Raw genomic sequence first — 144,179 nt, forward strand, 5'->3', positions numbered from 1 at the left:
GCCTGGTCTGGACGGCTTTTGTGTCTGCTTTGTTTTGGTGCTGTGGTGGTGTGCTTTACACACCCATCACAAAAGCAGGGCCAGCCGTACTTCTGTTCAAGACATAGAGATCAAATCTATAAAATAAAACAGCCACCACAATAATGCTAATATGTAATACTTTGAATTGAATGTCACCTTCTGTGTGTGCCAAAATAGCAGATTTGTGTCTGGTCCTTTTGCGTATCAATCCAATTATCTTTTCCTGCAGTTGTAGACATTTCTTGGTCACATTAAGTGGTGAAAGGTGCTAGGTCCCTACAGATTGTGGTAGTAACAGACTGGTGCTAAGCTAACCCTTTTGCTATAAAGCAATGTTCTGCCTTTCCAGGTAAAATACAGACATGTGATGCTTGTAAAGATCAGCTCATATTTTATTTTTATTTAAAGACTTTAGATTTTTTTAAAGATTTTAGTAGCCATTAAAGGAACAATCTGTAAGATATTTACTGTACTTAGTCATAAAATGTCCAGGATGTGTGATCATAGATTAAAGAAACAGTCAAAGCTAAAACACTGCCCAAGTGAACATAGTTAATGTTATATTTTACCGGACCCAAAAAGTCCCATTGCCCTTCTAAAAATCTCCATGACCATGACCAGAGAGGAAATTGGCCCCGTGTTTAAAAAGTGGAAGAAATCATTTCTTTAAAAAAATATCAGACACCTATGGATAGAATAAAAAGCGTTAACAGCATAGGTTGTGTGTGTTATATAAAGAAAGCAATTCATAGCAATGATTGAAAGGTATCAGGAAAGGTGTTTTGTGTGTTTTATACGAAGAAGGTGAATAACAGCATGATTGAAAGGTGAAAATACCATTGTTTGTTTGTTTTAAAGAAACTGAGGCAGATTCATGTGTGTTTCTCCATGCTGTGTGTGTGTGTTTTAAACAATTTAACTAGTAAGAATTGTATTTGAAAAGCCTCACATTTTCACCTATTTAATTTGGAACGGAGAAATCGTACTTGGTACTTTTCAAATGTTCTTGTACCTTGAATATTCCTGAATTATGGCAGATTATATTCAGTGGTACTGATATTAATCAGAAAAGCCATCCACACATTGTAGAATATTCCATTCGGAAAGTGAGTAGATGTTTCAGTCCTCCAAAGACATACAAAACCCAATGAAAACAGTTTAAACTCTCAGCAGAACCCAAAAATGGCTCATACTAAAGAAGAAGAAAAAAAAACACCTATGGAAAGTCTTCTCACTCTGTGTGTATATTTTTTCATCTCGTACCTAGTGAGAGAGCTCTGTAATTCAGAAATGGTCATTAAGGCAATCAACAGTGAGAGTAATTACTGTGGCCTCACATTCTGTTTGCTCATGCTTATTTCTAAAAATAAAACCAGCACACGACATGGTGCTAATTGTAAAAATCCAGCACAATTTTTCACACATAGACCTCAGTGAAAATGAATTGCCCTAGAAAAAAAAAACACTGAAATGGGGCTTGATTTTGAAAAAGGACAACCCAAGTTATTATTCAGAGAAATTCAAGATGTAAAAATATCAGCAATAAGGTTATATCCATGCTTGAAAAAGCTCAACAAATGAAAAGTGTTTACTGTAAGTGTTTAAGCAGTAAAAAAACCCCAGTTATCTACAAAATGCCACTTACTGTAAGCACCAATCAAGCATGAAGACTCACCACAGGTGGGCGGAGTCTGTTGAAAGTACTTTACCCCGCTTGTGCTACTTATTTATGATAGAGGTCAGGAAAAGATCAGGGTTTTAATTCATCACACTTTTTCAAACTGCATCAGACTGGTCCTTTCCTCCAAATATCTGCTTTCTCATACCTAATGTTTTGTTTTGTTTGTAAATAAATGTTTTCTTGTCTTTATTGGAAAAACAGTACTAATATCATTAACCATAAAGATGAAAACCCTTATAAAAACTGAAACTTACGTAAGAAGCAGAAATCAAAGGAAAAGCAGAATGTTTAATAATATCAACATTATCTTTTTGTATTTTTTATACATTGCTTTATTGGTGGGATTTCAAACTGTGGATTATTGTTAGGTCTGTGTGTCTTTGTTTTATAGGGATTATACTTTTCTTTTTTATTTACACATTCTCTTTATATGTTAAATACAAGTGAGCACATGCTAAATATGGAGTGGGTAACTCCTGAGTCCTGAAGCTTGCCTTAGATATTTGGGTGTTTGTGAAGGTTTTATACTCTACACTATTCAGGGTACAGTGATGTTGCAGCTCTAGAGTGTTTAATGTGACTGTACTCACAAGGAGGATCTTTACACTGCGGCTCAGCAATGTTAAACCACAGAGCAGTGTCCCGCCCACTCCACTGAAACTGTAAAGTTTCCACCACAGTGTATCCCCAGACGTAAGCTCCCAGAAACTACTCTCACTGTTATATTTAATACATTGTGTGTACTTTAAGTGCATTACTCACACAGTCCTGAATGAGGCCCATCTTTGGGCCTAGTGCATGGTTGGTTCTTTTAATCTGAATGTGTGAAACTCTGCCCCCAGAGTAGTTGTTCAGGTACATTTTCATTTATTAGGTGTACAAATAGGTGTAAAAGTGTTTTTTTGTGTGTGTGAAGAATTGTAATTAAAATTTCAAATAGGCTCATGCTCATTTGTCATTTAATTGTAACTGGTGTGTGGTATTAAATGTGACAATTGTCAGTTTCAACAAATAAGAAGGAAAATTTAGTAGTTTTGAAATTGGCAATCAAGAAAAATTCTTCAGTTACTGCTCTTGTTATGAGTTTCATCAAAAAAGCACTGCAAACGCATGTGCATCTATTTGTTCTGTCCTTAGAGATAATATTATATCCAAAAGTATGTGTGAGTTTTGGTTTAGATTATTTAAATATGGTGACTTCAACTTTAGTTAGCATGAACATTCTGTATTAAATACATCATTGATAGTTTTATTTATTATATATAAAATTACAATTCTTATTTTAAAACTATGCAACAGTTACCATGAATTATGAAAAGATTAAGAGAAGTTATTTGTACCTCAATTTTTTATTTATTTATTACTTTTTAACCTAGCAAACTCCTCAAACCAGTCCTCAGTAATTCGACACATTAGTTAGGACATTGGTTCCAGAGCGTACCCTGCCAAAGCCAGTCCATCACAGGACTTGAATCAAGAAAGAAGAAGAGTGGCTGTGGGAAGAAAGAAGAGTTCCTGGGAGACACAGGGAGAACACACCAAACACCTCACACACAGTTACCCAGCGCAAGAATCATAATCAGAACTCCATATATGCCAGTGTGCATATACATATGTATTACACATATTCATGGCAAATAACAGAAAGCTGAAATTTTTAAATCAATTTAAATGTTTTTACTTGTACATTGTTCACATATGCTAAAACTGAACACTACCTGCTGCACCACCGTGCTGCCCCAGTAAAGGGTATGATAGTAGAAATATGTGGTAATTACTAAGTATCTTACAAACACTTTACAAATAAGACACATAATTATGTTTCGAATCCATTGTACTTGTAAGCATAATTATAGATTACAAAATTGAATTAAACGTCTCACAGTTTATGCAAGTGACTATTACTGTCGTTTTTTTATAAATAAGGAATGCAGCTATTTTGAATTCACTGTATTTCTGAATGTAATTATAGATCTTTTAAAATTATTTACAGTGCAGGGCATGGTCAGCTACTTTCATTACAGGCACTAGTAAATTTTCATGTTGCTTTGTACTCATTAGATTAAGGACATGTGCTTTACCACAATAATCATCACATATTTCGAAGATGTTTTACACTGTTTTGCCTATATGTATTGAGGCATTATATGTACATAGCGGACTAATGATGAAATGGGTGTTTCCCTTCTGCTCACATGGGTAGGACACGGGATATGCACCCTGTAATACAGGCAGTACGGGCTGTAACTTATATTGTAGCTTAGTACCCAGTACTTTCCTGCAATTTACCACTAAGAATGATGTAAATATAGCTTAGCATCCTGTATAATGTAAAATAAGCTGCATGGGCTGTAAACTGAAGTCACAGGAATCTGAATTTAATTTTGCACCCACTCTGTTAATACAAGTTAAAATGTGCTTTGCATGAAATACATATTAACTAAGTAGTATAAGTACAAAACCTACACAATTGAACTTGTTTAAGTATTACACCAAGATGACCTGGACATAAGGCTATTGACACGACAGCTTTTTTTAAAAAATAAATAAATAAATTACTCAGTTACAAAACAATTTCTTTTCAACCAGCAAAATCAAAACATGATTGCTTGCAATTTTTATAATACTTTTAACATCCATCCCACTAGAACACATAAACACATTCTATGTATGCAAACTCCAACCAAAGCTTTATTCATTCATTCATTCATTATCTGTAAGCGCTTATCCAGTTCAGGGTCGCGGTGGGACCAGAGCCTACCTGGAATCATTGGCCGCAAGGCGGGAATACACCTTGGAGGGGGCGCCAGTCCTTCACAGGGCGACACAGACACACATTCACTCACACACTCACACCTACGGACACTTTTGAGCCACCAAACCACCTACCAACGTGTGTTTTTGGACTGTGGGAGGAAACTGGAGCACCTGGAGGAAACCCACGAAGACACGGAGAGAACACACCAACTCCACACAGACAGTCACCCGGAGCGGGAATCGAACCCAAACCTCCAGGTCCCTGAAGCTGTGTGACTGCGACACTACCTGCTGCGCCACCGTGCCGCACCCAAAGCTTTATCTGCTTCTTTTTTTTTTAATTAGCCCACAAAAAAAACGACACATACTCAAAAACTATTATATTCTGCATATTTTTCTTCCCCTTGTTTGTTTCCTGCTTCATTCTGTGGGATGGGTCAGATGGTGCATACCCTAAAACAAAAGTAATTGTTGACATCATTGATACCCTCATATTAGAATAGGAAGAGTGGATATTGGCTTAAAAGAAAAAAAGAAATAGACAAGAAATTCCACTTGTCTATTTCAGGGTAGTGGTTAGTACAGGTTTACACAAATAATATTAGGCTTTCAAGGGTCTACTTATGTAGGCTTACATGTTAGAATTGTGTCTAAATGTGAGCGTTAGTGTTACATGATATAAACTATAGCAAGCCACTAAAAGGGCTCAAATCACAAGCAAAAATTCCAAACCTGGATGCAATTGCAAAACAGAAAACAGGCCTAGCATTTCCTGCAACCTGCCTTAAACAGTTGCCTGTAGTGCCCAGCTCATTTTATTTACTTTGAGTATTTCCGTCGTAGGCCCATCTACTTTGAATTTACCCAGCTCTAAACCTTGTTGAGCTAAAACATAAAAATTGTCAAATATATCATAGATATAGCATGTTAACTAGCATGATTAATCAGCCAAAAACATTATTTTAGCCTAGCGTTAATCACTGGATGTAGATAAATTTACATATGGCTTACATAGGGATAATAACACATTATAAAAAGGAACTGCAGTAGGTTAAAGCTACATATTTTAATAAAATATATCTCACCAGTGGCAGAAATGGCACCAGACAGAGAATACCTAGGTCAGAGTAACTCGTTCATTTGTCCTTGCGCTGCGCATGCGATCCACTCACTTTGTTCATATGAACCATGGGCGCTACAGGATCAGATTCACGCCCAAACAAGTCTTCGGTCACATGACCACTGCAGATCCTCAGTGTAGGAAAAACTGATTAATTCAGGAATCAAAAACGGTTCTTCAGTTTTGATTCTTTCTATCACTGTTACACAACTGATTAAACTGAGTGGCAAGGCCATTAACTTACTGAGCGGCAGATGTTGTTATAGGGTTTCATAACTATTACCATTCAAAAAGGGTCATTTTACATGCATTTTGTTGTTTACTGTGCCTAAAAATACAAAAATAAAAAATGTGAATACCTTAAAGTATGTCTGTTGAAAACAAATTGGATATTAAATGAATTATATTTTACTACTGACAATATATAATATAACATATAATAGATTCAGTATATATACTCAGTTCTCATGCTCAGTACTCAGGGCTCATGTTTCCCTGTTCAGAATGCTTAGAATTTCAGTAGATTTGGAATTGTAGTTACATGCCTTATTTGTGAAATATTTGTAATATACCTGGTAATAAATGTATACATCTACTCGTATACCCTTAACTGTACACCTAAGAGTGTGTCTATATAAAATGTTTGTAAGAAGTTGGACCTGGATCTCTGTAAAGTTGATTTGTGATGACTTCTGTTGTAAAAAGCGATATATAAATAAAATTTGATTGAATTTCATTGATTATGAATGAGGATGGATCAGTGCTCATCAAATATGAATTCACAAATTATCCAAAAGTTTAAGAACACGGTTCCTCAAGAACAAAGGATTTTAGGTAGATCACACAATCTAGGGCAAAATATCATCATCAATGTAGGGAATCAGTTGACCTTTTTACGAGTAAAGTGTACGGCTGAATATCACACTACCCATGACTTTCAATCTCTCAGACAACAATGCACAAAAAATGCATATTTTACAAACTGTCAACAAATACAGTTCACCACTGCAGCCAGGAGTTAATTCTGTACAGTGCACAATGAATTTCAAACCATCCTAAACACACCAACTTTATTACTACAGAGCAATGTTTCAAAATAGTTGTTCTTGTTAACAAACAGTACCTTACAAATATGGCAGATGGACATCAGACTTAATATTTATATTATTTTAAATGCAATAGGCTTAAACATTCTGCAGCTTTGTTTACTTTCAAACATTATTAGGGGTTTGGAGCAATCAGATTCTTTTCAATAATCTGCTTTTCCCCAATGCCCAGTAGCTCCTGAACATTGACAGGTTGTCAGCCATACACACACACACACACACACACACACACACACACACACACCCATCCCATTAGTGATGGAAATCACAGATATAGTGACAGCTGCTGCTGTGTGTGTGTGTGTGTGTGTGTGTGTGTGTGTGTGTGTGTCCCCTCTAGACTCGGCTTGAGTTACTGGACCAGCTTTAGTAGCAAAGGATGCTTCCAGACAATCATGTGACCATGCTGTGTTGGGATCTCCCGATGGTCACATGACCCTCCCCCCATCCACCCCTGTCCTTTGCTGAATCACATCATTCCACTGTGAGCAGAGGACACGACAGGAGGAGAGAAAGTGGGAAGAGAAGGGTGGGAAGAGGGGGGCTTTCTGTTCAGCAGCAAAAGAGAGGAAACCACCTGACTTGCTGGCACTTTCTCTTTCTCTCCCTTCTTCCCTTCCTCATTCCCACCCTCCATATCATAGCCTCACTTTCTCTTTCTCTTTATCAGCTCTATCACCCCATAGCCATTTGACTGCAGCTGTTCCCATGTGATAAATAATTCACATGCATGTGTGTGCTTGTGTGTGTGTGTTGGGGGGGGGCGTTGAAGGGGTATAGAGTGAGGCTTGCTCTGATCAGGGGCTTTCTGCTGTACTTTATAACCTTCCCATATTAAGGGGTCTGAATTTCCCACATCACTGAAAACAGAGTCGAGCATATCTGGGGGAGGGCCTAGATTTAACTGTAGGAGAAAGCCTCTTTAAATGCTGGCTTATTATTCAATAATAATAAACAACTCAATTCAATTAAGTACAAATAAAAATAAATGACATAATATTCAGGATCTATTGTTATATTATTTAGTAAAATCCACATATCTTATAGTAACTAAGTAGTTTTAAAGGTGAGGACTTTTGGGGCCCTAAGTAAAAAAAAAAAAAAAAAACCCCTTTATGCCTCCCACCAAACACCTTTCAGTTCTCAAATGTGGATTTATGAAATGTTTCCTGACAGAGGGGGATATCTTACTTAAATACAACAACAACAAAAGCCTCTAGCACTTCTTTTAATGCTAAATATGATTATTTTTACATTGTAATATATAATGCAATATATATGCAAAAGACACTGCACCAGGAAGACCAAACACAGTGATAGTAACAGTCAATCATTGCCAAAATTGTTAGCACATGCAGTCACAGAGCACCATGACTGCTGGCATTGAATACAGTAATAACTTCTTCCTTCCTTTGGCCACTATTCTATCTATCTATTCTACCTCTTCTAATACACAGAAATATCCCAGGGGCTTATTAACACATGTCTCTCTCTCTCTCTCTCTCTCTCTCTCTCTCTAATCATTATCAACTTCCAACTTTCCTTCTTACTCTTGCTTTCAGTTTCTCTCTTTGTTTCACTATGATGCTGTTACTGCAAAAATGTAAGACTGTGCAACTGAGACTTTTTATTGAGCAATATATTTCAGAGAAATGCATGAACCTCGGGCCCACCTTTATCACTTGAGTTTTTATTTTATTGTTGTGTGCTGTGAGGGTGTGAGTAATATATATATATATATATATATATATATATATATATATATATATATATATATATATATATATATATATATATATTATGCTTTTAGGTTGTCTATTGGTGTTTGGACCTATTAGGTCTTTCTTTGTAGTGAGAAATGTGTTTTGTCAGAGCCCTCACCCTCAGAGCGAAACACTGCAGCTAGGTTCCGGCTGAGTCTGTTTTACAAGCCACGCCCAAGTATTGCCTGTCGCTTGTTCTTATTCTCTGATGGTCTTTTCAGAGAGTTTTAATAAAGAGTGTTAAAGGCAGCTATGATGCTGGATGTTCTTCTTAACACAAGCAGTGTAAAGTCAGATCAACTTGCAGAAAGCAATTCAAAGCCAAACTTGACTGAAAGTCATGTGTTGAAATAAAAAGTTACTCTAATTGGATTTAACATTTGAACTCATGTTTTTTAAGCTGAAGCTAGTGTGGATGGAGATCCTTTCAGACAGTTGGACATTGGTATGTGTGTCAAATTTTTCCAACAATATGTTAACCAGAAAATACAGGTATTGGGCATTAACCAAATACTCCAAACCCACTCATGTGTATGTCTGAAAATCTACACAAACGTCCTGTGTTACACCTGAAGAATATTTCAGAAAGAGCCAAGATATGTTCCATTTGTACACTTCTTACTAATACTATAGAATATATATTAACCTGGTAACCAAGTGTTGGCAGGCTAGTACACAAAATATTATCATACTACACTGTTTCTTAGAGGACAAAATTATGCTATAATGCACGTTATACCAACCGACTGCTGCTGCGATTTATGTCAATAGCTGAAACACAAATATATCCCTCCACACCGTGTAGTGCACAACAAAGGTTATAAAATACCATGTATATCCATATAAGTTTCATATCTCCCTGTTTAACATTTAATGCACCATCTGTGTGTAGTACTATTAGCTTTATATTCTGTGAAGTGCACAATACAGGAAGAAGTGTATGGGACACTTTGGGACAGAGCCAATACTTTCCAGACACAAGAAGCTCCTCTCTTTCCTTTTCCCTTTGGACTGTGGGAAGCATTGTTCCTCCTTACCCCACTCAAATATTGACTAGTTCGTATGCACTGTGAATGTTTTTTTTTTAAAACACTTGGAACTATACACACTACAAACTGGAGCCCTGGGGCACAGCTTCAGTCAGTCAATTAGTGAATTAGAAGCGGAACCAGTCAGTAAAACATTGTGGGAGGACATGAGGATGAAAAATAAATAAATAAGATCAAATAAAATAATGTTTAGGGCTAGGTTTAGACTTAGGGTAGGGGAAATTTTTCACAGGTGATGCATTCATCCATAAAGTGTGAATAATATTTCATACTCATTGTAAAATCTTGGGAATGTTCTTTTTGTTAACTTTGTACACATTCATGTTGAATCCAGGCTACTGAGCACTACATTTCCCCCCACAGAGAGTGTGGGCCTTTGCTTGGAAGGTAATAGAGATTCTGCACTGTGCCTGACTAAGTGATGACATTTAAAACCAAGCTGTACAGCCTAACAACTGTATGTACTTTCCAATACTAACCACAAAGCAATGACATACTGCATGAAGATGAACCATCAGCATGGTGTTAATAAGAGAGAACCATATTCTTCCCACAACTTGAAGTCTTATGCCCATCTTCATGAACTAATATAATTTATAACCTAATAATATAAACACAGTATAACATAAGTTAATCATTTCCAATGACACTTTCACAGTTTTCCATTTTCCTCAAATGTACACAGTCAGCCAGTTTTGTCACTGTAGTTTGCGTCTTTAGCTTAGCAATAGAGCTTCACCAAAGATTGTAGCCATCTGTTCATTCAGCGCTCCTTCTGAAATAAAAGACATTTTCTGGTGTAAAAGCTTCTATTCTTTAGGGGTTTTACACTAGATAATGGGCCATTGCAGTGAGGATCTGATAGCATATGTCCACATAAACACTTGTGGGGTCAGGTACTTATGTTTCAGGATTAGTTCTGGATGATAAACACCATTCCAACAGATCTCTACGTAATTATGGAGCTTCATCACTGCAGAGAAAGCAGTTCCTCTGCACCACAACCAAAGACTGAGGACGTTATACTCTTTTAGGTAACACTTGGCATGAGTCATCTTGTAACCTGAGTCCAAACTGGGTAAATGTGATTACCCAAACTTTAAAACTGATTATAATGCAGCACAGGGCTGTTGTGTTTAAAGTGAGAGATGGAGTACCATGTAGAGGAATGTATAATTCATAAAGGTTTAGTCATTCGCATCATCGTTCTTTGTGCTAGTCTTAACTTTCAGGCTCACTGAACTTGGCTAAGGTGTTGCTACCTGTAATTGGATAAGGATATAGTTACTGTAAGTGATCATCTCTCTCTCTCTCTCTCTCTCTCTCTCTCTCTCTCTCTCTCTCTCTGTGTGTGTAAGCAGATGAAGGTCAGGTAAAAGGATGAGGAGGCTTGCTGTGTTAAGCTGAGAGCTGCCATGCTCTGATCTGTTGAGATCATCATGGTGTGACTCATCAGAGCAAAGGCAGCCTCAGCTGATCTCAGACCTGTGATGAGGTCATCATTCTGTACAGATTGGGAAAAAGAATGATTTTCTGTCTGATCCTTGAGCAGTAAAGGGATGAGGATGATGAAGGTGAAGGTGGTGTGATGAACCTTCGCTGAGTCATCAGGGGCTGCAGTTACCCATCTGCCAGGAAGGAGCCTAGGAGCTAAACTTGCACCACTGCTTGGCATCTCTCTCTCTCTCTTTCTCTCTCTCTCTATTCACTTAATTATGTTTACCTTTATCTGTTTAACAGAACATTGAAATTGAACTATTTTTTTTTTTATAGAAATAAACTGATATACACAATGTTTTAATGATCAAGTGTACCCAGTGATTTGACTGCTAGCGTATGTGCTATGCCAAGCACTAACTCACTTCCTGTTCAGAAGGTCAGGGATAAAAACTCAGTTTCTTCCCACATCTTTAAATCCTGGACTTAATACAGTATTCATATGTTAAGTAAGTAATTTATAGCCAAAACACAAGATTTATTCGCATCAACATCACATTAGGAATTCAAAGGGTCACTGACTGAGTATCAGATTGGAACTGTTTTCCCATTACCCTGTTTTAACCAGTCAGAACATTTGTGTTGTCTGAAATATAACTTTTTATTGTGCTGTAGATACTACATGTCATTATTGGAACCCTTCAAAACATTTACACACTTCAGTTAAACACTTCAAGTTAAATAACAACAAGCAGACCTTCTGATCTACTTCAATCTAATAAATGTATGTTGTATAGCTAAACATTGTAGCAGCAGCCATCTCAAACCATGTTTTTGGCATATACCTACTTATATTTTTAAAGATAAATGCAGGGGTAGACAAATCTGAAATGGGTTACCAAGCCAATGATTCATTATGGATGTGTGGAAATAGATTTATGATTATGTATCATATGTTCTATGCTTAAGTGCCACAAAAAATTCATATGTTACTTAGAGCAGGCAATGAAGCAGTGCTCAGAACTGTGGAAGTTCACTTTGTTAACATCATGCATTGGAAAATGTATAGCTGTATAATTTAAAGACATTATCTAAATAGATCCATGTTTTATTGTTGTATATTTGTGATTGTATGGAAACTAAGCTGTTCTGCTGACGTGTTGCAATTTAAAAAATGCTGTCTGCAAGGCAAGTGCCCGCTCAGTCCACAGGCTTTACAATTTTTGCTGTCCAAAATGTGAAATGATGTGACCATGGGCACCAGGCAGTAGGAAATATGGACTGCTGGATAACAGTCTGTCATACAGTATCGGAAACCACAGATTACCAAGCAGTCATTTTAGCCTTGTGACTCCAGGGCTAAACTAAATAAGCGAACTTGTCTTGGCTGGTTGTCTACAATTGGGAAGTAGGAAAATTCTGAATTAGATTTTTTTTTCACTGAACTATCTTTAAAGCAATTGTAAGCTGCTTAATATGGTACACAAGAAAATGTATAGAGGTTACTAGTGTGATATTTGCTTTGATTAGAGTGTTTAAGGAATACTGCTAAATGAGAAGAAGTCTCTTCTGAGCATTGCACTACCTCTCTATCAGGGTTACACAACTGTTTTTTGTTAAACTAAGAGCAATAAAACATGCATGCTCATGTGTGTGTGTGTGTGTGTGTGTGTGTGTGTGAGAGAGAGAGAGAGAGAGACAGAGAGAGAGAGAGAGAGAGAGAGAGAGAGAGAGTAAGCTGCAGTGTGAGTTATGAGCCATCAGACTGAGTAGCAGGTATGTTTATTTTAAAAGGGGGTAGGTTACATGCCAGAGTGGAGTGACAAGTTGACAGTAAGCAGAGAACCCATTCACACTCCTACCATCACACAAACCCCTAAAACATGCCTAAAACTGGAGGTAAAGTGAGCTAGCACACTTTCCACCCCACTCTCTCCCCATGCACACCTTTCATCACCCTCTCTCAGTATTCTGAGATTTTCTGATGCAGAGATAACAGTTCGAAGGCCCACCATTTGTCTTCTCCCCCCACATCTGTCTGACTTCCAGGAACTTGACTGTGCTCCATGTTGACACAGCAAACAACAGCCCAGGAAAGCCCTGCACTCTTCCATCCATTTTTCCGTTACAGATTGCTGCACAAATTACAGCTTACTGTCGGAACAAACCTGGCTCTGCTAACAATAGTGGAAGCCCAGTCAATCAAACAGATAACATCTACTACAGCTCAGCTGCACAACCAGCCACAGAGCAACACCACTCTACTCCCACAGTGCTGACAGAGATTGGAAATGGAATGGCAGAAATGTACCAAGCCAACTGTAGTCTGCTCTTTTGGGAGTTGCAGAACTGTCAGAAACCACCAGTTAGTTATTTAAATTCCATTCAAAACCTCCATTAATTATGTGTTATTAATTTTGCCATATGGGGTGGGGGGGGTCTACCAGGTGTAGCAGGTTTTTTTTTTTTTAATAACAACTCTGTTTCCTTTTTCCTGACCAGCATTTTTTTAACGAAAGTCCTCAAATTATTTTTTCATACAGCATTTATAAATGTTTTTTCCATTGTGCCATGTACAAAATACAGTTTGCCTTTCAGGGATGTACACAAGCAGTTCTGAAGCTTATCCAAAGTGAGAAAACCTGCCTTTTACTTCAACCCTAACTTAAAGGCTAAAATGTAAGCTGCAAAATGTAGTACTTTCAGTACTTTCTCCTGTGTAACATTCTCCCACAATAGCTCTGTTTCTGTAATTTGTCTTCAGCGGCCCTGCCCCCACCCCATTTTCATTCATTCCAAAAAGCCAGTTTTGGAGATCCCATATTGCTTTCAAGCACTGCACCAATCCCAAACCCCCTGACTGCAGTGGCACTCTACATGATTTACACACGTATGCACACACACACACACACACACACACACACACACGTTTGACATACATAAATATTAATAAAGAATCTATCTACAAAATATATTCATGCCTGTTTCTCCACTGTAAAACCTCAGTGAAATGAAAGACATGTGTATGTGTCATAAGGAGAAAAGGCAGTAGGTCCTGCTTTATTTCAGTGCCAATAGCTGTTTATGTGTTTAGCGTTCTCAGTCCCATGTAGGCTGTAGACTTAGCCCCGGGACGGGAATTTGCATATTTAGTACACTAACATGTTTTCCTTCATGTCTCACTGGTGGAGGGAAAAAGAGCTTCAAAGGAGAGCTCTGTAAGACACCATTGACAATCCTAGACAGACAGAGAGAGAGAGAGAGAGAGAGAGAGAGAGAGAGACCTCTTAAAGTCGAGGGTCTGGAAATGATGTATTTTTTGACACACAGACTGAAATCCACAGACTGCTCGAACAGACATTTACCAGACTCCAGCTCTCTACAGGAGTGTCATTCATTCTCATTTTACCCCCTTTTATCCCTCTATCATCTCTCACTCTGTCCTTTTCCATCATCTCATGCTCTGCCTACGTTCACTTTTGCATAAATATGTTTTGTGACTAATGTTCATTTTAATCTACACATACATTTCACACATTCATTTTACACCATCATTTATGCTCAGGACAGGTCTAGCTTAAAAAAAATGTTATGTTAAAACCCCTGAAGATCTAAATCTGAGTTTCTTTCAAATTCAGTTAATCTTGCTCCTAAGGGCACACATTGTATAGGTACAAATTATGAAATATTAAAATCTTTCCTTTGGCTAATATCTCTCTGTGTTTGACCAGTATTGCTCTTCTCTTAATGTAGAATGGGTGGTTTTATAATGGCTAAAGCTTATGTCAGCTTTATCCTGACCAATTACAAGGCTAACATGGCCTTGTCTTCGAGTATGGGCAACATCACACTTGAGGCCCGTCATGAGGAACCTCACACTGAGTCAAACCAGCACTCATTCTGAGCCTCACACAGAGTAAACCCAGCACTCATTCTGAGCCTTACACTGAGTAAACTCAGCACTCATTCTGAGCCTCACACAGAGTACACCCAGCACTCATTCTGAGCCTTACACCGAGTAAACCCAGCACTCATTCTGAGCCTCATTCTGAGTAAACCCAGCACTCATTCTGAGCCTTACACTGAGTAAACCCAGCACTCATTCTGAGCCTCACACAGAGTAAACCCAGCACTCATTCTGAGCCTCATACAGAGTAAACCCAGCACTCATTCTGAGCTTTACACTGAGTAAACCCAGCACTCATTCTGAGCCTCACACAGAGTAAACCCAGCACTCATTCTGAGCCTTACACCGAGTAAACCCAGCACTCATTCTGAGCCTCACGCAGAGTAAACCCAGCACTCATTCTGAGCCTTACACCGAGTAAACCCAGCACTCATTCTGAGCCTCATGCAGAGTAAACCCAGCACTCATTCTGAGCCTTACACCGAGTAAACCCAGCACTCATTCTGAGCCTCATACAGAGTAAACCCAGCACTCATTCTGAGCCTCACACAGAGTAAACCCAGCACTCATTCTGAGCTTTACACCGAGTAAACCCAGCCCTCATTCTGAGCCTCAAACAGAGTAAACCCAGCACTTATTCTGAGCCTTACACCGAGTAAACCCAGCACTCATTCTGAGCCTCAGACAGAGTAAACTCAGCACTCATTCTGAGCCTCACACTGAGTAAACCCAGCACTCATTCTGAGCCTTACACCGAGTAAACCCAGCACTCATTCTGAGCCTCATACAGAGTAAACCCAGCACGCATTCTGAGCCTCATACAGAGTAAACCCAGCACGCATTCTGAGCCTCACACTCAATAAAAATCAAGTAGAAAAACAAACCTGTCTGTGTGAAGGGGGCATTACCTGCTATGCTACAATCACCGACTCACTGACCAATGTATTAGACACAAACACCTGGTTGATCCACTTGTAAAGTGTTGTGTTGGTCATGCTCTAATCACTGGACACTGCCCAGAGGACATTGTTGGCTGGATATTTGGTTGGTGGACTATTCTCAGTCCAGCAGTGACATTTTTTAAAACTCCAGCAGCAATGCTGTGTCTGACCAATTTGTACCAAAACAACACACACTTACACACCTCCAGAAAACCAGTGTCACTGCAATGCCCATAATAATCCACACAAATCATGAAATAGTTTTGTTTGGTTTTGGCCTAATTGACGTATAATAGTTAATAAAAAATATCAACATTTACAGTCAGAGTTTATTGGGTTAGGACTGCTGCTGGATGTACAACTGGCTCCAGGTGTTTAGACATAGAGGTTAAATTAGGAGAAGATCATATCTTAAAATAAGACATGACCTTGGATGAATTCTGGGCATCTGTGGGGTGAGCCTTCACTCTGGGCTTTGAGCTGGTGTCTGCTCTGTAGTGTTCTTCTAAAGAATCCTGTTGCCCAAGGCTTTCAGAGCCAGTGCTGTGCTGAACTGTCCGACCACTGCTGTGATCTTTGGCAGGACACTACAGGGCAAACAGAAAACTGCATGTGTCACTTAGAAAGGGAATGCAATTCACAGATTAACTAGCTTGGTCAATTAAATCTTAATTACCACACTCTTGCCTTAGTAGGAAATGCAGATAAATGAGAACACAGGAAGGTATATTAACATGCTTCTGCTGCTTTAAAAATTAAATCTAACATTTTATACATGCTTTGATGACTGCTCACTGCAATGGAAAAAAATACACCAATATATGATCTATATGTATAAGATAAGAGATTAAAAGTAAAGATAGTGTGAAGACGATAATTCTTGAAGATAACAAATGCTCAAATATAAGATTTAAAATATATCGAGATTTCAAATAGACATAAAATATGTACAAACATAATACTATAATATAACTAAAGAAAACATTGCTTGTTTGGGAAATGACCAGGTTGTTGACTAGCATGTACTATAATATCATTCCGGAAATGTCCGGAAAAGAGTCGGAAATGTCAAAAACACGGCTGGTCAAAAATCTGATACTTTACACAATACATGATATTCTCTTCAGGTTTTAATGGTGGCTGAACCAAAATCTCCAGTCTGGAACCCACTAGCTCAGACAAGATCAGACTAAGAATCAGGGATAAAATGGGGCAGGGGTCATATTCCGTTAAAATGTCACTGTAGTCTAAGCCAGAATGGAAAAGACCTGGCTGGGTATTGATTTCTTTGGTCACCGGTATGTACTGGACATATGAGGAAAGACTTTTGAACACACACACACACACACACACACAGGTAAAGTGAAACCAAAGCCAGAGGGTCAGTCAGTGATGTTTGTTCCCAGAGCTCTGTTGCTTTTTGACAAGTACTGTCCAAGACTCCATCGCCCTAGGGAACCCACAACACACTGACAGGCCTTGTCTATTAATAGTACTGTGTGCTTGTGTGTGTGTGTGTGTGTGTGTGTCTGTATCTTCCCTTTAGCAAGTAACACTCAGGTTTTTAGGCAATGTTCCCATTTCCCATACCTACCTGAGATAACAAGCCTGAACAAAATGCAGGTCTGAGCAAACAGACGCTAGAAGCTGTTTATGTGGGACTCTCTGTACACAGGGTTTAGAACTGGTACAAGACTGCATGAGAGTGCATGATCTCTATCTGTGTTTGTGTGTGTGTGTGTGTGTGTGTGTGTGTGTATTCCCAAACATAAGGAAGCATTTACTAAAATTCCAAATACAATTTTACCATAAAGTCAATGTACCAACAAGATTTAATATTTTTACAGGTATAACATTTACAATGCAAAGTCAGTGTTGCTTTCAAGCCTTTGGTGTATGGTGTGCAGCCTTTTATTTGTGTGTGTGTGTGTGTGTGGTGCATTTCCCTTCAGGAAACTATGTGAGAGTGTCTCTGTCTGCTGGCCAGGGTCATGTCTGCTCATTTGTGAGACACTGTGTTATGGCTAATTAACTTTCTCCCGCAGGTTCTTTAACACAGCCATCACCTGTCTGCCATGAACCTGTCTCATTTTACTCTAGATCTTCTCTAATCCCTCACAGTCTTCTCTCCATTCCCACCATCTCAGCTCACCTCTATGCCTGCAATTTTCTTCTCATTTACGCCCTGTCATTTTCTTATTGTTTCCACCTCACTTCGTCTTTTAGTTACTTTTCTCAAAGAGTCTCATCTTCCCCTCCTCCTTTATTTATTTTTATAGATATTTTTTACTTTATATCTGCAGTCTGTCTCTCATCTGCTCTTAATACAGTCTTTTCCAGGGGGATCTTCATTATTCCAATACTGTGATTTCCTCTCAAGTGTTAGCTATTAAAGGCAATGTAGGGCTGCATACAAACACCAGAGCTTTTTTTCCAGCATGTAACTGATGAGAGACCTGGCAAATGGAGAGAAAACATCCTTTGAATTTTATAAGAAGTGCTGTGAACCTCATTTTTAAGTAGTGTATTTAGTATAAATATAAATTTTCAACATCTAGGCAATATTCTATAAGGAAATCCCATATATTGGACCATTGCTGTGAGGATTTGACTGCATTCATACTCAATCACAAATTCCACACCAGCTCATCACTAAATATATTTAATATCATCCCATTATTCTGGAGAACACAGTTCTTCTGGTCCCAAGACCAGCGCTGGGGACTATATATCCCTCTAGCCCATGTGTACTTTGCAGGGTGACAACCCTTGTGCAGGTCCTCAGGAGTGTTCACTTCCACTGGCCATTATAGTGGACATGACCCCTATTCCACTGCAGTAAAATATCCATGTCGCTCCTTTCTGCAGTCACTCAGACCCGAGAGTCTAGTTAATGTGTCAGTTTCCATCGGTTTGTGTTTCAGACTCTCAATTCTCCTGAAACATTGTTCTTTAGGGAAACAAAATCTTCCAGCCCCTCCCATTCCTTTTGAAGAAAGCACTTTATGATGCTCACAGTGACTGCACATACTGAAAGGGTCATGTTTGAGAATGCTTTTTATTAAAAGTGTACACCACACTGAGTTCAGTAGGGGTTCAAAGCTGCAGCGGGATATCTGCAGATACACAGAGACAATAAAGCACTTACTTACAAAAAAGAAAGAAACCTGTGATAAAAGGCATTGTTGTGGTGTGTGTATGCGCGTGTTCCAGATTTCTCACTTTTCTCCCCATAATATAAATCATTACATTTTGAGGTGAAGAGGTGTAAGTGAGGGTGAGGGTTAATGTAGGGGTTAGGATCATGTTACAGTGAGGGCTAGGGTTAGGGCAAATGTTTTGGTTAGGATATGGGATAGGATTACGATCAGGTCAAGTCCAAGGTAAGGTTTAGGGCTAGGTTTAGGGTTATGGTTAGAGCAAGTGTTACAGTTAGGGCAAGGTTAAGGCTAGGGTAAGGCATAGGATCAGGGTATGTCATAATAAATGATTGTATAATGTCCCCTGAAAGCTTGGAGACTGTGTGTGTGTGTGTGTGTGTGTGTGTGTGTGTGTGTGTGTGTGTGTGTGTGTGTGTGTGTGTGTGTGTATGTGTGTGCTTCTATGCGATATTTTATTATAATATTATTTTAATTCTTTTTTATGTTAAATCCAAATAAAGTACTGAAATGTGTGTGTGTGTGTGTGTGTGTGTGTGTGTGTGTGTGTGTGTGTGTGTGTGAGACAGAGAGTGAGAGAGAGGAAGAGAGAGAGAGAGAGATGGAAAAGAGTGTGTGTGAGAGAGGAAGAGTGAGAGAGAGAGATGGAAAAGAGTGTGTGTGTGTGTTTGAGAGAGAGAGAGAGAGAGAGAGAGAGAAAGAGGTAAAGGTAGAGGTCAGCTAAAGGGAAATTCCTGTTTGCGGGGTTTTTGTGAAAATGTACGTTGGTTATTAATTAACTACACTGGAGTTAACAGCACTTCCATCCAGGGATGTGTGTGTGTGTGTAGTGTGTGTGAAGAGGGTCAAGTTTAAAGCTACATCCAGCCAAAGACCCACAAACAGATCTGGTTAGCCTCATAGCCACAGGGGAGGATATTTTTTCCCTTCTGAGTATTTGCCGCTTTTAGATGCTAACTTAATAAGAGCTGCATTTTAAACAGAATATAGAAGTCTGACCTTTTGTCAACCTCCATGGTGTACTTAGTATGAGAGTTTCTAATGAAAACCACATCAGCCATTTTAGTATTTTAGCAGCCCTTCTGGCATGTCCAGCTGTGGCAAGGTATGTATATAGCTTTTCAGTGTGAAGGTAAGTTGAAATAATAAAATGTTGCTTAATTAATAGAAGAAACACTTTTGTGACCACTTTAAATAGATGACAGTTAATAAGTCTCATTTCAGGTTTTAGTGATTTTTACAAAACATTTCATACATGGAGTGGTGGCTAATAGTTTATGTACAAATATATTACTCTCATTAAACTGTTTATTGGTTAATGTTAATGTTCTTGGCTCCAGCATCAGGTAAACACTGAACAATAATAGTAGGCATGGACGTTTTGGAAGGAGGAAGGTACAATGCTTTCCAAAAAGTATATATCAGACTTTCAACTGCAGTTTGCTAAATATCATGTGGACTGGCCTGAAAACACTGGGAAAATTGTTCTGTGGACAATGGACTTAAATGAGAAAGGAAAATACACCGCCTTCCAGAATAAGAACCTCATCCTATCTGTAAAACTTGATGTCATTGAAGGAACAATGAATTCAGAATTGAAACAGTGACTTCTACAAAAAAAAAAAATGTCAGGGCATCTGACTGTGAACTGAAACTCATTGGAATGTGGGTCATGTAGCAGGTCAACACACAAATAGCTCTACTATAGGTGGTTAAGAAGCATAAAGGTATTGTTTTAGACAAAGTCTTGAATGTTGATTCTAAACAAAATCTTGTGGAAGGATCCAAAGCAAGCAGTTCATGAGAACAATCCCACCACCATCCCAGACCTCAAGCTGTTTAATTTGGAGGATTGGATAAATTCTTCAAGGTGACTTATTAAGAGTCACTGGAGTTACTGGAAGCTTTTTTAAATTCATGATAGGGTTAGTGAGAAAAGACACTGTACAAACACCTCCACAAATTATGAGCTGCAGCACTTTAGCGAACACAGTTTCACTGCTTCATAGCCCAGAGGTGTCTTTAGCTGACAACTGGCATTGGACGTAATGACATTAACATCAAATGTTAATGCATCCTGAGTGTCCTGTTTCATTTAAACCTTTTCTATGTAGATAATGCAGTATAAGCTGTATAATCACAACTGAATGTCACATTTTCAACAACAACATGTTCAATTATACATTAATAATATATTTACTGCTGATACTATAGTGTTAAAGATGGATTACAGTAATGCAATCATTCATTCATAGCCTGTAACCACTTGTCCAGTTCAGGGTCATGGTGGGTCCGGAGCCTACCTGGAATCGCTGTGCCTAAGAAAGGAACACACACTGGACAGGGTGCCAGTCCATCACAGGGCAACACACATTCACTTACACTCTCAATTAAGGACACTTCTGAGCCTGTCCACCTACCAACATGTGTTTTTGTGGATTGTGGGAGGAAACCAGAACACCCAAAGGAAACCCATGCAGACACAGGGGGAACACACCTAACTTGTCACTACTCCTTGAGTGGGACTTAAACCCACAACCCCAGGACCCACAGCAACACTACCTGTTCCGCAACTCTGCCGCCCTTCCAGTAGTCCCGTTTATGTAAATAAAAAGTTTACTCTTAAGCTAAACAACAACTGTAATCCATTCATTACTGGGAAAACATAATCAGCAGTTTTGAGGCTAGTGCTTGCTTATTGGTTACGTGTAATCGTTACAACAGACACTTGATATAAAGTGACATAATCTCTAGTTCTTAAATATCAAATGCTCTGTGAACCACATTAATCACGTAATTATTAAAAAGAGTAAAAATTATTACAAAAAGTAATTACAAAGAATCCACAACCTAAACATATCTGTTTACCACCAGCACAAATCTTTCTGGCTTAGACAGAAGAGCAACATTAACAAAAGCTCACAGACACAGAACTACACACAGACTGATAAGTTAGGCTCTTTCAAAGTTGCAGATCCTTCCTGAGTGTATCTGTGTAAAGAGGGGGAGATGTCAGTGTGGTACCATGCACGTCCGCGCACACATACACACACACACACACACACAAACACGCAGCTGGGTTTGAACAAACAGAGTTAAAGTAATACTTTCTGCTCTTATCTCAGCATCCTGAACACTGCTATCTTAAATAAACCTCCACCTCTTCATCTGTTCTGCACTGATGACTTAGGCCATGTACAAGAGAAGTTAAATATTTTTCACCCAATGTCCCAGAGAGAGAGAGAGAGAGCTGCACAGCTTTCTGCAGGCCAGGGAGATAACAGGCAAGAAAACAGTCTGTGGTCAGTCGCTGGAAGAGATAATGAGGGAAGAGGCCTGAGAAAGAGCAAGTGGAGCCCCACACATTCACTGAAGTTGTTTTCATAAAACGTCAGGACATCAAAGGTCAGCCTCCATTCAAATACACGTTGTTATTGTTTTTTAATCTGAAATTATCAGAAGCTCATGTGAAAATTTCAAAATGTAAAACACAAAAAGGGTGGTCCAAAACTACATGGAAACAAAACATCTTTTATAGTTGGCCCTCAGTATCCACAGGTTCAACATCTGTGACTCTAACCAACCACGGATAGAAGGGAAATTCCAGAAAGATTCAAAATAGCAAAACATTCTCCTAGGATTGAGTTCACTATTTACTTGATATGTTCTACACAGTTAGGCCCTAAATGGCTGTGTGTAAACTGAAAAAATTGTTTACAGCTGGAGATTACGTATTATATAACGTACATGGTTCAAGGTGTGCAGGTAAAATGCTAATTTTGTAGGAGGGATTTTTTTTTTGTTGATGTTTGTTTGTTTGTTGCACAGCAGCTGCACATGGGCCTAAGGTCATCATGTCCAATGGATTATAAAGCCCCTTAGCACTGGGCAGTGGAACAGAGCACCTATTTTCTATGGCCAATGAGACAGCTTTAGGACAAGTTTTGAGTGGCATTTGTCAACAGAACCAATCATTCACCATCAGTAGTTGACCTCACTATAGCGTTCTGGGAGCTGATTGGCATCGAATCTAGCCAGTAATGTTCCAACATTTAGTCTAAAGTCTTCCAAGCCTGTGACTGCAGCAATAGTCTTGATTTAGAGCCTCAACCTCAGCAACCAATCCACTTAAACCTGTTTGTCAGTTTCTCGCTCAGAAGTGTAACATATTCTTATTGATTAGCCCTGATTTCCTTTTGGCTTTATTACAAACTGATATAGCAGATATTAACATGTGAAGTGTTACAGTTGAGCCGTTTTTTTCAAACCTCACTTGAATGTGTGTGTATGGGAGTGTGTGTGTGCATGCCACATTTTGAGAATGTTTTGAAGTTGGTTTAGGGTACGTCTCCATAGAATTAAAATCAAGTCAATATAATAGCCCCACAACGCATTAAAACAAACTAGCATTTGTGTGAGTGCAATTTAGTTGACAGAATTTAATGAAAATGGAAATGGCATGGCAAGGATAACGAATATACAAGGTCCCGTGGCAGTGGCTCACGCACACACACACACACACACAAAACTCTCATTCTCTCTCTCTCTCTCTCTCTCTCTCTCTCTCTCTCTCTCTCTTTACAGACCCAAAGAGTGTATACTGTCCCTATATGGCCTTCTTAAAACAAACTCCTAGTATGTGTGTGTGTGTATGTGTGTGTTTGTTTGTGTGTGTGTGTATGTGTGATTGTGTGTTTGTGGAGGAATATCAGTGGTTAAATAGTTGTAAGTAGTGTTTTAGACAGAGTGAGTCAGTCATTTGGCCCGTAAAAAACAGGAGAAGGGAAAGCCCCGTCACTTGCACACTAACAAACACACACTTACACTCAGGCTCCAAACACATACATTTAGATATTCAGTGGCCAGAACTGAGAGCTGTAACAAGTGTGCTCAAGATCAGAGTACGGGAGGGGAAACACCCTGAGTATCTCTGGGCTGTAGTCACACGATCACAACACAACACTGCTGCACTGGAGAAAATATTACTACATACAATTCACCCTCTTTCTTTCCTCCTTTCTGCCTGTCTTTCATTATGTCTCTCATCCCCTCACTTTTCTCTTTATTGACAAAAACACTCATATAAAAGTATATTAAATATAGTTTATAAAACAGCCGTATAGGAAAACATCTCCACATCCCCCCCCCCCCCCCCCCCCAACACACACACACACCCACCCACACACAAAAACAGACAATCCCACATCAGCCTCCCTGATCCCTCCCAACCCCAAAGCCAAACACACACACACATGCATACCACACACTGTGAGAAGCATACAGTGTGGAGAGAGAGGTCAAATGTGTGTTTGCAGCTGCTCTCTCTCACACTCTGGCTCTACTGGCCAGTCCCCTGGACACTCACACAGAGTCATAAGGGGTGAGGATCACTGCAGTGTGTGTGTATGTGTGTGTGTGTGTGTGTGTGTGTGTGCTGGAACTCTTTGAGTTTCTCAAAAGATTCAAAAGATGATTCTTAGGTTGTACAGTGAGCATCACAGTGAACACTCCTTCTACCAGTTCAACTCATCTAAAAGCTGTGAGACGTTTAGGGCATGGTGCCCAGCTTATTAACCAGCCCCTCCTGAGCTGAAACTCAGCTAACTAGAATATTACAATGTTAAATATTACAAAGTTATTGTTTGTTTGTTTGTTTGTTTTTTTGTCCCATAATGTAACATATAAGCTAACAACATTAACCTAACAACATTAATTTCTAAGGTAAGTTCATTTCAAATCAGCCAACATTTTGCATTTGGCACATGCACAGATGGTACAACAAGTGGATCAGACACATCAGTGCCCCTGAAGTTTTACAGCACCTGTGTCCCATGCTGGGCTGAGAATAGTTTACCATGAGAAGTTCAACAGCGTCCTGTGTCTACTGATGAAGGACTAGAGTGGACAGTAGTTGGGCACAAACAAAAACTGTAGGTGTGTTCCTGGGTGTGTTCCTGCCTCGCACCCAGCTATTCCGAGTGGCTCCCCTAAACAGGATGAAGCGGTGACAGAAAATGAATGAACGGTGGCTGGGGTTTCCCCTGAGGGCTGGTGCGTCTTTTTTTCAGAATCAGGACCTGGTTAAACAGGGCAGGGCTGAGGTACTCCAGAACCAGAACTGGAAACTGGAAACCACAGAAAGAGCAAGAGAGCTAGATGTCATCCAGGGTTATCTGTTAGCAGACAGCTGGAATTGTGTGGGTTGAACTGTTCCAGAGCTGGGATCCAGGAAAACAAAGCCATTTCCTTCTCTTTCCGCTTCTTGGGCCGAGTGTGCAGACACCTGCAGGACGTCCTCCTCCTCCAGGAGAACAGAGAACCTCCCCGTCACCCTCTCCCTGCTCCCTCAACTCCCATGTTTCTCACAGTATTGTTTTTCCAAACTCATGCCATACTCCAGCTTAAACAAGCCCGGCTCAGAACAGGGGCTGGGCCAGTGTTTATGTTTTGCTCGTATCCTAGCAACAGGACTGTTTTTGCTTATGGAGCCCCTCCTGGCCCAGGGCAGGACAACCTGAGGGCGCTTTCTCTCTCTTTCTCTCACTCTCTCCTATGTCAATTTGTTCTTCTCCTTTCCCCCACGTTCTCTCTTCTTTTTGACTCCTCTGTCTTTCTCTTCTTTCACCTCCCTTTTTCTCCTTTCTCTGTCTCTCTCTCTCCCTCTCTTTCTCTCCCTACATCTGACTCTAATTCAGGAAAGCCTAACTCAGAGACACTCTTCACGAGTCTCCAAAACATTAGGAGCTGAAAAAAGAAAGGAAGAGGAGGAGAAATAAAAAAAACAAGCTCCAACTTTGAAAACCACACCAGAGTGCATTTATCGTGTGCACGTGCAGTCAAAATGTGACTAAGAGTGTGTGTGAATGTGAGCGTGAGTGTAAATGTGAGCGTGAGTGTGTGTGTGTGTGTTTGTGTGTGTGTGTGAGAAAGAGAAAGAAAGAGAGAGAGAGAGAGAGAGAGAGAGAGAGAGAGAGAGAGAGAGAGAGAGAGAGAATATAAAATGAAGTGTTCCAGAGTTTATGGGTGTTGTAAAAGTTTGGCTGTGTTTCTGTTTTACAGGCCAGGTTCCATGCCTCTGGGGTTCAGCCCTGAACCCACCCTATCTCTGCAACTTCTCTCTCACCCTCACGTTCTCCATCTCACTCACCCCCTTTCTGTGAGAGCTGCAGAGCTGATCTTATCATGGTTCCTTTTGAGACAAATCAAGATTCCATTGTAGGTGGTGCGTCAATGCCATGCATAAGTAGCACGTCAGTAAGTCAGTGCTGTTGGTTTGTTTTAGCTTTTCTGTGTTGTTCTGTAAGAGGTCTGATATGTATAGCTGCATCACCCCACATTTGTATTATATGACCAGATGTTCGTAGACTTAAACAAAAGGTTTGTCTTCTGATTAAAGCATTATAAACATCTACTCTTTTAGAAAGCCTTTACTCTAAATGTTGGAACATAGCTGTGAGGATCTTATTGCATAGAGCCACAAGAGCATTAGTATAGTCAGGATGTTGGATAAATCGCTACTCTCCAGAAGATGCAGTTCCAGTGCTCCATAATGGATTGTTGAAACAGGTCATCATTTCAGTAAACAGAAGGCGATCCCTGTATACATTTGTGCATATAATATATGGGATTAGGAGTGGATGGCAACAAAGTTGAATGAAATTGAATAAAAGAGACCATTACTAGACTTTCCATTTGATCTAATACTCATACTTTATCAAAGCGGCTCCTGTTGTTTCTACGTTACATTTATAATACAGCAAGAAAGCAGAGTAAACTGTCAGAAACTTTGCTCTATTCACTATACAGTGCACTATTTTGGGGCTCTGCCATTTTGTAGTAGTGTCCAAAACCATAGGGGACATTCTTCAGAACACTCAAACTTTCCCAAAAAGCACCACAAAAAATTGTGTACCACCAAAGCACATTATGTTGTATATTGAATACCCTTTATTTTTTGAATTAACCCATGAGCTGGTGCCCAAATCATTCACTACTACTAGATTGTCACTGTAGTAGTACCTTTTGCTGTCACTGTGGTGCTACACTAAGGGTATATTTCAGTATCTACAGGTATATACATCATTAATTCTATTAGAAAGGTAGATTTTAAAATTGTGTTAATTTCATATGCTCCATTTCATTGCCAGGAGTTATATTTTACATGGTTCTGTAATGGAACCTTACAACTATGCCCCTCTCCTTCTGAAGAAGAGAATGCCATGTAGCTTTAGGGAACACAGCTTGGACACATGAGCAAAAAATCCCATGTTTGTAATTATTTCTTTCCTCTCACTGCATGTAAACTATGCTCTGTTCCAATTAGGACCATGTGCACTTTACAGATTTATAAATCTTACACTACTACACCACTACATTGTGTACTACATAGGGTGGAGGACAATATTTGTAATTCAGCCCTAGTGTTTTGGCAGTGTTATTGGAGAAAGATGCAGACACCAACTCAGAAGTATAAATGTTCACAACAGTGTAGGGCACTTGCACAGGCTACAGCATGCTTTGAGTCATCGCAGAAATATAAATCAACCTTTACACTGCACCATCTGAGGAAATGTTTACTACTTACAGTAATCCTCAGTTTTATTAGCATAAATGTTTGTTTATGATACTGCAAAGCCTCTCTCTCTGTTTTGCAGATTTTCTCCACAGCTGCACTGATGTAATGGGGCCCATTCCCCTGCCTTTTTTTAAATCCATAAACCCTCCACCCCACTACTGCTGACTACTAACTTTCCTTTTCAGATGATAACACTCAGTACATTCAGATTACACTGAAAGATGCCATGGAGCTCTTACCTATCCATTAAACCAAAGGGGCTGCTCTGGGGCAGAAAGACCTGAGTTTTAAGTCACCATTCTCAATGCCATGAGTTGACAAGCGTGGTATGAAACCCCTGGCATTGGCGTGTTGTGCAGTGGATCTACATTGACTGGACTATTACCATTCAGAATGCTTGGGATGAGTTGGAATGGTAATTGTGAGCCAGAACATGGTAATGGTCAGACTGCTGAATGCCATGAAATCCTCATAGAAAAGATGCAACATCTAGTATAACATTGTAATAGATGACAAGTGGATGTTATTGCAACAATTTGGGGACAAGCTACCTATTATACCACTCATTTCAGATTAATAGTTATTTGTATAATTTGTTTATTATTGAGTATATTACTCTTTTTGCATGTGTGTGCCCACAGTGCTTCAAAACAATGGCTTGGTGGAACATCCTGAACATCTCTGTCATGTTGGCTGGAATTGAGCCTGAGGCCATTTTACCAGCTCTAAGTATATCAGAGATGAATGTACTGCCAAAACCACTCTGAATGGGAATCACATTAAGAACTTGATTGAACGTAGCGATAGCTTTCTACTAAAACCATACACAGGACTTGATATGACACGCAACAAGCTGCAGATAGTTATCAAAGGAGCAGCAACAGGTAATCTATCTGTCAGTGGGTGATTTGCTTGTTTAATGGTAAATTCTATAAAATGACTGCTGTAAAACTATGAGCTGCATGAACTGCACTTGGATACATTAACGCATTACTATTTAAGAAAGACTTTGTTCTGCTCTCATTGCTTTATCGGTTTATATTTACAGAATATGCAAGTATATTTAAAAGTGTTTACTGGATTTTTATACCCTACCCTTAAAAGCACAGGCAAAAGCTGGATCACTAGCATGTCTATAAAAACCCAAATCCTAAGAGTCAAAAATATATTCTTAAATTGTGTTTCAAAATTTAATTATGTTATTTTGGAACCAATGATTTGTACTAAATAACTACTAACATGTACTTTAAATTACAATGATTTATCCAAAAATGTTGGGACAATTGTAAATAAGAATTAAACACAATGATGTGCAAATCATTTAAACCCTATATTTAATTTAAAATACTACAAAGACATTTTAAATGTTGCTCATTTTGAATGTGATGCCAGCAACATGTTTCCACAACATTTGGGAGGTGGGCATGTTTACCATTGTATTTCATCACCTACACTCTTAAAAATAAAGTTGCTACAAAGGGGTCTTTGAGTGATGTCATAAAATAACCACTTTTGGTTCTATGAAGGTCCATGTTTGCTTAACAGGTATGTGAGTGTGAAGAATCCAACACTCGATCTTAAGGTTATTTACCCATTTATATGTATTAGCAAAACTGGTTATTTATGGAACCAAAAGTGGTTCTTCTATGGCATTGATCAAAGAACCCTTTGTAGCACCTTTATTGTTAAGAGTGTATTCTTTTAACAACACTCTGATAGCATTTGCGAACTGAGGAGACCAGTTGCTGTATTTTTGAAAGTCACCCATTCTATGTGTACAAATACCCCTTATACTATCACAGATGCTGGCTTTTGGACTGTGTGCTTATAACAAACCAGATGGTCCCTCTTTTTTTAGTCCCTGACATCCAAGATTTCCAAAAAAAAGAATTTCTACTTTTGATTTGTTGGACCACAGGACACTTTGCTCCACTTTGGCTCAATCCGTCCTAAATGAGCTTGGGCCCAGAGAGGGTGATGACAACTCTGGATCCTTTTTATTCATGATATATTCTGTGCATTTGTGAGTTTTCACTTGTGTTGGTGGATGCAGTGATTAACTGTTTTCACAGACAGTGGTTTGGGGAAGTGTTTGAACTCATACAGTGATTTTCACTACAGAAATATATTTAAAATTAAATTAATAGAGTAACAAAAATGACATGATGGTATACTCTGAATATTTTAAGAGTAACAATATTAGCATAACTTAATCAGCACAATCTGGGTACACTTTGTTTTTCACAAGGATAAGCAGATTTTTTACTGTTTTTTCAGTTCAAATCACTCAAATCAGTTCAAATCACTCCAGTCACTCCATTCCTTCTTATACTCTGTCTTTCTGCTTGGTTTTGGAAAGAGTTGGCCACCCAAAACACACATGAGCAGCTCAGCCCATCTTTGTATTAGCACTGGGCCTGTCTGCATTCCCTAGGCTAAGCACTGTAAACAGTGGCACCACCCTTAACTGCATTTTTCCATTTTAACATGGAACGGCGCTCGGCTGCTCAGACACAGCCAGCACGTTTACAAATGCTCTGGCAAGGCTTAACAGAGGGATGGAAGGAGTGTTTGCTTCTAGCTTTTCTACTGCAGCCACAATCAGAAACTGCTGAAACAGCTCCACTCTCTGCCGCACAGTAATTCTTCTAAACATATGTTCACCTCTCATGCACGCAGTACTGAGCACAAGAGTGGGGCCAGTCAAGAACTTTGTTAGGAACTGTCTATCTCAGCAGTAACTAAGTGTGTAAAACTATATGGTATTGGAAGTAATACAAATAAACATACATTATCAGCCATAACTATAAGGCCACCGCCTTATTTTTTATTTATACACTCATTGTCTTTTTTATGCTCCATACTGCACTTTTTAGTTCTAAAATTTACTGAGTGCAGTTCATTTGTTGCCCTGCATACTTTCTTAGCTCCAATTCACCTTGTCCTTTAATTATTTGGGTGCTCAATTAACCACATTGCAGGCAAGATTTGGGTGGTGGATCTTTCTCAGTACTGCAGTGACGCTGACATGGTGGTGGTGTGCTAGTGGGTGTCATGCTGGTACAAATTGGACTAAGTATTGTCCAATTAATCAAAACATTCAGCCAACAGCATCTGATCAAACACTGTTTCTGATCCATTCATACCCGTACAACACACACCAATAACTACGAACCTGTTGCTTTATCTGTCCTGCTGAGAAGGATATGGTCAGTGGAGCTGATAAAATAGACAATGAGTATAGGAACAAGGAGATCATTTTAATGTTATGGCTGATACATGATGAAACACTATGTATCTCTATATCTATGAGTATGTGATCCAGAACTAATCATCCAACATCTGTACCCAACCTCACTAAAACCTATGTGGCAAATTGATCAATTCACCATTGTGAAATCTAGAGGACAGAAACTGCTGCAAAGTGGAAACCAACTCCCTATTCACACCACTGAATTCAAAAGAAATACAGGGAAAGATGGTGTGCCCAGACTATACAGTATGGCCATATAGTCATCAGGGCAACTCGTTGCTTCATGGATAATGTTTTTCCCAGCAGTTTCAACAAGAGTGTCAGCCAGCTAACTTAGCCTACCTTCTATATAAAAGGCATAACAGTCTTAAATTAGCGAGCATTAGAACCACTCCATAAAGTCTGACCACTAATGTGAGGCCTGCCACCAGGCAGCTCAGCAAGGTGCATGACAAAAAGCACACTTTCTGTAAAAAAGTGTGGTTTTGTTGTAAGCCATTTACAACTACTCAGTTACAAACCCAGGTTAGCATGTTATACTTACAGTTCAGTCAAAAAAAAGCCTATGTCAGGCTTAATCTCTTTGGTGTCTGAAGTCTGCTTCACAAGGTTTGCCGTGGAGCTAGGAGCAACAGCGATGACTATGCTGTCATTATGGACAGGCATGAAAAATTTGCAGGTGGGCTGAACCTTGAATTTCACTCCAGTGAAATAACCATAACAAATTTAACTTCAGAAGAGGAAAACTCTTTTAAACTGAGACACATCAAACTTGGAATTCATAGTAGGAAAAATAAAAAACATGTATATCTTGCTTTCTTTAAAGAAGCAATAACTTCAAAAATAACTTTTACACTAGTAATTTCTCCTTTTAGCTTTAGATTTAGTGAGCCACATGTAAAGTTTTATTACTTGGAGTTTGGAGTTACTGTATTTGTGTAATGTTATACTCAGTTTGGTTTACTGCTTTGAATAAACTGTGTTCATGTTTCCAGGCCATGTGCAGTGAGGAGGGTCTTAGAAGTAATTTGAGTACTGTCCAATGTTTTATATATTAAAAAGCTTCAGAACACACAGTTGTGTGTGTTTTCATTTTTTTATATGTGATCCTAATATAGATATTCCTGTTTAAAATAAGTGCATAGACATCAGAATATATTTATTGCAGGCCTGAACTCTTAATTACAGAAGTTTACAGAACAGTCCTTTAGAGAAAATAATTAGGCATTTCTGACATTATAGTACACTGAAATATAAATGGACCTAAATTAAAGCTGTTTACTCCTATGGTTACACATGAAAAACACATGTGAATTTAATTTATTTTATTTTTAAAACAGTGAAAGTTAATCGTATGTGGTGTTGTGTATATTCACCAGTGTGGCATCAATGTGCATCTCTCAAAATTTTATTTTATTCTGATTTGGACCAGATCTGGGCTTGTGGGTTTGAGTCCCACTCCGGGTGACTGTCTGGGAGGAAACCGGGTGCTCTGGTTTCCTCCCACAGTCCAAAAACGCATGTTGGTAGGCGGATTGGGGAATCATAAGTGTCGGTAGGTGTGAGTGTGTGAATGAATGTGTCAGTGTGTGTCGCCCTGTGAAGGACTTGCGCCCCCTCCAGGTTGTGTTCCTGCCTTGCGCCCAATGATTCCGGGTAGGCTCCGGTCCCACCACGACCCTGAACTGGATAAGTGCTTACAGACAATGAATGAATGAATGATTTAGACAAAGCACTGTTTGGAAAATTATTTAGCACATGTCTGTTGACAGTGAAGTCTGGTATCTTGCTCACTCCACATAATTGCCAGCTCTACAGGGAGGTTTCTGGTAGCTTCAAAAAGAATCTCTGGCTTTAGTTCGCCTCTTTGAATGATTCACAGCACAAATGATATGCATTATTGGCATTTTTAAAACTGAACATCATTAAAACTTTATCATGTTGCTTTCTTGGCTGAGCACAACAAATTCTAACTACAATGTTCCAGCCCTCCCAGATCTGTAGAGTGTTAATACAGAAAAGACAGGGAAAACACTGTATAAATAATGTCAATTTCAGAAAAAAAAATTGGATATATAATGTACTTTAACATTGCCTCTCGTTTCTCTAGTCCCTCTGTCCTTGACCTCTTCACATCTCTTAGCTGCATGGCCCTAAATCATTGTGTTGTAGTGGGACTAAGAAAAGGTCTGTCAACATAGCATGGACCTCCTGTACCCAGTGAGACGCCTCTCATTGCTGAACTTAATTGAAAGCTCTGAGATCAGCTTGCTCCAGAGGAGCACGTGTGTGTAAACAAACTACAAAAGTTGGAGCGGCCAGCAGTGTTGTTTGAATCATCGAGTTTGGTCATGATTTCTGAGCTGCCTCGGTGTGACCCCAGGACTCCCAGAGACATTTCAAAGCCTTCAAACCATTCAGACACACATCACATTCCTGTGTGTGCAGCCAAATGAGCATATAATACACTGATAATATGAAAACAGCATGTGTGTGCCCTTCAGTGCTAAACACCATAAAACAGCACTGAGGGTCAGAGCCTGAGACCTCCACTGGAGATAAACTGAAACATATGTGGATTGTGTGTGTGTGTGTGTGTGTGTGTGTGTGTGTGTGCGTGTGTGTGTGTGTGTGGAAGAGAGTGGGACACTATGAAAGTTATAATGAAGAATGCATTGTTTTGGTGGGGGAGACTCCATGGGGGTCCCTGGTTGTTCCTTTGTCCTGCATTGACCTCATCAGTTACATAGGAACCCTCTCAAACACATGTAATGCAAAAAGCTATGCTTTAAGTACTGGGGTAGCAGTAGCCTAGTGAGCTGGCAGAAAAAAATGGGGGTAGGGAAAGTTAAGGAACAGTGCTTTATCCTCTCTCAACATCCTTGTGCCCTTGAGCAAGTCACCTAACCCACCCATTTGCTCCCTTTGCACTGGGATGGCTGCCATGTGTGTGTGTGTGTTCACTGCCCTAATACACGTGTATGTGGTTGTGTGTGTGATTTCATTGCCATTTCATTGTAGCATGTGTAATGAAAATACATGCACATTAAGTTGAGTTAGACCTGTTTAAGGGAGGCTAGAGCCCCCACTAAATGTTCTTTTAGCACACCCAAATAAGATAAATAAGTCCCACAAATATATAATCATCCCATATTTGTACACTAAAAGAAGCTCTTTGAGGCAGAAACGATGCTACTCTTCCTCCATGCTGTTGCCATGTTTCTGTATTTCAGGATGGCAGGTACTAGTGGACTTGACTGCCTGGGGCCCTCCAACGGCCTCAGAAATCAACTTATATTGGATTCTAATTTTTATACTGTCCATTGTTATATAAACTACTGATACCAGACTGCGCTTTTCATGATAAGTTCAGTCTATATGCACGTTGTGTTCTTTATATTTTTACACACCTCAAACCCCCACCTCAAAAACAGAAGTGTTTTGACCCTCCTGCACACCAATCCACTGTGTAATTTCCGTGTTGTTGACTTAGGAGGTGTTAGTAGTACAGACCTGGCTAAAGTGAAACCAAAACCAGTCCATACACTTTCATACACATAGAGATAAGGATAAACACATACAGGACATTTTAACCCTGAGCTCTTCTAATGCTCAGACGCTGAAGGTCTTACTATGACCAGACTCTGTGGATTACTGTTACCTACTAAAAAACCAGCACCCTCTGGCCTATGACCTCTAAACTCAGTTAGAAGGCACTAAAGCAGTTCATGTGTGGAAATGTGTGGGGGTCATGGAGGGGGAGTGGGGGGCGGGGGTAAACAGAGTGAATGAAACATAAAGGCATAGCTAACCTGATAATGCAGCCGCTTTGGAGCACTAATAAGCCACAGCTCTAGGCCAGTGGAACAGAATACTTATGCACACCTGACACAAGCTCCCGCTCTGGTATGTGCTAAGCCTTTCTTCTTTTCAGGACCATGCCATGAAGACTAAGAGACACACCACTAAGGCTGTGGATGTTTTGAAGAGGGATGAGAGAATGTGGAGCGAATGATTCGCTCATATGGTGGGTGATGCTGTTGTTTCACTACAGCACGGTGACCCTGTGGATTTGCTCTATTCAGAGTCTTTGACACTAATGTTCACTCTTCTGTAGCACTTCCACCGCTCTTGGTGTCTGGGGTCACAACCTAGGACATGCCATGAATATTCCTAGTAACATGACTGTAACTGTTTCCTCTATTTTAATGATGCATGCAAAACAACCTGAATCATACTTATCCTTCCTTGTGGAAGACTGTCAACTGTGGAATGTGAGTATAGATCCAGATAAAGGAAAACAATACACAAAACAGCTGGACAGCACATGTTGACATGAAGCACAGAGGTAAACAGCATACAACCTACTGAACACAACCTCCCACCAGGATTCTCAAAAAAAGCACAGTTTTCGTTAAGCATCAGTAGTCAAAACACATGCAGCCATATCATGCAGTGGAGCTGGATGCTGTCATTTACAGCGTGTTTTAAAGATAAATGGAAATAAAACAAGAACGTGTTCTGTCTGTGTGTTGGCTACTTTTCTCAGCTCAGTTCACAAGCTCAGCAGGATGGCTCTGAACTCTGCAACGTTTACACGTGTGTCATCTTACTCTGATCTGAACCAGCTGTAAACAAAGAATAAACAATGAACCTGTCGTGACCCTGTCCGTTTATCTATGGCTCTGGCACTGAATTCAGCCAGCAACACTAGAAATGAAGCCTGCGACGCCCCCCTGCTGATGACATGCCACTGTTGGAATCAGGGTGCCAGTTCACTGGAGATCACCAAGGTTCCAAAAACTCTGAACAGAACCAGAGTTCTTCAAATATGCACCTGAATAGGAGTCACATAAGTCCTGGAAATGCTCTTTTAACCAACTAAGTTCTAGAGGAGAAATGTGGCCAATCATGTTAGAGCAATGTGCTAATTTTGCCTAGTAACAGCTTTTTTATTGGTAAAGGGCCTTTACATCTGTGCCCTGAGTCAGTATTTTTCAGCTCTGTTGATTTATTTAGAGCAGAACACTGAATCAGTTGAACAGAGGATTTGGACAGAGGCACAGCTTAGACTGGAATGTGTATTTGACACTCCAGCCAGGCTCACAGACACATAAATTATTCTGGCGATTGTTTTATTATTATTTTTTTTTTGGTTGTGCTAACATTTAGAGCCTCCATAATGGACATAAGGCTGTTGTCCATTATCTTGCACCATCATCATCTCAACAAACTGGTGTTTTTTTTCTTCCTGTTCTCTGGGGGGTGGTCTGAACTGAAGTGAGTGATGGCTGCTCCACAGCTCATGCTCAATCAATAAGCTAAATGGCCCTGGTGCACTTTATTGGGCATCGAGGCAATTAGCATAAAATCTGTTTTATTTCATTACACTGTCTCCTCCCCCACTATGCTCTCTCTCTTGTTCAGAATCTCTGGGCTGCTCTCTAGAGGATAAACCTTTAAATAAGTCGTAAATGATCTACAGGACTTATTATGCCTTTGACTTTGCAACTGTAGTGATCAGTGTTGGTCTTACTGGAAAACATGCATTTCTGTGTTAGGTAGGAGATGCTGGGAAGTGAAGCTCAGTGTAATCTAATTCTGAGCAGCTTGTGACTCAGGCGTAAAGGCTCACTTTCTCAGAATGCAGTGACTCTAGCTGCTCATGAGCCTGGTGCATGACCCTGTGCTGGTCTACTGATGCCACACATCTGTGAGTAACCAAACAGACCTGCTATTGCAGCTGCTGCAAATGACATAACGCTTTGGACGCTCTCATTTCTATCTGCCGGCACAAGACAAATCACTTTCCAGTCCATTTCCAAAGCACATACATGTGCAAATCAGTCTTAATGTTGGCTTGGTAAAAGTGTCTTAAACAGAATGTTAGTGGCTTCACCCAGGCCACAGTGTTACACATTCACTGTAGCCTTTTGGGTTTCATGGAAAAAAATAAGAAACAAAAATCAGTTTGTCAAGTCACTGTATTAAATGAGAAGTATTGGCTAGACTGCTACATGCTGTGTTTGTTGGCCTAAAAGCTTCTGTCCCATTTCCAAGTAGGGCTTTAGAGCCAGGCAGAGAAAATGTATGGCCTCTAGTTCTGGCACTTTGTAGTGATTTCCCCCAGTTTCTGGAACACATGTAAGTTGTATTCCTACATTTGATGCGACAGTATAATTCTGACCTTCTTCTATGCACAATTATCACAGTAAGAGCCCACACACCATACTAAAGGTACAGCTGCAGGGTGTGCTCTCAAAGGAAATGACCTGGTTCATTAAAACTTAGAGGTATTACTTACATGGTGCCATACTATTCAGATTGTGTAGTTACATATATAATATATAGGAACATATGAAGTGTATTAGATTTTCATTTCAGATAATGAATCCACAGGTATATATCTATACCACTGAATCTTATTTTATTGTATTATTTTCAGCAATGAAAGGTGTAATGATTCTACTTTTAGCAGTGCAATACATCAATTTCTTTTCATCAAATAATCAAGTAATATCTTATAATTTTTGAAATTTTAACACAAGTTGTTTCAATAACACCCTAGTAATTATCAATGTGTATTTATTAATATGTAATTACAACTTGCTTTCATTATTACAAGGGATAACTTTTCATGGTTAATCTCTTAGTCTCTTAAATTATCATTGTATTTTCCAAACATTTATTTATTATTACCTCAGTGGTGCTAAAACCTGGATTATTTTGTGATAACACAAGCTGCAAAAGGTGCTGTATAAATTAAATTGGATGCAGTTTAATGGGCTGTAGTCCATGAAGCTATTATATGATAAGTCTTAGTTGCAATAATGATGTTATTTTTCAAGCTAATTACTAATTTATTACAGATTTATTAAACCTAAAGCTCCAATAACGACTATGAATCTAACAAGAGAGTGATAAATTGAAGTATGCCCTGCATGTGGATTAAGGTCTCAGAAGCACTGTGAATGTGAGAGGTCTCTCTGAAGATCTCGGCTGAATGTTACGCCTCATCCACAGTTGAAAGAATGTTGCTTCCAAACACAATGACCTCACACCGCGCATCATTCTTTACTATAATCCCCCGTCGTCTCATTGTGCTATATTAGTGTTGGCGCCCTGGAGCTCTTGTAAAGATGGAGATTAAGCCCTGTGTGTGCGTGGGTGTGTTATACTGTAACAGCTGCTTTTCCATAACTGTGTACCCAGTACACACCCCCTTAATTCTACTGTGATTCCCTTTCGATGCTTAGAAATTAGTAAAAAAAAAAAAGAATATTCATAACAACAGACTCAGCGGAGTGTGAGTGCTGACTAAAAAAAAGAAAGTGAATTTGTTGTTGAAACTTACCAATAATAAAATAATTAGTTAATTATTAAAATATTTATTAATTATTTTTTATAGATAATTAAATTGATCTTGAAATGTGCATTTAGAAATCAGAAATTAACCCTTTAAAACCTAGGCTTCTATGTTGGCTCACTTCAGTTTCTCACTTTTGTAGACACCTTGGCTTGGTTTTAACCACATTAATATTAGTGAGATCAGGTACTGGATGGACTCCCATCACTCCAGTGAACACAGGTGCTGCTTCACAGCCCAGTGCTGGGGGGCTTTATACACTTATAGCAATACATATATGGCTTTATACCCCTCTCACCAGTGACTGACATTGTGTCCTAGGACAGAACTTGAGAAATGACATCACAAATGTGTGAACACGCTGCAGCTGAAGTGTTGATGATGTTGTGGCTGGAGGTGGTTATCATGGCCACGGTGCTGAAGCTCCAGAACGTACCAAGTTGAACAGATGTTATGGTCAGTGTGTAAATATAGATACTGTAAATATACATATAGCCTTTCCGTTTCATGAAGGTGTGTAAGGCAGGGCAGGAAAGAACAAATTCACAAGTTCACTCCCCGGGTAATGTTTCTCATGACGTATTGGAACACAAGCTAATATGATAACAATATTGAATCCAAGGAACAGAAATGCCCTGAGTATGCCTGCCTCTAATAAAGCAGAATGTGGTATTGAGTGATATATAATCCAACTCTATTAGTGTCTCACAATGCTGACTTAGCTTTAGCAGTATTGATTAGATACAAAAATCTTCAACCACAATGTTTCAGTACTGGATGCATCAGATGGTCTGAATAATATTTACAATACTGAGCATGTGCCCAGTGTGCAGAGTAGTTGGTGTGTTTAAATAGGAAACCTTCAAAGTGAAAATTCAGGGAAAATGAAGATGCATGTTTTTCTTTAGGCTTTTGAAAATATATTGGGATGTGGAATTTTGTTAGTATTCCCATCCCTGGTGCCTCACTTTGTGTGTGTGTGTGTGTGTGCATGCATGCACTCCCCTAGCACGTTTCTTGCTGCAGTGAGAGCTGCGTGCCATCTCTGAATGCCCCATTGGTGACGCCTGCAGTCTGTGCCACTCACGACCCTGCTGCCCATGCCAGGGCATAAAGCTCCCCTTCATCAGAGATAGATTGAGAGTGAGAGAGAAAGAGAGAGAGATTGGAATGCCTGTGCCTCTTCTCACTGTGTCCATCATGTCAGCAATCTGACAGTGACTGATTGTAGACATTGGCATGGTGTCTGCTCTAGCGCTGGCTCACTGCCACACAGCCTCTGCCCCTGTTCTACCCACAGTATTATGGGGAAACTGGCTTCCCTGTGTGACATGGGGCAAGCTCCATATTCTATTGAACTCTGACTCTTTAGGAATCAATGATTTAGTGAATTATGTCTATAAACATCATCTCATGCAATTTATTATGTAGATTATCTATGATTTCACACCGATCACACTATGAATGCAGGAATTATAGAGCAGGGCCTTTTGAGAAGACAATCATTTAATTACAGACACACACCCTGTATTTATGCAGTACATTCTGTAAAATGAGATGTTAAATTAAACGGATGTTGCTGGAATATGACCATAGTCATTTTAGGCCATACTACGACTAGAATTACTTTAGGTGCTTTGCATGTAAAGCTTTATGTTAATCAATAAATGGATTAAAACAGAATATGAATACATTTAGTACACTTCACTACTGTAACATTATACGTTGACCATTGTTGCCAATGTTACCTACCTGCTGCCCGCACACACTGGGGCTGTTTATGGCCAATATGTGTGGCATTAAAATATAGATTTTATTTCCTATTATTATTTTTAAGACCTCTGACATTTTATATGCCATGGATTGACAAATGAACCTTGCAAGATCTCTGAAGAAGGACTTTGAGATTGCTGATATTTTTCCACAGCTTTGGTTCCTCAGACTATTCTCCATGTTTAGTGTGGCACATACAGACACATTACAAAGATTGAGTCAACTTCTTTATTTTTATCTGGTTTCAGGTGGGATGTTTATATTGCACCACTTGCAACAGGTGAGTTTAAACAAGCATCATGTGCTTGAAACAAAGTTATTTATCCACAATTTTGAAAAAGTGCCAATAATTTTGTCCATCCCATTTGGAGTGAAATGATCAAGTTTGCTTTTTTTCTCTGTTTTTTGTGTTGTTCCAATACATACAAATGAAAGGAACATGTAAGAAAATTAACATTAAAAGTTTCTGGAAACATTTCAGGAGTGCCAACACGTTCGGCCATGGCTGTATACATAATATTTTGTTATAATTTAAGAGAAATTTTATGCAAGATGTATTTAAACTCTTTTAAAGGGCAGAACTGCCATATCTGATCCACATAAATCAGTGCAGCACATTAACATATCACAACCACATCATTGTCACTGCAGAGCTGAAGATCATCCCCCACCCCAATAATATACACCACATTGTGGTTCTGTATGGGTTATGGCCACTGAAGGCTGCAAGGGGGATTACAAAGTAAACAGAGCAACAAATGGACTGTATTGTTAGTGTAGCTGATAAAATGGACAATACGTGTAGAATACTATATTGTGTATGCTACTGTTCTCTTGACCAGGAAGTGTATTTTATCATGTCATGCATTTATTCATTAATTGTCTGTAATTTCTCTTCCAGTAGTGTAGTGTCTTGTAGTGGGTCTGAAGCCTACCCGGGATCACTTGGTGGAGACACACCGAGGAGGGCTGGAATTGAATTTTAGATTCTTCTTATATTTGTTGTTTTAATCTGTGGTTAAAAATTAATATTTCAGTTTTTTGTAGTCCCACTGAAAAAAAGTTTTTTTACATAACACCAAAGCCAATTTTAGCCTGTACATATTCATCAGTGATAATACAGCAGCACATTACACAACATCTTTTCACAACATTGTGTGAACACTCACGAGATCCTGTGTAATGTCCCGATGTTTGTGTTGCATCAAGGACCTGAAGAAAGACATTTCCTTTTAGTATAAACAAGTTACAATGAAGAATGACAATAAAGAGCACTCAACCTGACTAATCACCACCTTCATGTCAATGCACTGTGGTATTTTCCACCTCTATTAGATAATAGTGCTTTAGTTCTCCACCTCAGTGTCCACTCTGGACTTCTCACTGTTTATTCCCTTGCACTACAAGTTTCTAACATTTCTCCACTTCTCCTCTCCCTCTCTCTGTCTATCTCTTGTGCTCTCTCAGCCACTCCTTTCCTCCTCCAACTCCCCCACTTTACTGAGTCCAAGGCAATCTCCATGAGTTCACTCACTGCAGAAACAGCATCAGTTTTACAGAGTAAAGTTCAACATAGGAATAAACCAAACACTCACTCACTCTCTCTCTCTCACTCTCTCCCTCTCCCTCTCCCTGTTCCCTGTTTACTATCTGAGCACATGGCATGTGCATCTGTGTGTGTGTGCGCGGGCAGGACACAAATTCTCTGTTAGGTACACAAAAAGAATTGCAAACTGAGGGCAGTGAGTGTTGTGGGAGAACATTACATAGGAGAGTTAAAAAAAATCCTGCCATTGGTCAGGGTTTCACGCTCAGTAGAGTCAACAAATTCGCATGTATGTCCATGCAGGATGAAATATATTTTCTTCACATTGTACAAATCCAAAGAATAGTTTTTTTTTTTTTTATTCAAATTTGTTGTTTACATTCAGACCAGGCTGGAAATTCCATTCGTAAAAAACTGATGCTGATAAACATATCTGCACTAATGCATCTGTAACAATGAGCACACTTTGGGGTAGTAACATAGTTATTGCATTGTTATAACTATGTTATTGTTAATGTGTAATTACACACATTTATTAGACTTAAATATGAAACAGGAATGAATCATCAATAGTATAAAAGCAATGACTTGTCAAAGTTTATACAATTCTTCCTGTCATTGTTTCCCCCAATTTCAACAGTTCCATCAGAAAAGCTCTCCCCAACGCAGACGGAAAGAGAGCAAAAAAAAAAAAAGGAAAAGGATCGGAGGGACAAGCACATTAAGGAAGGGAGTGTGATTTATCACCAAGAGTCAACACGCAGGGGTCGGGATGGGCAGAACATGAGGGTGGGCCGGACGGAGGAATAAAAACAAGAACGACTGGAGCAAACGAGGAGCAGATGTTCTCTCGCAAACATGGTGGATGGATTTGGGATCCCCACTTCCTTTGTGAGGCAGAAAGGAGCATCACACCCCTCCCTTCACTCACAAACATAGGCAAAGGTCAAACTGCATGAAGCCTCGCCAGAGGAGAGTTTTCAAACAAGTCCAATAAAGCAGTGTCAAGGTACACGCAACACGGACGCCCAAACAAAGAGGCCAAGGTCAGAGAGAGGTCAGGAGTGGAGAAACACAGAAAAAGGAAGAACAGCAATAGAAACTGCATCCACAACAGCATGGCAGAATCAGCACAAATAACCTAAATCTGAAACAGGAAGAGTTATTAATGGAATGTAATGATTCTATTTAAAACTGCAACACTATCAAAATCTGTGTTTACTTTTAGGCAGTTGGGATAAGTGTGCACTATACATAGGAAAAAATGAGCAATAAAAGCGGGTGATAGAGCAGCCAAATATGAGCCAAAGGTCACCAATGCCAAGTGGTGTCTAGCAGGGTATAAAGCACTCCAGTGCAGGGTGGTGATTAAACATCTTTCAGTAAGTGTTGGATAAAAGTGTTTTTTCCGATCCAAAACAATCAGTACTCACCAAGGTTCTTGTGGTTGAAAACAGTCAAATCCTTACACCAATGCTTGAACATATAGTGTAACTCCTTGTTAGTATAGTAAATGCTAGTTTTGCAGTAATGGTAACTTTTATTTCAGAGGAAACATCAGAATCAGTATCAGATTTATTGGCCAAGTATGTTGACACATACAAGGAATTTGTTGACTGTTGGTGACGCTCTCTAGTACTGAACAGAATACAGTAAGTATACCCATAACGTACAGACCAGTGGCGATTACTCTAAGACTGTAAGGGAAGCTCAGCTTCCCCTAAAATATCAAAATGGTCAAATATGAACAGTTGTGTTAACATTTAATTGACTACAATTGCGTTAGAACACATTCTCACTACTTAATACAAATCGCCTGACTCGATTTTCTTAACTTCTCATACTTTCCTGTAGCATCAAAGCATTTGGCCGTAGAAGCAGAGCGTCTATTCACTCCAACGGGGCTGCATGGCACGTTTTTTTTTTCATTGCTTTGAAACTCGTTGGTCATTGGGTAAATGCCATGATTTTGTCCCGCCCCCAGATGCTGAGTGTCTCTGGGGGTGAATGGAGTTGTGGGCGGGTCTGGACGCTGAGCTTCTGCAAGATGATTGGAGGATCAGTCGAAAAGCTGAATCCCATTTTGGTTGACAGCTATTTTGAGATCTACACCGTCACTAAATCAGTGGGAGCTTCAGTCCCATCGCAGACTTTGTGAGTGAAGTCGAAAGACAAACTGCAACCCATTTCTTGGTATTTGCTTGCTGAAATTACTTGACCATTTTCATTTCCATTTTATGATTTAAGCCGATAATAAGCTTCCACTCTTTGAAAGACCACCAACCACCACTGGTACAGACACTACACAGACGGTACCATATTACAAGGGCATATAATTACATACGCTCTACAAAACATTACAGACAGTATGCACAATATACACAATAAAGTGGATGTAGAGCGGTAGTATAAAAGAACAGTAGAGTGCAAGTACGATGTACAAATATGTGATGAACAATGTCATGGACATGAGAACTGGAGTAAATATTGTTCTAGTAAGTGGTATCATATGTCATCCATTTATGAGGGTGGTAGCTTGAGGAAAAAAACTGTTCTTGTGTCTGTTCGTCTTAGTATGCAGGATTCTGTAGTACCTGCAGGATGGGAGAAGTTGAAACACGTTGTGTCCAGTGTTAGTGGGGTCATCAATGATTTTCCCTGCCCGTTTCCTGGTTCTTGTACATGGAGCAAAGATACTTTTATATATGTTCAACATTGCTTTGTGCTAGTCCCCCAACTGTACTTGACCTCCGTTACAGGTGTTTAGATAGTGTCCATGGTTCACTCACCAGTAATTAGCCTTTGCCACAACTAGAAGTGACCATTAATCCAGAAGGACAGCAGTGATGGGAAGTGTGTTATGATGTCACTGATGTTCAGTCTGATCTCATGGTAATTTACATATTGTGGCTGTCCAGTGAAAAATATCATCATCATCCTCATCTTTTCCTCTTAATCCAATTCAGGGTCGCGGTCCAATGAAAAAAAAAGTACCTCCAAAATTGTATTTGGAGGTATTAGGAAAAAACTTCTCAACTTTCAATGGAACTCATTGTAAAAGTATTTTATTCAAAGTAATTGTGGAGCATTTTCGTTTGTCCATTAATTTTGAACTGTTTACAAAACACTCTTAAGAGCAATGCCCTAGAAGGGTTACATTTGGTTCTGTAAAAAAAATGTTTTGCTAATGTTTAGTTAGAGAACATAATTTGCCATATTAAATTGCATAGTATATTACAGTGCATTTCTCATAAGTAATTTGAAGAGCACCATTAACTCTCTTGAGTCTTTAAAAGAAAAAAATGGGCTTCTTTCAAATGGTTTGTGCAACTTGATGCCTGTTTTAAACATCAGCTCTAAACGTAGGCCACTTCCTGTGGCAAGGTGCCAGCTTCCTGGTCAGGCGTTATCTTTAGCTGCTACAGCAACCCCAACATCCAGCTGTTTCCTGCTCCAACAGAGAGAGAGAGAGAGAGAGAGACAGAGACAGAAAGAGAAAGAGGTGCTGGATACAACCTCCTGTGCTTTAGCTTAGCTCCCAGTTCCCAAGGTTTTGGATAGTGATGTTTGATACCACCGATTTCCTTTCCGATCCTGAGTGAAATTCAAGCTGCTATCTGCAATACCAATCCAATACTGATACTTTGTGCAAATACACCTAATGTGTCCGGTAAAACTAAAAAAAGTAGTGTATTTCAAATCATAGATTCATAAAGAATACAAGATTAAATTACATCAGTGTAATTTATTTATTTATCTATTTTAAACTCTGAAGTATATTAAGGTAGCGGCCTCATTACAGCCACATTTTCATTTAATGACACTTTGTCTATGTAATTCACTTTAAATGATCAATTCTTAAGGAAACCTTAACTAAATAATCTAGGCTTTTTGCTTATGTGAGATTGTCTCAGTGATACACAATATTATTCCAAGCTGAACTCATGTAGCTATTTGTTGAAGCATATATTTATTTTGTTACTTATTGCATAGCCATATATATTAATTTTAACAACTCTAACAGCAACAGTGTAGTGCCTGCCTGCAGCATCACGGACTCCACCAAAAACTGAAGAGTGACAGAGCTAAAATAACTCCACACATCACTCATTACGCTCTACCATTGTTTCTGTCTACAGACTGAGTGACTGACTGCCACTGCGCTTACACGGTTGAGGTCCTGTAGTCAGTTTAGTTGCAGATAAATATGAGTGTAATTATCTGAGCACAGTATCTGAGATTGTCACTGGTAGTTCTAACCAAATTTTAGCCTTATTTTAACCCTGAATTGTAGTAGGGCTGGGTCTGTACTAGTTGACTCTAGCCTGCAGACTCTGAAGCAGTCAGCATTGTCAGTTGGAGTGAAAGTTGTGTAGTGTGTGAGAGGCATTGACACCAATATCTTGCCTCTAGATCATGTTTCAGACCGCTTGCAACATATCAAACATGTTAGATTTTTTTTTTTTTTCGATCTTTGGAAGTAATCGTGTATTGTAAACACTTCACCAACTAAAGATAAAAACAAGTCCCATTAACAGACAGAAAGTAAACACAGACAGTAGATACAGAACACTGGCAAATTGTCCATGTGTGCAGTAGAGCTCTACACTGTAGGACACATTCACAGTCAAGCCAATGAAAACTAGAGGACATTACAAAGTGCTAGATGCACATGTCCCCAGATAACAAGTATTGCCTGTAACAGAAACAACACAGTGCGCCACATATAGTATTCACAAAAAGTACAATTTTTTCCCAAAAACAGTGATGTGATTTTAATGTAGTGGAACACACTCTGAAATCATGGGAAGACATTAGAAAAGGAAGAAGAAATTGATTTACTGAGTAGTAGTGATGATTAATTTATCATTTTACTTTAAAAACTGCAAATAAACGACACAGACACTGAATTCAAACCAGTCTACAGAACAACACATGGAGTTCAGCAGTGTTTCTGAAGGTCAGTGGAGATCTGATTCTGCTTGTTGCTCCTCTCATTACATTATATTTCCTTTAACCATCGCATTTTAGTGTCAGCATGTTGTTTGTTTTTTAAGCTTTTGTGTTCTGATACTAACAAGAGGAGCTGTTCAGACACCACCTTCCTGCTCATTTGTTTGGTCTGCAACCATGACAACAGCGCTCTGATTGGTCCTTCTGGTTTTATCACCCGAAAATGCAGAAAATAGAACAGTTCCTTGTTTAAAATATGATGCGTCAGTTTCGGACTCTGTGTGGTCTGTATATTGTTAATATAAGTGTGTTTGTTTTCAAAATTTGATGTGCGTTTTTTTCAAATGTATATAATACATTTGAACTACTTAAAATGGAACATGTATGTGCTATACTATTTATCTCCAGCTCTCTGTAGAGTGTGTAGAGGCTGGGATGACCCTAAGATATTCTTTTTAACCTAAACAAATAGCAGTGCAAAAAATAACTGCAGCAAACTGTTGTATGATCACGTTTATGTATTTTCTGAGGAAAGCACGTCATGTGTTTGGTTCAGGAGTTTGGAGTTGTGTAATGAATTACCTCCAGTCGTACATCATGTTCCTGAAACTTTTCTCCATAAAAACTCTGCTATACACTAAAGTCGTGTACCCAAGGCTTAAGCTCCGGCTCCCCCAGTTACACCTTGCTACCAATCTTGGAGAGTGAGTTCAAGCATATACTTCCCCTGGAACATGTTAAGCCAAATAATGATTCTTTCTAAACTGCTGCTAACATAATGCCATTGGACAGCCAACATGATTGGAGGAGAACACTAATGGTCCAGGTATGCTGTACCTTACTAACATACATCTGTGCTGGCTAGAATTTTGCTTACAATGAGAAGCCACCCTAGCCAGGCTGAGAGTTGAGGTCAGTTCTTTCTTTGATTCTAGACTGACTGGGAGACAGATCTCTGCACCCCTCAAGAGCCCCGTTTCAGTACCCACTGTTAGGAAACATAATTGCATCATATTCCAGTGAAGCTATGGTTCCGAATTTGCAATGATTTCATTTAGAACTCAAAGGGAATCTTTGTGCTCTTTGTACCATTAATGAACAAAATGGTGTGGGGATTGAGACAGGAGAAAAAAAAGAAAAACAACAAAGAAGAATACAAAAGCAGAAGTCAGAAGGACTGTGACTTCTCCATCATTGTTCTGTAATGGGGTCTTGCAATAGTGAAGTGAAAGAAAGACAGATGACAATAATAGACTGCTTGCTATTTTTTTTCTTTTCAAATTTTCCATCTCACATTTCTGCCTCCGCCTCATAATAAGCTCTTGCAACATGTATTGCAAAATCAGCTGCTCTTGTTTTTATAGCCCCATGCGTTCTTTTTCCAGCGGCACTTTCACAAGCTTCCTTTTGATGGGGTAGGAACAGGCCTCGCCGATCTGCATGCACACACACACACACACACACACATGCACATGCATGTAGGTTGAAGACAGAATACAGAAGGTTGCAGGCAGCTTTCCATGAGCCTCACCAAAGAACAGATTCATCTATAACCAAATAAGCATACACCTATACACATACACAGGAGAGAAAACAGCTGGTAGCATGTGTTTTCTTACACTGTATTTTCTTCTGCTCTCATACAGGGTCAGACCAAGCCACAATGAAAAGAAAAAGCTCCCCTGTTTCAAGGAAAAGGTGCGTATCAAAAACAGAGCTGCTTTCTAGACTCGTAACGTAATGCAGTGTCCTCATTACTGAAACACTGACAGTAAATCTGAACACCTGCCCATCCCCCACCTCCACTGACTCTCAGTTTGAGGTCTCTGAGTAGCAGAACATCTAATAAACCACTAGCGGCTTTAACTTAAAATCCCCTAAAGCCATGTCCAAACACCTGCTACACCTGTTGTGGTGAACAATGTACTTAAACACATGTGTGTGTCTGACTTACCCTTAAGCTCTTTAAATTAACCTATCAGGAGCCCACTGCCTGAAATAAAAGAGCTGGATACAGATGAAAACATGGTCAAAGACACAACTGTTTCAAAATCTTACAGTGAATGAAATCCTTTATGTTACTTTATAACAAAACACTAAATCTCCATAGTCATAATTTACCAATGAGGAAAACTAGCATTCTTTATTTCTACTACAGGAGAAATCGATTACAAGTATTTCTGGACTTTCTCTAATGGACAATTCACTATTACATTTTGACACAATATAAAGAAAAAGCAGGAAATTTCAAATGTCAGAAACAATATAAAATGAGAGCAAGGTAATTTTCTCCCAACACTGATGATATACTGTATGTTAAGTTAGCTGCAAGCAGCCTGTTTTAAATAGGCCTACAGTTCCTGTAACATGACAAAAAGGCATTTCCATAATCTATCAATTTTAGCCTACATTGTTTAGCCCCACGCATTAGCACTGAAGTTATAAGAGTGTTTCAGCTCATACTCCTTTTTGAAGGACCCAGATATGGGACGTTTACAACATCAACACTTATGCCAGTGTGAAAAGGTTCAAATAAATATAAAAATGAAATATTACTTTTAAACATAAACCATCACAAGTACATGACATGTAAGTTATTATTAAGGCCTATTTGTGTATAATGTTAACAAAACAACTGTAAGATACAATAAAAAATCAGAATGTGAAGAAAACGATAAGAAAGAGAAGGAAGAGAGAGAAGCGCTGCAAGCCACCATCTCCATTTTTAATGCTGTCTTACCTCAGTGTCCCAAAAATACCTTCTGCCAGAAAGAAAGACTTCATCTATCAGCGCACACACACACACACACACACACAGTAGATGTGGGTCACTCTTACACTTCACAGTCAAATGGGAATTTGGATGGGCTCCCTACCAATGATTTAGAGAGAGATTCAAAAAAGGATGCTAAGAAAAGACAAGACCAAAAGGAGAGTGGGAAAATGTGGGGGCAGGAAGAGACAGAGGGGGAGAGGGAGAGAGAGAGAGAGAGAGAGAGAGAGATTACCTTACATTTGCGAGTGTTGAAATACTTGGCAGAATTGTAAATAAAGCTTTATACCAACAAATGCTATCGAAGCTTGAGAGCACAAGAACCACAGCAAGACAGCAAGGAAGAGAGAGCGAAAGAGAGACACATACAGACAGAGACAGAAAGGCAAGGGGTCAGCAGTCTGCTTGTCTGTATCTCTCATATTAACTAATGAAGCAAAGCAGGAACACACACACACACACACACACACACACACACACTCCTCTTGTCCTGTCTGGGTCTAAATAAAATGTTCTTCTCTGTCCCATCAGTGAATTGGGCTGGACAACTTGGCTGGTCATCTAAACCCTGATGAGTTTGGGTCAGTAGGTTTACAAAAGCATGTCACAACAAAACAGATTGTTCTAATATTCTTTCTCAGACCCTTCCTTTAAATCAGCTGTGTCACTGTAGTAGACTAGTATCTGTATCTGTACTATCAGGCCCAGAGCTTGTGTTTCAGTGTATGAGAGTGTATGAAAACCCATGTTAGAGTCAATATGTAAACTTGTAAATGTAACAACAGTGATATCCCTGTCAAATCTGAACTGATAGTTAATTACTGTGTGTTAGAACTAAATAAACATGGCCACATAAATCACAACCATAGCATACACATGCATGAGGTTTCCAGAGCATATTTAGTGGACATATTATTGAGGCAGTCCAAGGAAGCTAATGCAATTAGTATTTGGTCATTCTTGAGCCTCATAGACATGAAAGTGTGTGTTTGTGTCTGTTTCCTCAGTATCCCAATGCAAAATGGGTTCATATTATGGTAATGTACTGGCAGTTATTTGGTTGTCCATTACATATACTCAGAATATACACCACAATACTTTTTGGTAGAGAAAGAAAAATATTGACATAATGATTGTGTTGAGAAAAATTTAATCCTGAAAGTGATTCACATTATTTGTATTATACATATAATTCCGTTTTTAAGCAGGGCTGCTGATAATTTAGTCATTGAGTACTCTACTGATAATTCCAATGATTAATCAAGTAATTGGATAAGAAAATATTTTGCTTTACTAAAGAGTGATGTTATATCACTGCTAAGAAAAACATGCATCTCCATCATTGTAACTTTACAGGAGAAGAAAAAAATCTTCTTGAGTCAATGAAAAAACATTTTATTCATTTTAGTCATTTGTGGAGCATTTCCATTGATCCATTCATCATTAAATTGTCAAGCAATGTGAAGCAAATGATGTAGTAAACAAGAAATGGAGATCCTTTTTTTGCTTTGGACAGCAATAATATATATAAAACAGAAAAAAAAAATCATGTATCATAATTGGTTTCAATCTGCTTTTTTGATTGGTTAAATTGCATATAATAATATTATCTATGCTGTTACCTGACATATTATGCTCTGTGATGTCATGGAAAGGTTATGAAATGCACAAACTATCAAATAAATAAAAATCCGTTTTCGTGACAGTCATGGCAGCCCTGTCTGAAATCACTGTATGTAACTCTAAAATATGGTTTCATACTGAGTCATATGTGTCCTAAATACACTGTTAGTCTGTACTAGTCTCACAGACTAGACATTTATTAAGATCTAGATATGGTTTGAGAGAAATGTTTTTGGCTGTTTGCGTGGCTACTGGCATCCTGTTTGTTAGCAATGTTAGCCATTAGCTGCTCTTGTTCTAAAGTAATGAACATGTCTTGGCTGACAGACACCATCTGGTTTAAGTGCAAAATCATGTCATTTGGATATCTCACCATATTCATGTAAAAGTTAACATTGATGTTCCTTGTCCTGGGCCCTCTCTGAGGACTGGATGCTTTCTGCTGAGATGCTGAAGCCTTGAAGTCATGCTCTTGCTTTGTTTTACAAGAGACACCATGTATATCTTTTGTAATGGATTTATTGAGTTACTTGGGGAAAGCTTTAGCTTTTATTTCATTATTATTATTATGGTCCATGGTTAAATGAAGATGTTACATGGTGAGGTAGTGAATCTAATACAAAACAATGGTCCAACATAAGTAGAAAATGGTTCAGAATACACTTGCTGGACCATCAGTGCAGACTTTAAGTTTTGTGTTCCTATTTCAGGTAATGATTATTCCAGTATCCTGACTTTCACACCAATCTGGCCCACTCTTCCAAAAACTAGGTGAACATTTCATCTATGCACGCATGTGGTTGTTGGAGGGTGGTATTTCTGCGCACAAGCACTTGTGATCTTGCTGCTCAGCCATGTTTCATCATGTCTGTGGAATCAGTCACATACAGACACATTAATGCTGTCATCCTGGGATATGGAAATGTCAGCATAGTATTGTACTCAGATCTCAGACCAGCATAACATTAGCAAAATGTTTTTAATGAAAGGATCATGCAAGCATGCTTTGTGAAAAAGGCCAGTGAAAGAATATACAGATAACACACGTATTCTAGATGTTTGCTTGCTTAGACCTTCAAGGATCAGTAGACCCCACATCACCCACAGAATCTCCACTATATCTCACTTCACCCATTGTCTGGACATCCATCCACTTCACTGGAAAACCCCCAATGAGAGACACCGTGAATTCTGTGCAGGTTTAAAATGTTGCAAATGTGAACCTGTTCTGGTTGAGTGAGTGCGTGTGCAGTGGGTGCCGAAAGAGTGCTGTGACGTTTGCTGAAAACCACAGTTTCTCTTCTCTATTTCAACAGTGCTGCATCCCCTGGCAACCTAGACACAAGGAGGCGGAGCCAAACGCTTCATAGCGATGGAATCCCACTACGCCATGACATCACTGGCAGAGTCAGAGGACACCTCCATACACCCCCCTACAGTGTCAGAGACACTGATAGCGAGACAGAGAGAGAGACAGAGAGAAAGAGAGAGTGGGTGTTTGCTTATTGGATCCTACATTTGACTAAATATGACGTCTGTTTTCACCTCCTACTGAATTCTCCAGTTCCCAAAAACACACACATACACACACCAGCACACAAAATACAGTGTTATGTTTTCGTTGCTGTTTTCTATTTAATTATTATGTACATGTTATTTTTACACGAAACAGTCAATGGATTAGGAACACCTCCCGTGTATCTATACTCATTGTCCATTTTATCAGCCCCACTGACCATACAGGAGCATTTTGTTGTTCTACAATTACAGTGTAGTCCACCTGTTTCTCTGCATACATTCCTATCCCCATTGGGCTGTGAGTGGACACAATGTTTAAAAACTGTACTAAAAGAGTCCTAGCCACTGAAGAGCAGAGTGAAACAGGGCTCTAGACACTATGCAGAAAAACTGGTAGAATACAGTCTGCAATTGTGGTACTACAATAGGGTGCTCTCTGTGTGTGTGTGTGTGTGTGTGTGTGTGTATGTGTGTGTGTTACATATATATTTTTTTTTTCAACCGTTGAATCTGCAGGTGTAAAACTCAAGGATGTAGAGGCCTGATTGCATAATCAACTAAAATAAAAGTTGTTTTAAAAAGTTAAGGAGGTGGAAGGAGAGGTTGGAAAATTGATGGCGAGTAGAGAGAGAAAAGGAGAGTGGGAAAAATAGAGAAAAGAGAGAAGGATAGTGAAAGGAGGAGAGAAACAAAAAGGTGAGAGATAAAGGGAGATGGAGGCTGTTGACCTTGCCATGAGTCTGGCATTCCAAACATTGAGCAAAGCATCGTACCCTTTCTCTCTCTGACTTACACACAGACACACACACACACACACACACACATCAATGAGAGAAAGTTATTATACCAAACACCATTATAACTATTACCTCGATTATTGCCATACCATGGTTTAATCACAGCTGTGTTATCTTTCATGTCAGTGGTGTCAGGATAAGTATGCTTACACACACACACACACACACACACACGCACGCACAGCTGTAAAGAGTAAATGGCAAGCCCTACTGAGCACTGAGATGACAGTCTTCCAGGCCAGTTAAACAGTAATGATTTCCTTGTTAGAGAAAATAGCCCATCATGCTGCTAACACTAAGTGTCAACCGCAGTCTTGATTTCTGGAGTTTGACAGTCACTGGATTTTTTTTTTTAAGTTATGTTATTCTCTATATACTCAATTCACTTTTTTTATTTAACTCAGCCCACCGGTCAGCAAAATCACTTTCAGTTATAATGCGCCAGTGCTTTTGCCACCTCCATTTGTTAGCGCTGTACATAACTATGGGACGGTTTTAAAATTTTCAAGTAACTGACAATAAATACTGGGGCACATAGGGAATATAGAGGGTCACAGCTGTACTCCTCTGCTGGCAAATCACTCATAGAGACACAACAGTGCATTTAGTGAAAAGCCTGTTAAATAGATAGAAGTCAGCCTTACGCTGCCGTGGATGAGAAGTGAAGAACAAATAAACACTAAACAATTTGTATTAATTGAATCCATTTTATTTATGTGTACTTTCTTGCCCCAGGGTATTGAGTCTAATGAGTCCCACTTTCACCAACATCAGAAAAACATCAGCACACCCAACATTTTTTCTGAAATAACCAAAATATGTATTAATTGGAACTTGTAATATACTGGAATATTTCTGTGAAGATTTGAGGGTATTCAGCCATGACAGCATTAGATTAGGTACTGATTTGGGATGCTTTGTTCTGGATAAAAAAATCCACTCAAAATCGTATCAAAGCTATTGCATGGAGCGCCATGACTCCAGAAAACAAGCTGCTTCAAGGTGAAATCCTGGGGCTTTTTTATTTTATGGAGATTATACAAGCTGCGTGCTACCAACTGACTCTCTGTGTACACAATGAGTGAACCCTAAAGCAGATGAATTCACACCTACAAACCTTTGGAAAAACAGTCTAACACATTGTCCTGTAAAAGGTTTTGCATGCACTGACTGACAGCAAAACACACACTCTTTTTCATTAGCTCATGAAGCTCAAAAGGAAAAGAGAGTCTCTACTTCAGCAAGTGCACATACATGAAGATGTTCCTCCCACTGCTTGTTGTGAATGAGCAAACCATTTTGTTCCCCCTGCAGATGACGAACATAAACAATCAGGGTCACAATCTGCAAATCTACAGGTATTACAACTAACAGAGTGCAACAAAAGATTAAAGGTGCTCATCTCTACCAACCATCTGCCACATACGGCCTGTTACGATAGCACATCGTTAGTGACCTTTACTAACATATACCACACTGAGACTGATAAGATGAATATGACAGTAAACCCTGCTGAATCTTTACTAGAACACAGGCTCCGCCGTCAGCTTTTCAGTCATTCAGTCACAGCACCTTGTAATAGTTTCACTTTCTCACAGCTGTTTGGCGTCAACTCAAAACCACAAAGGTAGAGAATCAAAGTGTTGTGATTGGAATTAGTGTACCAAGAAATTTCAAAATGAATGGCATGATCTGTAAACAAGCCTTTGTGTATTAAATTGGTTCTAGCTTAATTATTTGAATCCAAGGCATTGAGCAGTGTTCAGGGTATTGAGCCTTTCTTCTCCTCAATACATGTTCATCACGACTGCATAGTTTTGAGATTAGTACCAATGCTAATAGTTAGAACTCAGCATGGCAGTGTACGTATATGTGTAGCATGACAGTACCTTTTGTGGTCACAAAGCTGTGTTTATTTCAGTAAACATGGAAAAAATACCCTAATTGTCACTAATGACAATATAAGTATGTTTAATTTTTAAACTCATGCAAAAGCTTACTGACCTCAATTAGGAAAGACATGCTTTGCACTTTATGATGATGCCAGCTTCATTTGTCTGTAAGAAGAATTGAAGGTCAAACCAAAGTACATTTACAAAATACTTTATAATGCCTTTTTAATGCCCAAACAATGGACCAAACCTGTTGCTGATAAGTAATAGGATGCTTATTACTATGTAAGTAAGCAGTAATAAGTTGCATTTAAAGTACTTGAAAAGATTTTGCTAACCCTATTTGTAGCTAACAAATACCTAGTTGCTATATTACTTAACAATAACTATGGTGAGTTATATTTTTTCATCATAATCATTTGATTTGTCGATCAATATGCTCTTAATAAACAATATATAGTCAGCTGGTTTTAATTACCATTTCAAGCAAACAACTATTACCTGGACACACATGCCTCCCATGTTATTCAGCTTTCACCAGCATTTTTAATGCTTTTTTGAAGATTTTTTTAAGCCTGGGTTTTTGAGCATTATGCAATGTGTCGTTGTAATGCTCCCTAACACTGAAGTGTTAGCAAGTCATTTTTTTTAAAAACAAAGCATAGTGGACATTGAAAGTTGTAGTGCTGGTTTGTTATAACATAATTTTGAAATAGCATTGAACTTCTGGAACATTTTTCAACATCAACATGCACAGCAATGCACAAATGAAAGGACTGATGAATGATCAGAGGAAAAGTAGGAATATTAGCACCTCTGGGTCATAACTAGCTGCCAAGTTACCTTCCCTCTAGACACCATTCAGGATTCAAAACTCTAGCCCCTAGTTCCTGAGGTTAAAGCCATGTGCAGTAAAGCAGGGCCTTGCACTAGAATCACCATCCCTCAAATCATACAGACACTACAATGCACACTACATTGGCCTTGTTCTCTAAAATAAACTAAAGTAAGTGCATAAACATGGGGCATTCCAGACACCACACCAGGTCACTCAGAGACACTGTGCTGTTTACAGGCTACACATGTGGGAGCACAAAAGCACATGGGCTAACACCTTTCAAGCAGATGGTCATTTTCGACTCAGGTGGAAAGTCTGAACACAGAGACTTTCATATAAACCTTAGCACAGTTTCTGTCAAACTCACAAAAATTTCTTTAAGGGACTTTCAAACTGACTAGACAGCCATCTGTTAGATGTCGCTAAGATAAAGCCAAAGGCATTATTTTCGTCACTTAATATGATGCCTCTAACAGATGCAATATATAGTCCTGCAATGCAACTGGTGTTACTTTAAACACCCTCACTGATCTAGGTCTTGCCTCGGCGTGGACAAACTACTACCAGTCTTCATGATAACACTACTAGCCTAGCCATTTTGCACAAGGACACAGCCATAGTACTCAGAGGACAGAGTAGTACCTGTTGCTCTCTGATTTGAACTCACTCCTAGACCTCCAGTGAAGATTCAAACAGCATGCTTCTGGTTGTTTGACCTGGAATGAGAGAGGAAGAGTACAAATATAGAAAGCCAAAAAGCCAATGCATCTCTGATGTCAGTGACTTCAAGGCAGGAGGTGGACAGCAGGCAGGTGCAGAGAAGCTCAGTGAAAATGGAGGAGAACACACATAGAGATGAAAGGGAAACATTACTGGCATAAGGTGCATTGCCTGCTGATACCTTTCAGAATGAGTGCAGATAAAAAAAAGGTGAGAGATGAGAGAAAAAACTGAACTGAAAGAAATGAAGAAGCTGAACAAGAAACCAAAGAACAAGATTTGAATTAAAATCTGAATATATGATCAAGAAATTTGGCATCCCAGGTATATACACAAATATCAAGAAACATTCTGGTTTACCTTAGTTTTCACTGGAGCAAAAAAAATAATAATAATAATAATAATAATAAAAAACACTGAGGAACACTAAATAATACTGACATAAATGAAAAATACAATAGCATAGTATTATGCATAGCATAATAGCATAGATCAGCATAACAATAGTAAAATTTTCTATAGACTTTGCTCATTTTATCAACTTTGCAACTTACCAGTTAGCACTTAAAATTTTAGATTTGTAGACTGAATTATTATTAGATTCTTTGGATCTGTGATTACTTTGTTTAACACTATGTTTAAAGTGGAATGGCTTTTTTAATGCAGTACTGGTCATCCAACATTAGTACCCGACTTCACCAATGTTCATAATTTACTCACAGCAATGTTTCAGCATCAGGTCTAAAACCTTTCCAGATGAGCAGAAGAGGTTAATGCAGCACAAAGAGAAAAACTACCAAATAATACAAAGTTTTTAGGTGAAATTTTCAGTGAGCACCTGTCCACAAATTTTGGCAGTATGCTTTATTGGCATGTCCATATTCAGATACAGGGCTGCCATTCACAATGTAAAAATAAATAAACAAGACTAGATGTGACTAACAGTGAGTGGACCTATAAAGTACAAGTGAAAAAAATAACAGGTAAATGTAACTATGATGCAGTATGCAAATCATAACAGTGGTATAATATAGTGCAAACTATGGAAATACTCGAGAAGGGAGCGCATTGGAGGTTATTTGCCTTCCTAAAATTTCACACAAATTTAGTTAGGGAACATAATTGTACCATATTTTATAATAATAGTACATTTTAAAGTTATGTCCACGTCTTTTATTTTACACAGATCTATATTGAAAATTTACACATATTCACCTCTTCTTCTGGAGAAGAGAATGCTTTATAAATTTAGGTAACAAAACTGGACTTTAAGACCACTGTTGTACTTTTAAAAAAGCATTTACACTGTTTGTGTCTTAAGTGACCAATAATGTACACTTCTACCATACTTTATTTTGGAGAGTGTAGCACTGTCTCAAGCTTTATGTGAGAATGCAAAGACGAGGTTAAAATGAGCAAAACAAGCATGTAGAAATAAGCATACTGATTATAGCAAAAATGAGAACAGAGAATAAAGAGAACAAAGCAAAAGCTCCTCAATGCTCAGGCCTCACTGTGCAGGGCTCCTGTGTGGTGAGTAAACAGAGGCTCATTCTCATTTAAAGGAACAGGTGCTGAAACCAGTCATTCTGAACAGTGCTGTTTAGAAGCAGGTCACAGAAATCTGTTTAACTAGCCCCCAGCCACGAAAATATGTCCCATGATGCAAGTGATGTGTTATTACAGCTATTACAAAAACAGCAAAAAACGTGTGTGTGTGTTTGTGTGTGTGTGTGTGTGTGTGTGTGTAGTCCCATCACATCAGCAGAAGCTGACATACAAAAACTGGTTTTCTGCTTTCACAATCGCTGTGCCGTTCTGGTTTATTGAATGCCAACATGTCAGAAATGCTTCGCACAACAAAAGTGGCATGTGTCTCATGTAAAAGAAAGCACATCTGATCAGTGACCGAAACCAAACATAAACACATGAGCAAACTGGGCGAGGACAGTCGCCTGTATTTTCTAGGTTTTTATTTCTAGGTCTGCTATTTATATTTGTTATCAGGTATGACTGGCCATGTAAAGTTCAGAGAATGGCAAGGCCCTTTAAAATTATGTTTAGTAGGAGTGTCTGACTGAAGTAAATGGCGTTTTCTCGTGCACCCTACTAGTTGTGAGTTTTGGGGTGCCACTAAGAAATACACAGTGTGGTTGTCTGAATCATGCAGAGTTAGGATATGAGTCTAGAACAGTGTTTTTGCTAGAAGGGGATTGGAACACAGCACACAGCCTGACCTGTGCAATATGCATATTGCCACTGTCTAAAGAAAAAACATGTATCTTCAAAATATTAACTTAAAAGGAGAAGGAAGAAACCTGGGTGACAATATTTAGCAGTGACAATATCTGACTTATAAAAAGTTTAAATCTATATTTAGAAGGGGTTCTTTTCTTATCCTCATTTGCACATTTTGTTTATTTGCTGCTGGTTTTGTGTACTGTCCGTTTTAGGTTTAATTTGCCTAATGTGTACAGCTTAACAGTTTAATGTGTACAGCTATTTTTAGTTTTATGCATGCACAAAAAGAAAGTCCTGATACACCAGATATTGATAAACAAAAGATTCTGAACTGCAGACTGCATAATGTACAGCAGCAGTAATACCCAGAGCCGGACCGCTCACTACGCACGCTGCTTGGGGCCCCGTAAATTAATGAAGACCCCCTCTTCCCCCCTTCACGTCAAGTTAAAGAAGATGAAGCGAAACCTTCCATCAGGATATTCATTCATTCATTCATAAACCTGTGACTGTTCTTCTTGAGGTTGGATTGTTAATACAAAATAGTCTACAAACATAACCTTGGGAACATATTTAGAGATGGCCTGCACTGCACAGCTGCTCTCCACGAACTTAAAAGCCTTGCAGTGCCACAGTTTCATGAACCAAATTTTGAAGCTGTTTTTATATTCATACTAGTACTCGTTTAAACCTCCTCAAACACACCACTACACTCTAAAAGTTCCTTACTATTTCATTCCACTTTAAATAAAAAACAATTGAGTTCTTCTAAATTTCAGTTCCTCCTTAAATGACTAATGCTGACTTGGATGCTGGAGGGCTGATAATAAAGTTAATGAAAAAACTGTTTATTTATATATATTTTAAAATAAATATTGCTTGTTTACACTTCATTTTGTTCTGCATGTAGCTGTTAATTGTTAAACCAAAAATGGAGGGAGAGTACTAGAGGAGAGTCAGGTGCAACTGTCGAAAAACGGTCAAATTTTGACTCACAGAGTTCAGGTAGGAGGGCCCCTTTTCAAAATTTTGCTTAGGGCCCCAGGAAAGTCTGAACTAGCTCTGGAACTTCCCCTACACCAAACCATCCCAAATTTATTTTTCTTAGACGAAATAAATTTCAAATCCCATTAAGGTTTAAACAAATGAATTAGTCTTTTTAACACTTCCTTGGTGTACTTAAATACGTAGAATTAGTAAACATGGAGATAGAGAGAGAGACAGAGAGAAAGTGAGAAAGAAAATTCCTTCCTCTCTTTGAAACTGCAGTTCAACTGGTTCAGCAGAGAGAGACATAAGAAGAAAAAAAAACCTCGAAACTCACATCACGTTGCATGGGGTGAGATACCAAGTCATGTGATGTAAAACACACACACACACACACACTATATAATGGTGGAACTGCCCACTGTGACTTTGTGTAAACAGAGATTAATGATAAACTCTAGAGGAACATTCCTGAAAGGTATTTGCTAATTATGAATACCGCACATGCGCCCACACGCTCACACACACACACACACACACACACACACACACACAACCATATGTTAAGATTTAAGAGATGTTATATGCCTCTAAGAAATATACGTTTGACAGCAACCTAAGAAGAACACACTCTTAAAGTGACACCACACACACACACACACACATACACTCTTGTTCCCATTACCTGAACCTGAAGACTTATCCTGTCATTCTCTAATACACAAACAAACACTGCAAAGAGAACAGAACAGATCAGAGCTGAGATCTGCATGCCCTAAGACGTGTACAAAAACATCTCTTCTTCTCAATAAGGCCTTGGGCTTAATGGGGGGGCTTTAAAATCACAGCAGTAATCAGTGTTGCGTTTTACTCCTGAAATGTGAACCTATTCATCTTCCCACATACATTCTTTTTTTTTAAGCAACATGGGGACATAGGATCATAGAAGCTGAAAAGCTACAACACCTAGTGTACGGCCTTTTCTGGGGAGCAAAGAGGACAAAGAGACGGAAACTTGGTTTAGTTAATGTCCACAAACCTTTGGCCAAATAGTGTATTTACCAAGTTACATTTTACAAGACCACCCCCTCATTATTTTCCAGTTAAAATGTGTTTAGTGTTTTGTGTGCCAACACTTTGAATTTGTTTGCTACTTTTAAAGCTTCCATTTATTTCAGGAGACCATATTTCAGTTTTGAAAGATTTTATTTTAGTTTTCCAGTGAAAATTTGTTTTGTAATAAATTAACCCCTAGTATTGAGTTCTCAAAAGAGAAGGATGCTAAATCTAAACCAAGAGATTTAGATTTTCACCTCTCACTCACAGTGTTGTATCTGATTGTGACAGTAAACCATTATAATAATTTTCCCATTTTTATTCACTAATCTTATCCTAACTTTAATCACAGTGACTAAAAAGAAATTATTTAACCTCTCCATTTTGCATCTATAGAACATACAGTGCTTTACAAAGGATTCTCTTAGTTCAGATTTCCTTAGGTATCCCTACAAAGGTAGAACATTTTGTTCTGGAGAAGTGCCAAAACACACATACATAGACACACGCATACACACAGACACAAAATTTTACCAGTATGTTCCATTCCTCACCTGTCATTTGAAGCTTTGATGTTCAGTATCAACTGGAGATTTATGAACCCAAGTGCAGAAGAACATAAATCTGGCCCGATGTGAACTTCACTCAACACTTTGATTCTTCATTCTAAGAGAAAGTGTGTATGTGCGTGGCAGTGTGGTGCGGCAAGTAATGTCACTGCTCCACAGCTCCAGGGTCTTGGGGTCCTGGGTTCAAACCTCGCATCAGGTCACTGTCTATGACAAGTATGATGTACTCTCCCTGTGTCTGCATGGGTATCCTCCAGGTGATCCGCTGGTAGGGTAGGTGAAATGGTTACCCGAAAGTGTCCATAGGTATGAGTGAGTATATGATGTCTTGCTATGGACGGACACCCTCTCCAGGGTATGTTCCTGCTTTGCAACTAATGATTCCTGTCCAGCTCTGGATCCACCACGACCCTGAACAGGATGAAGTGGTTATAGGAGATGAATGAAGGGATGAATAAAGTATACAATTTCAGTATTGCATATGATAGCAATGGGTCTGTCCCACTGTCTAGGGAGCATTTTACATCGCTCCCCACACGTAGGCTGTCCCAATTCTTGGATAAAACTTCTTCTACTCTGCTGTCTACTAAGATATCTTAAATTGGCTGAATTTTAAGGCAGCACTGAACCCTTCCTTAGCCGCGAAAGCAATACCAGGATGCAAAGCAAGAACAACTCCCATTGGTTTCTCTGTTCTCCCAGAGCAAAAATGATTAAAATCACAATAAAAATGGGAAGATTAGGATCCACTGCGATAACTGAGGCCTCGTGAAGAAAGACAACCTTTAGAATGCTGTCTACTTAAACTATACAGTCAGTGCCTACCTAGGCAGTTCACTAGGTTTTGGGACAGATCTACTGAGGGCAATGTCTCTCGCTCATTCATACACACACACACACACACTGCAAGTTGTGTGTGCCCCCCCCCCAACAAGTCTTACATCAGGATCAGCAATAATGAAGTCCATCTAACCCCCAATAAAACACACACACACACATCTCCTCACTGTGAGGGATGTTCTGTACTTGTTAAAAAAGGTACACTTACAGAACAAGACATATTGTCCTGATCACTATGGCACTTTTCTTCCCATAATGAAAAGCTCCTATGTGTATTTGGGTGTGTGTATATATGTATGTATGTAAAACTGTGCCATGTTGAAGCCAGGTTCAGGGGGGACAAAGAGAGTTATGTAACATGTTATATGCCAGCCAACCTCACATTTAAAGAAAAACAAAACAGACAATGAAAGGAACACCGCCAAAACCACAGAGCACGGTTCTGCTTCCTTATATTTCTAGTACACAAAGAACAGCCCAGAGCAATGCTTACAAAGTCCCAACATACAAGTAGTAAACATGATCTGACTGATGACATTAGGAGGTAAATGAGTAGGAACAAAGCTCACAACAGCCGCATAAACCACAATGCCACAGTGAATAGCCCATGTTCTCTGAAGTTCTGAAGGCGATCCCTCAGGAATTCTGGTGCCTTTCCATCTCTGACCTCGGAAATGTAACCCCATCCAAAACCCTCTTTTTAAAGAGATATCTGTATCGGCTTCAGAACTTTGCCAGACAACTTAGGGCCAGGAACGGACAATAAACCAGGCTTCAAAAAGGTAGCTGCTACTGTTTTTACCAATGTGGTGTATTTATGTCCAGTTTTTAAATGTAGTGTCAGAATGCATCATATTATTGCAGCACCCCTTGCCACTGATTTTGAGCAGCATGCCCCGAGCTTTCTGTGTGTGTGTGTGTGTGTGTGTGTGTGAGTGTGAGTGTGTCAAAAGGGCAGGGAAGATTGTGTTAGAATTATGGCTCCCATGATGCGCTGGTGCTCTCTCCGGGTTGTTAATGCATTGTTTGTGTCTGTTTTCGTTTGTTGTGTCGTGTTTGTGTTTTACTGGCTTTGTTTTCCCTTTTTTGCTTTATCTACCGCCGTGTTATTTTATGTTCCCCATGGTCATGCCCTACAGTGTGAGACTGAGTTATCCCTGGGTCAATTTCTCATTTTGTGTTTTTCAGCGCTGTAGTTGTCTCTAAAGTGTCTTTCTTTTGTGTGTTCTGGAGGAGTACTACATTATTATTTTACCTGTATGTGACAATTCCAGAAAATTCCTAAAATAGTGTCTACTGAAGAGATATACACTAACATTGTTGGTAGACACACTGGCCTCAAAGCAGTTAAACAAATTAAGAAGCAAAAACCTATTGGCTATTTGACAATGGGTCTAAAAGGGAAAAATGCTCTACATTCTCTTCCCACCTATTACTTTAAGAGATATTACGTGTTTAGTTATAGCTGTTGGACTTGCCGTAGTGTGAGTGGAGTAGGCGACTGTGGGTTTTCGCTCTGTAGGCTTTAAAAGCTTTAATGTTGACCTCTTTTTGGAAACTAGAGGAAAGATTCATGTCAGTTCACTACAGTGGTATCGGTCCATGTCAGCACAAAATAATCCATCGTAGCGTTAAGTTACTGTTTACAGACTCTGAGCCAATCAGGTCGTTGATTTATGCGTCTAAATGTAGACCACTTGAGTGAGTTATTCACTGTGGCATACTGCCTTGTGTTCTAATGTGTGTGTGTGTGTATTTGTGTGAGATTGTCAGTAAACCCAGTTAGGGTTTTAGTGTGTGCCGTTTACTGTATGTCTGTCAGCACAAACTATTCAATGTTGAGAAACATTTGAAAGAGAAATGCTGCCACTCACATTCAGGCTGAGAAATGTCTAGGAGAAACTGAGTGGACTGATTACATTGACTCCTTCCAGACATTTACATCACTCTACTGAACACAGTGTAACTGCTCTGATGAGAGAGAGAGAGAGAGAGAGAGAGAGAGAGAGAGAGAGAGAGAGAGAGAGAGAGTCAGAGTCTCATTGTTGAACTGCTTGGCTGTGCACTGGTTGTCATGCTGACAAAAACAAGAGATAGATAGATAGATAGATAGATAGATAGATATCTCTCTGTGCACAGAGAGAAAGAAAGAGCAGAGAGAGTTTGAAGAAGAGGAGAGAGAGAGAGAGAGAGAGAGAGAGAGAGAGAGAGAGAGAGAATCTAATTGTTGAACTGCTTGGCTGTGCAGTGGTTGCCATGCTGACAAAAACAACAAATATTTGTCGCTATGTAGCACCTTCTACTGAAATTCCAGACTCCGGTGATTTGGAAAGTTCTTCTGTCACCCTCTGCTCCTCCCTCCCCCTCCATTTCTTCCTTTCTTCTTCTCAGTAGAATGGTGTCTTTGTCTGCTGGAAGTGAACTTGAAAACAGTGCTGAGGTGTTTTCACTCAACACACACTTGCAACTGTTCACCCTCTCTCTCTCTCTCTCTATATATATATATATATATATATATATATATTCAATAAACTCTCTAGCTCTTTCATTCTCCCTCTCTCTCACACTCCCCCCTTCAAACTCTCTCTTCTCTTTGCACACATCTCTCAGGTTCAAGTGCAGTGGGTCATTATCAATGTGAACTTAATCTGATACACTGTTGGTAAAGCAGTTAACAGTAAACATGTAAATATAAAATCTCTCTCTCTCTCTCTCTCTCTCTCTCTCTCTCTCTCTCTCTCATTGTTAATATGCTGTAAATCAGTCAGAGTCTGTGACTGACAGCCTCACTGAGGTGAAGGCCTTAGTGGCCAAATGGACCTCAGAGACCTGAACACACTCATCCATCACTCCATTATTAACTCCCTCTCTGTGAGATTTATGAGCTCTGAGACAATTCCATGCACACACACACACACACACACACACACACACACAGTGACACATGCACTTGAACTCAAAGCTGCAAGGCCATGTCTGACCAGGGTTTGATGTGTAGATTAATTCCTGGAACACAACAAACACTCCTCAAGACTGACACCTTAATACGCCTCTGGTCTCTAATCCGTAGTCAGTGCACAAATCAAAATTATGACAGAAAGAAAAGCTTGGCTCTGTCTATATTCTGGGAACACAAAACACATTAGAGAATGTAAGATATTCAACTCTGTCAATTACCAAAGATGGTTTCCCAGAGGTCTGTTGAAGAATGAAATTGAAGGCTGCCCAGACTTTGAGACCCAGCCCAGACTGACACTTAAATTTGAAACCACAGTAGTAGACATGGATTCTCATAGACACAGTTTTAGAGAAACAGCACTATGACTAAGACTTTGAGCTAAGTGTCAGAAAATATCATGCAGGGATGAATTAGATCTCAGCAAATCTGTAACATCTGTAATTCTGTGCACTGTGTATTGTCATTAAAGTTTTAAAACTGTGGGGTCAGTGCCTAGCCCTGCTGTGCTGAAATTCCTCACACTACTGCTGCTACTTTCAGAAATGCTTAGCACAGTTTTGGAATGCTCAACAAGCAGCAGGAAATATTCACTGTGACCTTTCAGCAAATCATCACATCCTCTCATCGTGGATGGTCAGTTGGGGTACTAATAAAATTTGAGAGAGAGAGAGAGAGAGAGCAAGAGAGAGAAAGAGAGAGAGAGAGAGAGAGAGAGAGAAATAGAGAGAAAGAGAGAGAGAGAGAGAAATAGAGAGAAAGAGAGAGAGAGAGAGAGAGAGAGAGAGAGAGAGAGAGAGAAATAGAGAGAAAGAGAGAGAGAGAAATAGAGAGAAAGAGAAAGAGAGAAATAGAGAGAAAGAGAGAGAGAGAGAGTGGAAATGAGGGTTGCTCTGAGCCTGTGTGTGTCAAATAGAGGCTAACAGCCCTGAAATGTGATCACAAATCAATACCCTAAAGCTCTAAAGCAGAGGGAGTAGAGGCTAGCCTTAATGCTATGAGAGCAGAAGGGGCTCTCTCTGAATGAAGGAGAAGAAAATTGTAGGAATCACTAAGTTACAGCACTGCTTTCACACATGCCACACTTTATGACACTTTATCTAAATGTGTGAAAGGTTTCTGGACCAAAAACAGGAACATAATAATTAAAAAAATGTTTCAGTGTCATGCATCTGTTTGAATACTGCAGATCACCATGAGTCTGTTTTCCTTTTCTGGATGATTCCCAGTTACAAAGAAGGAGGAAATAATATTTAGGTTAAAATCAGCAATCAGCAGGCAATTCTGTCATGGCAAGGTTTTCCCTGTATTATGAAAGTGACAAGTGTTTGATGGAGGAGGAGTAATCGATCATCATCATGAAATATGAAGTATTAATAGCCCCAAGGGCTCACTTGGCGCAATGTAAAAATGATCTTGTAGCAAGTGAGACTTAAATGAAGTCAATATATATAGTTCTGCTGTGTATTGTAGATTGTAATATTGAATATTACACAATTGGATCATTTCTATTGTATTGATATTTTATCTGTTTTTCTGAAACAATCATATTAAATTGGCATGTTTCATGATTTGGTCTTTTTCAAGCAATGTTTGTTAAAACATGTACAATTATCTGCCAGTGGGACAAGACCAGGAAATAGGGTCTTTAAATGACGTTTATTTATTTATTTATTTATTTATTTATTTAGGCAATGTGAAAGTGATGTTGGCAATAAGAGTCTTGTTTGAATGTATGGCTTATGGTTAACGTATTTTTATATTAATGAAAGGGACAGGGAGGATTTTGTGTATTGTTTAACACAAGAACATGACAGAAAATATGTGTGAATTTAATGTATCTGCATTTTGACTAGGCATTTTTTCATTACAGCAGAGTACAGAACAAGCAGTACATGTTTTATAATGAAAACCTGGTAAATGTTAACAATTAAAATCTACAACTTGTCTACTTCCTTACAGTCTTATATCTACATTCTTATGCTGGAGGTTGAGTAAAGTTATTAAGTATAGATTTATTTTTCATGTTTATATATTCAATTTACAGGTTTACCCTCTACTATCTGCTGCTCATTTGTGTTTAACATAGCTCCATGTCCTGAAGTAATTATGTTCCATTCCTCACTCAACACATCTGTGGTGGGAAGGAATGACTAGAAAGTTGATTTTGAGTTTACTTCATTAAGCTGCAGTCATCAATCAAGAGCTCTGGTCATTTTCAATTTGTGATCAGTAGGACTTACATTAAGATGTACTTAGTCAATTTACCCAGCGCTGATAGAACATGCCTGACCGAACACTGCACAAAATGCCATTTGGCCAAATTACAGCATTAATAATTCATTAATAATTGACCAGATTGAACTAGCCCCAAAGCTGTGTACATTAGAGAAGCTTTGATTGGCTGAAATCGTTAAATACTTAGTGTCAGCGTAAAATATGAGTTCAGTCCTCTCTCAACTAAAATCAATTACATAAGTGGAGGTAAATGAGTCACAGAGTGTGCATGTGTCTGTGTGTGTGTGTGTGTGTGTGTATGTGTGTGTATAATTTAGTAACACATAAGGACATATCTGATTATTATTGAAACAACAGATAATGTAGTGCAAAGTGCTTTATATGAGCAGAAGGTAGGCTACATTATCTTTAACGTCATTACATCTATGTAATAATAACATCCAGTACTGTGCAAATGTTAGAAAACTCCTTACATTTATTTAATGTCCAGCCAAAACATCCATTATTTTTAGGATATTTCAGGAGATTGTTCTGAAGAGATTAGTTATAAAAAAAATCCACTTGAATAAATTAGGGGCAGGTCAAAGGAAAATAACTGAAAAAGGTGAGAAAATAAGAGTCTTTCAACTTTAGAAGCAGAAGATTCAACCAGCATTTAAGACTGACGTTTGGGAAAACACGTGGAAAAGATGGTCCTGCGAATGTGATCAAAACACTGAAATCAATACTTAATGTGCAATTATTTGTCATTGTACAACAAAATGTGTATTCTGCATTTAACCCGTATGTGGCAGTGAACACACACACACACACACACACACACACACAAGTGCACTAGAACACACAGCCCAGGGAGCAGTTGTGGTTCTGGTGCCTTGCTCAAGGTCACTTCAGCCCTGGAGGAGTGAGAGGGAGGAGTACAGTGCTATTCCTTCACTCCCACTGCCCTCAATTCTCCTGCCGGCTGTGGGAATCGAACCAACAATGTTTCAAGCCCTCTTCTCTAACATAAGGCCATGGCTCCCCACACTTAAATGTGTCTTCTTTGTTCTGAAATTGATAACTACACAGTTCTGAAATATTTTTATTATATACTTGTGAATTTATCCAGATACAGTCATTTCTGACACCGTTCAGTTATGCTTATATAGATTTCAGTATAATCTCCATTGAAAAACCTGAGCCTGAGGTCACAGTGTTTAATGCCAGTGGTCAAGGGGTATTAAGCCCTTGTGATGTAAGCTGTGGAAAGATGGAGCATCACTACTTCTGGGATGAAATGGAGTAGTGTATGTGATCCAGAACTAATCATACTGTCAGTGCCAGATCTCGGACTGAAATGCTCCCCCATTCACTGTAAAATCCCTCCAGAAGAGAAAAAGCAGTTACTAAACTTATTATGCAGTAATGTTTAGTGAGAGGAAATTGGTGAGAAGGTGCCTTGTAGCATGAAATATAATAGTGTAAATGTTTAAATGATTAAATACATAGGGAAGAAAAGTTTAACCTCCAAGTTTTAAATTCATGAGAGTTAAAGGCAAGCAAGGTCTGTTGTCCTTTTCTGGTTTTACGTAAATATGATTTGAGAACACCTTACCGCAGCAGAATCCTGACTGGTCACAGATCAGCAACTGAGGACATATGAAGTGTATACACACAACAAAAGAAAGATCCCAGAGGAGAACATCCTCACTCCTGACCTGTTTGTGTTTACTACACAATAAACACAGAGGACACAAAGACGCCACGTCAATAGATCTGCAAAAAATCACCTTTACACAGTTTCTCCCTTTACTTCAAATGTGGTCAGTAAATAAGACATGTCACAAATGCAATGCAAAACATGCCGTTCTATCTACTGTTTTCTTTTAATAAGGCCTTTTCTACATGCTGTTAACTTGCTTCATAAGTAAAGACCCTGATCAAACAAAACAGAAAATGTTGCAAACTATGATTTTTCAAATAATAACTAATAGATAAATAATAGAACAACAACATTAATATATGTCTTTCATCAATTGCTCAGTATTTTTCCTATAAATAAATATAGAATTTTTGTCCATCTAAAGTTTGCATTTTGAAAAACAAATAAACCCTTGTGCACCCAACATGAAAGAAAGCAATTAGTGTTACATTTTTAGCTAAAAATAAAAGTGGCATTTTAGCAGCCATCATGAACTGTGTGTATTTGTTTTTGAAGATAAGTGTTTAATGTGTGAAACCACATAAGCTTGTATATGACATTTAAAGCAATGGTGTTTTCATGTAAGTAGATGATTGGGTTTTTACAATGCTAAATCATGTATTAGCTACCATTGCCTGTTAGCTTCAGAAGCTTCATAGCTTAAGTGCAAACAGAAGGTTTGGTTTAATTTATCACAAAGTTCTACAATTTTTATACTTCTCTCCTTGCATACCCTACACATTTCATTTTTCCACTTCACTATTTAACTGCCTGTGTGTAAGAGTGGGAGTGGGAGAAAGTGATGGAGTGTGGTTTAAACTAAGAGCAGTTGTGTGTGTGTATGTGTGTGTGTGTGTGTGTGTGTGTGTCTGTGTGGGTTTGTTATTAGGGCTTGGGGGGGTGAAGGCAGAAGGTGACTGCCATCATATGGGGGGGAAATGGGCTGTAACAGGTTTAGCGCAGAGTACCACATTGTTGAACACCTGTGCAAACAGCACAGTCCATCTGAGCTCAGTGACGTGCTGCTGTGTAATAGCGATCGATCATTCACTTTGACCAAACGCACACACACATTAAAAAGACCCTGGCAGAGCCTGTCAGCAGAAAAAAACAACAAAATCAAACAGGCCCCCTGAATTATACTCTTTAAGGGAGGGTAACATGCCTGTCACTTGTCAGATTTAGACCTAAATGAGTGTCTGGACCATGGCTACACTTTTCCGAAAGAGAGAGAGAGAGAGAGAGAGAGAGAGAGAGTGTTCACCTGCAAGCAGACAGGTTGGAGCGGAGGTTGATTTGGGACTTTGGCAGCTTCACAAAGTTTCATAGTGTGGCCAGAAGAACCTGTAGTTTGTGTGTGTGTATGCATACTCAAAATAGACCTGCACAACTTTAACATGCTGCCAGCAGCAGGGTGTGGGTGATTTCACTCAAATGCTAACGGACACGTTCAGCTTCATGAACTAAATTAGTTGGAAAGAGAACAGACATATGAACACATACATATGCACTCTCTTGCCCATAAATTATCCACTCCCTGCTGCTAACGGACTGCTTAGCCTCCATTGCAGGGGAGACTGAATCCAAATATTACAACTTAAGTACGTATATTGATCTCTACTCCTACCTCTGCTTCTATTTTTGGTGCTTTTACAGGCATGCAATGTTTTAAACATCCATCTGGTCCTTAAGACTTTGAAGTATAAGAGAGTGCCTAGATTTACTGATTGTAACATCAGCCCAAAGCTATGCTCATTCTCCCTCTACTTTTCCAGAGCTTTGACATTGGCACAGAGTTGTTATTTTCAGTGTTGAGGTTTATTTTCTTACAGGGAAAATGTGTCATACACCTGCCATTGCTATGGCAAACTGGAAGCAGAGCAGCAGATATACCTAGGAATATCCGATCAGGTTTACCCAGGAATAACCAGTCAGTTAGGCCAAGGTAAACCACATCAGTTATAACCAGGTATATACAGTCAGCTATATACAGGTATACATAGACTGCTTAACCTGGGTATAACCATTCAATTATACCAGAATATATCTAGTCATCAAATTCACTTAGCTAAATTTAGGACTATCCAGTCAATGATTCCTATGTATACACATTCAATAATAATCAGGTGTATACAGTCAACTATTCTAGTACACCCAGTTGATTATACCCAGGTATACACTGGCATCTACCCCCAGGTATACGCTGGCGCCTACACCCAGTTATGGCCAGGCAGCTATAATCAAGTAAACCCAGGCGGTGATAACCAGGCGGCTATAGGCAGGTATACGCTGGCAACCATATGCAGGTATATGCTGGCGGTCATACCCAGGTATAGCCAGGCGGCCATAGCTAGGTGGCCATACCCACGTATTTGCTGGCGGCCATACCCAGGTAAACACTGGCGGTTATACCTAGGTATACCAAGGCAGATGTAACCAGGTATACACAGAGAGATGTACCCATGTATACACAGAGAGATGTACCCAGGTATACTCAGTCAGATGTATCCAGGTATATTCAGGCAGATGTACCCAAGTATATTCAGGCAGATGTTCCCAGGCATACTCTGGCAGATGTACCCAGGTAGACTCAGGTGGTTATACCCAGGTATACTCAGGCAGTTATACCTAGGTATATCTATAACCACATTTACATTAATGTAGTTATTTAAAAGATAAACATCACACAATATAAACTAAATCCAACACTAGGTAAGCCCCCCTCCCTCAGAAAAAGTAGAGAGAATTTCAGCAGCGCTCTGGCTACCACATGAAATTGACACTCACTCAAAGAGACATGAGAGGTAAGGGGAAACTGATGTTGTTTCATTCTGTATGTTGCTGTTCAGTCTTTTGTCTTTAAGCAGCCATATTTGGAATTTCACTCTGGTCCTGAGGTCTAATCAAGAGGCCTGCCCTCTATTGTCACAGTATCTGTCATGTTTTATTTGCTAAGTGTGACCATTAATTGACCAATTTATTGAATCAATTTGACTGATATGAAAAACTACCTCATTGGTATGGTAAAACAAAGTTATCCAAAACAACATTCACAGCTTCAGACAAAAAACATTAATTCATTCATTATCTGTAACCGCTTATCCAGTTCAGACAAAAAACAATAAAATATAACAATAATAATAATAATAATAATAATAATGACATTAATGATAATAATCATATACAATATTAAGGGCACAGGACATCATTCTTCATGGGCGATGCACACTATTGTTCCCCCTTAACGCCACGCCAGTCAGGTACACCCATGTGCATATACAGGGTGGGCCATTTATATGGATACATCTTAATAAAATGGGAATGGTTGGTGATATTAACTTCCTGTTTGTGGCACATTAGTATATGGGAGGGGGGAAACTTTTCAAGATGGGTGGTGACCATGGCAGCCATTTTGAAGTCGGCCATTTTGGATCCAACATTTGTTTTTCCAATGGGAAGAGGGTCATGTAATACATCAGACTAACTGGGAATTTCAAAAGAAAAACAATAGTGTGCTTGGTTTTAACGTAACTCTATTCTTTCATGAGTTATTTACAAGTTTCTGACCACTTATAAAATGTGTTCAAAGTGCTGCCCATTGTGTTGGATTGTCAATGCAACCCTCTTCTCCCACTCTTCACACACTGATAGCAACACCGCAGGAGAAATGGTATGGTGTGGTATATGGGGTACAAAGATAGTGGGGCCATTCTTCATCAATGGAAAGCTCAAGGCCACTGGATATGTGAAACTGCTACATGATTATGTGTTTTCCTCTTTATGCACTGCAGCTGGTACATTCCCTGAGTTTTTCCAGCAAAATGGTGCACCACCACATTATGGGTGTCAGGTCCGAGCATTCCTAGATGAAGAGTTTCCTGGAAAGTGGATTGGTCATCGTGGGCCAGTTGAATGGCCCCCAAGGTCTCCCGATCTGCCCCCTTTAGACTTTTATATTTGGGGTCATCTGAAGGCAATTGTCTATGCTGTGAAGATATGAGATGTGCAGCATCTGAAACTATGGATACTGGAAGCCTGCACTAGCATTTCTCTTGCAGTGTTGCTCTCGCTGTGTGAAGAGTGGGAGAAGAGGGCTGCATTGACAATCCAACACAATGGGCAGCACTTTGAACATATTTTATAAGTTGTCAAAAACTTGTAAATAAAAATGGCCGCCATGGTCATTGAAAAGATTCCCCCCTCCCATATACTAATGTGCCACAAACAGGAAGTTAATATCACCAACCATTTCCATTTTATAAAGGCGTATCCATTTAAATGACCCAACCTGTAGTTAAGCGCAGGAATGCCCCATGGGTTAAATTCAGGAATACGCAGTTGCTTAAACTAAGATATACCTCATTTGTTTTGGAATTTAATTTTATTCATCTCTAGATGCTCACCTTATCCTGCCACTAGGCTACAGACCCTGTTAGTGAATGCCGTCTAATAATCTATTAATCAACATGCTTTAATAGCGATTACTTGGCACTGCTAATAAACTCACAGAGTTGCCCCCTCCCTCTTTAGAGACTTCTGGGAATTCATTAAGGAAGCATGTAGAGATAACTCTTAACATCATCAAACAGGGACAAGTGGTGGCTGGAAGGTGAAGGGCATGTGGTGATGGATGAAGAGATGAAACCACAGCAGACAATATCGATAATGTAATCCCACTGTCTACAGCCATAAAAATACATAAAACTGACAGGCCCCAGTCTGTGCAGCCAGTAAAAACCCGCACACACGAATAGCCCAGTGATTTGACATGATATTTCAAATCTTTACTGCCACATCATCAATCAGGAGATAAAAGGCTGAGCTGACACTTAGTTCCAGCTTTTCATCTTTCGCTCTGACACAGGAAATTACACGTATGTAAGCATTTAAAAAGAGGGGCCTTAATAATCTCTCTCAGATCATGAAGAAATATAGAGGCATATGTATTTGTGGATTTAGGACAGTTCTAAATCCAGACCAGAATATATTTCAGGTGTGGAGGTGAGTGAAGGATGCGACCATTATGTTCTTTCATTATGTATCATCTCCTTTGCTACTTCAAGCAATAAAATGACATTTGCAATAATTATGATTCAGTGAGATCATGTGTTCAGTATGGTTTAATTTTCTACCTCTTTTCCACAAGTTAAACATATTCTCTGGTCTTAATATGTCTGGGAAATGGGTTAAAATACCACAAGGTTTAAGAACCACAGAAGTGTCCTTTCCTAGTATAAACAGCCATGTTCAGAACCACTTCCAGCTCCTATTCCTTTAAATGCAAATGGACTATAGCTTAGTTTGTTTTTTGCCAGTTTGCTTCTCTGTTCTTGTTTTCACCAAATTTAATCAGCACACAAATTCCTCTGTTTGTTTCCTCAGTGTAATTTTGTCTTTGCACTTTTATATAAACCGCCCAGTGCTGTGATTGGTGAGATTAAAAAATGTTATTTCAACTTGTGGATTGGTAGGTGCTCCAGATCCCCAAATTAATGTCACAAAAAAAATTATTTGCATGCCATTCCGCATTAATGATTTCTCACTGATTATTGAATTTCAGAGCACAATGTGTATTACAGACTAATTATGGTCTGTTTGTTTTGCTAATTCTAGTTTGTTGTCAATACAGCTGTCAACTAAATAGATTTCACATAGGTTCGGAGACTCTTTTTATCCTGCTGTTAGTCTTTAGAAAATAGCCTAGAAAAGGCTTCAGGTCAAACAATTTTAATGGAATATCTAGTGTATCTCTTTTATTAATCAGTCATTTTACTAGTTATTATGTAACAAATGGTAGCCTGATGCACTTATGTTAAAACTGTAGGGAAATGTTTGGAAAATGGGCTTGTTATATAATTAACTAACTAATATGTAATTAATTGTGTACTTGTGTAACTAAATTAAACAAAACCACAGAATGACATTAACAAGTTTAGACTTTTAAATAGTAGTGTTTCTACACTGCAGCGACAGTTACAAATGCTGTTGTATGTCTCTTCTTTCACAGGTAACTCTGTGGAGAACAGAAAGGAAAACTTGGACAGTAATTGTAACAGACAGCTAACATTTCAAACTATGCTCCTGACACCCAAATGACAGAACTGGGACGACATATACACACTCTCTCACACACACACACAAACTTACTGGATGTTCCTCTAGGCTCAGGTCATGGTCATCAGTTCAGGGTCATGGCGGTGGTCTATTCAAAAGTGTGTTTGAAGCAGTGGAAGGTGACAGGTGACACCTTGGGTGATACAGAACATTTGGTCCAGGTCACGCAAGCACAATGGCACACTATTGAGACCCTGGCTAGGGAATGTTAGAGTGTTAACTTCAGCTGGAAATTATACTCTATTCACCCCTGTTTAACTCTACCAGTTCTCAAAGCACTGACAGAGTGACTGGCCTGCTCTGCTGGTTAATTAATAAGCAGTGGTCAATGCTTTACCTGTTACTCCTACTGCTGTCTTGTGTTAGTGTGTGTTTTGTATTTATTATCCAAAAATACACACACACACACACACACACACACACACACACACACATCCAGCACATTTTGAGACCACAACTTCCTGGCACAATTATTTGGCTCCACCAATTCAGTACCATTCACTCATTCAATTTAAAAAAAAAAGGGGAGTGGGGGCTGGGGTTCCTTCTGACACACACCAAATCATAAATCTGAGATCTATCCGCAAAGGATTTTTGGGCTTTTATTACTAAATATTCTGGTCTTCCTCATTACAGCTATGATCAGAAACATTAAACAAGAGGAGATTTAGGAGTGAGAGCAAAGATCAAACATTTGAGGTACAAAGAAAGAAAATAAAAGGCTAGCGTTCAAAAGCTTGGAATACCCACTGAACATTATTCAACATTTTAAATATACACCATATGGCCAACAGTTTGTATACAGACTTCCAAATGGTTTCCTTAAGCAATGCCATAGAAGAACCACTTTTGGTTTCCTTAAAAAACCATTGTTGCTAATAAAATATTAGGACCTTATGATTGAGTGAATATTTTAAAACCTTTAAAAGTTTCTTCACACTTACACATCTCTTCACATCTCTTAAACAAACATGGTGCCTTTGTAGCACCTTTTTTTTTTTTTTTTTTTTTTTTAAGAGTGTTGCTCAATGTTTCTTCTGAAATCAAGAGAATCAACAGGGAGTTTCCCTTTCTTGCTGAAGTAACAGCCTCTTCTCTTCTAGCAACGCTATAAACTAGAACTAAAAACACTGCTGTGAGGATCTGATTCTGTTTCGCCGCATGATTGGGGTCAGGTACTGATGCTGGAGGATTAGTTCTGGATGGTGAACCATCTCTCCATCAAATGTAGTTCCAATGTTCTACAGCCTAATTATATGTCCATCCAGTTAACACTTAGAATTGAGCATGGAGACCATAGGCCTATTTGCAGCTGTTTCAAACTTATGGTTAATCATCATTAATAGTAGGTGCTATAGTAGTAGCAGTGCTTCTTTATGACAGTTTAACAATATGCCCTGTTCTAAGTCTGTTCATACTGTAAATATAATTGTGGGTGAGGCCAGTCAAACTCAGCATCCCACACTGGGAAACAACCACCCATCTCTGTCCTCTGATGAACCTTTTAACTACTGAACTACAGAGAATCAAAACATGCCAAGACCTCCACAGAGACCCACACAGTAGGATTTCCCCCAATAACAGGAACTGTGATGATTTTTGATATTCAAATGAAGGAATAGGTTTACCCGAATTGCATGGCGTTAGTTTGATTATCAAAACACTCTAGCAAGCATCCAGCATTTTCATAACAACCTTCCTGCCATTATTCCTCAGCCAACGATAAAGACTACCAAGGAAAAAATATACATATTGTCCACAAGGACACAGCTGGCTGAGAAAACAACTCATCGAGGGACCTGACTTTTTCCCTCTGCTTCTTCCTCAACAGCTGAAACAACAGCAGTTCTTGGAGGGGAAGGCCTTTGTGTAATTGGCGATCATGTTGACAGCTGGCCAAAGAAAAGGAGAATGGACAGTGCGTCAAACAGCTCCAGTCCACACATACACTATAGGCTCAAAGTATGAAAACAACCAAGGAGTGATTTTCAAAGTTCCAAAAACATTTCATATTTATCTCAATTTACAAAGAAAAACATACCAATGCCTGTTTATTAACATAGAATAACATAAGAACATTTGCAAAAAAATAAATAAATACCTTTATGAGAATTGCACTGGTTTCTAGTGAATTGATTTAATGTATTTTGGTAAAGTCTTTGTTTATGTTATATTAAGTTATGTTGAATGTTTACTTCTCACATTAAACCTCAGGAAAGATTTGTAATATGTTTAGAATTAAAAAACAAACAAACAATAAGACATTTAGTCTCTATGGCTCTGTTTGAATAAAGTTGTCACAGCACATGGTCTGATAATACACCACATTTATTTTTACAAAGTTTGCTGTCACATATTTTTGGTGAGCAGAAAAAGGGCCACAAATTTATAATAATAATAATATATAAAATGAATAACATATCACATTGTTTTTCGTGAAAAAGTAGTCTTCAGTGTTTTTTTTTTAGTACAGAATAACACTTGGCAAAGGTCACCTAACTACATATATTTTTAGATGAAAGGACCTCATAGACGTTGCTTAACTTAACCAGCTACACTTAACTGTCTCTCTTTTCTGCCCTAATTTGCTTACTCTCTAACTAACACACTTCCTCACTCACTTACTCATTTTTAGCAGGCTGACATTTCTCCACATTAGGTGCCATCAGCACCAGAGGTGGGTAGTAACACACTACATTTTAGTACAGTTTGGTAGAGTTTTAGCAGAGTTTATGGTTTATGTGCAGACTGCCTTGTATTCTTGTTGTTTTTCTATTTAATCACTGCCTACTGAGCCCATTGTTTTGTCAGTAAACATGTAAATACACAGAACTACACACACACACAAACTTTATAGTTTACATAACCTTATGCACAGACTGCCATTTTCTAATTGTTCTTATTATTTGTAACCTCTACCTTTTGAGCCCATTATTTTGTTATTGAATTATTGTGGCTGAATTTATGTTATTTTATAAAGATTTCATTTGTTATTGTTTTAGTTGTTTATGAGATTCTCTGGCTCTGAATTTGTTCATTTAATTTCCAGCACCCCAACTGAGAATACTGCCTCAGTATACAGCATTTAGGATGTTTTTGACATGGTCCTTGGTTTGCATCTATTAACATTAAACATATATTAATGCATATAATCATTTGTATGCAGGCTGGAGGCTAATATTCTATTAACCTTAATGTTAATAGAGTAAAAACATCACATGACTGATCAGGTGTTTTCATATCTGCAGAACGAAAGCTGCATAATATGAGGAGGAGGGGGTGCACTAATGCACTAGTGCACTAATGAATAATTCATGTACTTCAAAAAGAAAGAACAATATTGATATTAGATGGTGCACAGACAAAATCCAGAAGGCAAATTTGTGGTGTGTTTGACTCTGTTGAATTGATACACTTATAATGTAAAAGACAGCCATAAAACTACTTGTTTTTGATCAAAATGATTTCACCTTTTCACTGATTATTTCATATACAAAGAACTATATGTGCAATGTAGACATTGTGACCACTGATTCCCTTCACCACCATTGCAAAGAAATAAGAGGTGACACATATTCAGAATAACCAGTGAACTGTGTAGAAATGTTGAAACCATGAATGGAATTTCCCTTTAGACACTTTAAAAAAATATTTAAAAATATGGTCATCTTCCAAGTATTTATTAATATAGTAAGCCAACTTTGTACCAATATGTGTATGTTGTTATTCTACTTGTGTGTTATGAGTGGTCTGTGTATGAGAAGAGACGTGGGTTGTGGGGTGGGAGGTGTTGATTATTTGTGTGCAAGTTGACAGTGGGAAAGCTCAGGAAGTTGACCCCTCTCACGTGTACACTGGGCTCTACTGGAAAGAACGGAGCAACACAATGGAGCCCCACTAAAAGTTGTTTTCAAGGCAACGGATTTCCTGTCTGTAGCTGTAGTAAGGATAGTTATACAGGCCCTGTGTGTGTGATCCCTCTCTTTGCTTTAAGAGACCATGTGCTGCACAAACACAATGGGCATGGGTCACTCCCCCGTTTATGTTGGCTTTGCTGCTGTGCTGCTGAGGGACCAGTGGAAAAAACGAACGAGGGAAGGCAAAAACCTTTAAGATAACACAGTGAGACTTCACCAGATCAATACAGTGTAAGAGTCAAAGGCTACCCTCCTTTATTTTAATTTCCAGTCAAAATCATTAAGTATGAAAGATTTGTTTTACAGGAGATATTTCTGACGAAATTAGATAAGAATATTCACATGTATAAAAAGAGGAAAGTAATAGTGCTTAAAGCTTTCATCTTTGAGACACAGGGGAAAGTCAACCTCCAATCTTGCTTCAGATCTGAAAGAAATCCTCAGGTGTTCTTGTCCGCTTTTACTGTGAGAAGACAGCTCAGAACTATGGGCTGGTTTCCCAGAGAGGGATTAAGCTTAGTACTAGACTATATCCTTCTTTTAATGGAAAATAACAATTCAGAATGCTGTGTAGTCAAGGACTAGGTTTAATAATGTCTGGAACACCATCCCTATGTGTTAGAAATAAGGCTGAAATTTTTATAGGGTTGTGCTTTCTGACCAATTTTGTGATTGAAATTAATATTTAGGTCTGGTTTTACCAATAGGCTCTGGCTTTCATTTTGATCACTGAATAAAGATTGACAGACTGTTTTTTTAGTTGTGGTTATAGTGATATCCACAGCATTGTGTTTGGTTGCCTCTGATTGGTGTAATTTTGGATGCTATATAACCCCTACTTAAAACTTGTTTGAGCAATGTTCTTTGCTAGAAAAAGCTAGAATTAAAATATTGTCGCAGCACTGATTATGGGAGGGGCTGGGGAGCTTGTGGGGTAGCTCCCAGCATGCTCATCGCCCACCCGGTTTGTTAGTTTCATGTTGTTTAGGTGTCATTTAAGGGACTATGTCTAGTGGTAATGTGTGTGTAGGGAGGGGATATTTTGTGCTTGTATTGTTGTGTGTGTTGGACTTTGTGTGCAGCAGTTTTTGCTGGTCGGGCCTTATTCACCCTCTACACTTTTGGATGGATGAAGAATAAAGGGGCTATCCGAGACCCACCATACCCCAAGCCCAAATTGCTGCTTGCTCCCCTGCTTCCTTATTTTGTGCCCTTTTAAGAGTTCAATAAAGGTTGCTTAAAACCCACTAATGACTCAGAAGAATGGACTGACCACTCCAGCCTCAGACCTCATCAAGATGCAAACATGCAACAAACTTGAAAGATTGAATTTCTGAGGTGTGGAAAACTGCAGATTTTACAGCCAGAAAAACACCTGAAGCAAAATAACACTTGACACTGATAGAGTAATAAATATTCATTACTCTGTCAGTAAAAACACTAACAGCCTAAACTACAGTGCAGTAGGAGTCCAACCTCCATAAAAGCAGATGATATATATATATATATATATTTTTTTTTTTTTTTTTTTTTTTTTTTTTTTTCCCACCACATTGGCCTGGAATCCACAAAAAAAACAGCATGCCTCCTACAACTTCCCAAACCATGCTCTCCCCTCTTGCACATATGGCCAAGCAGAGCTGTTAGCATATTACTACATTAGCTCAGCGGGAAGACTGGGCTAGCGGTGCCGGCGGCTGCCAGCTCAGTGGTGGGCATCAGGACCGTTCAGCTGTGGCTCAGTGCAAGTATTTTCTCAGCCCCTGATCAAGAAGTACAACAAATACTTTCCTCAGAAACAGACCCATCCCTGGCTTTCTACCCTCTGCCCACCATATGTCTGACCTCAGAGCTGTAAATTAGCCTTTTAAACAGGGTCTCTGAACCGCCCGCCAGACACAGGCATTCAGAGATCGACTGGAAATTTCTAAACAGCATCGGAAAGACAAGAATGGATCCTAGTGCCAACAGAATTATCTGTCTCCTGGTTTTCTAGGTTTGGATGAAAACTGCTGCGAACATCTTTGCGATTAAGTAACGTTCCACTGTTTGTCATCCCGTTTGTCGTCATTCTGTCCCAAAACGTCAGGATTCTGTATGAGAAAGTTGCATTACCTCATTTTCCTCTAAGCTCATGAATCTTTCTCGTGCCTTAATTCAAATGACAGAAGCTTTATGAATAGATGAATGAGATGGACTATCAATATTTCAGTCAGCTCAAACTCACTACAGTGCACAAACATGCATCCAAACATCCCGCTTTCTGTATCCCAAGGTGTGAGTTATGAAATGGCAAAAAAAGCAAGTGAATGAAACAATGAATGAAGCAATGAATGAAAGAATGAAGAAAAGGACAAGAGAATGAAGCATGAGACAGTGCCCTCATTTTTTCTGTTACTTAAGTTATTATCCCAGTGTGTTACACAATAAGAATTAGGCTTCCTTTATTTATATTTATTTCTTCATTTTCTGTAACCTCGTTATGTTTTATCTTGTTCAGGGCCACACTAGGTCAAGAGCCTACTTGTAATCACTGGACGCAATGCAGGAATACAACCTGGACAGAGCACCAGTCCATCACAGGGCATCACACATTCACAATTTAGCAAAGCCAACCAACGTACCTAAAAACAATTGTGGAAGAAAACCAGAGCACCCAGAGCAAACCCACACAGACACAGGGAGAACACACCAAACTCCTCAAAGACAGTGACCCCAGGTGGGGATTGAACCCACAACTCCATGACTCTGGAGCTGTCTATATATAGCATGAAGAGCAGGGGTCAGGACCTTTTATTTACTTAAAGTCCCCCTCTGTTCATTAATTGAACCCCTAAAATCTCATCACTATTCATCATAATTATATATTTACAAGTTAGTTCCAAGAAAAAAAAATCCCTAATATATTCTTAAAAGTAGCTTAAATATACCTCTACACTTTCACCTTCATTCAGTACAAACATATCATTGAATATTCAATTAGTCGCCACTTTATCTTCACTTAACCCTCCATTGCACTTCTGTAGCTCCCACCCCACCATTTGATGGGATTGGTTCCTAAGGTTAATGACATAAAATCCCCTGGCTGCCAGAATTCACCTGGTTGAGACTATTGAAACACTATCACTGGGGGGTCTTTAAGTTCTAACCAAAGGGCCAGTAAAATAAATAAAATAAAATAAAATAAAGAGTATCAACAATATAGGTCAATCAGCCATTACTGTAGTTCTGCAGTTACATACTATAGTCCATCTGTTGCTCTCCATTCTTTGTTAGCCCCCTTTCATCCTGTTCTTCAATGGTCAGGACCCCCACAGGACTACTACAAAGCTGGTATTAAATTTTAATTAAAAGCAGTGTAATGACACTGATGTGGTAGTAGGGTGTTAGCGTATTGTGCTGGTAACAAGGGGCTCAGGCACAGCAGTGCTACTAGAGTTTTTAAACACTGTGTCCACTTAGTGTTCACTAAATTATAACAAGATATGCATATAAATATAATAAATAAGTGCAAATTTGTGTGGGTTAAGTTCATTTTTTGAAAAGCACAAGTACACTTTCACCTCGGTTTTCAGTGAATCCTATGTGAATTTTCAGTTAATTTCTAGCACCCAAACCCTCTCAGGGATACTCTGTCCTTTCTCTATCTCTATCTCTGTGTGTGTGCAGCCATAGCGCCAGCGTGTTGATTTACTTCTGGAGACGGCTGTTAAGATAGCTACTGCTCCCAGACAATGGACTCAAATATGACAGAATTACTCAGTGACCTTTGACCCATTCTCCATTAGGACCCAGGTGATTTTTTAGTGTGGGCTGAAGGGCAATGAACTGCAGGTCACTAATTACACACACACACACACACACACACACACACTCTCTCTCTCTCTCTCTCTCTCTCTCTCTCCTGGACTATAGTGGACTTTTATAAGAATACAGATAGAATAGCATTAAAGGAGATAACAGCACTGAACAGTGATCCTCACCTGAGAGCTGAGTATAGAATCTCAGATAGAAATGTGTGTTTGTTTAAACTCCATTAGATTCATAGTGACGTGCAAAGATCTTGGACCCTGGAGAACATTATATTTAAAAAGCTAATTAACTGGACACTAATATTTTTATTTCATAAACACAATAAATACAAATATCAATGCAATAAGTATTTAAACATATGATTTCGTTGTAAATGTGTTTATGCAATAATTTTTAAACCAATCCTGATTATGATTATTTAGTAACAGTATATATTATTTTAGTAGTTATTATCTGGTACCTGGTTTTGCTCGTCAACACTTCATACAGTTAAATAAAATTCTAATGGAGATGGAGGTACCAACTTAAATAGAAAATAGGCTTAGAGCTCAATATCAACGCTATTTATTGAATAAGGTTAGTAGTAAATATGAACATCAACATTTTGGACTTTTATATGGCCTCTATCAGACAGAAGGCAAAAGCATGTTACAGCTGACCACTGCAGTAATCAGAGGCTTAGACCCAAGTGGACTAACCAGAGACATTTCTAATTTTCCACCAACAAAATGACTGCCGTTACTAAATATGGATATGAATAATCCTGCAAACTGCATGATAGCAAAAATCAGTTTCTCTGTGTCCAGTTTTCACAGGTTCAGCATGAAGCAAACACCAATTACTCTAGCACTGTCTCTGAGGAGCGCTGACAGTCTGTTTTCATGCAGGACCCTCCTCACAGACTTAGGGACCAACAGTGAGATGGACCTGCACATACAGAGCCCCCTCACCCCCAGCTAATTGCAGGCAACACGTCAAAGCAAACACATGGCACTGGCTATGGATATCTGATATTAGCACTTCAGCCCTATTAAAGCTAACTGTATATACACTAATGTATAAATAATGACTTTTTCCACAAGTGTGAAGAGAGTTACTGCAGGGTGGGTACAGTCGATGGTCCAGACTCTACTAGGGTGGCACAGACATTCAGGAATACAACTTGGGACAATATAAACATGGCACACTGACACTCCAACTTGTCAGGCAGAATATGAACACGTCCCTTCATGGAATCCTCTATATATAGCTGCCAGTCATTTTATTTTCAGCCTAAATACATCCAGTTAACACAGGCTTATATACTACATGGCCAAATGTTTGTGGATTACCTCTGAAATTGAGGGTATTAATAGGTACTTTATTCTCCTCTGATAAAGTAACAGCTTCAAGTCTCATGGGAAGGCTTTATGCTAGATTTTGGAACACTGCTGCAAGGGTCAGGCTGAGGTTTTTATATCCTTCTAGCTCACACCAGGCATTAGCCATATTAATACAGGTTCATGTATGCCTACTCCAGAGTATCCCATTCCTTTTCATGTTTTTCAGTAGAGATTATACAAGCTTTGGTGACACAATTGGTGAATATTAAAGTAGCTGAATTAACTGAAAATAAGGGGTGTCTACAAACAGTTAATTATAATCATACACAAGATAAGATGTAAAATATCCTATGCCAATCCATTAGAGCTTCACATATGGCCCACCACACTCTCTTCCTACCGGCAGCCACCAAAATTCCTGTTGAATCCTACACCTCAATGCTAAGGTTGCTGTTGCTGTTTATGACCCAACCAGCAACCAGCTATCCTTAACAACTACGGTTACTCATTGAGCCCAGCCCATGAGTACCCAGCCAGCCACTGTGTCACTAGTTCTTCACAGGGGTCATCAGGCAAGCACCTCCCCTCATTGGTGTTGCACTGAATTAAGCCCACAACACCTCCAGAATGATCAACAGTGAAGTCTGGTGTGCCAGACCCACCCCCCCTCTAAGCCAGCTTTACCTTACCCTTTACCATCAACAACCGTAAATACACACTGGCCTCCCTGGTGACTAAAGCTGTAGCTAGCCCCACTGGCACTGTTAATGCATGCTCAGTGCCACCAGTTCCATATGAACTTTGCATACTACATCACTAACAATCCCAATAGAATCTCTACAGTACATTTCCCCAAGAAATCTCTCCTTATCCACAACCACTGACTAGACCTTTCGGCAGTTTCTGATAACTCCTTCACAGCTGCCCTTAGCTTCAGGCCCCTGATGATGAACTGCACAAGCAAGGATGTGGCCAATTTGGCTACAAATCCTCTAACACCTATCTAACACCGGTGTCTTATATGTGCCTGCTACCCACGTTCCCTCACCTCAGCCGTCAAGTCTGCATACGTCAGCTTCTTCCTTTCGAATGCTTCATCTACTTCATCCTCAAATGGAACCGTTAACTCTATGAAAAAAACTATCCATGTACTTTCAGAGTAGTGCACCATGACTAGCCTCAGTGAGGTTGACACAGTGCACTCTGGGACCTGCAGCTTTTTTCCTACACCCACCACCAGTCTTGTGCTTCACCCCTGTGCATTTTCTCTAAACTACAGCCACTCGTCAATGCATTAACCTCTAGCCGTTTGCTGCCCAACAAACATGATAAAACCCTTAGTACCTGATTATGTCTCCATGTATACCGACCTTGTGACAAACTAACTTTACAAGCTGATAGAATATGCTTCAGTGTGCCAACCCCTGTACATAATCCACAACTACGGCCTTCACCTACCCACTGTCCAAGATTTTGTGATGTTAGAAAGATGTCATACGTTGCTCCCAGCAAAAATTTAATACAACTTACATTCATCGCCCACAACTCTTGCCAGGAAATATTTTGCTTCTCTAGATTCTCCCATCAAAGCCACTGGCCTTGTTTTGCCTGTGATGATGCTGTCCCACATTGTCTCCCCTTCCTGCTTGTGAATAAAATTAGTCATCATTTGCCTTCTCTCTGGTGATGTGGCCTTACTAAAAGCTTTCCACGAATCACCTGACCCAAGGCCTGCTCTTTCAATCACATCCCTTAGCTCTAATGAGCTGCTGGCTACCTGAATGGCCACTTTCAGATTTCCCTACTTCCTGTTTGTGTGATTGGCACTGCTGCTTTTACCACTGCATCTTTCAATCCTGATAAAATCATCACACACATTGCACATTTAAATTCCTCAACTAAACCTGTGAGTGGTAAAGCCAGTACCCCTCTCCCATACCATGCCATGCTACTTAAACACTGCAGCACCCCTAGCCACTTCCTTATAGCCTTGTTCATAACCCTTTATATCCTCTCTAATTCCATGATTGAAACATCATAAATGGTCAATGGCCACCTAATATGAGGCAGTAAGCCAAACTGCAGACACCACCATTTCAACCTCCCTGGCAGACATGATCTATCAACACTATTAACGGCCTTCATTAGTTCAGGTGCAGGTACTGTAGGGATCATTTCTCCTTTCATCAAAAATTTTCTTGCATAAGATTTCCTTTGACATTCGACAGACATCTAGACTTGCTTGGTTTAACTTTCAGCCTAGACAACCTTAGATTATCATATAGCATCTCCAGCAACCGTCATGTGCAAGACATAGTAGTCGTTAGCATCGTCATGTCATCCATGTAAGCCCTAATTGGGGGACGCTGAGTACCGTCATGCAACCTTTCCTCGCCTACAACCCACTTAGAGGCCCTAATTGCTACCTCCATTGCCATTGTAAATGCTAATGGTGTAATCGTACATACAGCCATTATACCTATTTCTAATTGCTGCCATGATGTAACAAATTCCCCTGTACTAAAGCAAAACTGAATGTCCTCAAAATATGTTTTAACAAGCCTAGTAACCTTATCTTAATGTACTCTTGTTTGTAACTTGCATCAACAACTCAGCAAATAATTAGAAAATCCAACCCAATGGTGTGATGATAATGTCAGCGTAGATTCCACAAATGCAGTTCTTATGTTTTACTTCTCTATATACAAAAAAGTATAATGTGAATTAAAAGCAGCTAGTTATAAACAGAGACATCTCAGTTTCCATGCTGAACCTGTAGTGGACATTCCAGTTCCTGTCCCAGGGAAATCATTAAACTACAGTGAAAGAGGATGCAGAAGAACACAGCTTTTTTGACCTTTGTCTCACAGGTCAAACCTCATGTGACCTTTATACATGAACAAGCCCGATGGAAATGCATTTAATACACTAGGTCAATAAAAGATGCTGGTAATAAATACATATAACAAATGATCTTTTAGATTTATGGAGTTATCTTTGTTGTTTTACTAAATAATGTAATTAAATGTAATTGCATAATAACAGTGTTTATTTCAATGTAAACAACTGAAAAAAAAAATTTGTTCATTCTCCTAAATTTGTGTACTGAACACAAATCTTTTCATTAAATTCATATGAAGGAAAGAATAAAAGTTAAGATTTTGCCATCCCTCAACAGTACAGGTTTAACAGAATTCTCTATTTGTATTTTATTGAACTACAAGTGAGAAATGATAATACAAATTTCCTAAAAGATTATGTTACCCACTTACTTAAAGGGGTTAATGAGTAATTCATACATTGTGAAAATTGCCAAATTCTGTTATTTCTCAAGCTTTGTTGATGGATGTTGAAAGGAACACTTAACTCCATCTGTTGTAAACATGCCTAGTGACCTTTTACACAAGGTATCACATAGCAGTTTTGTTTATAAATTAAGAAAATAGTCTTCTACACTCTCAGAAAAAGGTATGGTAGGGGTGCATTATTGGTCACTAAAGGTACAAACAGCGTAAATTTAAATTTAAAGCTACAACAGTGGTTTTAAAGTCCATTTGTGTTCCATAAAGGAACATTACGTTCTCATCTCCAGAAAGAGAGGTTAATATTTTTAATATTTCATTACTGTGTAGAACAAAAGGACAAAAGTTCTGGAGATGAAATGTGAAATACACACAATTTTAAAATCTACAATTTTAATAGAATAAGATATATATATCTTCCATAAATAAATGTGTGAATATGTACCCTTAAGGGTACCAACACAGTGACAGCAAAAAGTATCACAACAGTGACCGTTTTTCTGACAATGTGGTGATGAATCTTGAAGGTGGGAAGAGAAACAAGCACTTTGAGAAAGATACAGAAGAGTGGCTTGTTTGGGACGGTTTGCTTGTTTATTTTTTATTTTTTTGTTTGTTGATATGGCAAAATTAAAAATTAAAAACCTTTCCAAATTTTCATTCACTGTCTGGCCTCAGAGATGTTAGGGTAGGTGAAAAACATTCTCTAAAAGGTTTTTACTTTCTGGACCTGAATCGACCACTTCTGCTTGTTTGTATTTCTGCTAGTTAGCCAATGAAAAGGAAGACATTTAGCTACCGAGGACAGATACAGTATATGATGCGACAATTTTAATCCTCCTTCGCCAAAGAAATTGGTTTTCTTTTTATATTCATTCCTGATTTTCATTTGTTTTTTTATCAATGTAAAACTTCTGCTGCTTTAAAATGCCATGTTAAAATTTCACAATGGATCCAACCAATAGGTATGTTCCAAAATAACCTGAAATAAAACTCTTTACATTAAAATATTATATAAAATATAATTTTGCCTTTTTTAAAATGACATTTTTGAAGATAAGTAGGGTTTTAACAAAGCAACAAAATACTAGTGTTAGGATGAAATGTCCCTTTAAGCAAGCACAATGAATGATGGCAAGTCTACATGCACATATTCACACAACCCTTTCTCAGACATTGTCTTGACAAGCCCAGTCAACCACAAAGCCACAAACGAGTGGATTTTAAAGCCTACTTTCATTCTAATCTTCATCAACACACAATCAAAGCTATACAGATACAGGCATGTTTTTGGAAAAGCTTCCATCTTGCATGAGGGTCCTGAATTCAATGTGAAAATCAACTAAACATAGCGCCTATAATACTTTGATTGGCAGCTGCTCATCTGCCAACAGCCCCCAGCAGAGCACAAAACTGTAACCTATTCTTCCTTTCTTTACATATTATCTGTTGCGGAAAATATAATAAGACTTCCATCTTGTCTCTTTAATAATCTTTGCATCTCTGAGTGCTGCATGGCAAATATTTTCCATTCAGCTGTGATTTTCCACAGGTTTAAGACTAGAGCCGACTTACGTGCAAAAATTATGAAGCCTTTCTCCTAGGCTGTAGATCATAGAATGGAAAAGATTTTGTATCCATTTTAGAATCTTTAGTTTTTAACACATTGCGTTTTGGAGGAAAAGGCTGAAGGACAATTTTTGGATTGGCCTACATTTTGTGGCTAATGTTTGTATGTGTATTACCCAAGCTTATGTCGGTTACTATACTACCAGTGAACACATGTAAAATAGGAAATATTTACACTTACAAAAAAATAATTCAGTTGGAAATTTTAGTACCATGTGTATTATTTAGCTCAACCGAAATCCAGCATAAGGGCGGCACGGTGATGCAGCAGGTAGTGTCGCAGTCACACAGCTCCAGGAACCTGGAGGTTGTGGGTTTGATTCCCGCTCCGGGTGACTGTCTGTGAGGAGTTGGTGTGTTCTCCCCGTGTCCGCGTGGGTTTCCTCCGGGTGCTCCGGTTTCCTCCCACAGTCCAAAAACACACGTTGCAGGTGGATTGGCGACTCGAAAGTGTCCGTAGGTGTGAGTGTGTGAGTGAATGTGTGTGTGTCTGTGTTGCCCTGTGAAGGACTGGCGTCCCCTCCAGGGTGTATTCCCGCCTTGCGCCCGATGATTCCAGGTAGGCTCTGGACCCACCGCGACCCTGAATTGGATAAGCGGTTACAGATAATGGATGGATGGATGGATGGAAATCCAGCATAGACTTTCAACCATTTACAAATTCAAGTCACACGTCAATGTATTTTAACATTCAGAATCAGAATCCAACTAGACAATGTTGTGTCCTGCTGGAAAAAAATACTGTAGTTTCTAACTGTAAATATAAGCAGTAGATGAGAATAGTTGTTATATGATTAAAATGTTACATTATATTTCAAGCCATTCTTTCCTTTTAATATAAGTAAATGTAAAAAGATTTTAGGATTTTAGATTTTAGAATATTTCTGTTACAGAATAATAGAACAAATGATTACAAATGAACAAAGATATTCACTGGTTTTGAATAATAATAATAAAAAAAAGAAACACTGTTCAAGCACTTTTCTAATGAAATATGAACACCTTCAACCGTTATAACAATAGCCTGTTGTTGTGTAGCCTGCTTTTAACCATAACTTAAACTAATGACTGGTTTTAAACGTGCAGATTAAGAGGGAGACATGAAGAGGCAGTTTTAAAGTCTGGTCTGGGTTGTCTCAGCTGAGGACTGCCATGAGGAGACCTGAGTGCTACGTCATGCTGACGTGGAGAATGTGGAGCAGTGGCTTCACGGCCGCGTCGCAGTGAAAATGTGCCAGAGACCGTAGAGAAAGTATCAGTTTGCGTCCGTGCATTCCCGTTAAAGCCTGGAATTGCTGACATCAGAAACCAGAACAGAACCAGAGACTAGTATGAACACATAAGCCCAGTGATTTAAGTGATTTTAGGCCACGTTTGTACATTACTATTTGGTCATTTTTATTTTTTTTTATTTTGTTTATTTTGTTGTGGAAACCATTCTTCTTTCTCCGAGTTGGGATCTTTTGAGACGCTTCCCGAGGCGCCGTGCTCTGGCCTGCTGTCGCTCCACTCGAGGACACGCCCGCTCACGCTATTATTGGCTGAAAGGCACCGGGAGTAAACACTTCAACACGAGACAGAAAAGTCCCTCTTCAATCACAAGTTCAATATAAATCTCCACAGCAAAAATAAACGCTCGTTTAAAATATTTGATTTTAAACGAGCTGAACTGGGACTACTTTCTGCTTAATATGGAGAGCTGTTTTTGACAGTTCATTACAAACATTGTAAATAGAAGGACGTTTAAAACGCGAAAATGTATGGGCCTATGTCACATAAACAAAATATTACATATATTAAAATATTAATAAATATATCTACAGCATATCTGTAATGTTTCCCTGTGCATGATATACTCTAATATGATCATTAAAACATTTGTGTGGATATGTTAAATATAAAATGTTATCACATGTCCATGTTACAGAAAAAGACGTTTACAATTTAAACATCAGCCTTCTCTCAACACTGCTAGCATTCAACACATTCACATGTTACTGAATTTGGAAGAACGTATATTCCCTAAGATTTCTTGTTAACACCAAGTGGAAGAAAAATTAAAAATTAATTTGTAACATTAAGTTAAAAAGAGAGACAAGAGGTGGGTAGTAACTACAATAATTTATACAGTAAGTGTAATAAACTAAAATTCTAATGGATTTGTATATTTTCATGAGTACAAACTGTATGCAAATATAATTTTTATACTTTTGTCAGTGAGAATATTAAAGCTACTACTACTTTTTTTTTTTTTTTTTACTCCAAAGGCCTATACTTATTTGTATTGGGATACTACATTTTAACATTTTTATCATATCCAGGTGTTGTTGTTTATGAACAGGAACACAAATCATGAGCAAAGTAAGTTCAACAGCATGGCTGGGTGTTTCTGCTTTGAAACTGCAGCGTTCTAGAAGGACACAGTAAAGACCCAGGCTTTAATTGGTCAGAGACCTAAGGAGCCAATCCAGTCAACTTGTGGGACAGACTTTTATCCTGCAGGTGAGCAGTGGAGGGGTAAATGGATGTAAATGTAGGCATTAATTGACTAATGATAAGACTGCACATACCGAATGAAGGTGAAAGTGTAAAGTTACATCTCAGACACTTTAAAAATAGTGTTTTTTATTTCTCTTGGAATAAAACACCTTTCATTTTCATGAACAAAAAACTGCTTTTAGGAGTTTAACTAATGACTGGAGGGAGACTAAGAGCTTCAATCTGTAGTTCAGTTATTTTGTACTCTTACTAAATTGATTAATTGCATTATGAGTTTTTGTACTTCCTTCTACTGAAGTTGTTGTTTTTAAGCTTACTTTAGGCATCATTTCACCCGATGAAAAGCCGATCCGAGTGTTTAGGTTTCTTTACACAGCTCTGGATAAACCCCACTTTCAATCCACTCATGGAAGCACCTGCTTCATCGTGGCATATCTTTAACAACTTTTCAAAATATGTGTTTTGAGTGAAGATGTATTTATTTGTGTGCGTTTCTCTGTTTCTCAGTCTGTCTCTGAGAGAGGGTCTGGTCCCGCCACAGTGTGTGAAGCGGCTAAAGCGCGTAACCAGATATTCAAAAACAATACGTCATCCCACAATGCAATGCGCGAGCCCGTCCTCTCGCAGCAGCATTACCTCATCCCGTGAGCCTCTGCGCGCAGAAAGAATCTTCTGGTGGTCGTCAAGGTAACGCGCCTTATCGGACCGCCGTGTCACGCCCCTTCCACGCTTCCAGCCAATCAGAGATCACGCGAATGACATCATCGGGGAGCAGCATCGCATGCATCCTATTTTTAGTGTGGCGGCGGCGGCAGATAAGGTGGAGAGCAACGGCCGAGGAGCTCATAACACACTGAGACACAGGGAGAGAGTGAGAGAGGTAGAGAGGGAAAGAGAGGGAAAGAAAGGGGGACGGAGTGAGAGAAAAAAGAAAGAAAGAGTGTTTAAATACAAGATAACAACACGGACAGAAAGTTTCGTCTCTTCTTCGCGTGAGACTCCCCCAAGCGACAGAGGCGGAGAAACTTCTCGAAACGGTGTCAAAAGTAGTTTCGGTAACTTTTTCAGCTGTTTTTAAAGTTTGTGTCGCGTGGGAGCACCGAGAGATTAAGGCTGAAAGTTTTGAAAAAGTGACTGCTCGACTTTTTATCTGCTACTGTCTCTTTGTGAGAGACATTTTACACAGAGCCTCTTTTCTGAACTTTCCGAGGGGAGAAGACCGAGGAGGTGCGAGTGTCACTGCTTTGTTCGCACTGTCCCGAGACTGTTCCTGACTTTCCGAGTGGGGAACAACCTTCGGAGAAACCGAACAGAAAGCGAGATTCGGGTGAGCTGAACCGCCTGAAAACTTTCTGCTTTCTCCTTCTATGTCGACGAAGATGGAGACTACTTTCTACGACGACTCTATGAGCGGTGCTTTCTCTCAGCACGACGCCGCCGCCTCCTCCGTGTCAGCCGCCGCTTACGGATACAACGCCAAGGCGCTGAAGCGCAACATGACGCTGAACCTGACGGACCCGGCGGTGGGCGCGCTCAAACCGCACTTGCGCGCCAAAGCCACGGAGCTGCTCACGTCTCCGGACGTCGGGCTGCTGAAGCTGGCCTCTCCGGAGCTCGAGCGCCTGATCATCCAGTCCAGCAACGGCCTCATCACCACCACGCCCACGCCCACCCAGTTCCTTTGCCCCAAGAACGTCACGGACGAGCAGGAAGGCTTTGCCGAGGGTTTCGTGCGGGCCCTGGCGGAGCTGCACCAACAGCACATGCCCTCGGTGCCCTCCGCAGCGCCGCAGACCAACACCACGGTCAACAGCTCCATCGCGCCTCCTGCCTCCGCGGCCTTCAGCTCAGCGGCGCGCAGCGACCCCCCGGTGTACGCGGACCTCAGCACGTTCAACCCGGCCATAAGCAGCGCGGCCACTGGCTTCCCCACTGTCAGCTACACCACCACGGCCCCTCCAGCGCCACCTCAACCCCAGCCCCAGCCGTTGCCTGTGCAGCACCCGAGGCTGCACGCGCTGAAAGAGGAGCCACAGACGGTGCCCGAAATGCCCGGAGAGACGCCGCCTCTGTCGCCCATCGACATGGAGAGCCAGGAGCGCATCAAGGCCGAGCGCAAACGCATGCGCAACCGCATCGCCGCCTCCAAGTGCCGCAAGAGGAAGCTGGAGCGTATCTCGCGCCTGGAGGAGAAGGTGAAGGCACTTAAGTCACAGAACTCGGAGCTCGCGTCCACAGCCAACATGCTGCGCGAGCAGGTGGCACAGCTCAAGCAGAAAGTGATGAACCACGTCAACAGCGGCTGCCAGCTCATGTTGACGCAGCAGCTGCAGACCTTCTGAGGCGGAGGGAGGTACAGAGTGGACGAAAAGAGGAACGGGCCGAAAAGGACACGCTTGTGTAAACGGTGTGAAAACACCCGAGCCTGTGAACAGTGGACCGGACACACCGGACACTAAAGCCCGCGAGACACAGACATGTGTGCGCCGCGTGCCGCGAAAAGGACGTCCTGATGATGGAAGTTTTTAAGAACACGCATAAGAAAAAACAAAAAAAACAAAAAAAAAACTCTCCACAGATCTGCGTCCACGGCACCAGACAGCATGAAAGACTCACTGTTACTTTATTCATTTTGACTTTACTTTTCTAGTGACGAGAGACTCTCTTTTGTTCACTTTGACCAAGTTGTGCATGGACCTGCAGCCTGCAGGAGCGCTCAGTGTTAGAGCACCACAGCTGCGATAGAGACTCCAGCGGGAGCTACGTCCAATACAGTTCTGCAAACACTTTCTATAAGAAAGCTGCCTGACTTCTGAGTTGCAATGTCCTTTTTGTTTTTCAAACGAATCGAATCGACGAGATTTGAGTTAGTCAAGCTTTTCAGCGGTTTTTTTCTAAACAAAAAGTTTCTTAATGAGGTTTCACTCATTGTTATTTGTAAATAAGATCAACAGGGAGTACTTAAGTTTACCATTTGTAATAAAAAATGCTACGTAATTTTTTATGTTTGTTTTCTGAGCTTATCAGAAACTAATCAATATTTATGAACTGTAATAAAGTATGTTCAACGAAAACGTGTTTGTGTGTGTGTGTGTGTGTGTGTGTGTGTGGGGAAGTGCTAGGAGAAACATGTTCAAACATGTTGAGAGAGGCCCTGACTCCTGCTTTTCTTACACAGCTTTGAGTGTACAGGTTTGTCCAGAGTTTAACCCTCTGACAGCCAAACATACACTACAGCCATCGAAAAACAAAACAAAACCCAACATCTGCAGCCTTCAGCATACATTCAGTTACTCTCACCAGCTTTAAACCAGTAGTTATATATGCATACACTGATGTAATAAACATTATTATAAATAAAAATTCAAATGCTTATAGCACCAACAGTTTTTGTCCAACCCTCAATTTCTATATTTAGAGCCTTTGACATGTTCACATTTAGACTTGGCCAGCAGCAAAACAGCCATGGCAAAAGTGTTTGTGTGTGTGTGTGTGTGTGTGTGTGGTTGTGTGTTACCAAAAGACTGTAGATTAAGTGTAACCACTTTTAAAAGAAACATTTACGTGTAACTTCACAGTAATCATCACTTCTCAATAATTTCAACATAAAAATGACAATAATGTAAAAACTAATCCTATTATATCCTATATTATGGCATAATTTACTGCTCAAATGAACCTTAGACACAGGCTTTCCTCAAACACGACTTCACACAAACCGGTTTCTAGTAAACGATTTTTTTTTGTTTGTTTGTTTGTTTTTTAATTAGACAGTTGTGCGCCGCCAGAGGGCGCGGTCGACCTTCAGTTAAACCCAGAGTCCACAGGACAAAATGGGTTCTGAAGTAAACTCTGCCCTGAATATGAAGTGTTTTTGTATGTCCAAGCATAGCCTAATGATGGGCTTATTAAACCGCTTTAATGAGCTGAATCTGATGTGTTGATGTGGGAATGATCTAGGACCAATTCTGAGAAAATCTGTCCTGTTTCAGTGAGGGAAACAGAAGTCTCCAGTTGATCATATACATTACAAACCTAGAATGCACTGATGTGCTGAAGCCACTAAGAATGAATAATGCATTAATAAATATATTTATTTAAGATATAATACATGATGAATGTATAAATATATTAGGTATTAGGTTAAAAAGAAACATTTTAAGATATTTAATCCCACGATGATGTATACATATCAATTAAAGGAGTTATTTTGAATATTTATATTTTAGAAAAGTTATCAGGAACCTGAACTAAAATTATGGAAAAATTCATTTAAAAAAACGGAAGAGAAGGGGTATATAGGAGCTAGACAGTGAAATACTGATGTTTAAATTGGGACTTTTTGTATGTTGTATGCTATTGTCCTTAAAGGTGTCTTATGGCATTTGAAGCACTGTTTTTGTAATTAGATTTCTGTTTCCATATAAAAAGAAATTAAGTGCCCTTTAAGATCACATAGACTGAACTAAGTGATCTGAAATCGTGTCTTTAGCTGAATTCAGGGCAACAATTTCGAATTTTATAACGTTCATTAAACATTTATATAGTTTCTCACTCCAATCTTGGCAGAGGGTGACATCATACCGGAAAAACGGCACCTATATAACCATACAAGGCAAAGAAGAGGTCGGAAGATCTACGTCACTCAGCAGAGGAGTGGGCGTGGTTTACGGGAAGCGGAATTCCTCAGAGCGAGTCCGAATTCTGTAACCGTCGAGTTCTGTGACCCTAGAGGGCGCTACTTCATGTCCAGCATAGGGGTCACGGTTTCTGACAGCTGTCGTCAGAATTTGTGATCCCACTGAATATTAATTACATAAATGTACTTAAACCTGAATGTTTATAACATTCCGTGGGGGACAAATTCTGACGGCAGCTGTCAAAAATTGAGCCCCTATATGCCAAAGCAATGACGTTGCGCCCTCTAGGGTCACAGAATTTGACGGCCACAGAATTTGGTGTAACACCGACGCCGAGCTGCGGCTAAAACTCCGCATAAAGAAAAAAAAATCTATAAACAACTAGACAAACTTTAAATTTGCTGAACTTTTACAGAGAAACTTCACAATGCACATCACAAACACAATACTCGCTATAAAACACAGTACACGGCTTCTGAATTAATGTAATACAAACGCTCATTCTTTATATATACATATATATATATATATTACAAAATTAAAGAGAAAACAAGCTCAGGGTAAAAAGACCAGAGATAATAATGAATAATGAATGAAGAATGAATGTTTGTCTGTTATACACCATTCATTTCCAAATCCGCATCATTAAGAGTCTGAGAAACAAATCTACACAGGTAGTATGATCAGAAAAAGATTAAAGATGGAATCTGAGGACATTGTAAATAAAGTCAAATACATTGTAAATATATGTTATACTGTAAAACATATCAAGGTGCAATCAACCTATCTGAATGGAATATAAATACATTACTGCAGGCTATGTTCATCTTTTCTGGTAATTTTTACTATGTTTATTCTAGTGTGTGTGGGGGGGGTGATTACTGACGTCACAATGAAGTTTATTATGAATTAGCACCAACAAAACAGAAGATATGATTCTACGCATGGACACAAACAAATGCTTGACATGGTTACAGTAGTCATGGAGGTCAATACTTGGGATTAGAAGCAAAAAAGAACAGACAAAAGTGAGGTAATCTATGCATTAAACAGCAAGAATTTTTTTTTCAATAAATGCTTTTTAAAAATCATGTTGTAAATTGTGTACAATTGTTTAGATATCTTTCATCACAGTACTGCACTGTCTAAAATACCCATGGACACTTCCTCCATAGCAGGTTGCTAAGATATCCTGAATGCTTGGTTATGAATAAAAACAATGCCGTCCATTTTAGGAAGCTACCAGTTACTACATTCTGGACTCTACACATATTTAGCTTACACTGAATTTCTTTGGAAATATACATCTTTTTGTTTGGTTAGTTTTGCTTTTTTTTTTTTTGTGACATGGGTTCAACTAAGTTCACAAATCCTTATGCTATTGAAGTAATCAGGTCTAAGAAGAATGAGCTAGTTGCTGGTATCTCCAACACTGAGGACTTAATGGACCTTTTGATTGCTAATGGAGTCCTCCTCCCTGAGAACAGAGTTCTTGTGTCTGGCATCACAGCAAAAACAGAGAAGAACTCCAGAATGCTCAGCATCCTGCTGTCCCGGGGAGAAAGGGCCTGTCGAATATTTTTCTACCCCTGCCTGAAGAGTGCCGAACCTGACCTGTATCAGAGCATGAAGTCCTACGTAGGCAGTCTGGACCAGAATGTTAAGGACACACGAAGGCAGCTGATTGGCTATCTTCTAGAAAAAGATAGCCAAGAGAAAATTAAAACAATACAGGACATGAACACAGATCCTGTAAATGAAGCATTAAAGTATAAATCAAAACAGTCTGAGATACCTTCAGTGTTAGACGGTTTACAAAAGTATTCTGCAAAACCAGAAGACACATCAAATACCATTTTTAAAGCAGTGCGCACAGGTGATCTATCCTTGTTACAGAAACTTCTAAAAGGTAAGGATATCAATCAAAGAACCTCAACTTCTGACGCCCTCTTACACACTGCAGCAGAACACGGCCAAGTGTCAGTCATAAACTTTTTGCTCAGTCAAGGAGTCAAACTGGATCATAGGGATCACCAAGGTCGCACAGCCCTACACAAAGCTGCAGAAGCTGGCCACACAACTGCTTCCGTGGCTCTTGTTAGAGCTGGAGCTGACCTCCACGCCAAGGACCAGGCCTCTAAAACTCCCCAACATTTAGCAGCCCAAAATGGTCATGAGAACACTGTCAGATCCTTGGTAACTGAGGAAGCAAGATGCTTCAAGAACCAGACTACAGTCATGCATATGGCTGCAGCTGAGGACAACTGTCTGCTGGTAGGCATTTTGCTGAGGAACGGTGCAGCAGTGGATGTCAGAGACAGTCAAACTAAAACGCCACTCTTTCATGCTATTAGACATGGAAATGAAAACACAGCTGCTGTGCTGCTTCAGGCTGGTGCTCAGGTGGATTCTGGAATCATGGAGGCAGCATTAGACCTCAATAAGAAATCTCTGCTGTCTCTGCTTCTGAGGAACATGAAGAACACAATGTCTCAAAATGAGATAAAGTCTGTTCTGTTTAAAGCAGTAAAAAAGAACTTGGATGGGGTTGTGGCTGCCCTTATTGACAGTGGAGCAGATGTTAACATGTGTGATGAACTAGGCTACACGCCATTGTTGCTTGCCACAGAACTGGGGAATGTGGAAGTCTTTAGAGTACTGGTCTCTAAAAACGCCCAGCTGGAAAGGCAACTACCAAATCAGACTTCTGCTCTTCACCTGGCTGTCCAGGGAGGCTGTATGTCAATTACTCAGGTGTGTAAACCGGCATTAAATATTTTAAATGAATTCATATTTAATGAATAATTTTAGAGTGGTAGTATGCCAAATATGTCAGTTGTGACATTTTTTGAAAAACCTGAATATTCCTGGAAAAGCAGTAAAATAAATAAATAAGTATAAAATCCTAAAATATACAGCTTTAAATATAACAGTACTCTTTAGTGGAAAATACCTTTAATACCTTTGTAGGACTTTTATACTGTATGTGACCTTCTTAATTACCACCAAATATGTTCCCACATATATTTCCAATGTATTATTTGTCCCTATGAAATGCCAATACATTAAAAAATATACATTTATATCTGTTATGTTCCGAGGTCACTTTACAGTTATTCAGCTGATCAAATGCTCCATGTATAGCAGGTTTACTAATGTATCTCTGTGTTTTACCATGTAAAGCATCTATTAACTGATCACAACTATTATTATACCATTTTTGTCTAGATATTATTGGACAAGGGGATGAACCCTAACATCATTGGCCCCAAAGACCAGACACCTCTGCACTTCAGTGCCCTACACAACCAGCCTGCACTGATGGATCTGCTGCTCCATGAAGGGGCTCGAGTCAATGCTGTCACCCAGGATGGTCTGACCGCACTTCACATTGCTAGCCAGAGTGGACACACAGAGGCAGTGGCCAAGCTGTTGGAGGCGAAAGCAAATGTCCATGTCCTGGACAGACAGGGCAGAACAGCTCTACACTGGGCAGCTGATCATGGTGAAGTGAGCATCCTAAAGCTCCTCATCTATGCTGGAGCTGAGGTTAATACTGCTGAGAAGGAGAGGAAGACTCCGTTACACCTGGCAGCAATCTCAGGGCAGACGGATACTGTTTCCACCTTATTGGCTGCAAAGGCTAAAGGTGGTTCTAAAGACATGGACGGCTGTTCAGCTCTGCATTATGCTGCTGGGAATGGCCACAAAAATGTGGCTGCTACTCTCCTCACTTCAGTGAGGAATATAAATGTAGATGAGAGGAACACATGGAGGAGAACTCCTCTACATCTGGCCGCGGAGCATGGGCAGGAGGTCTTGGTAGATCTGCTGCTGGAGAACCAAGCCAAAATCAATGCCGTGGACAACAACAAAGACACACCATTACATTCTGCCTGTCGCGCAGGACATTTGGGAACAGTGCAGAGACTGATCAACTGGACTCAGGGAGAGAGGGCCAACCTCCAGGCTACAAACAACGTGAAGAAAACAGCCCTGCAGGTGGCAGAGGCTGAGGCCACTCCAAACCATCAGAGCATTGCTACCCTTCTGAAGAAGAAAATGTTTCTCATCAAATAAAAAGATGGCTACAATTTTTTAGGCAGTGCATATCTAAGACATTACTACTGCCACAAATATATATTTCCACAATGTTACATTTAATGGACAAGATGCCATAAAGAGATGATACAGAAAACTAAAACTGAGTGAATACATATACTTCATCACTGTCCAAAGAAAAACATGTATCTCCTTTTTTTCTACATTTACTACATTAGGTGAACACAGCAGCTGTCCTTCACATTGTGTGAAACATTCATGACCAACAGAAATGATCCAATTAAATTGGAATAATATCTTTTTACACCGATTTCAATTAAAATCAATTAAAATTTCCTATAAACTCACTGTTTTGGAGATTTATGATCTTCTTTAGGCAGCAACAATACATCTGCAAGAAAAATATGTTCATGTTGACAAGCCTTTATTAATTTTTTTAAATACAACTTGTTTACACTATATCACCCCAGTAAACAATGAACGTCCCTGGACGTTCAAAATAGGTCTAAAAGTAGTCTCTCCGTCAAGGACATATTTTAAACGTCAATGGACGTCCAAAATCCCTCTTAATAAGTTAGTTAAGTGGTGACCAATCGATAACGTCAGTGGACGTCCAAAATGCGTTTTATACAAGTAATTTATTTCGGGACCCATTAATAAGTTCAATGAACGTCCAAAATACGTCTAATAGTCGTCTTTACAATGTCTGTGCTTGGACGTCTTTTCAACTTTCATTTTCAACCTTAAGAGAACGTTGAATAGACGGCAGTCATTACGTTATTTCAACGTTGAATCAACGGCTAAATGTTTATTGGGATTTTATACATTTAGATCATAAATGGGCAAGTTAAAACGAATTACATTATAGACATGAGCCATATAAAGATGTAAAGGGAAAACCTGCATTGACACAATCTTGTCACTAGGTGTCATACTAAGACTATGTATAATGGACAGCAAGCCTGACTGATTTTCACTTCAGATACACTGGTACACGAACGAAAAGCAGTAATCCGAAAATTGGCAGAGTAGCTTTTAGCTGCAAAAAAAAAAAAAAAACGTATACATCTTTATACATAAATAAAATATTAAACAAACCATTCTGTTTAATTCTTGTAAAGTATTTGCAGCAACGCTCTCCTAGAAAAGTACATAAACTATCTGACTGAGAAAAAGTTAAGAAAAATAAGACTGGTTAAATGTGCTGAAGTTAGTGAATATGTTTTCAGGCCTTACGGGAGAACCTAACCACATTTTTTGAAAATACATTAGCTGGAACTAGGTGGCACAGCAGGTAGTGTCGCAGTCACACAGCTCCAGGGACCTGGAGATTGTGGATTTGAGTCCAGCTCCGTGTGACTGTCTGTGAGGAGTTTGGTGTGTTCTCCCTGTGTCCGCATGGGTTTCCTCCCACATTACAAAAACATGTTGGTAGGTGGATTGGCGACTCAATAGTGTCCAAAAGTGAATGTGGTGCCCTGTGAAGGACTGTTGCACCCTGCAGGGTGTGCTGCTGCCTTGCATTCAGTGATTCCGGGTAGACTCCGGACCCACCGCGACACTGAACTGGATAAATGGTTACAGACAATGAATGAATTATCTACCAGTCAAAACATTCCTACTCTGTGGGAGTCCTGACCACTTAAGAACAGGCTGAAGTAAGTTAATAAAGGATGCAGAAAAACAGATGAACTGAAGTCTGTAATTATTAAACTAAACTACATTCATATGATAAACAGAGCTTAAATTGGTTTTTATTCCCAATATTAGGAAGGTGGACATAACGTTCTTGTATGACTGTCTAGACAGATAATAAAAATGTTAAATCTGTGGGAGGCAAATTCCTTCCGTGACTATATTGCCCTGTGAGTACCACTTCACCATTAATACATTATAAATAAATGTCTTGGGGCAAACCCTTCTATAAGAACTAACGGTCTCCAAGACTTTTCTGTGAGGAATTAAACACTTCAGACGTGCTTCCCATCACCATTACCACTTTGTACAACTCTGAGTCCAGTTACTTTTACTGTGTTAATATTATAGCCATATCACGTGACACGTAGGCTCAACACTAAACGGGCTCCTGTACTACCTAGTGCACTAGGTATGAATTAAATTACAGGCTCCTAAACTCAAACAGCGCACGACGAGGAGAAGACTTTGCCATGTTCAGGCTCAGCCGCACGTGCACAGTCTTAAACAAACAGTGCACGTGTGAACAAACAGTAACTGAACTTGTACACTATGTAGGACAAAGGGAGCCATTTGAGATCCAGCCCTACACGTTGCCGAGTCGTGTCACGTGACTGCTGTTGTCCTAGCCTGCACGGAAATGGCTAGAAATGAGGAGAAACAGCTTGGAAAACTAAACAGATTATGGCTTCAGAAGGAAAGAGAAGGTACGTTTTATTCACAGTGAGGTTAAATGTAGACTGACAGAAGTTAGACCCTAATGAGTGGTTACTTGGAGTAATCAGCGACCTTAAATTGTATCTATTTACATTCCCCTGGATGTTCGTTTGCTACAACAGCACTTCGAGTTGCCCTGAGAGACGCTTTAATGGTAAACTTATGTTTTAAATTCCAGAAGGTCGTCTTAAAGATATTAATCAACCAAGACCAAAATTAGTGAGTATTTCTTTTGAACACGTTCCCAGACTATGTTGTAATATTTAGTCTACCTTTTGACTGGTGTGAAATTATTCAGAGGTTTCTGTGTGGATTGTACCGTGTCTTTCTGCAGGCGACCCTGAATTCTGTCGCTGCTGTGAAGAAGTGGATACCGAGCATCAAGAAAGAAATCCAATATTACCTGCAAGTAGGAAGGCCATGTTCCTTCGCGCATGCGCAATCCATCACTGAGGAAACCAGTAGAGGGTTACATTTTTATAGATTAATATTTAATATACAGGGATTATTCGTGTCATGATTTCCTCCCACAGTCCAAAAACACTTTGGTAGGTAGTTTGTGCTTGAATACGTGGGTGTGTCATGCCCTGTGTTGGAGCCCTGTCCACAGTGATTTTGGTTATTCTCTGACACACTGAACAGGATGAAGTGGTTACACAAAATGAATGAATAAATGAATGATACCAATGATAATTAATACTAATACAATAATGTCACCAGAAGACTTAATTGTCAGTTACAGTTAGAAAAAGATTTGAAGTCCCTCACCAGTCATTAATTAAACCAATATATCCCCATCACTTTTCAGCAAAATGACATACAGTATTAGTTATTTCCATGAAAAAACAAGTCCAGGGATTTATATGTTTGTGTATATATGTATGTGTTTGTATAAAATATATGTATACCAGTGGCGGATGCTGGACTTTCTAGGAGGGGAAGCTCAGTTGCGGCCTATATCATAAAATGTGTCGCTTTATTTATACGTAAATTCTACCCTCTTTTCCTTTTCAAGAAAATGATCTGTGACCCTGTCGTACCAATAAGGCGTCTTTTCCAGGGACTTGACTAGTGTCCTCTTAATGGCCAGCAGAGCTAGGCTGCTTAAACGGCCTTGGCCCATGTGAAGTGTGTCCGCTTGTGAGTGCTTTGTGACGGTGGAGTGGCTCAGCAGCACCCGCTGGACAGAAACTGCGATAGAAGTCAGAAAGAGTGATAGAAGTCAGTCTCCAATAACAAGCAGCTACAAAAAAACTCACCAGAAATAGAAGCTTGATTTGTCGCTAGTTTTTTTTAACAAAGAAAATGCCGCCAAGAGGTTTAAGAAAGTCTCCGGTTCAACTCAGAACAGGATGAAAATGTAATGCTCCCACGGATCTCTACACCAAAGGATCGCTGATTCGCTGATTTCGCTGTCAATCAAAAAGGGCCTCAGACAGATCATCCAATCATCATGCAGAAGCTGAGCGTCCGGGCCAGCCGAGGCCAGCCCACTGTCCCATAGACTCCCAGAGACACAGAGCGTCCGATGGGCGGGGCAAAGCCCAGCATTTATCCAATGACTCGTCTCGTTTCATTGCACTTCGCTGTTTCGCTATTGAACTCTGTGGACGCTGTTTAAAGCACTGTGAAGCTGCGGGAATGATTGAGAGGAAAGCCTCGTCTTTAGCAGTGATAAGAAGCTGATTCTGAACAAAAGTTGAGCACGTTGTAGTGCATATTTATTCAATGACATGTACACACAACAGTATATATTTGATCACTTATTTTTTGACATTTTAGGGGAAGCTGAGCTTCCCTTGCAGTCTTAGAGCAATCGCCTCTGATGTATACACACTTAGTCTTTGCCTGGCCTCTCTCTCCACTTACCCCTCCACTACATGTAATTTCAGAGCCCTTCCTCACTAGATGACAGGATTGGTTTCCTGGGTTTATGATGTAAGAAACCCTGGCTGTCCGATTTATGCCATTTCAGTCTTTGGATCACTGCAGTTTTAAAACAGCAGTGCTCAGCGATGACAGTGACTGTTACATTTTCACACTTTACATCTGTAGCATAAACAATACCACACAGACATTTTATCAATGGGTTTTTGTTTGTTTGTTTTAAGAATCATTAAAGAATGTTTATTTAAACGTTTTTGATCGTCACATTTAAATAATTAAAACACCCATTTAGGCAACACTTTTTATTCAGTTTGGTCTCATCTGTGTCCTCACACATAGCCTAACTTAGACCAGGTACAATCATAAAAACATGAGGTGATGAACACCCCAGCCTAATGTGCGAATATTCTACAGGGAAATATTCTTTCTTATTCTGAATCAGCCAAGTGGTGAACCATACCACTTTAGGATTTTATACATATAGAATTATATGGTAATTATGGTAATTTCTTGACAAAGTGTCTAATGTCCTTTCTTTTTTGTCCACCTACTTATAGCAGTCCCAGTTATCTCACTACCCAGAGAGAAAAATAGTGGAATTTCAGCAGCAAATTGAGCAGCTGGAAAGAGAATACAAGCGTTATGTCAACAAACTACGCACCCTGGACCCCACCTGCAAACATAAGCCTTGGACTCCTCGAGCATACACTAAGAGAAGACAGGATGTTGACAGCAGTCCCTGCAATGGTTAGTCCTTCACAAATGTGGTCTGATAAAGCCTGACAGATGGCAGAAAACCCTGAATAAATGAGCAGAAACAAGTGTAAATTATTCCAGAGTGTTGTAGTGCATAAGACAATTTAGCAATCAACATTCTACCATGCCCAGTTGACTCATTTACAAACAAGAGAAAAAAAAGAAGGTTCATTGTGTTCAAAGTGTGGCAAAACCAAAGGCAATGGTCTGCAAATATATGGAAAAAATGGTCAGGATAGATTAGTCATACTTCACCATTTTTTTACATGTAGGCAGGTGCAATTGAGGCACACACCATAGTACTCACCAAGCCTGAGTGCTTTTAGCTTATAGTGTGGGTAATTGGTGGATTGGTGGTCTGCCAAGCTTATCTGTTTAAATATCAGCGCACAGTCATTGTGACTCATCTTTTTCTGAGGTAAATTCTGTGGTGACTTACAGGAAGATATTGACCCAAGCCCCTCTAGCACGAGTGGTATTTACGAACTGCATTTCCGGAAAAATGTCAATTTTTTAAATTCACTTGAAGCGTTATATAATAGACAACAACACAAAGAAAATATTTCCTAATTCCGACACATCTAGAATTTGACATCTGCAACACCTTTCCTTTTAAAAACAGAGGATACTAATTGTTCAGTGTAAGCAAGGCTTTCTGCCCATTCTGTCTAGATACAGGATTTCAGCTGCTCTACGGTCTGTGGTCATTGTCGCCCAATTCTCTTCTTTATGATGCGCCATAGGAGACAGATCTGGACTGCAGACAAGTCAGTCAAGAATATGCACTGTTTTGTAGTAACATATATAGAATTAGATAATAACCGTGAATATTCCAAAAAATGTCTTGACAGCAGCATTTCTGACTAAAAACCTAATGTTTGCCTCCACGTCAGTGGAAACTTCTCACATATATGCAAGTCATCCATAACATCTGTGGTCACTGATGTGCCCCCCAACACCTAGATTTTGGCTTTTGCACCTTTTGTCATAAGCACGGAACAAATGAGCATTCATGTTTTTACAAAACCAAGCTGAAACCTGTGTTTCTCTGACCTTCTACTGTCATTTGGACCATGTGAGATGAGCTTGGGCCTAAAGGACCCATTAGCAGTTTCACATATCACTTCTATGGCTTTCTCCTGGCGTAAGAATGTGTTAAGTTGCCTTTCTTGATACTCTTGTGGACTCTGAATTGACAACAGTTCTTTTGAAGTGCTTAAAAGCCAATGTGGCATGACAACGTCTTATGCAGTGCCATTTGAGGGCTCAAAAGTCATGCTCATTCAATATCGGTGTCCAGCCTTCCTCTATTTGTCCAGCTTTCTTTAATCATTTTGCAATATTACTTAAGAACCATTGATGATATAAGACCTAAATTCTTTGCAATCTTGAGTTTAAAAACATGCTGTATGAAGTTTGACATTAAGTAATGAGTAACAACCTAATTTGTTTACTAGCACTGAGCCTATACTCTTTTTATATTCATCTGCTCAAAATGCTTCAAAATGTCACATGAATTTTCTTTTCACAATTTTCACACTTATTTTGCCATGTCTCAAATTATGTTGGTGTTGCAATCATAAATGTGTTTTAATATTTAAAAAAAATCAAGTTCTGTGAAAATATAAATAAGAATGAAAAAGGGAATGTATTTAAACAAAAATAATAAGTTAAAAAACAAACAAACTAATAAACGTTTCTGGAAATGGGATTTGTAAATGACTTGAGTAAAAACCTTATGTAAATCATTGGCTTTTCTAATAACCAGAACCAGTTATTGGGAATTATAGCACTCATCATTACCACAAAATAATTAATTGAAGAAATCTCTCTTGGAAGAAATGTGTTCTGTTCTTTTATCACAGTACGCTCCATACATTGAAGCAGTTTTTGTTTTGTCCCCACGCACACCCTCGCTCTCTTTGCCATGACATAATGTTTGTTCTCACTTTAAGCTTTTCACCTGTTTTGAATATTGATGTGCTAAACCAGAACCTTGAATCTAGTTTCCACTTCTCAATTTCATAATCTCTAGCTGGTAGGACATTAAGTGCCAGTCAGTTTCAGAGTCTAGTTTGTGCTGATGTAAGTTCTGAATCTTTCCCATAGCCAAAAGGCTCTGTATCCCTGACCATGGCAGTGAAGCCAACCGTGAAGAAGAAGCTACAGCAACTACCTCATATGTGGAGGATCTGCTTAAATCAACTCCAGCTTCAGATCTTCCAGACCAGGACCTACCACTTTCCTTTAACCACAGCAGGCTGGCAGTAGCTGGGTCATGGAGGGCTCCCTCAGGGCAGCTGCAGGACAGCAATACTCTGGCTTGTGTACTGCGCAGTGGTCTACCCAACCTGCACAGCTTCACAACACCAGCTGCAGGACCTCAGAACATAGAGACAGATCAAACCTCTTCTACTGAACTCACTCAGAAGAAAACAGAACACGTGTTGGGGCTGGGGTGCTACTCATCATCAGATGACGAAACATAACGTATCACCTGTTGATTGTTTAAATTGGGACAAACCAACAAAATATATTTTTTGTGTGCTGAACTTTAATAAATTACTACTACTCTACAAGTTATTATTAGTACATGGAAGTGGCCAACTCACCTCAGAATGAACAGGAGACAACATATTTTGAGAATTCCACAATTTAAAAACATGTAAATAACAGCATGTTGGCCTATGCCTTAGCCACTTGAGGACATGAGACAATTAACATTGTGCTCTGGGTAGGATACTATAATGCGGTATGGTGCCAACCAGTACAGATTTCTGTCAGCTCATGTGATGGACCTGGGCACACTGCATCTAAGGAGGCATGTGATTGTCTTCACCCTCCTGTGATGGTGACAGAATTAATAGTTATCAAAATGAAATTGGCGCAGCAGATAGTGTCGCAGTCACACAGCTCCAGGGGCCTGGAGGTTGTGGGTTCGATTCCCGCTCCGGGTGACTGTCTGTGAGGAGTTGGTGTGTTCTCCCTGTGTCCGCGTGGGTTTCCTCCGGGTGCTCCGGTTTCCTCCCACAGTCCAAAAACACACGTTGCAGGTGGAATGGTGACTCGAAAGTGTCCGTAGGTGTGAGTGAATGTGTGTGTGTGTCTGTGTTGCCCTGTGAAGGACTGGCGTCCCCTCCAGGGTGTATTCCCGCCTTGCGCCCAATGATTCCAGGTAGGCTCTGGACCCCCCGCGACCCTAAAATTGGATAAGCGGTTACAGATAATGGATGGATGGATGGATGATATGCAGGCAGACATATTCAGAGTGCTTTGATGTGAAATGATCTTTTGTGGAGAAACGTGGATGGTATAAATTTTTCACAGTGGTGGTGATAGGAGACAAATGTATTTAATGGCCCTAAAAAGTTACCTCACAACAAGCTATTGTACTCCTTGGCTACAAATACACTGCTTAATGTCTGAGATAGTGTTTTAAAATAGATCCCCTATTTAACTTTTGAATTGTGGTTGTGAATTCATAGATCTTTAGGGTTTAGTGAGGTATTTCTACTCCTGTGAAGCAGAAAGGTTTACTGCAGCATGTGCAGTAAACTATGCAGTCTGCAGTTATGGGTGTGTGTTTTTCTTTCTCTAGAATCAACTCCCTCCATTGTGGAGCTGAAGAGATGGTCTGCAAATTCTAAATCGTAAGCAAAAATCTTTGCACACACCCATTCTACACTGAGAGGAGAGCAATACTGGTCAAATACAGCTTACATTTAGACTTTGGCAAGTCATTCATAAGACACACTTTCTGCATTTACATTGTGTGTCCTGAAGAGCCAGAATAACAATGAGAAAGAAGAAAACGTAGAGTGAGTTTTACATGGGCTTTAATGATTATTAGTATGCTTCATTCAGATTATCCTTCTGGAAATCATGTCATATCATGTTTAATGTTCAAACAGAGGTTGCAAAGAAAATGTATTTTTCTGAAACTTGTGATGTTAAGGGACGGTTTAGCCTGAGTGGGTGTTCTAACTGCATCCAGCAGTTTCACACTGAGACAAAGCCTTGTGTGGAGAGATGATATAATGTCCCCACCACAGCGAGCACCCAGATCAAACCTTTAGCTCTGCTTACCGACACATCGATATGCAGAAAAATGCTGACTCAGAGAGAGAGATATGTATAATACACACATTTGCTCCAAATATATGGTTGCAGCAAGGCAGCCCACATTCAACCCCAAAAACCAAAACCTTTGTTTGTATCTTTAGCAATGGGAAGTGCTTAGTGGGTGACACTTCGGGGAAATGAAGTTTTGCCGACGCTGGTGTCTTTGTTACAAATGAAGTGGATGACTTTGTTACACTCATACCAAGGGTTTCCCATACCTGTCAAGGAGCATCATGAAACCTTCTAAGGCTCCACCTGAGAAATATCTCATCTGTCAGAGGTTTTTGTGAATGACATTGCGTCATGGTTTCACTCGTCTGACCTCGATTCGAATTGCCATCATCTTTATTAATCATTTCCCCGACTTGCATAACAAACATGACTTAAACATGTACTTGAAATTTCATAATGATCATTGTATGCTTATTATCAGTGTGGAACTACTATAAATTAACTGTCTCTGACTTGCATTGGTCTCATTTCAGCATGATATATATTTAGACTTGTCTCAGTATTGGGGTTGAGGTGAACTGAGAACTTTTTCTCAAATCAGGGATGCAGCACATCTGTAAGAAAAAGTTCTTTGGAAACAGCTTTTTATATCACTATATATCAACAGGACATTAAAGTTGAATAAAACAGTAATTTCTCTACATATGAAAAAAAATCTGCACTCATTCTGCAACTATTCTACTATTTGAGTTGTTAGAGTTCTTGTGAGAAATCTGCCCCGATCTGATCGCGCAAAGTCTCCCGCCCTGCCCCCCCACCCCACACCTCCACCTCCACCGCCTCCTCCTCTTCTTTCTCTTAGCACTCATGCAGTGCTGAGTGCCAGGCCATACCGCTGCTACACATTTCCCGCAGCATCAGACAGACGGTAACGACAGTGTTTGTCCATGTAGGCGTCACTCCCGCTTGCCTTTGCACACAAGGAGCACCTATGCATAATTTTTTTATTGATATTGATATTAAATAAATATTTAACTTTAATATCTTACTTTTTTTTTTACATTTTATAAATAATTTTGGGTTCCTTTTTGTTTTATTTATTTATTTATTTATTTATTTTTCGCCTGAACACCTGTCCCCAAAAATGTCTGTGCATGTGTCTGAGAATATGTATAGACTTTTCCACGAAATGTATAATACATTCTCTGGTTATCTTACTCACTCTGAGCTTCTCTAAAGAAAAATAAATTATCTCAGTGTATAATCTGTCTTCTGAATAGTTAATGGCAAGACGATTTTGCAGGACTTCAATAAAACGGTGGAACGGTATGTTTCTAGCCGACAGAACCCGACTGTAGAGTTTTCATGGTTAAAGTTGAACTTTTAGGTATTGATTCATTGTTTATATTACCACAGGAACTCGATCCTTTGTAAGCCGTTCAGTTTTGTAACATTTTCGTGTGCGTTTACTTCCGTGCAATTAGTGGCCTCCCGAATTTGGAGTCTTAAGTAATACAAAAATAAAGTTACCGACCTATAGAGAAGGAATATTAATCAAATTAATTAATATTAATTAAAAAAAATTAATTATAAAATAATAGACATAGCATTTTTTATTTTTACATTTTTTAGCCAAACATAGTGTCTTGGTCTTGACTTTGGCTCTATACAAGATTATATTTACATATATTATAACTTGAAAAAGAAACAGAAAGAAAATATAAACGACCTTAACTTGTCGTTTATATGTTAAAGTCGTTTTTATTATTTTTTTTTCTGTTTTTTTTTTTCTTAAAGTCATAATATTTCCAAAATTTTAAAGTGGAGGACGGGATGGGAATTCGTTCCGCTGGCGCATCTTCATTGATTGTTTCGGTTCACGAGTGTGAGCGCACAGGGAAACTTCTCGAAGAAAATCGCAGATATTGACTGTCCAAGAAATGCTGGATTTAAGTGGCTCCAAAACACCATCGCAGCTGGTAGCTGTCCCTATTTCAAAACGAGACGCGATGTGGACAGCGTCTCTCACGCAGCCGGGTGCTTACAGCGCTTTGTCAGGGAAACGGCACACAGCCAATCCGGTTAGTGGTGTGGGTTCGGGAGGCGGGATTTAGAGTTCACACGAGATCACAGACACTGACGGGCCGTTGTATTGTAATCATGGTCCAAAATTGCGAGGGACAATTTTTAGTTGCTGGATTGTTATAGAGACATGTCCATACCGTCTCAACCCAAATCGGTGCCCTTGGCCCAACAACATTTTTTGCTGCAGATAAAGAGGCCTGTTAAAGGAAAGCAGTTGGCTGTGGTTTGAAGACACTGCAAAGTTTTGGACACAGTATTTGGAATGACTGTTTTTGTCAAGATGAAAGCACAAGTAGATGCACAACTCATGTGAGCCACTACAAGGTACTAAGCATCACAGCAATCAAATCATCAAGTTTGCTTATTATACTAAAACTAAATGTTGTGGGGCTCATTTCCAGCAGCAGTATAGAGGAGCAGAGACGGCTGGAGTTCTGGTGCAAGGACAAAAGTCTCTCTTGAAATCATGCCTGATAAAAGATGTCTGGATTTCTGGAGGACATTATGTGCAGAGTGTATTGAAAATGAAGACCAAGTTTCTGCCATTACACATCACAGATCAATTCTACAGATCCATGAAGTCCTATTTCCTAGAAGTAGAAACAAAAAGCACCTATACTTCCTAAGACGACTGATGATGCACACATATCACCAGCTTCTTCTACAAGAGCAGCATATAGAGCAGTGGTCTAAATGCCAAGTTTTGCCAAAGCCCACCCAATAATCAATTTCCAGTTACACTGTCAGAAAAAAAGGTATGGTACATTAGTACTCTAGTGACAAAGTACAAAGAGTGTAATCGTACCTTTAAAAAGATACAACAGTGATTTTAATTTCCAGTTCTCTACAGATGCAAAAAAGGAGAGGTGAATATTTGTAGGTTTTCATTATATAATGTATCACAGTGTAAAATAAAATAATATATATCCTTGAGGATACCACCAAAATTACGGTTTGAGAGTGTGGTGGGGGGTTTGAATAGAATCTTAACTGCAAACAGGGCACAAAGTCTTGACTCTCTGGAATGGAAGCATCACTCTCTGGAATGGAAAGCAATGCTGGGTCTGGGTCAGATCTTCCCACCACTAATGATGCTTCACTCACGCTAGTGCTGATAAGCACTATTTAAATGATCATTGATGATGATATGCAACTGTCATTGATCCTGTAGACCTATGTTTCATCTACTACTTTTTAGTCTTGTTTCCACTGTATTGTGCTCAGATATTAGTGCAGTTTATGTGTGGAAAAGAGTTACTAGTACAATGTTAGTATGGTGTCTTTTTTGTATTTTTTGGTGCGTATTGTTTTTTATTATTACACTATTTTCTGAACCTCTTTGTTAATTGAAACCCAGTGTGCTGGAGTATTATTAAAGTGTAAACGTTTTAAAGTGGGTTTTGTTTAATGTATAATTGTAATTCAAATTTCAAACCTTCACTCGCTATTTTGTCACTTTATTGTAACAATTGCATAGTTTTAAAAATGACAACTGGGATTTTATTCAACTAAAAAAAACATAAAAATTAAATGGCTTGAAAATAGCAAGTGAGAAGAATGTCACTGCATTCATTATCCATTGTATGCTAAGTTACATGAGAGTTTTAGACAATATAAAGATTGAAATCACCATATTAGCGATAATGAATGTAGTGTATTATTGTACATTAAAGCTGTTTTTTATGTGAAAAGAAAAAAGTCATTTAAAAATATATGCAAAAGTTATTGTAAAATATAAACATTTGGATTTTGGATTTTTAATTATGTTACACAAATCTGTGATGAGATGATTTTAAAATAAATTTGAATACATTCATGTTTCTTTTTTTTGCATTACGATAGATATAGAAATAGATAGAAATATAATATACCCTGTTTTTGTAGGAGCATTTAAAAAGGGTCGCTAATAGTACCAATTGTGTGGATTTCATGCCCGGAACAGTGGACGAGGTTAACAGCATCAGCTGTGCTGAAAAAAATTCGTTGTTCGATGACGTTTGTTGAATCATTCATGCTTCGGATTGAGGCCAATCATATGGACAGTGATGATATAGATGCACAAGCTCAGTGCTGCGGTCTAGCTGGTAACAGAAACTAGACATGCATTGCCATCCAACTAGGCCAATCTAACTGTAACTGTTACATAAGTATTTCCATCCGAGAGAAAAAGCTGAAAACCTCTGATAAGAGCACGAGGAAGATGCTTGCTCACAGGAAAGTACAGGAGCATGGGGTTCACCTGAACATATGAACATGAATGGAAAAAGAAGTGCGCAGAGTGGGGATGCTATTAGAGTTTGGGTAGTTTGTGGTTGTGGGGGTCATGAGGGAGAGATATTCAAATGCTTCAGCATGATTTGCAGGTAGACTAAGGTAGAGACAGTCTGAAACATCTGAAAGCAGATGGACCTAAGAAAAAAACTGTGACGAAATGAAGGCCTTCTTTTTCCCGTAAACTGGTGCTGAGTGAATGTGTGAATGACTAGCATATATGCTGCAACATTGGTACAGGTTTAAATAATGCTGCTCTCTCTCTCGGCTGAAACCACATTTCTAACCTTCACTCCCACAGCCTCTCTGTTCTCATGCAGACCCCCTTAGACTGCAGGATGCAAGACTGAAAGCTGCTGCACTCACATGGTGCGTTTCATGTGGCACTTTCTGTTACTCGACAGGGTTACTGAAACTTAAATGTGCTGCATCATTGTTTACACACAAATATCAACATCCATTTTTAAAAGGATGATTCTGTTGTGCTGGTGTAAATGTTCATGGCTGCATGCACAAAGAGGCAATGTGAAGCCTTAGTGTAGTGAAATGTCCCACCCATGTTACCCTCCAACAGTCTGACTTAAGTCATTCAAGTTTTTGCAGGTTTCCTCATGTCTTCATTCAGTCTAATCTTTCTACTTTTCTCTCCACTCAAATGATGCAGGTGGTCCTAAGAGTTTCCACCCTGGGTCTTCTGAAATATTCTTTTAAAATCATGATTTAAAGCCAACTTATTAGGCAGCATGGAAACATTTAGCACTGCTGGAACTTTAATAAATGTTAATAAAGGAACATTAATAAACTTAAAAAAAAAAAAAAGGATGAGTGTACATGAAATGTATACATACATGAATATAGCTGAGTGCAGTAGTTTGCATCCCTGTAATTAATGAAAAAAAGTAAGCTATTTGCAGAATATGGTTAACATTCTTCATTCATTGTATATAAACGCTTATTCAGTTCAGGGTCAAAGTGTGTCCACAGGGCCAATTTACCTACCAATATATCTTTTTGGACTGTGGTAGGAAAGCGGAGCACCTAGAGGAAACCCACACAGACACAGGGAGAACACATCAAACTCTTTACAGGAGTGGGGCTCGAACCCACAACCCCAGGACTACCTATTGCATGAGATGCTGTTTTTAAACTCAGTTCTATTTCCAGTGAACCTAACTAGTGGTGAGATATTATGTAAATTTTGAATTCTTATCAGGGCATTCTGTATTTATTTACATTTTGCACAGCATCCCAACTTTTTGGAAATTGGCTATACCAGAATGACGAGCTGCCTGTAATGCACTGCTTTCTTCAAATCTCTCAAAAAATGCTACCATATTCATGTCTGAAAACTACAACCCCAATTCCGTGGAACATGCAAACAATAAAATATAATAAAATAAGTGTATCCATTTGAACATTAAATATCTTGTCTTTGTAGTGTATTCAGTTGAATATATGTTGAAAAGGATTTGCAAATCATTATATTCTTTTTTTTCCTTTTTTGGTTCTAGGAAGGCCATGGCAAAATTTTCAACTTCTTCATATGCCATACCTCACCTGCCTTTGCTTTGTGTTGTGGATTACTGACTTGTTGCAGGATTCCTCTATGTTCCATTTTACTCATACTTGTGTAAATTATGACCATGAGTATGAATTTTTGACTATGAGAAATGTGTCCACATTTCTGGATTATGGTTTTCATGGGTGTTACTGGCATTCCAGACAATGTGGTATCATTTTATTTCTTTATATCTATTTTATAATCATTTTTACAGAGGGACCTTTGATTATTTACATTTAATGGAAGTGGAAAAGTGGTTCAGGGTGATAGTAAGCTCAGAAATACCCTAAACTGCTCTCTATTGACTGATTACTATGCATCTGGATGATACTGAGTGGGGCAAGTGGTTTTCCTGTCCATGATGTCACTAACATCTACATATGTAAATGAAAAGGCAGGCCGAGAGAGAGAGAGACAGAAGGAGGACCACATGTGATATATGTTGCCCACATAAAAGGCCCTTTTTATAAAAGCTTTTTTGACTTGCATTTTGAGACACACAGTTTCCCCTGGACAGACTCATATCTGCAAGCATGAATAATAATAACAGGTACGAGTATCCTCCAGTGTTTTCAGTGGATGCTACAGGACATCTTCCTCAGCAACAGCATTATCATCAGCATCATCCTCAGATGAGTGCTGCTGGAAGAATGGATCCGGCCCTGGTGCCCTGCTGGACCTTTCCACCTGCCCGATACCACTCTAAGAGAAGAGGCTGTGGAGGAATGACCTCTGCTGCAGGAACTCTGCTGATTATGGTTCTGCTGATGGTTTTTGCTGCACTGGGTCTGGGAGCCTACCAGATCATGAAAATACAGACAGAATTGGCACAGCTAAAGCAGGTGAGGGTTCTCTATAAATGCTTTGTGTATGAAATGTGCAAGATGCACAAGTAAACTTTGGGGTTATTTAAGGGTTATTAAGCAGCTCTTTTATGACTTTTTTTACAGAGAACAATAATTTTGAACAAACATTTCACAATGAAAAGTTATAAATATGCATCTTAATAGCTTAACCCCTGGGAAATTGTTTTGAAAGATACACATTAAGACAAAACTTTTCTTGAGGGTCTATTTACAATGTACACTACATTTTATGTTGATAGGAAATATAATATATAATGCTGGCTTACTTAATAGTTTGTTGGACTCAGTTATGAGCCAATTTTCAGTTTGTGCACATTCCCACTAGCTGATTTCTAGTAACTATGACCTTTAGACCACTGATAAGATCTTAGACCCACCAGTATCCAGCTGAGTGAATGCTATGTGAGGAGATCAGTTCTGCTGTACTGCCAGTAAATTACATAAAAACCATAATAATAGTAATGAATTAATATTTTAGCATAAAAAACTAAAATCAATATCTTTCCCCAGTAAAATAACCCAGTAAGTTAAACCTCTAATTACTTTTGGCAATTCCTAAACCATGGAAGTCTGTTCTGAAAGATTCCAGGATCTCTATCAAACACTATTTGTTTCTATGTGATGCATGGTTAAATTAACTTTTGCTCTGCCTTTTGACATTTAACTGAACATGCTTAAAGAGGTATAACCTAAAAATAGGTAGAACGCAAAGGTTGTGGTCACCAGTCCAGCAGTACAGGATTTCCTCTCGTCAAACTAGAGCTTGATCAGACATAAGCCTTATCTTCTAAAGGACTGAAGCCAAGTGTGCCAACAAACACACTTCAAGATGTAGTGTAGACTTTTTCTTGTTTGCACAGATGTACTGTGCTTCGTGGGAATGTTTGTGGAGGTCAATCGAAATATGTGCGTGTATTTAAATGTGCAGAATATCACATCGTACTTATATGAAACTTGTCTTTCTGTTCCTTTCATGGCAGGAACTGCACATACAAACTGAAAGCAGAGCACCTGAGAGGCTAGTTGGTGAGTTTCGCATCTTCTATAACGGCTGCACTGTCATTACATTATTGCACATCATCTGTAAATCTAACAAGATTAGAACATAAAATAAAAATAAAATATGGCAACACTCAACTACCTCATGTTTTGCATTTTCAGGAAACCCAATAAAGGACCCCGATCAGACAAAGCATTCACAAGCTGCGCATCTTATGGGTAAAGAGAACTTCCTCATTCAAAATAAATAAATAATGTAGTTCCTCTTGTATAAATACCACTCAATACCAACTTATCCCAGTAAACAAGGCTTTTTTTAGTGAGGACCTATGGTGAGTGAGGATCTAAGGTTAAAATCAAGTATAATACTGATCTTTGAACATAATCAAAGAAAAAAAACATTAGCACTGTATTATATGCAGTATTTCTTCCCTCTGTCAGATAAATGCCTTGTTCCTGTTAACCACAATGTACATCAGCAAAATCTAATATTCGCTTAGTGCTTATCTCTGCAGTGGTGTAGACTGAAATGAGACTATGAAATGAGTTCATATTATGTATTTAGGACAGTGAAAAGCGGAAGTGCGGACCCACTTTGGCTTTCTTAGAGTTTAAAAGAGAATGCTTACCATTAATATAACGTTGTTGTATTTCTTCATCATTGCAGGACAGACTCAGAACATCGAATCAAATCCCTTGCAGTGGGAGTCACACCATGGTCGAGCTTTCACGGACGGTGTCGTGTACCGTGGCGGTGGTCTCCAGGTTAACGAGACAGGCCTTTATTTCATCTACTCACGAGTAGATTTCCTTTCCAAGAGCTGTCATTTCAGGGACTCTGTGTCTCACACAGTTTATGTGAAAAGAATTGATGGCAGTCTGATGACCCTCATGGGTGACCGGAGGGAGGGTTACTGCAGGGTAGGCAGCACAGAGGTGTGGAGGGATGGCAGTAATCTGGGCTCTGTGCATCTACTCAAAAAGGCAGACTGGGTGTTTGTTAACGTCTCCAAGCCAGCACTGATGAGCAAAAGCCCCTACAATAATTACTTTGGCCTCTTCAAGCTCACCTGAACATGGAAAATGAAGATCTGAGCCTGCCACAGTAGAACAGAGGTGCCAAAAAAGTCCTAAGAGAGATGCCACAGAGCAGGAGTCATCAGCTCCAAACAGATGGACACTGTACTACATTTGCCAGACTGTCCTTACTCAGATACATTGGGATCCACATCATCAGTTATTTGCAGAGAGGGCTGTTTATGGAAAATGTCCAATTGCAAATATTTATGACCAGTATTGAGCTTGCTGTACTTGGGTGTTCAAGGAACTGGATGTCAGAAGTAAAACCAAAAGTAGTTCTTATGTGGCATCATGCTCAATAACATATTTTGGCACCTTTTTTTTTAAGATTCAACAGGAAATTTAAATTAACCGCCTTAACACCCCAGTAAACTACACGCATTCACTTAACATATGATTTCTTTGCAGATGGTTTACTGCATGCTTGTGAGAAACATTATCATTCCCTTTAAATCCATGTTGTGACTAATAGTTTAAATGTGAAATCATTTCAGTCAGTTTAATTCAGTGAAATGTCTTCTGAATGTACTTCAAATAATTGACAAATTCTTGTCAGGTTTGATAAAATAATTGACCACTGAACGTGCAGTGAACACTAATAAGCTCTAATGAGGGAGAGAATTAGCAGTATTTATTTGATTACTGACATATTTTGTTTATAAAGCTGGTCTGAACATATATATATATATATATTGGTCATATTGACCAATTACATTTTTTGCTATATGTTTTCCTAAAAATAAATTATTCTTTATAAAACCTCTTCTTGAATTATTCCTGGATCATTATAAGGGGACAGATGAGCAATTTTAAATGTCCACCAAAAAACTGGTGATGCACTTGTCACTGTATGACATAGTTTGCCAGTACAAACAACTAATGTTGACAGCCAAAGAGAGTAGGTTGGTACAGAGAGATAGAGGAAAATATGTTAAATATTCCAATTTACATTTTTCCAGGCCTAACCATATAAGCAACATCTTGCTACATGAGTCATAACCTACAGTTTAGAAGCTTAAATCCTGTGGCTTTAAAGGTTTTTAACTATTTCATTTAGGGAACCTGTCTTTAGTTTCTATATGACATATTGAACAACTGCACCCTAAGGTTTAATACTCTCTTGCTGAGATACGAGAGAGAGGTTTGCAAAGTTGCAGTTTCATTCCTCATCCTTTTTGCAAAGACCCTCATCCTGGCCTAGTCACCCGCCCGCAGACACACACATTCTCGCGCATTTCTGTGATGGGGTTAAGTGCAGCTGACTCTGAACACTGTGTGCTTTTCTGTTTCCTTCCTGAGTTTCAGGCCTCAGAGTAAAAGGCAAAAATCTGATCTGTGATCAAAAATTTGTCATTGGCATACTGTAATTTTAACTGTGAAAATAAGTCTACGAGTCTAGTTCCACAATGCTCAGTGCCAAGCAATGCCTAAAAGGGTATAAATACTGCAACACTGGGCTGAGGAGCACTGAAATTAGATTCTCTGTTGTGATGGAGCTCAATCTAATTCCCCTGAGGTGAGTTTTATTGGCATTTGTAATTCAGAACTGATTTTCACCAATGTGGTCATGGCTGCATGCCATCAGATCAGTGTATTACCAACATCTAGTACAAAGCCTTCCCCGAAGGATAGAAGTAGTTACATCTGCCAAGGTGGACAATCTAATTATTAATAGATTTGATTTCATAAAGATCGGAAATTGAATATGATGTACATATTTTTGGTCATTTAGCTTAGCTTCTGGTGGCATGGTGGCGCAGCAGGTAGTGTTGTGGTCACACAGCTCCAGGGACCTGGAGGTTGTGGGTCTTGCTCCTGGTGACTGTGAGGAGTTTTGTGTGTTGTCTGCGTGGGTTTCCTCTGGGTGCTCTGGTTTCCTCCCACGGTCCAAAAACACAAGTTGGTAGGTAGATTAGTGACTAAAAATGTCCATAGGTAAGTGTGTGTTTGTGTGTGTGTGTCGCTCTGTGAAGGACTGGCACCTCCTCCAGGGTGTGATCCTGCCTTCCTCCCAATGATTCCAGGTAGGTTCTGGACTCACCACAACCCTGAACCGGATAAGTGGTTACAGATAATGAACGAATGAATGATTTCTTTTGAATGATTAAAATTTCTATGGGGTTAAGGTCAGGCGAGTTTGCTGGCCAATTAAGAATAGGGATACCATGGTCCTTAAACCAGGTAGCTTTGGCACTGTGTGCAGGTGCCAAGTCCTGTTGGAAAATGAAATCTGCATCTCCATAAAGTTGGTCAGCAGCAGGAAGCATTAAGTTCTCTAAAACTTCCTGGTAGACACCTGCTTTGACCTTGTACCTCAGAAAAATGAGGTCCAGAAAGTGGACCAACACCGGCAGATGACATGGCACCCCAAACCATCACTGACTTTACACTGGACCTCAAGCAACGTGGATTCTGTGCCTCTCAATCTCTTCCTCCAGACTCTGAGACCTTGATTTCCAAAGGAAATGCAAAATTTACTTTCATCAGAGAACATAACTTTGGACCACTCAACAGCATTGCAGTCCTTTTTGGAAACGAGACACTTCTGACGCTGTCTCTTGTTCAAGAGTGGCTTGACACAAGGAATGCGACGCTGAAACCCATGTCTTGCATACATCTGTGTCCATTGGTTCTTGAAGCATTGGCTCCAGCTGCAGTCCAGTCTTTTTGAATCTCCCCCACATTTTTGAATGGGTTTTGTTTCATAATCCTCTCCAGGGTGTGGTTATCCCTATTGCTTGTACACATTTTTTTCTATCTTTTCCTTCCCTTCGCCTCTCTATTAATGTGCTTGGACACAGCTCTGTGAACAGCCAGCCTCTTTACAATGAGCATTTGTGTGTTGCCCTGCTTTTGTAAAGTGTCAGTGGTCATCATTTGGACAACTGTCAAGTCAGCTGTCTTCCCCATGATTGTGTAGCCTACAGAACTAGACTGAGAGATCATTTAAAGGCCTTTGCTGGTGTTTTCAGTTAATTAGCTGATTAGAGTGTGGCACCAGGTGTCTTCAATATTGAACCTTTTCACAATATTCTAATTTTATGAGATACTGAATTTGGGGTTTTCATTAGTTGTCAGTTATAATCGTCAAATTAAAAGAAATAAACACTTGAAATATATCAGTCTGCGTGTAATGAATGAGTATAATAGACAAGTTTCACTTTTTGAATGGAATTACTGAAATAAATCAACTTTTTCTATATGTGTGTGCGTGTGTGTGTGTGTGTGTGTGTGTGTGTGCATTTGGCAATTACACTTTATCTGATTAGAAAGCAATGCAGTCCATGTTTGTTGATATAAGTGCAAACTGCTGTACTTATTTCTGTTTTAGGGTTTGAATATCAGTAACCAATCTCTGGTGACAGATATAATCATCACAGCTAGAAACAAACATCCGGTAATTATAGTCAAGGAGGCTTAATGTATTTCTGTTTTCATATTAGACTGCCTGCAACTCTACCTCCTTCACACCTGCATTTTCAAGTGTGTGGGACTGGAAGAACCCCTCATCTTCCACTATTCAGTCAGACAATCAGTGGAAACCGTCCACACATTCACACATACACCCACACAGGAAATGACCATTGGAGATCCTCAGCCTACTATGGACCTTAAAGTCACTATTTATTTATAGCTTGTATTCTTTATGCATTTTTACATCTCAGTGTACCATAAGCAAGATGCACAAAAGTGTGTGACACCTGCTTTCAAGGCTCACAATAGATAGATAGACTATACCCCATTGCAGAAGTAACAGATTTTACTATTCTGAAATTCCACAGATTATCACTCCAAGTCATTCTGGAAGAAAATGGATGGATCTACATCTTTCCTGACTTTGCATACTGTATCAGAATGCATCTTTATATCCTTGTAGCTAATTTCTGGCATTGGGAATGGTGACCTCAGGTTCCACTAAATCCCATTTCATGCCTTTCTGTGGAGTTTATACAGGCTGTTCATGCACAGCTTCAACATCTATAAAAGAGGTCACCTTAAAGTAGCTTTATAATAATTAATTAACATAATAATTTACTTTGTTGCCATGATTTCAGTGGAGCACAGAAACATTTTACAGGGACACGTTAACAAATTAGGAGACATTCAAACTCAAGTAATCTGAAACACCGAAACTAAGTCAATATTGCCCACCTATGGAGCAGGAATAGAGTAATATCCTCATGTCAGTTAGTGCTTTCCAACATTTGGAGGGCTTTCCATTAAAAAAAAAAAAAACTCTAGATGCCTCTGAGAGAGAAAGACTCTTTTTTTTTTTACCCATTTACTGACACCAGGGCTTGATGAACACATTAGATCGGTTTTGAGCACATGAACAGACTGGAGAGCTAGCAAATAGTGTGGAAACATTCTCAGACGTTTGCTTAAAACCATGAACGTAACCTTTAAGGCCACATGGTAATAGTTAAACGCTTTATTTAATACATTATTTTATTCTCAAATAACGTTTTTATCTGTGGGTTCTAGCAACAAAGACAAGCTCTGGAAGCCAGGAACCGTGGCATCTTTTGGTAGGGTGACCATATGTTCTCTTTTCCCTGGACATGTACTCCCATGACGGTTAAACTGCCAAAAATGTCCTGGATTTTTCTGCAGTCTTTCCCCATGCCAATTCATGCCTTAGGCCCTAAATCCTACCTCCATTTGTGCACTTTTATAACAATGATGACAAGTGCGAGTCAAAGTGGCACAAGAATTCACAATTTATAGAGGTCAGATAGTTGAGATCAGAGTCGGGGCACATGGTTTTGCATGCATTATGTGTGTACGCCGCTTCAGCGTTGAGAATTGCTTCACGTGTGGAGGGGTTTGTGACTCATGAGCCTATTTATGCTCTGTTTTTTACAAAACTGAAAGTTACCTCATCTGTCCTTATAGACAAACATACACTGGATACTTCATATCATTACTGACTTTATAATATGTTATATGTTATTTCTACACGTGTCAGGGTCCCAGGAATGCCATGTTCCTTTATCAATTATATATTATTTCTGGTTGATAAAATGCAGTGCACGTTTAAGTAACTTCAAAAAGCATCAGTTAAAATGCTGGTTCCTCTAATGATCATGTGTTTTCTAGTGTAAATGAGTCACTTGACATAATTTCAATACAGGGCTTCAGTTTTGTTTTTTGGAACAGAAAATAGCAGGCGTTCCATGATCATACACTGTCAGGAATTGACAAACTAAATTGTTTTGTATATTTTATTTTGTTTTTTGTTTTTTGTGGAAAGGAAATGATTAACATCACTTGGTCACAAAGATATTTGTTAGTTGAATTGTTAAAGAGTATCTGTTTATGAATTAAAGTTCAACAAAGTTGCATATATATATTCTCTTTTTTGAAAACTGAAATATGGTCACCCTACCTTTGGTTATTCATTATATAGGAAGCTTGTTAGCTAGATTAAGTTTCAGCAACTTCTAAAAACTTAAAACAAAATTAAAATCTAAGCTACCTAAATGTAGTAATTTTATAGCGGAAATATTAACACCTGTCAGAGAAATAGCTTGCACACTCTTGCAAATCATAAGGATAAGCTTTTACCGCATTTGTTATTCCAGGGAATGATCAGAATAGTTAACATTCATGTAAAATATCATCATAGATTTTAGCAGAGTAAGTCATATCAATTAAACATATAACTTTAATTCTGATCTTGAATGCAGCAGTAGACAGTAATTGAGTATAATTACTTTGTTACTTACGTATTATTAAGCATCTGTACTTAATTTAGTGATGGGTGGTATTTTTACTTTATTCTATTATATTAGAAAAAGAGAAACTGTACTGCACATATATTAATTGCTCTAGAAAAAATCTTACAATCCTTTTTCTATCTGAATTGACTGTCTGACTTGACTCTGAATGAAATCTAATCTGAGTTCAAGAAAGAAGTCACATTTGAACTAGCACAATTACTCAGCCTTCAGCAAATGTATTAATATTGTGCAACTAAACACCCAGGTAAAACCCCTAAACTCCAAAGTGAAAACAAAAGGAGTGCCTATTATAAAAGATATTATAAGAAAAAGCAAAAACATAACTAAACCATTACAGCCACAGCAAAAATTAGCAGAAAGAAATAAAATATATTGATGCCCAAAACTTTTCTCTACAAATGCGCATAATTGAGCACCACTGTTGGCCAACATTAGATAAAGCAAAATATTTTATTTTGGTACTTAAATGCCAAGCTAACACACAAGAGCAGATTATCAGCTAATGTCAGTTAAGCTAAAAAAGCTAGCTGATGTTAGCATTCATCCATAAAATCAAATGGTACATTTTGAGGCTGTTTGAAATAGTATAACAAAACCATACCAAGCTTCCTGTGCTGAAAAACTAACTAGAGAGACTGTCAGACTCTGCTAGAAAGAGATGCATTGGTAAAAATGCATTGGTTGCAAGTTGCATTGGTTGCTGTACCAAACCTGACTATGACAACTGATCTATAAAAGCTAATATCAAAACGGCCACCAACTGGTCCTGTTTTGGAGCTGAAGCGCAGAACCCATCATTAGCACGTTTTACTCCTGCTCACTACAAGATGGTTTTCAAACGCTAGTTTGATGACATGGGACATGAGCAAAGAGTGTGCTTGACTTAGCTAGAGAATGTTTCTATTGGCCTTTCATGAACAGGGATATACAACCATAAGTGACAAAACTGTGTCTCTGTATTACACAAAATAAACCTGTAACAAATGTAAGAGCACCAATAGGTAGCATTAACACAAATTCATGCCTTGCACATGAATCAGTTGACTTCCTCCACCTGGAACAAAATGAGGTCTTGTCCACACAGATTCATTCATTCATTATCTGTAAGCGCTTATCCAATTCAGGGTCGCGGTGGGTCCAGAGCCTACCTGGAATCATTGGACGCAAGGCGGGAATACACCCTGGAGGCTGTATTCACGAGTCCTTCACAGGGCAACACACACTCACACATTCCCTCACACACTCTGAGTCGCCAATCCACCTACCAACGTGTGTTTTTGGACTGTGGGAGGAAACCGGAGCACCCAGAGGAAACCCACACGGACACGGGGAGAACACACCAACTCCTCACAGACAGTCAGCCAGGAGCGGGTATCGAACCCACAACCTCCAGGTCCCTGGAAGTGTCACTGCGACACTACCTGCTGCACCACCGTACCGCCCAGACAGATCCAGATAATTTTAAAAACTGAAGTTATCCTCCCTCCATTTTTGAAAAAAATCATGGTCTAGGCGAATACAAATAACACCTGCATTATCATGCCAGTCTAGTAGGGGGCCATAGTACCTAGACATTAAACACCACAAACAGGAGACATACAGAGGTGTAAGCCTGAATCACTCCATACTCCCTATGCAGTTCAATACAGTAAGCAAGTCATGAAATTGCTGAATAAGAAAAGCTAATGGAGAGAATATTTGCTACAATTTATACACACCTAGTGTTGTTGCTATACCAAAATTATGACTTTACAGCACTTCCCTAAACATCTCAATACTGAACTGGCCACTGATCAAGACAAATTAGTTTCAGCAGATTAATAAATGAATGTTTTAACTGCATCATATTACTGAATAGGGCGGCATGGTGGCACAGCAGGTAGTGTCGCAGTCACACAGCTCCAAGGACCTGGAAGTTGTGTGTTCGAGTCCTGCTGCGGGTCTGTGAGGAGTTTGGTGTGTTCTTCCCGTGTCCATGTGGCAGTGGCAATTGCTCTAAGACTGCAAGGGAAGCTCAGCTTCCCCTAAAATGTAAAAAATAAGTGATCAAATATATACTGTTGTGTGTACATGTCATTGAATAAATATGCACTACAACGCGCTCAACTTTTGTTCAGAATCAGCTTCTTATCACTGGTAAAGACGCAGCTTTCCCGCAGGTTCACAGTGCTTTAAACAGTGAGGATGCTGAGCGTCCACAGAGTTCAGTAGCGAAGCAGCGAAGTGCAGCGAAACGAGACGAATCATTGGATAAATGCTGGGCTTTGTCCCGCCCATCGGACGCTCAGCGTCTCTGGGGGTCTATGGGGCAGTGGGCTGGCCTCGGCTGGCCCGGACGTTCAGCTTCTGCATGATGATTGGATGATCTGTCTGAGGCTGAATCCCTTTTTGATTAACAGCGAAATGAGCGAATCAGCGATCCTTTGGTGTAAAAATCCGTGGGAGCACAGGCGGACACACTTCACATGGGCCAAGGCCGTTTAAGCAGCCTAGCTCTGCTGGCCATTGATAGGACACTAGTCAAGTCCCTGGAAAAGACGCCTTGTTGGTATGACAGGGTCACAGATCATTTTCTTGAAAAGGAACAGAGGGTAGAATTTACAAATAAATAAACCGACACATTTTATGATGTAGGCCGAAATTGAGCTTCCCCTCCTTGAAAGACCAGCATCCGCCACTGCCGTGTGGGTGTCCTCCAGGTGCTCCGGTTTCCTCCCACAGTCCAAAAACACATGTTAGTAGGTGGATTGGCGACTCAAAAGTGTCCATTGGTGTGAGTGAGTGTGTGTGTTACCCTGTGAAGGACTGGCATCCAGGGTGTATTTCTGCCTTGTTCCCAATAATTCCAGGACCCACCGCGACCCTGAACTGGATAAGTGGTTACAGATAATGAAAATATTACTGAATATCAAAATCCAATATTATTTCTTTTTTATGTTACTGAGACATTTATAAAAATTGCTGAAACTATGAACCCCCCACCCTCCTGATTTCTTTAGATATGTTTTTAAAAATGGTAATTATGATAATACTATATAATCAGTCCTATGGGGCCCTTCTCTGTTCAGCACAGTTATAATTTCCAAATGTAATGTGCCTAGATTTGTGTTCTGTTTTGTATTGTTTCTTGTTTGTGCTTCCCTTGTCATGTGACTGCTCCCCCTGTCTTGTGTCTGCTTCCTGCTTGTTCCCTGGTCATGTGACATACCCTTTCCTTGTGTTTCTAGTGTCATGTGTCTTAATTAGTTCCCAGGTGTTACTTGTTTGAGTGGTCTTTTTATAGTCCATGTCCGGTTCCTTTTGTGGGTGATTGTATGTTTGTGGTCTGTGCTTTATGGTGTTGTTTCAAAGCCTTGCTGTGCTATAGTTCGTTCTATGTTTAAAGCTTCTTTCTCTTTGTCTTCTTGTTTAGTGATTAGCCTTCTTTTGTAGTGTTTAGTTTTTTGGTTTAGTGTTTAGCTTCCTAAATTTTGTGTTTAATTCACTGACTTCCAATTAATTCTCCTGCACTTACCTCCATCCCTGCTCCTTGCACCTTGTCCTTCTGACCTTACTGCAACTGTGACACCAACCTGGGTGGCAAAATATTAATTATAATGGAAATAATGTCTCTTAAGCTGGATGATAGAAAAGGAAAGTTTTATTGATAAGTAATAAAAATGAAATCAGCTTGCAAAACACTTGCATAGACACCCATTTGTGTGCATGTAATATCTTGAGTGTGTGATTTTGAGGCCACAGAATGATCAGGGCAAACCAGTATTACAATTAATTACACTGTACAACCATAACATATTTTAGGCATAACATATTCACATTAGCTATAAATTTAGATAATTAAATATAATAGGATTTCTCTAATTTTTCATTTTTAAATTTTTAAATCTTAAAAAAATCATATTGTATATAAGTCACTGGTAGTAATTGTAATGTTTGGTGAAAGAGGTATAATTGCCCAGCCTAATCTTTCCATGATTAAAGCATGCTGTGACATTCTGCATAACAAAAGAATGAAATGAGTTTGGTGTAGCAAATTATTACTAGCTTTCTTTTTAACATGGCACAGAGCTGTGATATCAGTCCCATGCAACTGGATTGTAACCAGTTCTTATCTCTCAACATCAAGGTGCAGCCTCACTAATGATCTTCTCTGTATGGAAGCAATCCACGCAGCTGTGAATATTTAGTTTAGTTCATAAAGTTAACCCACCCACTCAGAGAGAAAAAAAAGGTGTTAAACGGTCACTGGGTGGTACCCTCAATTCTTCAAGTTCAAGAGTAAACTTGCATTGCGATTGCATATTCCAAGTTGTAAAACCTTAAGCTAGTTAATGCAGATTTTTTTTCAAAAAGTAATCTTAAAATAATGTGGATCTGAGATATCTGAATACTTTTGACAAAGCAATGCATAAAAAAGTTAAATCTACATTGTGGAAGGTTTAGGAATTATATCATCTATAAACTATAGACAATTAAAAATGATAGCTTTGTAGCTGTTGCCCTTTTTCAGCTCTGTAGCAGCTATCTACAATTGCACGAATGAAAATTGCCAGCTGCAGATGAATAAAGTAACACCAAGAAATTAAGTGTCTAATTTATCCCCTAATTATTAATTACAAAATCTCTACAATCTATACATATATACAATGTATAAAGGAATTTAATGCAAATGAAAAGAAAGAAAGAAAAAAGAAAAAGAAAGCATGCAAGAAAGTGAAAATCCTTCCTTGTTAACTGTGTTTTTCACAAGAGAGGGCAAGACTGTCAACAAAGAGCAGAAGGCCTCTGACGTGAGGATGCAGTGGTTTGTTGCTTAGCTGCATTGTGGCAAAGTTTAAATATCAGTATTTTACACACAAAGTTGCAGGTTGCAGCCTTGATGTAAAACACCATTTACAATATATGACATTTCTGTTTTGTTGTTTAAATTATACATTAGAAAATATAATAAAAAACAAAATCTGATATTTAAAATTTTCTTGAGCTTTTATTTTGCTGACAACAGTACAAATAAATTCTTTCTTGTCACTAACCAACTTGATTATACTTTGTAAATATTATCAAACTTGACTTGGATGATTACAACAATTTCAAGAAATGTTTGGACAGAGGCATGTTTACTTTAACTCATTTACACATTTTAATCATTTGAGAACTGAGAATACTTTTTTTTAAACTGATGCCCTATTACAGTTTCAACAGGAGACAGATCTTGACTGCACATAGGCCAGTCAAGCAGCCACATGTACAGAATGAAGATCATATGTTCAATGTACATTTACACACAATCAAGATACACTCACAAGTTACTAGTTCACTTGCTTATATTGGAATGTTTAAATTTTAAAAAAATATCCTCATTTTTCTGAAAAGGGGATTTTGACATTAATTTTAATTGATTGTGTACAATCTACAGGTGAGCTACTGTCTCTGACTTTACATCAGCAAGGTGGCCAGCGAGGTAACAGAGTGGACAATGATTCAAAACTCCAGCAGCGTTGCTGTGTTTGATCCACTCAAACAAGTGCCTTACACTACCATGCAAGTAGTACAATATATGTACTACTGATATGTAGTGATACTACAAGTGCTATGAAGTGGTTAATTATAATCATACAAGATCAAGACTTAAAATATCCTATGCCAATCCATTAGAGCTTCACGTAGGGCCCACCCCACCCCCCAAAAAAATGTTATCGCCTATTGATCCTACACCTAACCACTAAGGTGACTGTTGCCGTTTATGATCTGATTAGCAGCCAGCTATCCTTAACAACTAAGGTTGCTAAGTACCAAAACCACCCACTGCATAATTAGCTCTTCACAGGGGTCATCAAGTTGGCACCTCTGCTCATCAGTGTTTCGTTTAATTAAGCCCATGACACCTGCAGAAGGCTCAGCAGTGAAGTTTGGCATTCCAGAACCACCCCCAGGGTTTTAAGAATAGTTTATAAAGTTTAAGAATAGGGTTTTTAATCTCTTCTTCTCTAAAAGGCAATATCATCATACTGGCCTCATCTGTTGTTAGTTTAGTCAAATTAATAGAATTTAAGAAGGATTCAATCTTTTCTTTTTTGTGTGGCACATCTTCCTCTTCATATAATCCTGTATAGTAAGTAGCAAATGCCTCTGCAATATCTTTTGGATGAGTTAACATCTGATTCTTATCTGGAGATGTTATCTTGTGTATAATTCTATTAGATTGGGCTTTACGTAGCTGAAAAGCTAAGAGGCGGCTTGGTCTGTTGCCCATTTTGTAATATTACCTATATATAAATCGTAGTGCCCCCTATGTTTTATAGGTTAACAGGTCATCTAGTTTTTGCCTAGTTTCTTTTAATAGGCCCAATACTTCCTGATTTTCTGATCTCTCTAATCTCTTAATTTCCTTCTCCAGTTTAACCTGTTGAGCCAACCTTTGCTTTTTCACTCTTGAAGAAATAGCAATCATATTACCCCTCATTACTGCTTTGGTTCCATCCCAGAGAATAGAGGGAGAAACATTTTCATTATCATTTAAAGTAAAATAATCTACTAAATCTTTATGCATTTCTTGTTCTTCCTCATTTAACAGTGAGACGTTAAGTTTCCAGTCTTTAAACTGTTTACTTGATCCTGTTATTATCTTTAAAGTAACCAGAGCATGGTCCGATATGGTAATTGGTTCTATATTACACTCTCTGGTACTATATATATGTCTGTCCCCAATATCAAAAACATATCCAGCCTGGAATAACTACCATGTACCTGCAACATGAAAGTAAAATTTTCTCTTGGGAGTAGATGGCACCAAACATCCAGCAAACTCACCTCGTCCATCATTGCTAAAAGCGTACTGGGTTTCCCAGACATAGGCTCTGTTCTTGCTGGGAGCCTATCCATAGTCTCAGGATACAGTTGAAGTCACCATCTATCAAAATAATTCCCTCTGCTTTATCTGCTAATAAGGATGCCAAGTTCTTAAAGAAACATTTACACTCTTCATTTGGTGCGTAAAGATTAAGCATTGTTATTTTAGTACCTCCAATAGTCCTTATAACCATCACATATCTACCCTCTTTATCCTCAATTGTTTTTTCATGGTTGAAGTAAACTAATTTGTTGAACAAGATGGCAACTCCTCTTTTCCTCGCATTTTTACAGGAAGCACTGTTCTTTTTCTGGCAAGTGGGTTTCCTGGAGCATTGCTATGGATAAAAAATTTTTTTTAGTTGACTAAATATTTTTTTCCTCTTAATTGGACTATTGATACCATTTACATTATAGCTAATACAATTTAAACTAACCATGTATTATTGCATTAGACTTGTTGGTATACTTCCATCTTGGTTTTCTCTAAATGTAAGGTCAAATGGTTTTCTCCAAATGTAAGGTCAAATATTGCCAAAGTACAGCAGGACACCTGTAGCCCAACCTTAATCTCAAGGTAAAGTGAATAACCCAAAAAACATAAGATGAAACAAGTAAAAACACAAACATACTGGAGTGAACTTCCACATACCCAACTGGTTCTCCATAATGTTTTTTGTTATTCAATCTTCTAACTTAAACAGAAACCAGTTCCCGATGTAACCTGGGCTGAGGAGAGTATCTTTCATGGGAATCACACACAGTGCCTGTGCTGCTGTCGTCCGGCTCATGGAACGGTCGCTGCTGAGTGTGCAGGTAATAAACTCACGGTTCCTATTTAAGTTCCGTCCATTGTAAGATAACTTGGAATTATCGTCCTAACATTGGTTGCTTTGAGATTCGTAAAATGCAAACTTGGCTTGTGCTGAGATCACTCAGCTCCATTCAAGAAGGCCCTGACATCTGTACCTGTAAGTACTGCTGGTTCTTTCTCTTGTCTCCTTCCCAAACTACTTCACCTGTAGACAGACAACTCCTTTCCATCTGCTCCCGCTCGTCCGCCCAGACTTGAATATTAACCTCGTGAAGTGTCTGGGCAGCATCTGTGAGTGTCGGATAGATCTTCTCTCCAGACTTTGTGAATACTTTTAGTTGTGCCGGGTGTATGAACTTGGCTTTAATGCTGTTCTGTCTTAGTTGTTTAATTACATCCCACACTTGTGCTGTCTACTTTTGTAGCCCTGGGGAGTAGTCGTGGTCAAAATATATCGGTTCTGCTTTGTACAGAACTTGTTTTTGGCTCCATGCTTGTCTTAGGATTGTGTCTTTCACTGAATAGTTCACAAACTCTGCATTGTTTCTCAGTTTGGTTGTTAGAGATCGATGGGCTCTCTATTTGCAGATTCCCTTCAGGCCTCAGTTGAAGGACTGTTTGAATCAGCTCTTTCACAAACCCCTTCACATCTTTTCCTTCAGATCCTTCAGGCACACAGTAAATTCTCAAATTGTTCTGCAGGTCACCTTGCTTACTGGTGCTTGATTTTGTAGCTTCGAATTTTCATCCGTCTCTTTCGGTTTCTCCTGTTTACTTGAGCCTTTACTTCTGCAGGAAGATGCCATTTCAGATTAATGTTACTTTGCCAAGTTTTTACTGTTTTTGTTAGGAGATTATTGGCTAAACGGACGAAGCTTGGCTTTTAGTCTGCTGCCTCTACAGGGCGTCACTGGAAGTCCCCCCAAATGGCTGATTTCTAAGTGGAGATCTTTTAAACCACCTGCCAATATGGCCAGGTTAGGCCATGTTCAGTCCAAGAGCAGACCGCAAGATGCATAAAGAAGTCTCCAACAATCTTAAAATGTCATCATGGGACCTACAAGTGGCTCTTGCCACAGTTGATGTTAAGGTACATGCATCTACCATCAGGAAATAACTGCACAAGGAGGAAATCCTTGCTGTCAAAAGACATCAGGGCAAGACTAAAGTTTGCCAGAAATGGAGAGTTCTGGAATGGCCAAATTAGAGCCTGGATCTTAATCCTACTGAGATGCTGTGGGGTGATCTGTCCATTCAAGAAACCCCTCAAATAGCACACAGCTAAAAGAATTCTGCATGGAGGAATAGGAAAAACCACCTCCCAGTCGATGTCAGAGACTGGTACAGGAAACAACTAATTGAGGTTCTTTCAGTCAAAGCGGGAAACACCAGCTATTAGGGCATAGGGTTTCTTAACTTTTTCCTCACAAGAAATGTACAATTTTGTTCATTAAATTTTATAAATAATTTCTTCAGTTTTATTTGTTTAGTTATATAAGCTCCATCTCTCAGTACTGTTCAAATTAAACTCAAATGTTTATATGTTTAAATATGTTCAAAAAGACAAAAATTATCATGGAGTGTCCTAAATTTTTCACATGACTGTGTGTTGGTGGGGCGGCATGGTGGCACAGCAGGTAGTGTCGCAGCCACACAGCTCCAGGGGCCTGGAGGTTGTGGGTTCGATTTCCGCTCCGGGTGACTGTCTGTGAGGAGTTGGTGTGTTCTCCCTGTGTCCGCGTGGGTTTCCTCCCACAGTCCAAAAACACATGCTGGTAGGTGGATTGGTGACTCAAAAGTGAGTGAATGTGTTGCCCTGTGAAGGACTGGCGCCCCCTCCAGGGTGTATTCCCGCCTTGCGCCCAATGATTCCAGGTAGGCTCTGGACCCCCCGCGACCCTAAATTGGACAAGCGGTTACAGATAATGGATGGATGGATGGATGTATGTTGTTGTCACACCCTGGCCCTGTCCTGTGTCTGTTGTCTCCACCATGTGGTCATGTAGCACATGGCTCTGTTGTTGTTGTTGTCTCGCCTTTGCTCCACCCTCTTGTCAGTGTCTCCATCTGTGTCCCCTTTGCAATCCTGCCCCCTCGTTATGTGTTTCAGGTGTTCTTGTGTGTATTTAAGCTCCTTTGAGTTTGCACTTCTTGGTTGGTCTTTCCTTTTGTATGTCTTTTAGGTCTGTCTGTTTCTTTAAGTCAGTTTGTGTCTCTTTTGTCTGTTTCCCCTTTAAGCTGGTACTCTTTTAATCTAGTCTCTTTGTAACTCTAGTTAGTCTTTGTACCTTCTTCTTAGTTGTTTCCCTTTCCCTTGCTTTACATATTTGGCTCGTCTGTTTCCTCTCTTCCCTCCAGTCTGTCTATTCCAGTTTGTGCTGTTGTTCTATGTGTCTAAGATGTTTCTACCCTTTGTACTGTTGTTGCTTGAGTTGGCTTGTAAGTGTTTCCCTTTCTCTCAGGTCTGTCAGTATTTCCCTAGTCTCTAGTCAGTTAGTAATGCCCTAGTCTAGGTCTATCTGTATGTCTCCCAGTCTAGGTCTCCTTAACACTCTGTCCACATCTTCTGTTGGTTTCCTGTTTTAATAAAATCTGTTATTGCATTTGCATCCACCTCCGTCAGTCTGCCCGGTCCTGACAGTTGTGCACTGTGATATAAGGAGTGTATAATGTGTCCTTCTGGTTAAGTGGTAGCAGTCCTTTTTTTTTTTTTTCCTTCCCCCTGTTGTGTTGTGTATATTGAACATTCTAATAAAAATCTGGATTGGAAAAAAACAAACAAAAACTGCTGGTTACTCTCAGGCCAGTAAAGGGAGGGTTTAGAAAGCTTATTCCTTTGTGTTTAGGACAGGTTTTGGTGTGTTAGCATTTCTAATTTAATGAATTAATCGGAAGAAATAAAAGTGGTGCAGTGGTCTAAGGATTGGCATAGATGACTTTACTGCCTGGTTGCCACTATCTAACTTTAAAGGTAACATTCACTTTTTTATTCATAAATCTATTTTTGCCATCAATAAATAAGACCCACAAAAACCTAGAACAGGACGAAGAGGTTATGGATTAAAAAAACAATGAACTGAAAATAAATGACAAACCTAAAAGCAGGACAAAATTTAAATAGATATTTTAATCAAAACACTACACCTATGACTTGATTAAAGACAAAATTAATTAGAAATGTTCACTGTAGTGGGCACACAGTTGGATGTGGAAAAGCAAAACCGATCTGATCTTTTTAAATTTTTAAATCACTATTTCCTACTTTTTTTTTTTCTCCTATTTCAGTAAACGAGGACAAACTCCAATGCAAGGATTTTATCCATGTATTTTATTTGTTTAATGCAGTAAGTATACAGCACCTCTTGGCTGCATTGAAAGCCTACAGATTAGTTCAAATATAATCTTATACATTAATGCTTTTCTGTATAACAGGGGGCAGCGTGGTTAATAGAAAAAAAGAGCTCTTTGAACCTACAGAGAAAATGATAGACAGCAGAGTAGGTTGAAGTTTATATATGGGCATGAAGCTAGACACGTCTATGATATTTTCTCAGGAAGCTGACTGTCTACAGGACGTCCTAGCAGCAAATAACCCTTCTGTGGAAGCTCAAGTTCTGTGGAAGAACCCCAGTGGCTATTAACTGTCTTAAACTATTATGAATTATGATTGAAGGGTCTTTATTGATAGATTTGATTAAAATTCCAAATCACTCCTGTCAGTAAGGAGTCCTCTTTCTGTGTCAACAATGTTTTAATCATTCTATTTGCATATAAAAATTGAGGCATGACCAGTGATTTGTGTTAAATTATGACAGGGTTTGATTGTTATAAATAATTTATCAAGAACACTGCTTCAGGTGAGATACCATCTTAAAACAATCACATCCCACTCAGTACAGAGCCAGAGCGCAAAGAAATTGAGAAAAACATACCTTCATTGACCTAGTATTCACCACCTTTAATATATTCAAAGTAGGAATGTAACTGATGGCCTAATAAGGTGCAATGGAAAATTTCAAAAAGAAACATAGGTGCCAGAATATAATTGATGCACCCTTAAAGCTGGACTGGCACGGAAGGGAACTGCTGCTATATTTAAAGTGGAACTGAAATTTTAAATAAGGGGCCAAGTGCCCCTTGAAATCAGGAGCCAATCAGGAATCAAATATTTTCATTTTGGTGCAATACTACAACCAGCCTCTTTTCTGCAGTTTAAAGTGTTGTTCCTGTTTGAGAGTGCAGGACAAGTTTAAGTGTAATCTAGGCCGGCCAAAAAAAAGGGGGCCTAAGCGGTTTAGAGAATCGAGAGACGGTTCAAAAAAAGAAAGCAAAAGCCTCTTGATCTTTAGCAAACCCACCTCACCTCATAATGTGGCTTGTGCTGAGACCACTACTGACTTTTTCCATGTAAGCACTGAAGTGAGAATCATCACTGCTCAACGGTAAATGACTTGTGCCGAAACCTGGTGTTTTACTTAGAAAAAAGAATGCTTACATACAAAAAAAGCATACTCATCTGTTCAAGTGAATGATGAGATTTGAAGTGGAAGAGGCTTACCTCCGTGGAAATTGACCTATGCATATACTTATCAAGAAGAAATATCAAAAGACAAAACTAAAGACAGTGTATTCAATAACAAATACATTATCAATAAAAGGTTGTCTATAGCATCAAAATAAGGCATGACATTTTTTCATCATTTTTTTAATATATTTATTTATGTCAAACGTTTTTAAACGGACTCCTTTATTTAATCGTCCATTTTGTGTTTAAGAGTCAAAATAAATGTCTTAACAACATTAAGGGCTCTTAAACTGTTCAGCCGCTGCCCCAAGCTTAGAACTGAACATCTCCCCTAAAACTCAGCCCCCCAATCTATTCTTTGTGGGGAGGTATAGGGTGCTAGTTTGCTGCCTTCATAGCTCCAATCTTGAGGCTGAAGTCACAACCCACACATCCCCCTCTGCCCTACTTACAAGACAGCCTAGTTGACCATGTGGCACTCTATTATGACGGCAAGGCTCATATCCATTAGAGTGTAGTCCCTTATCACAGTCTCTCCCTGCTTTGGCTCATGGCAGACTTGCTTGGTCAAAGGGCAATCAATGCTCCAGGCACGCCCATTCTGATTACTTGACATTCCAAACTACCAGAGTTCTACTCTTATCAGTGGATTCACATTTTGGCACCATTTTTTAACATTTAATTTAGCCAGGCAAGTCATTAAGAACTTATTTATAATGGCAGCCTGGCAATGAAGCATCAGATGGACACATTAAGTGTTTGTTCTTCATAGGAAATACTATTACAAGCTTTCAGAATGTGTATTATTTGCACTGGTTACAGTTACATCAAGGAAAAAAAAAATATTATTAATTAAAAAAAAAACTATTGTGGCCATAAGGATAATAATATCAAGATAGGGACTAAAAACATGGCTTTCAAACTTGTCTGTGTTTAGGATGTATGTATGTATCTTTACACTTATATAGCGCCTTTCTAGACACCCAAGGACACTTTACAATCCACACTGCTCAGAACGTTCAGGACACTTAATCCACACACTGGTGAGAAGCGGCAGCCAAATGCGCACAGCGTATCAGGAACGACCGTCCACCTGGAGGAATGCATCGGGCACTAGGGTTTAACCCAGGATAGAGCGCCAATCCTCACACATACAGACATTCATTCACACGCATACACCAGGACAGTTATTAGACAGAAGCCAATTCACCTACCATCCATGTTTTTTTTGGAATGTGGAAGGAAACCGGAGCCCCCAGAGGAAACCCACGCAGACACGGGGAGAACATGGAAACTCCACCCAGATGGGACTTGAACCCAAGATCACAGCGCTGGGAGGCGAACGTGCTCACCAATGGATGAGCGGTAGTATGTCATGCTTGTGTGACAACTTCACCAAAGTTATATTAATCTATGTATCTTTGTTTGCAGTTTGTATTTAAATGTTTTCTTAGTTTTTAAATATTAACATTTGTAGCTTTGTAGCTGAACAATGCCAAGCAGTGAGAAATTTGTGCTAGCTAACTACAAAGTTTTGTTGAAGGACCAAAAGACTGTGTAACTGTATTGCTACAATCAGTTATTATGAATTTGTAGCTTTCTTTAGACTGCCCTAGTTGTTTAAAACCTGTTGAGTCTGTAGGCTGGTCTCTTAAAGTTTTCCTCTTTTATCAGAAATATTAGCCCAAGCCATAGGTATCATGTCTTCCAGATGATGAACAGAGAGGGACAGAATGGCAGAGGTATTGCTAGATCCCCATAAATCAGCTGAGGACCCAAAGCCAGAAGATGTCACTTATTTTACTTGATCCATTTTTTTATTTAATTATTTATTTTTGGAATGACTTCACCCTTTAAAAGGTCTTGCTGGGTGTGCATAAGGCAGGAACACAATGTGGACAGGGCACCAGTTTATCACAGGGCATCTCACACTCATTAACACCCATGGAAACATTTATAATTACCAATCCACCTACGAACATGTGTTTTTGGGCTGTGGGAGGAGCAGAAAAACTCTTGCAGACACTGGGAGAACACACCAAACTACTCAGACAGTGACCTGAGCTGGGGTTTGAAACCAGAACCCATGAGCCTAGGAGCTGTGTGAAAGTGGCACTACAAATTGTGATACAATGCTGACATTTTTGCCTGAATTGTGGGGTTATATACCTCAACTCCCAATAGCTTATTCTATTGCTTTAATGCCTGGAGGACAAGGTATGTGCTCATATCTACTGCCTTGATATCAAGCAAGTGAGTTTAGATGAAAAACACCTCCTCTTAAAAACATGATTTTCTGTTTCTTCCCTTCTTTTGTAATATTGTCTCAACAAGCACAGTATGGGATTGCCTTCAACACACGATACTGCTTTTATATAACTTGTTTTCAGTTTCTCATTTCTAAGTAATACCTTACTGTCATGTTTTCAGTTCTATAAGGCACTAATGCAGTAGTTCTGCTGAATTTATATGGCATTCTAAAACCTTATTTCCCAAAACGCTGAGGTCCTGTGCAATATTTAAATGCAAATCCTGTTTGCTACGCTGAGCAAAATGTAAGTAAAAACAAAATTCAATGATATGATTATCCTAACTTTATCAAACAGTACAAAGATATTTTAACCACTTTAAACAGAACTGCAGAACTGAGGAGATCAACTGATGTAGTTCTGAAAGTAAAATGCAGCAGGGTCTCAAAAACAATTGGTACATTATTAAGTGGAAAATATTGTAACAATGTGTAACAGGTCAGAGCTAGTTTGGCACCCAGACTCATACTGAGGGGCCTTTCTGTTATAATCCATGCATTTTTTAGCTCCATACATGACCTATTGTGTGAAGGTATGGAGAAACAAATAAAAACCAAATTTAATGCCACAAAAAAGGTGCAGGAATTGTACATTGATCTGATTAATATGAACCAGCCAACAAACTATTTATTAGTTTACATGCTTTTAAATTCAGTGATCTAGATGAGACATTTTTAACATTATTTACGGCACAAAATGTTCAGTAAACACAATAAAATGTACTTCCCAAATGTGGTCAGAAAATCTGAAATTAAAGTGGGCAATTATGGTTTTAAGGAAAAATTTGTATTATAAAAATAAAGAACAAAAAGAAAAAAAAAATATATATATATATATAAATATAGTGTGTGTGTGTGTTTTTGTGGAATGTTCATTTTATTGTGCCTTCATTGTTGTAAAAGGCAAAGTGTGGACCCAGGCTTTGACTTGAAGAAGGATGGCTCCTGCCTGAGTTTATTATACATTTGATTAGTGCCACTACATGAAGTCATGTAGTAGTGAATGTGGTAAATCAAGTTTGTGGTAGAGCCTGAATTATCCAATACAAACACTGACATTTAGCACCAGGGTATCGATAATGTATCGCAAGAGAAAGTGATATGATATGTCTCTGTATCATTATTTTGTCCCACTCTTACTAATAACGAGTTGGACAGTCCCTCTCCTAATTTCCAAAAAGTATATCAAATTTGGATTTTCTTGTGTCAAATGTCAAACCACAGGACACTTTTCCACTTTGCTTCAGTCTATCTTAAATGAGCTAGGGCACACTTTTTTTTTAATAAAAGATCAGATCTCAGTGATTGAAAGATTCAAGTTAACAATTTTAGGGCCAGTCAATGACATCAATTCCCTCATCATCTAGAACCTTCCTATACACTCTGGCCACATGAGGCCAGGCACTATATCCACACCCAGGGCCCACTGCACCGGCACATGTTCTGAAAATTGCTCTGAGGATTTCATTCCAGTAACAACAACAGTTAGAGTTCTGTTGGCTGTCCCATTGAGGTTTGTGCAACCTTCCAAATATATGCCTCCACAGACCATCACTGACCCACTGCCAAACCAATCTAATGGATGGTGTGGCAGGCATCATAACGCTCACCATGGCAACTCCAGATTTTTATTATTTTATTTCAAATATTCCTATTGATCCATTCATTATAACATTTTCACATAAATATGAAGGATAGCTGTTGTGTTTAAATGATGTAAACTAAACACCTACAAATATGGAGATACATGTTTTTCATTGGACAGTGATGATATGTCCATTTTAATTTAATGCCAGCATTATTTTAAAAAATCACTGCAAGGGCAAAAATTCAAGAATACCCTTTCTCAGTATAAAATAGTAACAAACTACAATTTTATAATCATGGACACCTAACATCGTTAAAAGCTCCAGAGAATTTGTAAAGGAGAAGGCCAAGGCCAATAATAAATGGCCATAATCTTTGGTCCTTCAGATGGTATGATACTGCATTAGAAGGGTGAATATTAAATTAACATCATTACCAACTTTATTATACAATCTGTCAAAAGGGTTTTGGACAAATACAAATTTAATTTTTCTAATTTCCATTTGATACAGGATTGAAATTAAATAAAACAGCATTTCAAACTCTGATGAGATGCACTGCATGAAGTATTAAGAATTAAGATTAATATGTAATAGATAAAAAGGTATTTGCTTCTGGGATTATAGGAAGTAGTTTCTTATGGACAGTTTCATGAAAAATCTCCATGTTTCAAAGAAATCAGTTTAAAAAAAAAAAAAGTAAAGTAAGTGATAAACAATGTGTTCGAAACCACAACAGCTCATCAGTGCTTCTCTGGTGGAAGATCGCAGTAGATTTGAAACAGCAACTAACATAAGATTATTCAGAGCACTTCTGACTAATGCCTTCCAAGATTAGATATGCAAGGAGAGCATTTTACATAAAATGCTCTGTATGTGAATATTTTAGATTGGATTACAATAGCATCTCATACATATAAACAACAACTACAACAATAAATATAACAACAATCACACACAAATAAATGTTTATTATATTTACTGTTGCTGGATATAAAAGCATAACCCTAACGCTAACCCTAACACAAATGCATACCAAAAAATGGCCACATTATATAAAGTGAACATTTTGGGCATTTGGTTAAAATAAACAAACAGAAATAGGCTCACTGCGGAAACTCCATAATTACGTTTGTTCCTGGGGAGGGACAGTGGAACAGCGATCGTCACTGTCACACATATGTCATATGTTTTTAAAAGGCTAATCCCACCATCCTTCAAAACACATCAAAATGTTTTTCATATACGAAACCATGATTATTTTAGAAACTGCTGTGGTAGCACTGTAGGATGTGGGTAGGCATGTTACAACACATGTACTAATGGTTATATTTTTAAATTTTGGCTTGAGTCTCTCTTTTAGGAAAGTAGTATTTTGAGTCATATATGAAGGTGAATCATATTCACTGTGAATGACACTCATGTAATAAGCGTGTAGCTCTCACAAAAAGGCTTCCCCAGCTCTGCGTAGGTGTAAGGTTTTAGAAAAATAGCTTTGTTTTTTCTATAATGTCAGGTTGTAGCAGAAAAGAACTGAAAGTTTCTTTATATGTTCTACTCTGGCCTTATTCACTTCTGCCTTAGTCTTCACTAGAGTGCCCCCTGCTGTTATGCGAGGGAGATCCAACCAAAATTAAAACTATATAAAATGAAAATGCAAATTTTTTTGTTTTTTTGCTATTTCGTTTTAAACATGAGCACAATTATCATCACAAAACTAAAAATGAATTGCAATTTCATTTGCAAATTAATTTTTCACTGAAGTATTACTGGCAAATTCTAAATTACAAAAGCTTGCTGTCCTTTCATTTTCAACACCGAGCTTGTATTTCACAGACAAATAAACAATTAAAAACTCCCCTTTTGGCATTGCTTTTTCAAAATTAATTAAAAATGAAAATGCAATATGTATTTAGGTTCTGATTTTCAAATGCAAAAGACAATAGATAATTAGAAAATTAGAGTAATATTAATAAAAAATCTAAATAAATTTCGGTGACCATTTAAGATTGCGTTTTCAGCTCTGAACACATTTTAGTGACAAGTTAAAAATGAAGAGCGCCACCTACTGACGATCTCTTTTTCATTTTCTACTTTGTTTTCCACATTATTCAGCCTGCAAAAGAAACGTTGATTAGCAGTGGGCAGGGCTACCCTCCCTGCTTCTCCTGAAGTGTGCTGTTGTGGCTCAAGTCCACTGCGGAGAAGCGGCACTGGAGAGGTTGCAGAGCCCTGAGCAGGGGTGCTGTATGAGTTAGTATTATTCCAAGGGCCTGTAACTGACAAGGGCCCCTTAAAACTGTCTGTTTCAGAGCCCAGTGAAGCGCAGAATGTGAACTGCGACACACACTGTGAACCCAGTGGTTCTCACAGTTCAAAGCTCAGTCTGCCAGGAAAATGTTTATAGCTTCCACTAACTCGATTCAGAGCTTGACTGGGCCTTCTGCGGTCCACACTAATGAACTAAGGGGGTGTCAAAACAACGGTTGGCACAGTACACAAACCTAACATGAGTTAAGGTATGTAAAATATTACTCCACTAACAATAGAAGTCCTCATAGATTTCCACTTAAATAAAAGTACAAAGGTATTTACTTTCAAAAAGTACCATGACGTATTAAGGCTCTCATGCCTGATTATCATTTTTGTAACAAGACTCATACTTAACACATTGGGGGTAAAAATAACCTAGTGTCACCTGGTTCCCCGGTCTTTTAATAGAATGTCATTAATAAGTCTGTCACTGAACACAGCAGAAACATTACATTTAATGAATAGTATTTTATCAACAATTACATACACCCAAGGTGCTGCCCCTGTAAACCAACAGGTCACTGTCTGCTGAGTTTTGAGCCCAATTAATGCTTCTGTGTTGAACTTATGCCGTAGTCAGCGCGGCCTGATGTGCACCTCTCCAGAAATGTAACTCATTGCATCTACGCAGACAACAACGACTGAGATTGGTCTGCAGTTGGACAAACATGGTTCAAGTTGCTCAAGTCAAGTAATATTTAAATAGAAATGTTAAATAGAAATATTAACTCCTCTACACTAAACTCCCTAAACTGTACACTTTAAAGATTCATAAAAAACTAATACCACCACACCACTATTGTGGTTCACAATGGCATATTACAATTGTTCAGGTTATGGCAGAGTCAACACAGAAGCATAAATTGGCCTTTATTGTGTTTTTTTTTTTTACTCGTTTAGGAACACCAGGTAAGATTTTAGTTTTTTCTGCTCCTGGAGCTCCCCCTGGTGCACCACTCTGTACTGAAATTGATAGGGATGGGGAGTGAAGGGGTGGTTTCCTCCACTCCTCTAAAAGTTCCTGCAGTGTGGAGCGGAGAGTAGCAACAACACAGCATCTGTTCTCCCTAATACAGATCAGTGAAGCATCACAATGATTTTCAAGCTGTAACTTTAAGGTAAAAATATTACAGTGTTCATTAAATCTATCTGTTTTGTCTACATAACTGCAGAGTGTAGTTTGAGCTATATTTGCAATTCTGAGACACCTATTTTTTAAACAGGCTATGGTTTTGTTTTTCTGACTTTTTGCCTGATACTTGTTTTTGTCTTTTGGACTTGTTTATCTCTCTGTACTATGACTGAGTTTCAGGGCCACAGCACTGAAAAAATAATAATAATAAGCTTCAGAGAATAAAGTCAGAATTCTCGGAAAAAAATCTCTGAATAGTTCGGAGACAAATTTTGGAATAATTCAGAGAAAAATCTTTTTTTTTTTTTTCAGTGCCATGGCCCTAAAACTCTGTTGTACTGTACTGATTTTTGGGTTTTGGAATATTTCTCACTTCACGTATTGTGTTTAATAAATCTCCAGAGACTCTCACCTTCTGTCAGTAATTTGTGACATCCACAGATCCATAAACCATTTATAAAGGAATGAATTTTCCTAATTC

The 144,179-nt window shown here is 39.1% G+C and overlaps 4 protein-coding genes and 2 long non-coding RNA genes across 8 annotated transcripts in view; 4 read left to right on the plus strand and 2 right to left on the minus strand.

The window, feature by feature from the left end:
• Nucleotides 1-5,773, minus strand: part of LOC136701486 (uncharacterized) — a 15,956-nt gene extending 10,183 nt beyond the window's left edge. The window contains exon 1 of the long non-coding RNA XR_010803805.1: nt 5,545-5,773. This is a non-coding gene — a long non-coding RNA (uncharacterized lncRNA). The remainder of the gene's footprint in view (nt 1-5,544) is intronic.
• A 47,988-nt stretch (nt 5,774-53,761) lies between these two features.
• On the minus strand, nt 53,762-103,291 carry LOC136701485 (uncharacterized). 2 transcript variants are annotated; one of them, XR_010803803.1, is made up of 5 exons: nt 103,252-103,281; nt 92,371-92,587; nt 56,490-56,563; nt 55,122-55,174; nt 53,762-54,425 (listed from the first exon to the last, which is right to left on the minus strand). It is a non-coding gene; the product is annotated as an uncharacterized lncRNA (long non-coding RNA). The 2 variants fall into 2 exon arrangements; XR_010803804.1 differs by lacking the exon at nt 92,371-92,587 and having other exon boundaries at nt 103,252-103,291.
• On the plus strand, nt 92,581-94,753 carry jun (Jun proto-oncogene, AP-1 transcription factor subunit). The gene has a single exon (XM_066676043.1). It carries the CDS (start codon nt 93,102-93,104, stop codon nt 94,074-94,076), a length of 975 nt encoding a protein of 324 aa, XP_066532140.1. The 5' UTR covers nt 92,581-93,101; the 3' UTR covers nt 94,077-94,753.
• caiap (CARD- and ANK-containing Inflammasome Adaptor Protein) lies at nt 97,722-100,454 on the plus strand. The gene is made up of 3 exons (XM_066676042.1): nt 97,722-98,184; nt 98,239-99,128; nt 99,603-100,454. Exons 1-3 carry the CDS (start codon nt 97,722-97,724, stop codon nt 100,452-100,454), a joined length of 2,205 nt encoding a protein of 734 aa, XP_066532139.1.
• On the plus strand, nt 102,620-110,371 carry si:dkey-86e18.1 (uncharacterized protein LOC557342 homolog). Of its 2 annotated transcripts, XR_010803802.1 has the most exons (6): nt 102,620-102,838; nt 103,027-103,067; nt 103,183-103,257; nt 105,293-105,482; nt 107,601-109,141; nt 109,715-110,371. XR_010803802.1 is itself a non-coding variant. In XM_066676044.1 (5 exons), exons 1-5 carry the CDS (start codon nt 102,772-102,774, stop codon nt 107,978-107,980), a joined length of 753 nt encoding a protein of 250 aa, XP_066532141.1. In that variant the 5' UTR covers nt 102,620-102,771; the 3' UTR covers nt 107,981-110,371. The 2 variants fall into 2 exon arrangements, 1 of the variants encoding a protein (XP_066532141.1); XM_066676044.1 differs by having other exon boundaries at nt 107,601-110,371.
• Nucleotides 110,372-115,580: 5,209 nt separating this feature from the next.
• Nucleotides 115,581-119,091, plus strand: faslg (Fas ligand (TNF superfamily, member 6)). The gene is made up of 4 exons (XM_066677561.1): nt 115,581-116,324; nt 117,329-117,374; nt 117,510-117,566; nt 118,015-119,091. Exons 1-4 carry the CDS (start codon nt 116,016-116,018, stop codon nt 118,419-118,421), a joined length of 819 nt encoding a protein of 272 aa, XP_066533658.1. The 5' UTR covers nt 115,581-116,015; the 3' UTR covers nt 118,422-119,091.
• The last annotated feature ends 25,088 nt before the right edge of the window (nt 119,092-144,179 follow it).

This window comes from Hoplias malabaricus, chromosome 7 (assembly GCF_029633855.1).
Source record: "Hoplias malabaricus isolate fHopMal1 chromosome 7, fHopMal1.hap1, whole genome shotgun sequence".
NCBI lineage: Eukaryota > Metazoa > Chordata > Actinopteri > Characiformes > Erythrinidae > Hoplias > Hoplias malabaricus.

Bases quoted from the DNA above. Each gene is read 5' to 3' on its own strand.
- jun (XM_066676043.1), top strand. From the start codon at position 93,102: ATGTCGACGAAGATGGAGACTACTTTCTACGACGACTCTATGAGCGGT.
- caiap (XM_066676042.1), top strand. From the start codon at position 97,722: ATGGGTTCAACTAAGTTCACAAATCCTTATGCTATTGAAGTAATCAGG. The intron at 98,185-98,238 runs GTTTACAAAAGT...CCATTTTTAAAG, and splicing joins GATACCTTCAGTGTTAGACG to CAGTGCGCACAGGTGATCTA. The intron at 99,129-99,602 runs GTGTGTAAACCG...ATTTTTGTCTAG, and splicing joins GCTGTATGTCAATTACTCAG to ATATTATTGGACAAGGGGAT.
- si:dkey-86e18.1 (XM_066676044.1), top strand. From the start codon at position 102,772: ATGGCTAGAAATGAGGAGAAACAGCTTGGAAAACTAAACAGATTATGG. The intron at 103,068-103,182 runs GTGAGTATTTCT...GTCTTTCTGCAG, and splicing joins ATCAACCAAGACCAAAATTA to GCGACCCTGAATTCTGTCGC. The intron at 103,258-105,292 runs GTAGGAAGGCCA...ACCTACTTATAG, and splicing joins AAATCCAATATTACCTGCAA to CAGTCCCAGTTATCTCACTA.
- faslg (XM_066677561.1), top strand. From the start codon at position 116,016: ATGAATAATAATAACAGGTACGAGTATCCTCCAGTGTTTTCAGTGGAT. The intron at 116,325-117,328 runs GTGAGGGTTCTC...CTTTCATGGCAG, and splicing joins AATTGGCACAGCTAAAGCAG to GAACTGCACATACAAACTGA. The intron at 117,567-118,014 runs GTAAAGAGAACT...TCATCATTGCAG, and splicing joins ACAAGCTGCGCATCTTATGG to GACAGACTCAGAACATCGAA.